Consider the following 144,179-nt stretch of genomic DNA (forward strand, 5'->3'; position numbering starts at 1 on the left):
AAATTAAATGGGCCCTGACTGGTGTGGCTCAGTGGATTGAGTGAAGGTCTGCAAACCGAAAGGTTACTGGTTCAACTCCTGGTCAGGACACATGCCTGGGTTATGGGCCAGGTCCCCAGTTGGGGGTGTACAAGAAGCAACTGATTGATATTTCCCCTACACATCATACATCAATGTTTCTGCCCCTCTCTTTCTCCCTCCCTCCTCTCTAAAAATAAATAAAATCTTTAAAAAATTAAGTGGATATCAAAAGGCTTAGGAAAACCAAGACAAACTGTGAGAAAAAAAACCAAAGTTACTATAAAGGTAAAATAATGAAAAACATATGGCATTGGAGAAAAGGTAGGTAAATAAACCAATGCAACAGGAGAGTCTAGAAATCAACCTGGAAATATTCAAATGTTAGATTATGACAACAGGGCCCACAAATCATTGTAGAAATGACAATCCTTTTAAGAAGCGCACTTAATAACAACAGGTTATTTAACTCTCACTTCAACTCATTCTATAAAAAGATTTATGTGTGATAAACAGGATGTCTAGAAGAAAACTTAAAATATTATCTTCATAGCTTTAAGGTACGCAAAGGTTTTAAAGGAAAAAAAGCACTAACCATAAACAATAAATTGATTAATTAAACTTAATTAAATTACCACATTTTGCCATGTATAATGCACACTTTTTTGCCCAAATTTTGAAGGAAAAAATAAGGACGTGCAATATACATAGTAGAACTAATTCTGTATCTATATAAATGTTTTTAATTCTTTTACTTATACTTACACATCAAAAGTATAACTTTAGGCCCTGACTGATCTGGGTCGGTGGTTTGAGTGCTGGCCCGTGAACCAAAGGGCTGCTGGTTTGATTCCCAGTCAGGGCACATGCCTGGTTTACAGGCCATGTCCACAGTGGCGGGTGTGAGAGAGGTAACCACACACTTATGTTTCTTTCTCTCTTTCTCCCTCCCTCCCCCGAAAAAAATAAATAAAAAATATTTTTAAAAAGAAAGCAATAATGATATCTGCATGCAAAATAATACCCTGAAGTATAATAATCAATTATGTTTCTAAATATTAATTAATTGATTAACTAGAATTGAATTAAAAATTAAAAGAAAAAACTTTTTCCTGAAATTTTTGGGCCAAAACCATGGGTGCACATTATACATGGCAAAATATGGCCAGATTTTGTTATCAAAAAAACAATACTGCCTTAGGAGAGTGAAAAGTCAAAACAGTTCTATAGAAGATACTTTAAGTTATCTATTTAAATATATTTGGAATCTAGAATATATGTAAAAATATAAGACAATTTAAAAAATAGAAGTATCTCAATAAAATATGGGTAAAAGACCTGAAAAATCACTTCATAAATTACATATGTGAGTGGTAAGAAACCTTTTTAACACAAAATGTAAGTTTAGACAAAATGGGAGATCACTGCAGACACACCAGAGTGGCTGAAATTACAGACTGACTATATAGCAAGTCTTTGTAAGTATATGGTACAGTAAGAGCACTGACACATTGCTGAAACCAGATTCTCATATAGATGCCTAAGGACATAGTTAAAGCTTAGAAACAACTCTCTCAAGGCTAAGATTTGGAAATCAAGAAAAAGTACTCCAGTCCTGGGATGAGTCAGATCATCCAAGGAGATTTTACCACTTAGGGCAGAGACAGAGCCCCAAAGAAGAGTCCCCTGTGATGACTGAGATAGAGAACCCAAGAAGAGTAGCCACCCTTACACAAGTGAGATGAAGTGCCCAAGAAAATGTTCTCAACCAGGGCCTAGAAAGAACCTTGTCCTTTGCAGAGATCAACTTCCAAGGAATAGTCTCAGCCACCTCAGATCTAAGAAAAACCCTTAGAAAGATCCCCAAACCCCCACCTATGAGAAAGCAAACAAAGGCTAACCTCACCAATTTTTGACACAGAGCTCCGAAGGGAGAGTTTGCACTTAGTCTTAGAGAATCAAAGAACGGTTCAGGCCTGGGATAGCATGGCCACTGAGTCTCCACCAGGAAAGAGCAGAACACAAGAAAAATCTGCCCCCGTCACAGCTTTTATAGAGTGCCAGGGAAAATGCACCCACTTGTGCTGAGCTGGGCACCAAGGAGAATTTCTCACTCCCACCCCTGGTGCTGAGACAAGCACTCAAGGAAGACTCCCCTCACCAGCACGGAGATAATTATACAAGGAAATGTTCTTCACAGAGCTGAGATAGACAAGGACCGCTTCCTCCCCAACATGGCTGACATATTGTGTATAAGGAAAATGCTTCCCAACTGGCGAGAAAGCACCCAAGGAAGTGTCTCTATAGAGCTGAGGAAGATCACCCAGAAATAGCACCACAGCCTAGACTTAGAACACCCAAGGAAGGGACATTTTCCAGGGCAGAGATAGAGCACCCTGGTCAAAGAATCTACATGCTAAGTGTTAAAATCCTGACCTTCTTTGAAGAGCCTGCAAGCAATTCAGAAAATGGCAGTAAAGTTGTAGTGGCTCTCTAAAAACAATTCCCTTTCTTGGAATTGCTGGAAATACTACCTCTAGGTATTTGAGAATGACGTACATAAGGAAATGTCTCACCAAAATCATTCAGATATGTTACTGCCTGAGATGAATTCCAGGTAAGCTGCTGGTCATGGGGTCCTGCTGGCCGCAACACTCTGTACCACCTGGGCTCAGAAGAAGCCACATGAGATGCAGAGTCTGGTGCTGGAGATCTTGGTGCTCAGCAAGAGCCGGCTGCGCTAGCAACCCCCAGAACCAGCAAGCAAAACATTCTCTCTGTAACAAATGTCTCTGGCATCTTCTAAAGATACACTAAGCTTTTGTATCAACTTCCACGAAAAAAAAAATTAAAGAACCATAACTATTTTCAAAGAGCAGGCTAGGAGAGTGATTTTGGAGCTGAGAGGGAATAAATCAAAACCCAGCACACTGTATTAAGGAGAAAGTAAGAGGGTTATATAATCATCATAATTAATACAGGAAACTCATGTGATAAAGTGTAGCAAATATTCATGAGGAAAAATTAAAAGCATTTGTTAAGAAGGTATCCACTGAAAATCTGTAAGACATATTATACCTAGCAGTGAAAAACTGGAAGCATTCCTCATAAAATCTAAACAATATGATTCCCACCTTCATCACTTCTATTCAGCACAACACTACAGGAATTCCTGCCTTGTACCTTAAGATTTAGTGAATAGGCTGTTCACATAGAGAGAGCTCTCAGACTGTTGAATTGTGGACAAGCCCTGATAATGTGCTTTTCAAAGAGCTGACAGGCATGTTAAATAGTAATAATTGTCTAGGAATAGTGATTCTTCATTTTTAAGGCTACTATGGAGCTGAAGAGAGAAGGATGAAAAGAGGACAATTTAAAATACCATGACACTTCTTGTTATTGTGATTAAACCATTTTTCTTGAATAAATCCTGTTAGGATTTTTTTTGCAACACTTTAATTCCAGAGTTCTGAAAATGTTGATTTTTGACATTTGCCAGTGTTCCTTGTTGCTTTTCTTACATTTAAAATTTTTTCAACTATAGTTTACATTCATAATTATTTTGTATTAATTTCAGGTGTACAGCATAGTAGTGATTAGGCAAATCATATACTTTCCAAAGTGTTTTCCCCTGATATTTCCAGTTCCCAACTGGCACCATACATAGTTATTAAAATATTACTGACTACATTCCCTATGCTGCACCTTACATTCCCATGACTATTTTGTAACTACCAATCTGTACTTCTCAATCCCTTCACCTTTCACCTAGTCGCCTAAACCAACCCCTCCACTCTCACAACCATCAGTCGATTTTCTGTATCTATGAGTCTGTTTTGGTTTGGTTTATTTATATTATTCTTTAAAATCACATATAAGTGGAATCAATGGTATTTGTTTTTCTCTGACTGGCTTATTTCACTTAGCATAATACCCATCAGGTCCATCCATGCTGTCACAAACAATAAGATTTCCTTCTTTTTTTACAGTTGAGTAACATTCTATCGTGGAAATGTACCACAGCTGCTTTTCATCCACTCATTCACTGATGGACACTTAGGCTGCTTCCATATCTTGGCTATTGTAAATAACACTACAATGAACATTAGGGGTGCATATACGCCTTCAAATTAGGGTTTGTGGGGGTTTTTTTGGTTTCTTTGCATATATATATACACCCAGAAGTGGAACTGCTGGGTCAAAAGGAAGATCCATTTTTTTTTTTGAGGTATCTCCATACTGTTTTCTACAGTGGCTGTACGAATCTGTATCCCCACCAATATTGCAAAAGGGTTTCCCTTTCTCCATATCCTCACCAGCACTTGTTGTTTGTTGATTTATTGATGATAGCCATTCTAACAGGTGTGAGATGATATCTCATTGTGATTTGAATTTGCATGTCTCTGATGATTAATGATGTTGAGCATCTTTTCATATCCCTGTTAGCCATCTATATATCTTCCTTGGAAAAATGTCTATTCAGACCTCCACACAATTTTTTAATTGAGTTGCTTTTATTGCTGTTAGTTGTATAAAACCATGATTTCACTTGTGTGGAATATAAAACAAACAATAACAAATGAGGTAACAAAACTAAAACAAACCCATAGATAGAGATAGCAGAATGGTGGTTACCAGAGAGGAGGGAGCTAGGGGGAGGGCAAAGTGAGGAAAGGAGCTCAAATATATGGTAGTGGATAGAAACTAGACTTTTGGTGGTGAGCACCCAATGGTGCTATACAGATATAGACTTATAATGGTGTATACCTGAAACTTATACAATGTAATTAACCAATGTTACTTCAATTTTTAAAATTGAATTTAAAAGCAAACCTTGATGTATATGAACTTTTTAAAAAATCTTTTAGATCAGGGGAATCCCAGGATAGAATGCAGAATGTGACTAAATATCTAACTGTATTAAACATTTATGAAAAACATATACTTAAGAGAGTAAGGGGAAAGGTCTTGACTTAAGTAACTTCGGAAATCAGTGGAATCTCTAAAACTCAGGACAAAAAAAACTCTCCATAATCACTTCAACAATTCTGAAACCACCTTACAAATATTCTGGAACTAAACAATTTAAGTAAATGGGTAGCAGATACTGGGAGCCAGGTGTCTCAATGTTGAAGTGAGTGTACAGATAAGCAAGGGAAGGAGGTTAGAATTTATGTGGTGACAGATCAAACACCAATATGAACTTATGTTTAACTTAATAGAAATACAGATGTTACATAAATATTTATATGTGTGTGTGAGCACAGGTTAGTACACACACACATATTTCCTTGCTCTGTCAGCTGAAAGGGCCTTGAAGCAACAAAACCCTAGTAGTGCTGAGCACAACTAAGGCCCAGATCTTGGTCTTTAATACTATTCTTCAATTAAAGGAACAAGATTCCTTGGAGAAAAGGCTGATTCTAGGACTGGGAGAGGAAAAGTACATTATGAGCCTGGAACATCTTGTACTGACAAAAGAAAGTGGTAATAAAAAAATCCACAATAATGAGAGTATGTCAACAGGACACAGGAGCCAAATGAAAAAGCTACCAACATCCATCTGAAAAAGCACATTTAGACTTCTGGTCAAGATGGAGGCGTAGGTAGACATACTTCACAACCTTGCACAACCATAAAAAGAATTACAACTAGTTCTCACAACAAGCAACACCCAGAACCATCAGAAAATCAAACTATATGGAAATCCAACAACCAAAGATTTAAAGAAACCACATTCATCCAGACAGGTAAGAGGGGTGGAGTCATAGAGATGTGTAGAGAGATGCGAAGATGTGGTTTGGTGTGAAGAGGCAGTGGTAGGTGGACAATCCCACATTCACATATGGTGGGTAAAAATTGGAAGGAATACCTTGGGAATGAATGATCCCAGCCCCAGGCCACACCACACAGGCAAGGGTTTCAGCACCAGAAAGATTAATTCTCATAACTTCTGAATGTAACAACCACTAGGGGCTGGAGTGGTGGAAGAAACTGCCAGATTATCAGGAGTCTCCATTTAAAAGTCTAGCATGGACTTAGAATGTACTCAAACCCAACAAACTCGGGAATTCACTACCAGTGCAATAGATGGAAGGGTGCCTCACATAGGGGAAGTGGGTGAAGTGACTGGAAATGAGGTCAGTGCTGGGCAAACCTCCAGAAAATAGGCAGTGGCACTGTCCCCTCTCCAAACCCTCCCCTCACACAGAGCCACAAAGTGGAAGTGGGTTGCCCCACCCTGGCAATTATCTCAGGCTCTACCCCACACAATTTATAGGTGCCTTTTCTACAATAGGCCACACTACTAGGAGAGGGAGTCAAAGCAGCTCTATCTAGTACACAGAAGCAAACACGGGGAGGCTGCCAAATTGAGGAGACAAAAAAATATGGCCCTAATGAAAGAACAGAATAAATCCCCAGAAAAGGAAATAAATGAAATTAAGATAGCCAACCTATCAGATGCTGAGTTCAAAATACTGGTGATCAGGATATTCAAAGAACTCACTGAGTAGGGCAACATTATAAAGGAAGAAATGAAGATTATACAAAGTGAAATACAGAAAAATTTACAGGGAACCATCGGTGGAGTGGAGGAAGCCAGGATTCAAATCAATGATTTGGAACATAAGGAGGAAATAAGCACTCAACCAGAACAGAAAGAAAACAAATTTAAAAAACCTGGGAAGGGTATAAGGCTCCTCTAGTATGCCTTCAAATGTACCAACATCCAAATCATACAGATGACAGAAGAAGAGCAAGAAATTGAAAACTTACTTGAAAAAATAATGAAGGAAAACTTCCCTAATCTGGTGAAGGAAATAGACACACAAGTCCAGGAAATACAGAACATTCCAAACAAATTGGACCACACAAAGACACAGCATAATTAAAATGCCAGAAATTAAAGATAAAGAATCTTTAAAGCCGCAAGAGGAAAGGACACAGTTACCTACAAAGCAGTTCCCATAAGACTGTCAGCTGATTTCTCAAATGAATCTTTGTAGGCAAGATGTATTCAAACTGATGAAAAGCAAGAACCTACAACCAAGATTACTCTACCCAGCAAAGCTATCATTTAGAACGGAAGAGCAGATAAAATGCTTCCCAGATAAGGTCAAGTTCAAGGAGTTCATCATCACCAAGCCCTTATTATATGAAATGTTAAAGGGACTTATGTAAGAAAAAGATCAAAACTATAAACATTAAGATGACAACAAATTCACAACTATCAACAACTGAATCTAAAAAAACAAAGTAAGCAAACAACCAGAACAGGAACAGAATCACAGATATGGAGATCATTTGGAGAGTTATTAGCTGGGAGAGGGAATGGGGAGAATAGGGAAAAAGATGCAGGGATTAAAAAGCTTGATTGGTAGGTACAAAATAGACAGAGGGAGGTTATGAACCATATAGGAAATGGAGAACCCAAAGAACTTATATGCACAAGCCATGGACATAAACTAAGGGAAAGATTACTGGATGGAAAGTGGGTACTGGGCAAAGGAGGGCAAATGGGGAAAAATGGAGACAACTATAATAGCATAATCAATAAAATATATTTTAAAAAATAAAAAAGCAAAAGTGGCAAAATATTAGGAGTGGCAACTAAATCAAAGTATATTACAGATGGAAGATGGCTGAGGAGTGAATGAAATTCACACTGACCTCCTCCCCAGACCAATCTGAGATTATAACTCAATTGTGGAGAAACCACCCAGAACAAACAACTGAGCAATAGCCAGAGAAAAGCATATAACTTCGGACACACAGAAGTCCCAGCTTTGGCACAGCCTGTCTGGTTAGGAGTGTGGTAGAGACTCGAGAAGGCTGGCTGGGTGCCCACAGGTGGCAACACCAATGAGACAATTAAGCTGCTGGTTGGATCCCCTGGAGAAGAATGGGGTCTAAACCCTAAGCTAGGATCCCTATTCTAAAACACCAGAGCCCAAAAAGTACACAGATAACAACCAGCAGCAAAAAGTGTCACAGTTGCTCTCTGCCAGGGACAAGTGGCTAGAGATGCAAGGGCCGAGTAAAGGGTGGACACACAAATTTCCATTTGCAGTCACTTACCTGAGGCTCCGGTAAAGGTGGGGGAAGGGTCAGCCACAGACGCCTGAGGAGAGATGGGGAATGGAAGCCTTGGGGAGAGAACTGAAGAGAGTAGCCTCCAGGATCCCAGTGCTGGTCATCCCCCAGAAGGCAGTAGTCTTTGTACTCAGATAGACCACTCCCCTCTGAGCAGCAGCAGCCTGAGGGGAAACAACAGCCCCGCCCTGCAGAGAGACTCAGCCCTGGCCTTTTGGTGCGTAAGCGGGACTGATGAGTTCCAGTGACCAGACAAACAGCCAGAGACAGCCAGAGACAGCAGATCACTGGCAAAAGGGGGTTAGAGTAGACTAGCAAGACTTGGAGACTGGGGACAGAGGCTTTGGGGAGAGAACTGAGAGAGTAGCCACCTTGGCAATTATAAGCAGCAACCATTCTGCTCAGGCAGACAACTACCTCCCAAGTAGCAGCAGCCTGAGGGGAAACAATAGCCCAAACCCCAAGAGGGAGTTCTTTCCTGCACTATGGGGCTTAAGCCTCACTGCTGAGTGCAGAGTGAACAAATTAACAATTGAAGAAGATAGCCAGTGGCGGAAGATCACTGCAAGTATCGAACAGGCTGCCCAAGGTCAGATGGTACCTTCGCCAGAGGCAGATCCAGAAAGATAAAAACAGTGGTAAATATAAGAGGCTACTGAGATGAAAGCCACTGTGGTCTTCCTGATTTGCAAAGTTTTCTTTCCTGAATAGTTTCGTAACGTTAATTTCTTGTCCAGTGACTTTGTATACAATAAGTTACTAGATTTTAAACTATGGTGTATTTCTATTCACATATTTGCCCCTCCCTTCTCTTAGCCCATTTCACCTTCCTGTTTCCTTGCAATATTTTCGTTTCAAATTTGGTTTTCTCTCTAGCTATACCTTGTTTCCATTCCACACTCTATTTTTTCTCCCCCATGCAGACACTCAAAATGAATTTTCTTGTCAAGGATCATTTCACATCCTTTTGCCCAGCTCTTAAAATACCTGTGTTCTCTCTAGTCCTTTAACAAACTTTGCTAGTTGGTTGTGGGTAGGGTAGTTGTTGTTACATTGTTTTTCCAAGGTCCTCTCTAGAGCTTCACTAATTCTGTATTTCAAATAACAAATTTTACTGAACCCCTCTGCTTCTATTTTTGTCTCAAATTTTAATTTTTCCATCTTAGCCTCTTGTTTTCTTTTTCTTTTCTGTCTTTGTCCTGTTTCTCTTTTATACTGCCCTTTTATTTTTCTTTATTCTCCTTTTTTTTGTATCCCAAATTTTAATTTTTGCCTTACTTAGTCTGGTTTTTGTTCCTCACTCTTAGTCTTCCCTCTCCCTTTATCATTTCAAAATCACTTCCTGTTCTTCTAAATATCTTAGACTTTTCTTTGTTTCTTTTTTCCCTCTTATTCCCATACACCTATTAATTGTAGCTCATTTGTTGTTGATACTACGGTGGTGGATCTTTCTCTGCAATTTGACTCCTATATTTTTTATTAATTATTTAATATTTTCCTTCCTTTTTCTTTCTATCTCTCACTTTATTTTATATTATTTTAATTTCTGTTTAAACCTAATATTATATGCTTCCCTTCTCATACTCCATTCCAGATTTTTCATTCCCTTTTTTATTCATGAGGTAAATATTACCTTCTCTCTTTCCATTGCTCCCAATTCTTATTAGTGCTCCTCCCCCTACCCTCTCAAAATCATTTCTATTTCAGTAGGTCATTTCATATTCACTTTCCTTTCCTAAAATAGTCTTAATCTCATTACAGCCTTATTAATACTGGTTCATTTGCTATTGATAGTGGGATTATGGGGGCAGCTATATTTGTGGGTTATAGGTTTGTTTCTTGATTTGTGGTTTTGTTCAGGCAGCACCTGCACAACAGCACACAAGATGTGGTGGGCAGAGTGACCCTCAGTCAACCAGCAGCAGGGAAAGACCCATAAGAGAACAACCCAAGAATCAAAATCCAATTACATCCAGAAAAGCAGCATAAAAGGCATACTCTTCCACCAAACCAGCTCTGCAAGATATGGTAAAGGGATTGCTTTAAGAAGAAGAAGTAAAACAGTGAAAGAGAAAGGAACACAGGTACAAAGTGACTAAAAAGGCAATGAATAAGTACCTATCAATAATAACCTTAAATGTAAATGGGTTAAATTCTCCAATCAAAAGATATAGGGTAGCTGAATAAATAACAAAACATGACCTACACATATGCTGCCTACAAGAGACCCACCTCAGAACAAAAGACATACACAGACTGAAAGTGAAGGGCTAGAAAAAATATTCCTTGCAAATGGACAGGAAAAAAACCCCAGGGTCACAATACTTGTATCTGACAAAACAGACTTCAAAACAAAGGCCATAAAAAGAGATCCAGAAGGTCACTTCATAACACTGAAGGGACGAATCCATCAAGAAGACATAAATATTGTAAATATATATGCATCCAATACAGGAACACCCAAATATATAAGGAAAATTGTATATTGGAGACTTCAAGACTTCAAGGAAGATGTAGACAGCAACACACTTATACTAGGGGATTTTAATACCCCACTGTCAAAAATGGATACATCTTCCAAACAAAATACCAACAAGGATATTGCTGCATTGAACAATTCCCTAGACCAAATAGATTTAGATTTAACTGATGTGTGTGTGTGTGTGTGTGTATGTGTGTATAAAAGCTCCTGTCCCAAAGAAACATAACACACATTCTTTTCAAATGCACATGGAACATTTTCAAAGATAGACCACATGATAGGACACAAAACAAGCCTCAACAAAATGAAGAAAACTGAAATCATATCAAACATCACCTCAGACCACAAGGACCAGAAACTAGAAACCAACCCGAAACAAAAAACTCAAAAACACTCAAACTCATGGAGATTGAAAAGCATGCTATTAAACAATGAATGGATTAACAATGAGATCAAGGAAGAAATCAAAAAGTTTCTGGAAACAAATTAAGATGAACTCACAACAATCCAAAACTTATGGGACACAGTGAAGGCAGTCCTGAGAGGGAAGTTCATAGCAATACAGGCCTACCTTAAAAAGATAGAAATATTTCAAACAAACCCAACCCTATGCCTGCAAGAACTCGAACAACAACAAAGATAACCCAGAGCAAGTAGAAGGAAGGAAATAACCAAGATCAGAGCAGAATTAAATGACATAGAGACTCAAAGAACAATCCAAAGGATAAGCAGACTGATAACAGCTGACGAAATCAAAATGGTAATAAAAAAAATTCCAGCACAAAAAGCCCTGGACCAGACAGTTTCACAAGAGAATTTTACAAAACACATAAGGAAGAGCTAACCCCTATCTTTCACAGACTATTCCAAAAACTCCAAGAAGATGGAAGACCCCCAAACTATTTTTATGAAGTAAACATCATTAATCCCAAAACCAGTTAAAGACATGACAAAGAAAGAAAACTACAGGCCAATATCACTGATGAACATAGATACTAAAATCCTCAACAAAATATTGGCAAACTGCATTCAGCAATACATTAAAAAGATCATACACCATGATCAAGGGGGATTCATTCCAGGAATGCAAGGATGGTACAATATTCACAAATGAATAAATTTAATACATCACATAAACAAAAGGAAAGAGAAAAATCACATGATCATATCAATAAATGTGGAAAAAGCATTTGATAAGACGCAGCCCATTTATGATAAAAATTCTCAGCAAAGTGGGAACAGAGAGAGTAGTCCTCAACATAATAAAGGTCATATACCAGGGACCTACAGCCAACATCACACTCAATGGGCAAAAACTAAAAGCTTTCCTACTAAGATCAGGAAAAAGGCAAAGATGTCCACTTTCACCACTTCTATTCAACATCATTTTGGAATTGTTAGCCATAGTAATCAGAGAAGAAGAAGGATTAAAGGCACCCAAATTGAAAAGGAGGAAGTAAAACTGTCATTGTTTATAGATGACATGATAGTGTACATAGAAAACCTCACAGACTCCACCAAAAAACTACTTGACCTAATAAATGAATTTGGCAAAACAGCAGGATACAAAGTCAATATTCAGAAATCAAAGGCATTTTTGTACACCAACAATGAAATATCAGAAATAGAAATCAGTAATAAATCCCATTTGCTATAGCAACAAGGAAAATAAAGTACCTAGGAACAAACTTAATCGAGGAGGTAAAAGACCTGTACTCAGAAAACTATACCATACTGAAGAAAGAAATTAAGGAAGACACAAACAAATGTAAGCATATACCATGTTCATAGATTGGAAAAATTAACATAATCAAAATGTCCATGCTACCCAAAGCGATTTATAGATTCCACACAATCCCTATCAAAATACCAATAAGACATTTCACAGATATAAAACATTTTGAAAATTTATATGAAATTATAAATGACCCTGAATAGGTGCAGCAATTTTGAGAAAGAAGAACAAAGTAGGTGGGATCACCATACCTGACATCAAACTATATTAAGAGACCATGGTAATCAAATCAGCATGGTACCAGCATAAGAATAGAGATATAGACCAATGGAACAGAACAGAGAGCTCAGAAACAAACCCAAGTCTTTATGGTCAATCAATATCTGACAAAGAGGGTAGAAGCATAAAATGAAGTAAAAATAGCCTCTTCAAGAAATGGTGTTGGAGGCTGACAGTGACCAGAGGGGAGAGGGGAGGGAATTTCAGGGGAAATGGGGGGGGGATTTAGAGGAACATTTATAAAGGATACATGGACAACAACTGAGAAGGGTGGAAATGGGAGGGAGGGGGGTGGGATGGGATGGGAGTAATAGACAGAAAACTGTACTTGAAAAATAATTAAATTAAAAAATTAAAAAAAAAGAAATGGTGTTGGGAGATCTGGACAGCTACATGCAAAAAATGAAACTTGATCACCAAATTACACCACACACAAAAATAAATTCAAAGTGGATAAAAGACTTAAATATAAGTTGTGATACCATAAAAGTCCTAGAGAAGATAGGTAGGAAAATCTGAGATATTCCATGCAGGAATATTTTCATGGATATGTCCCCTAGAGCAATGGACATGAAGGAAAAAATAAACAAATGGGACTTCATCAACTTAAAAAGCTTTGCATGGCTAAAGAAAACATCAATAAAATGAAAAGAGGATCAACCATATATGAAAGTAAATTTGCCAATGATACCTCAGATAAGGGTTTGATCTCAAAAATATATAAAGAACTCGCACAACTCCACACGAGGAAGACAAACATTCCAATTAAAAAATGGTCAAAGGACCTGTACAGACACTTGTCCAAGGAGGACATACAGAGGACCCAGACACATATGAAAAGATGCTCAGCATCACTAGCCACCAGAGAGATGCAAACTAAAACCACAATGAGATACCACTTCACACCGGTCAGAATGTCCACCATAAACAAATCAAGAAGCAACAACTATTGGAGAGGTTGTGGAGAAAAGGGAACCCTAGTGCACTGTTGGTGGGAATGCAGACTGGTGCAGCCACTGTGGATAACAGTATGGAATTTCCTCAGAAAACTAAAAAGGGAATTGCCTTTTGACTCAGCAATTCCCCTGCTGGGATTATACCCTAAGAATTCTGAAACACCAGTCCAAAAGAACTTATGTACCCCAATGTTCATAAGCAGCACAATTTACAATATCCAAGTGTTGGAAGCAGCCTAGGTGCCCATCAGCAAATAAGTGGACCAATAAATTGTGGTACATTTACACAATGGAATTCTATACACAGAAAGAAAGGAGCTCCTACCCTTTGCAACAACATGGATGGAACTGGAGAGCATTATGCTAAGTGAAGTAAGCTAAGCAGTGAAAGACAAACCCTCTATGATCTCACCTTTAACTGGAACATAATCAACAAAAGAAAATAGCAAACAAAATATAACCAGAGACACTGAAATTAAGAACAAACTGACAGTAACCAGAGGGGAGGAGGAAGGGAGATAAAGTGGGAAAGAAGAGAAAGGGTTATAAAGGAACAGGTATAAAGACCCATGGACAAAGCTAAAGGGGTGTAGGATTGAGGGTGGGAGGTGGAAAAATGGAGACAACTGTATTAAAACATCAATTTAAAAATGTACATTGGATTCATCATACTATTCATTTATATTTACTGTAAGTTTGATATCTTTCAAAATAAAATTCTAGGATAAATACAAGATTCTATAATCAGAAAAAGTAATATTGAAGTTTATCTGGAAATACAGACATGCAAGAATAACTAGGGAAAAATCCTAAAAGTAATAATAATGAGGTATAGATAACCAATTCCAAATATGAAAATGTGTAACAACTTAAAAAAAATTAACTCATAATTTTTGGACATTCAAGTTCCAGCCAAGATGGAGGTGTAGGTAGAAACCCTTTGCTTCCTTTCACAACTAAAAGGAAGATAACAACCAATCTAAAATCAGAAGAACAACCAGAAGTGCCAGAAAATCAAACTGCATGGAAATCTGACAACCAAGTAATTAAAGAAACAGTCAATCAGACCAACCAGACCAGTAAGAGAGGCAGATGGAGAGAGAACCTGTGGCAAGGCTGAGGACTGTGTGGGTGGGGCTGACTGAAAGGACCCTCAGAGAGGCAGTGTACCACTTGAGTGGGGCTGACTGAACTGGAAACTGAGACTCAGAGCTGACTGTGGACTATGGCAGCTGCCACAGTGGGAGAAACTCCCAGTCTCACACAAGAGTTCATTGGAAAGTTGGAGCTAGAGCTGAGCAGGGGAGCTGCATTGTTCCCTCTCTGGTCCCTCCCCCACAAGCAGCACCACTATGCAGCAAAGAGGGTTGCCCCACCCCATTACAACTTAACAGGTGCACTGAGACAAAGAAATATGGCCCAAATGAAAGAACAGAGCAAAACTCCAGAAAGAAACCCGAGCAATGAGGAGATAGACAACCTATCTGATGGACAGTCCAAAGCCCTGGTAATCAAAATGCTCACAGAGCTGATTGAGCTTGGTCACAAAATGAAAGAACAAGTGAAGGCCACCTAAAGTGAAATAAAGCAAAACATTCAGGGAAGCAACAGTGACAGGAAGGAAACCAGGACTCAAATCAACAATTTGGAACAAAAGGAAGAAGAAATAAACATCCAACCAGAGCAGAATGAAGAACCAAGAATTGGAAAGAAAAATGAACAGAGGCTTAGGAACCTCTGGGACAACTTTAAACGTCCCAATATCTGAATTATAGTGGCACAAGAAGAACAAGAACAAGAACAAGAAATTGAAAGCTTATTTGAACAAATAATGAAGGAAAACTCCCCCAATCTGGCAAAGGAAACAGACTTCCAGGAAGTCCAGAGAGTCCCAAAGAAGTTGCACCCAAAGAGGAACACACTGAGGCACATCATCATTAAGTTACCCAATATTAAAGATAGAGAGAGAATCTTAAAAGCAGCCAGAGGAAAGGAGAGAGTTACCTACAAAGGAGTGCCCATAAGACTGTCAGCTGATTTCTCTAAAGAAACTTTGCAGGCAAGAAGGGGCTGGAAAGAAATATTCAAAGTCATGAAAAGCAAGGAAATACATCCAAGATTACTCTGTCCCGCGAAGCTATCATTTAGAATGGAAGGGCTGAAAAAGTGCTTCCCAGATAAGGTCAAGTTCAAGGAGTTCATCATCACCAAGCCCTTATTATATCAAATGTTAAAGGGACTTATCTAAGAAATTGAAGAAGATCAAAAACTATAAACAGTAAAATGACAACAAACTCACAAGTATCAAGAACTAAACCTAAAAAAAAAAAGAAAAACTAAGCAAACAACTAGAACTGCAACAGAATCATAGAAATGGACACCACATGGAGGGCTTTCAGTGGGGAGGGAGAGGGGAGGAATGGTGGGGAAAGGTACAGGGAATAAGAAGCATAATTGGTAGGCATAAAATAGATGGGGGGAGGTCAAGAAGGGTATGAGAAACAGAGAATTCAAAGAACTTATATGTACAACCCATGTATACGAACTCATTGGGGGGATGCTGGAGCGTTGGGGGTGCAGGGTGGATGGGGAATAAATGGAAAAATTGGGAAAACTGTAATAGCATAATCAATAAAATACAATAAAAAAAGACTGGTAATTTTGCAACAGACTAGAGCTCAAAAATGAATAATGCAATGTATAGACCATGTACCATAGAAGTGTACATTTGAAACCTCTATCTTATTAAGCAATGTCATCCCAAATAATTTAATCAAAAACAGATCTAAATACTTACAGAAATTCAATGTATGAATGAGGATGCCTTTTCAAATTAGTGTGTAAAAAAGTCAATAGCATTGCCCTGACTGATGTGGTTCAGTGGATTGAGTGCAGGCCTGCAAGGCGAGAGCTCACCGGTTTGATTCCCAATCAGGGCGCATGCCTGGACTGCAGGCCAGGTCTCCAGTTGGGGCGGGGAATGAGAGGCAACTGATCCACGTGTCTATCGCATATTGATGTTTCTCTCTTTCTTTCTTTCTTTCCCTCTCTTTCTCCCTACCTTTTCTACTCTCTAAAAGTAAGTAAATAAAGTCTTTTTTAAAAAGTCAATTGTATTAGAATAACCAGATAGCTATTTGGGGAAGAAAAATGCTGAATTCTTACCTCATTTCTTCTACCTAAATTAATCCCAAATGAATCAAAGATTTAAAGGTTAAAAAATTAAAAGTATTGGAAAAATACATTAAATTTATTTTTAAATGTAAAGAAGGCCTTTCTTAGCAAGGCACAAATCATAGAAGCTATAGAGACTGATAAGTTTAACTACACATAAATCAGTAAGTAAATCTCAGGAAAATATTATTAAATATATAACAATGAGCCAATTTTCATAGCTTACAAACAGCACATATTAATCAATAGAAAATCATATAATAAAAAATATAACATGACCACACAGTTCACAGAAAATGAAACCAATATACACAAAACTGTGATCCATGCCCTTCATTAAAATGCATTACAGCTTCATTAAACTGCAAGATACCATTTATTCACTTTCGGATGATCAAATTTTTAAAAATTTGGTACCCAGTATTGGCTTGGACCTCATAAATAATTATTTTTATACATTATAAGTGGTAGTATAACTGGGCAAAGATTTCTGGAGAACAATTTGGCAATAACTACTAAAATAAAAAATACTCTTTGACCCAGCAATTCTAAAGAACCCTGTCAGAATAATCTCATTATATGTACAAATATGTTCATTGCAATATGATTTAGCAATAGAAAAATGTTTAAAAATTTATAACACATTCATACACTGGAATACCACAAGTCATTAAATACATGAGGTATTTCTGTATATACTGATACAGAAAGATCTTATAAGACAGCAAAAGAACAAGGTTCAGAAGGGTATAATACCATCTGATTCCATTAATATTAACTTTTAAAAAGTTTGTATTTGCTGGCAAATAAGTTGTCCCTGAAAGAACATACAAGACACTTCAAGCTGATTTCCTTTGGAGAGAGGTATTAGGAGTAGAAAGGAAGGGGCAAGTTTTCATTTCATTCCTTTAGGTACCATCTGATTTTTTCCCCTATGTTCATATATTATCTTTCTTTTTTCCTCTTTAAAGAATATTTGATTAGTAGGTTGTTTTGAGATATTCCTAGGTAGATTTAGATACTGGTAATGCTATTTTTAAAAATACTGCAGAGAACTGTCAAGTTTTGCAAACCAGAACTTCCTTTTGGATTTTCATTAAACTTTAGATTTGCTCCCTAATGCTTTAATAATGATGTCCCGTTAAATATAAAGTGACATTTTATAATGGCAGCTTGGCTGTAGACCAAATTTGTGATGAGATGTTTAGACACTGTTTGCTACTCAAGGACCAAAATTCTTACACCTCAAAATAATCAAATAGTCATTTGATTATTTACAAATATAAATAAGATTATATTCTATTTTGACCCCCAAAAGCATAAAATTACAATAAGACCTTACATATACAATAAAAGGTAAAGTATCCATTGAATTTAGTAAATCAGCATCACACTGGAAAAAAGTCATAAAATTAGCTCTTACATTTTTCTGGGGGTAGAGAAGCAGAAGAAAATGTGATTAAAAGTAAAAAAGAAAACACTACCCAAAACAGGGGAAAGGTGAGAGAATCATTTATTTATTAGATCGGGCAGGTCATTAAAAGAGAGGAAACATTCAAAAGAATGTGCTTTGCTTGGTGCTACAGGCATTGATGCTCACAACAAACAGGACTACTCAATACATCATGGAAACAGGCCACATACAACTGGGAAGATGCTGCCACGCCCCCGAAGAAGCTACGGTGCTAAGGAAACAATCATTAGGGAGTTACAGAGCATCATAGTCTCCAATTCACAGATCTACATTTTCTGCAGCCGAGCCATTAGCCCATGGCATTTGGCTGGTTCCCTGATTATTAAGAAGTGAGCTTTCCCATATTCTAGAGAGCTGTCAATAGTTCAGACTTCGAATGTCACTAAAATTACAGTCACCTACAGGCCGAACTAGTTCATATGACTACATTGGGGGGAACTACCCTAAGTAGTAGTGGGCTGTCTAATAGTATTAGAAATGAAATTTTGAACTCGACCCATTTAGCAGTGTCATAATATATCCAATCAACTCCAGTCCTATGACATAAACTTGGAAAAGACAGCAGAAATTCACTGGAGGAAATTAAAGAACTTTGGGAAGCTCACCTGGCCCAAGTTACATGAGCTGCTGCCAAAGTGAGACACACTTGAAAACTGCTATGTCAATTACCTGCCAAATTACTTGGCATCATTTTTAGCAGGACTTTCTTGATGAGGCAGGCAAAGATTTCAATATCCATTCTAGAGACGGGACAAAATATAAGTAGTAGTATATCATGAATAAGTTGGTTATGAGGAAAAACTATTCAGCACAAGATTGACTAAGAAACCCTCCATCTTTACATCTACTGATTTTACCAACCACTGCCTTTCAGAGCAGTCACAGTTCTCAAGAAGAGAAGTTTATTCAAAGATAAACTACACATAACACAAAACCTACTTGGGAAGCCAGTCATGAAGGACCAGATACTGTATGAATTCATCTATAGTAAATGACAGGAATAGGCAAGTCATAAACACAGAAAGTAGATTAGTGCTTGCTAGGGCTGGGAAGCATGGGGACGAAAGGAGATATGACCGCTAAAGGGTACAGGGGTTCTCTTTGGAGTGATAACAATGTTCTTTAATTCATTGTGGTTGTGCTTGCACAACTTGTGACTCTGTTATAAATCCACTGAATTGCACCTTTGAAATGGGTGAATTGTAAGGTATGTGAATTACAGCTTTAAAAAGTTGTTATAAAAACATGTTAGGAAAGGAGGACAGCCTGAAGGGAGAAGAACATAAGAGGCTGTTGTGAATCTAGTCATATCTGAGTGAATGGTATAAAAGCCTAATGTAAAGAACTGCTTTCTCACACACTATTTTGATTTTATTATCACCACGTTTAACCCCTGACTTCACATTTTTAATTTATTTCTAAATTACATTATCAGAAGATTTTTAACTTTGCTCTTCTTAGAGAGCAGAGTCAGTGTTCCACAGAAAGAGGAGATTGGCAAAACAAAGCTAAACAAAACAACAATAAAAAAACAATGAAAAAAATAATCTCCTGCTTTGGGGTTGTGCATTACCAGGCAGAGTAGAAGAGCTGAGGCTCACTTCTAATGGAAAAAATGCCATCAAAGGTAAGGGCATCATATGATCCTTGCCTAAAAGCACATTTTCTTTTCAAATCTGCATAGTTATTCCCTTTACATTTATACAAGTCAACATAAGCAATGTTTTCATACCTTCAGATTTCAATAAAAGCAATGTTCTCTACATAGAAATGTTAAGCTTTCTGAAAATCAAAGAGCTAGCCAAATGTCCTTAAAACTAAAATTGCTGTTTCTAAAAAATTTCTACTCTGTATCCTCATTCTCATCTTCAGTAACATACCATGAAGATGGAAAATGCTAAGCCTGTTAGAAGTCAGAAGCTACAAAACAATTTCTTAAATGACCCCAATTTTTTAAAAAATTAAAAATATTAGTTCCAAATATTTAGAACATATTGGGTCCAGTTCTTTTGAAGTCTACCTTTAATGAGAAGTTTATTTTTACTAATTCACTAGTATAGTTTGTGATAAAATAAAAGACTTTGCATAAGTTAAACTGGCTAATGACAAGTAATCAGTTTTCATCAGTGATTACTATTCTTCTACATAGGCAGGGTGATTCTATCACAAAGGGTCTTTTTTGTGTATCTTCAACTATTCTTAGATTACACAATCAATTAGGGAAATTTTTACAGTGAAATGAAGAGAATACAGGTAGCTTTACAGCAAGTTGAATTTGTTAAATACATTTGTTATGACAAAGAATTTCCGACACAAAAATTGCTCACTGCACACAGAACTCCAGAGAAATGATGAAACAAGACAACTGATGTTAAATGGTGTATACGAGTCAGGCGGGTGAGAAGTCATGGATAAATTAAAAACTGGCAAGTAGCTGCTGAAGCAGAGCCACTTCTTAGAGGGTATAAGAAAATATGATGTCACCTTTCTATATCTCTTTAGAGAAGTCCATTTGTTGTTAAGAAATGAAGACCACTTTACTATAATTCATTCTGCAAAGTGCAATAGTCACACTGTTTCCAAAGGATCCTAGAAACTGAAGTGCAAAAGAAAAGAAATCTAATAAATAATTACAGAACAACATATTTTTCTCAAAGAAATATGTTCAAAACAGTGATTCGTACAGAAAATGTAAATTTGTTTTAAAAGAAAAAAAGACTTTTTTCTATGAAAGAGCAAAGACTCTTTTCACAGATAACTTATACTGCATCAGTAATTTCATGTTCATTGCAGTGCTATTTACAATAGCCAAGGTCTAGAAGTCGCCCAAGTGCCCATTAGGGGATGAGTGGATAAAAGAGCTATGGGACATTTATAGAATGGAATACTACACAGCAGTAAAAAATAAGGAAATCTTACCTTTTGCAACAGCAAGAATGGACATGGAGAGTATTATGCTAAGTGATATAAGCCAGTCAGAAAAGGCAAGTACCGTATGATTTCACTTATATGTGGAATCTAATGAACAAAATAAACTAACAAATAAAATAGAAACAGACTCATAGAAGACACAGAGAACAGTCTCACAGCTGTCAGAGGGGAGGGGGACTGGGGAGCTGGATGAAGTAGGTGAAGAGATTAAACAAAAAAAACCCCAACAACAACAAACTCATAGACACAGATAACAGTATGGTAATTACTGGAGGGGGAAGAGGATGGGGGAGGTAGAAGAGGGTAAATGGGGGATAAATGGTGACAAAAAGGGACTTGACTTGGAGTGGTGAACATACAATATACAGATGATGTATTATAGAACTGTACACTTGAAACCCATATAGTCGTATTAACCAATATCACCCCCAATAAATTCAATTAAAAAAAATAAATAAATCTTGAAATTCTCCCCAAAATAATAATTTGATTACAGTGTACAAACAAGGGCCACAGACTTTTAAAAATTAGGTCTAAAAGATCATTATAAATACTGACAGGGAGTATTTTATGCCCCAAACTCCAATATTCCAGCTCTGTGTCCTGTATTGTTGTTATGATCTGTAAAAATCTTAACGACGCAGTGATTCAAGTTTTCGTAACTTCAACGATGTGTTAGAGGATAATGCATCTTGGTTTGAAGAATTTGTTGTATCTGAAGGCCGGAACAGTACTCTACCACGATGATTAAATACATAAAATGATGGATGATTCCTTAATGTGTCAAATGTCCTTGAAAGAAAAAAAAGCATCAATTTTAGATAAACCCTTATGAAAGCCTATTAGAAAATAAGCAGACTTCTGATGAATTATGAATTTGCTATGGATTATATTTTAAACTATATTTAAATCCATGAAATTAGACCGTAAATGGTAATCATACTGTATCTTATTTTTTTCCTTTATAAGGAAAATAAAAAACCTGGAAAAGCAACATATAGCCTTAGCATTTTTCTTAATTCAGCCAATCCTTCCAGTATGCCTATGAATAACACAAGTAACTGCTGAACTTTAATCACTTCTGTAGATCTGAAATTAGCCCATGCCAAATAGTCTTTTTAAAAAAATCAGTACAGAGATAGTACCTTTGATTAGTCTCATTTGGCCCTCACTATTCAAGCTATATGATAATTTCACAGATCTGTTTTCTAAGAATCTTTCAAGGCTAACAAAAAAAAATCCATAAATTCTTTTGGCCCTTCTGTACCTGCTGTTGTCCAAACTCATATATTTTACTACCAAATGCTATTAAATGCTATTCTCTTTCACCTTTTTCTTTCCTGGCCCATTGCCTGTGATTATGAATAGACTCTTTGTAAGAATGGTAGTGGGTGGTGATAGTGGAGTATTCTTGCTTCTTTTCCAGTGAGAGATATGTGGTCTAAAGAAAGTTCACAAACACCTAAGTGTAGGGCTTTTAGTATTAGTTTGTTTTTAAATATTACTTTTCTGAAGAAAAAGAATTCTGCCTTTGATAAAACTCAGATCTCAAAGTCAGCCCACCTAGTAATCCAAGCATACCCTCTCACATAAAATAGGAAGCCTGAGACGTGACTATTTAAAATATAAACTAAAAAGTAAAAAGAGGGTAAGTGTCCTCTGATGCATGATCATTGTGAATCCTTCTAAGGAAATAGTGTAAAGGGTTAAATTTTCCAGGATCAAGAAAGTGGGTAAAGTCCAGACATGGAATTGAGCAAGGCTAAAGGATGACTTTATAAAAAGCAAAGTTCACAAAAACAGCTTAGAAGAAGTACAAGAGAAAAAAAAAGAAAGCAGAACAAGAAATATACTTTAACCCAGGAATGGGAAAGGGCCTGAGAATGGAGTGCATGTCACAGACCAGGGTCAAATGATAGAGGAAACATAAAACCAGTTACTCTTCCAAAGACTAAGCTAGGACAGAGGAAAAAGGTAGGGAGAAGGGAAGAAAGGAAAGAGAGGGAAGGAAAGAGAGGGAAGGAAAGAGAGGGAAGGAAAGAGAGGGAAGCAAAGAGAGGGAGGGAGGGAGGGAGGGAGGGAGGGAGGGAGGGAAGGAAGGAAGGAAGGAAGGAAGGAAGGAAGGAAGGAAAAAATTCTGAGGAAATATCTTCCAATATATTTATTTCCATCCATCCATCCATCCAACCAACCAATAAGTAATTTTAAGCAACCATAATATAACATGCTATTCTAATGCCAATAATCAGTCATTCAACTTCCATCTTTTCTATCATATCAAACACTGCCTCAATATTTTTTCTTCATTACTCATATAGATTGTATAATCAAAATGTAAAAACTGACTTTTATGCACCAGAACACAAACATTTAAAATTATGTAAATGAAACAAAACCCATAAGAAATCAAATGCTTATGAAAATGGGAAACTTACTTATTTTTTAGTTCTGAGGTGGCATCCATATCTCTAAACTCCCCTGCAATATGAACTATACCGTAACAGGTAACCGCAAAGGCCAGAAGTGTCTGAAGAACTATCTGTGAGTATAAAGATTAAGATTACTAAATTATATACAAATATTATAAAAATTTACAATTTTATTTCCATCTCCTTTTAGCCTCTAACAGGTATTTCTCCAGATCTGATCAAGGAGTCAATTCTCAGTTTAAAGGATTTGGACCTAAATACAACAAAACCTATAGTCTGTGGATTGCCTACAAAAATACTTGTGGGTTTTCCTTAAGTAGCAAAAACAGGTACTGAGCCATTCGAAACCGAGTTATCAACTACTATCAACTTCCAAGAAAAACTAAAAATGTTAATGTATTATCATTAAATATCATAGAGTATAAGAACAATACCTCTTACCCTCCACCCAGCTTAAGAAACAGAACATTACCAGCACCTTTCAAGTCCCACGTGTCCTTTTGCAATTGTATTCTCCACCCCCCTCCCAAAGTTAACTATCGTCCCAAACTGTGTATTAATCAGTTGCTTTTCTTTACAATTTTACCAGCTATGTATCACCTCTAAAACATATATTGCTTAATTTTCCATATTTTGAATTTTTGTGAGATTCATCCCTGTGGCAGTATATAGTTGTAGTCCATTCGTTTTCATTATGTTTTGTATTCCATTATATGAAAATACTACAATTCATCCATTCCACTTTTGATAGTTATGGGGGCTGTTTCCTGTGTGCTACTTTGCCTTACAATGTCAATATGGATATCCTTGTGTACTTCTCCTGGTGCTTGGGAGGAGAATCACTGGTGTGGAGTATGTGCATTCCACTTTATTAGGTAATACTAAACTGCTTTCCAAAGAGGCTGTCCAAGCAAAAACTTGCAAGCTTGACATTAATCAACATGAGATTACAGGCATATTTTTTCTCTGCAATTTTCTCTATATTTAAATTTTTCCTAATTGTAAACAGAAGGAAGTCATTTTAAATAGATGTACATGAATGTGTGTGCTTCTACCACAAAGCAATGATGATGGGAGAATGAGTTAATAGCCACATCTACCATACTCTTAATTATAGACAATCTAAAGTCAAAATTAGCCCCAGGCTATTACTCTTCGTAAATTAAAACATAATGTCATATGGCCCTGGCTGGTGTGGCTCGGTGGATTGAGTGCGGGCCTGAGAACCAAAAGATCATGGTTCGATTCCCAGTCAGGGCACGTGCCTGGGTTGTGGGCCAGTTCCCAGTGGGGGAGGCAATCACACATTGATGTTTCTCTCCCTCTCTCCTTCCCTTCCCCTCTAAAGATAAATAAATAAAATCTTTAAAAAAAAACAAAAAAACATAATGTCATATGTTATACCAGTTCACATTCCCACCACCAGAGTACCAAGACCTACTTCACACAATACAATCATAGGCACCATTAACAAAAATGTGGTAAGTCTCTAAGTACACATGAAAATATCTCAAGAAAAATTAAGTAATAAAAATCTAATTATAAAACTACACATACATATATATACACACACATGCATAATAACTTTTAAAAAGAAAACCTCTGTGTTTTGATTAGGTAGAACTATACAGACATAAATAAAGATGTTTACGCATAGGAAGAAAACTGAACTACTGATACACTCCAAATATCAGATTGGAAGTAGAATTGCTGAGCAATGGGGTAATGGTTTTTTTTTGTTTGAGGTTTTACTTTTTACACTTACTGTTTGATTCTGTTACAAAGAACTTACTATTTTATAATTTAAAATCCAAAAAAATAAAATTGTGAGTGAAATTTACACATCATTTTAGCCAAAAAGAACAGGTCTTTGTTTTCCTTTAATTTTACCTCCTATGCATATGTTCCTAAACAATGTTTTGTTAATTTTGCTTGTTCTTAAACTTAATATAAAAAGAAACTTTTCCAAAAAATGAAGTCAAATAATCAGATGCACTTAAAAAGTGCATCTCAAACTATGGAAGAGCAACTTCTAGGAAGACTATTTAAACTAAAGTTCTAGAAACCAAACAGAAATATTTTGTCTACAAATGTTTGGGTTTTACAGTGAGTGACAAAAAGTAAAGTAGAGAACAGATGCAATTTTATGTCTAAAAAATTTAAGAGAATAAAAACCAGTAAAATATTAGTATAAAGTATATGGCTAATTTTTAAAATATATGTTAATAGAATATAAATAATCAACTTACATCTATTGGCAGTGATTCATCTTCCTTTTCTGTTAATCGCATATAAGAACGATCTATAAACCAGAAGCATACCATTAAGGAAACTGTAGCTCATTTTTCTTCCTTAAAATGCAAACAAATCAATATACCAAAGAAGCAGCTGACTTAAATGCTACATAAAGTAATGCTAATGCTGGGTTCCTCAAAAACCTGTATCTTCTAAGGCAATGAGCCTGATCTTGAACTATTTTATTCTTACTTTGTCACCTTGTAAAAAGGATAAAAGTGAAAAGTGAGCAAGTATGAGGAAGAAATACCTATACATAATTTTTCTTTCATTACTACAGGAACACTAGAATCCTTTGAAACAAATCATTTCTTTCACTAACTGGTCAAAGAACTCACAACTATTTAAAAATTAATGGGCCTACAGAAAATCACTACTCTGAAGTAGCACCATCTATCACATAGAATTGATATGGAAATGTTTTTTTCCTTAGAGAATATCCTAGGGCAGTGGTGGGACAGGAAAAACTCCAGGACATCAATTTGTGCCTCTGTGATTAAATTAAAATTCTTCTGTTGCGTTAGCCTCAGGAAACGACATGGTATGAAAGATTCAGAATTTGACAGCCGATAAGACTCAATCATAAGACCAGCTCTTCAACTTACTGTAACCCTGATGTTATCTCATTCAACGTAAGACACTATCCTATAACACCTCAATTTCAGAGTATTTAAACAGAGATGTTGGAGGGTGAGTGTGTCTTAGACCCAAAGGAATACAGTACCTATCTTTTCACTGCCTAAGTTTCTGCAACATTAAGATGGGAATAATGTGAGGATTAAATGAGATATGCAATAGGCTCTCTACCATAACAAAGTTCATTATGGCAAAGATGAGCAGGCCATGGCACCATAGGAAGCTATCTGCTGCCACAATCTGACATGACACAAGTAGCTTCAAAGGTAAGTGTTCATTTCTTTCCCCCATGAACATTATAAAGAGGTCCCACCGCAAGGACAAGTGCCACAGGGCATTTTTATCTCACTGGAAACATAAAAACACAAAATCCTAATTCTAGGTGAACCTTGCACAATCCCTATTTAATAACGTATTGTGAACTAAAAGAGCCAAATTGTAGTGTGTAAACATGTATTGACTTTTAAAAGATAACTTGTTTACAGACATTTCCGGAGTTCTTTCTTACAGGGTTTGTCATAAGAACAAATGTGAAAGAAAAATCAAAGCAATACCAAAAACAGGTTTTGCCGAACTTCCTACCCACTGTTCAGATCCCAACCTGACTCTCCAACACTACCTTTAACCAGGCATTTCCCCATCTGCAGACCTAAAGGTAGGACTTTAATGATCTTGCTCTAGGACCTTAAAATTTTATAGCTGAAGCCTATGGTAGAAAATGCTGCGATACTCCACAGAGTCCCACCTTCCCCTAGAGCTGTGCTTCTCAAAGGAATGTGCGCACAAATCACCTGGGGATCCGACTGACGTGCAGATTCGGATTCAAAAGATCTGGGGCAGGCATCTCTAACAAGCTCCCACGTGATTACGATCACGCTGGTCTGCTGACCTTACTTACAGCCTTGAGGCTGTAGGTCTGCCCCTATCTCCATGCGTCATTACATACTTTTAGCATGACATGTATGTCATTCTACTGTGATTATTTCTTGACCCATTTGTTTTTCCACTTGCCATTGGACTCCCTTGGGTCATCACTCACACTACCTCCAGCACCAAAGCACAGTACAATTTCAACCAAATCCCCGAGACCGAATTTCATAAAGCAGTGTTAGCACATAGACTCTAGACTCAAACTCCTTGTCTTTAAATACTGGCTCCACCATCTCTCATCTCTGTGCTTTCATGCAAATGACCTAGCTGTGTGGGTCAATTTCTTCGTGTTTCAAAGGCAATATTAACAATAACAGCTGCCTCCAGGGCTTTTGGCAGGATTGAATTATATAAGAAAAGTGCTTAGTTCAGTCCCTGGCACTCAGTAAGCACTTAATAATGAGAATTACTATTATCATTAAAGCCTGGAGCACAGAACAGAGGAGACTGGGAAAACATGACAACTACATGTAATGTGACACACTAGACTGATTCCTAGAACATAAAGCAGACATTAATGAAAAACTGATGAGATCCAAATAAAAGCTAGACTTCAGTTAACAGTAATATACCAATGTCAGCTTCTCAGTTGTGACAATAAACCATGGTGATATTAGATGTTATCAATGGTGGATGCATGGGTGAGGGGATATAGTCACTTTCTGCAATACCTCTACAACTTCTTGTAAATCTAAAATTTCTAAATAGAAACTTATTTAAAAATAAGTTGCATTTCCTTCGGACATTGTCATAATGTATGTTCGTGATAAGTAGTTACAATAATTGGATCATTTTAATTATATATAATAAACAATAAAAGGTTTTAAATTGAAAAAACTGGAGCTTTGAAGGAAGTCAAATCTCATTTTCTGCTTTATTCCTAAAGAAGGAAAGCAATCCACCAAATAAAAGACTAAAGTTCAAGTTTGAATTCAGTTCCTTCATTCATTCAACAGATTTATTGAGTACCTACTGTGAGGAAAATTGTACTAGGCTCTAAGATTACAGCAATGAACAAAAAATGTACATTGTCCCTGTCCTTGTAGGCTCTATGGCTTGGGCAGTGGTCAGCCAACTTTATCTGTAAAGGGCCAGATAATAAATATTTTGGGCTTTGTAGGCCATTCTGTTTCTATTTCAAACTCAACCCTGCCCTTAGAAAGCACCCAAACAATACCTAAATGAATGGGCGTGGCTACGTGTCAATAAAACTTCATTGATGAACACTGGAGCTTTGATTTTATATAACTGTCATGGGTCATAAAATGATATTCTTTTGCCTCCCCCCCAACTAATTAAACATGTAAAAACGTTCTCAGCTCACTAGGAAAATGGGAGAGAGGCTGCATTTGGCCCACTTGCCAGAGTTTGCTGACCCTTGGTCTAGGAGAGAAGACATCAAAACAGATCAGCTGTCTCAAGACTTCACTGCATGGGCTCCTTTGCTGGGCTCCAACTTTCTTCTTGACAATACAACTTTATCTGTATGATAAAGTTGAGGGCTGTGCTGGGCTCCAACTTTCTTCCTGACAATACAACTTTATCTGTATGATAAAGTCCTTCTGCCTTTTTTCATTTAAACTTTGTGTCACTCTATGTGATGTGACTTACCCGAGGTCACAGATTGAATGGCAAAGCGAGTTAATAATCTGTCTTCGTGACTCCCAGTCCAGTGCCTTTTCCCCTGTACCAGTCCCTATCTGAGGCAAATAGTCACATAACTTCTTAGTCACTGCCTGTTCAGCCCAGGAGTGCCCAAGCCGCTGTCCACCTAGTTATCATGGGACTATGAGCATCCAAGGCTCTCAATCTGACACTTTGCCTTATCAGCCCCCCGCTGGATCTAACATCACTCGTTCCGGATTCCCAGATAGACTCCCTCTTCACCCACCATGCAGTGTGCCTGTCCCATCCTGAGCCCTCTATCAGACACCCCCTTCTAACGCTGCTTCAATGTTTCACTGGGCAGCCCCGCACCGCTTCTTGTAGTCACTGCAAACTCTTAAGGTCTCGAATGACCCTTCCTGGGACCCTCAGTTTGACACTCCCTCTGCGGTGCACCCATACACCGCCCGCGAATTCCCGCATGAGAGCGGTACGGGCCCCACAGGCACTTACGCTGAGCAGCGGAAAATGCCGCGTGGGCTAGGGCAAAGAGGCCAATGCCCACCAGCCCCTTCCACAGTGACAGCGCCATTATTCCGGATGAGCAGCAGCCCAACGAAAGCAGTGAAGGGCAGGGAAGCAGTTCCCTCTTCGAACAGCGGTGTCCACGCAGCGCAGAAAGATGACGTCACTGGGCCACTGGGCGCGAAGAGCCTTTACAGAGGTGGCAAAACCAGAGAGCCTTTAGAAAGCGGAAACAGGAATGCTGGGAAGGAGGGGGAAGCACGCGGGGAAAAGTCCGCGAGTGCCTGTGAGACAGCTGGCTCAGCACTGCGAGGGGTGGAGCTGAGGGGGAGGGGCGTAGAAGAAGAGGCATAAGTGGACCAATTAGGAAGCGGAGAGGAAAGGCACCAGCAAATGACTTGGGGCAAGGGGCGAGGCCTGTGGACAGGCCAGGGTGTGGCAGTGGGGCGGGCGGGGGGCCGCGGGGGAGGTGGTTGAAGGTGGTGGTTGAAGTCCTTTAGTGCGGGGTTTCTGTCCCCGCAAGGGGGTTTTTATTTTGTTCATTTGGTTTGTCTGTTTCTTTGTTTGTTTTTGCTTTTCCCTCAAGCTTAGTTCTTTATTTTCTGTTGGCTTTTACTACGTTTCAGCCCTTTGGGAGCCAGCACCTCGGGAGGAGGAGGCTAGCGAGTGAAAGCGAGGAGGCAGGTGGGGTGCAATGGAAAGCGATGTATTTTGAGACCCAAACACGTGGCAAGCTCAGGGGGATGCTCAACAAAAGTTAGTTCCCTTCTCTTTACCTTCAAATGGTCTTTAAGCAGGATTCACGCCCAAAGGGGTGTAGCAAGGAGGGAGTGTTTTGTCATGAAGAGAACCAGTTTACATTAGGGAGAAATGAAAGGGGATAAATACGAGGATGCTAACAAAGCAGGCCCATCTTGTCTCTGTCCCCACCTGTCTCTCTGTTTAGAATAAATTGTACCCTCCTTTCACGATTTTTCGTTGTCTTTATCCCCTAAAATGTTTGGCATTCTGTAGTAAGGTTCTCCCCTTTACCTATTTGCACTCTGCTCTTCTTTGGCTAGCTCACCTATTCATGTCCACCGCTTCAGCCATTGTCGATATTACAGTGATTCCAAATTGACAGCTCTCTTTCAAATGTATCTCCTCAGCTCCAGACCTGCATTTCCGACTACCTGTTGGTCATTTATTTTTATCCTCAGGCACTTCAAATTTAATATGGCCAAAACGGAATTCATCCTTCCCCCCCCCCCAAACTCTATACCAATTTCTCCAGTGCCCCCTGAGTGGCACAGGGTTGTAAAATGCATATCACAAGGTACATGCATAGTATGGTCAACATTCTTTTCCCTTCTGCATCAGTTTTCTCACTCTCCTGTGCTCGGAGATGTATTCTGACCACCTCTTTTAAATTTGCAATCTTCCCTTCCAATCCCCTTAGCCTGTTCCATTTTTATCACCTAACATGCTCTATAATTTACCTATTTGTTACATTTGTTGTATTATCATTGTGTACTATCTCTCTTACCCCACTGTAATGTAAGTTCCAAGAGGACAGGGGTTTCTGTCTAAGTCTAAAACATTGCATGTCACATGGTAGACATTCAAATAAATGTTTACTAAATGAATTAATAAAGTATGGGAAAGAATAGGGGAGGGATATGCCCTTATTTGAAAAGTTCTTTATCAAGAGTCCTTCCATTACTTTGAATTGGCTTCAAAAGTCTCTGTGGATTTATATGCTGTCTAAAATTTGATAACCCTTTGATTGATGATAAACATTTTCTGATATACTTGAGCTTCCTCAAAGATGAAAAAACGAAAATAAAAGGCCTCCAAAAATGATCAGATTTCTTGAACTTTATTTAGTTTTTGTCCTGGATCTCATTTTCCAAGCCTTTAATTATGGTCATTATTTGTCTCTGGGAATTCTCCAATTTCTTCACCTCTAAGCCAAGCTTTGAAACAGTACTTGCTCAATGTCAAGTACAGTATAATGTATTCCTTACAAATGTAGTTCTATTTATAAACCTCACATCAGGGAGAACCAGGAAATAATCTCTCCTTACCAGATAGGTAAGTACTTCATTCTCCACCCCTGGGAGGTTACAAGATAGAAAAGATAGTTGCCAAAAAACCTATTAAAATTGCTTTTGGCTTTGATAATAGTCAAATCAAAATTAGCCTTTTCAGGTACCGTATTAAATGGCCTTTTCTAATGTTAATTTATCTAAAGCAGAAAATGACTAGGAGATTTCTTAAAGGAATTGAAGTCTTGTTCCTTATTTTAAAAAAGAAAGAGCCAGTAAGGAATTTGATATTTACATTATCCTAGTCTTCAGGAAAGTGAGTTGTGTCCAGACATTAAATTTTGTTTTCTACATTACTCTCTTAAAATGCATTCCCCACTCTCTTCCTTTGACTCTCTTACCCATGGAGGGGGTGGGGGAACTAGGGCTAGTGCCACATTTTCTAGAAATAAGTGGTTAATTCATTTTCATGAAGTGAGATTTTTTTAAAGTTTATTTTATGACAAGAGAGAGAGAGAGAGAACATTGATGTGAGAGAGAAACATCAATTGGCTGCCTCCTGCATGTGCCCCAACCAGAGATCAAACCTGCAACCTAGGCATGTGCCCTGACCAGGAATTGAACCAGCAATCTCTCAGTTATGGGGAGACACTCTAACCTACTGAGGCACACTGGCCAGGGCTGGAGTGAGATTTTAATTGTCTTATGTGTGGACTCCAACCTGAAGGGCAAGCCAAAGTGTTGTATTCATTGTCGCAGTTACCACAGACCGTATCATTCAAATAAGTACCTTGGGTCCCCTCATACACTGGTCAAAGTTAATCCCAAAGGTGCAAGGTACATTTACTAGCAGCACTGTTTTCATGGGTTCTTAGAACAAGAGTCACACCTCATGATAAAGAGCATTTAAATTTTTAGGTGACTCCAGAAGTTCCTTTAGTTTACCCAAAGAAACAGAAATTTTTTCATATACACAGATAAGTGATATGAATGTTAGAAAAGGTAAGGATAATGATATTTAAAGTGTTTCCTACCCAAATATTGTTTATGGAGACTCGTCTCATTTCCCTAGCAGAGTCCATTGAATAGAAAAACCACTGCAATCCTAGAATTGTCTTCAAGTTAATTAACTTTGTTTGCACACCACCCAAGTAGACCAGTAATTTCATACACCATTCAACCATGTCTCCATTTCCCACACATATTCTCCCTCCATCTAGCACACCCCGTCCTTTCCTTAGTGTTTAAAAACTCCACTTTCTCTAGGAATACATTCCTGCCTATGATAGGTATCTATAAAAGGTTTGTATCTATTGTGGGTACTAAATCTTTCTTCAGGCTACTTATATTTCTTACAACCTTCCTGGGTAACAAATTTGAGAAGTTTATTATCTTCTGGGTAAACAAAGATTTTCAATATTTATATTGAAATCGCATCCAGTTAATATTTTTCTTTCTTTTTTTTGTAGAATAATTGGCTTTATTTCTCATTATTTATGCATTTCTATAGCCCCAATTTTCCCTTTTAACACTCATTACTCTAGATAACACCCTCCAATGATTTCAATAGAATAACCAGTTGAGTTGTATAAGTGTCTGGAAAATTCCAGGTCTTAGAATCTTTTTATGAAAAAAATAATCGGTTGCATGGCCCTTGCCATCTTGTATTCCTCTCCCTTTCCGGGAAAATTCTTTTTTTTAAAATATATTTTATTGATTATACCATTACAGTTGTTCTATTCCCCCCCTTCATTCCCCTCCACCCGCACCCTCCCTCCCCCACCATTCTCCCCCCCTTAGTTTATAACCACGTGTCTCCAGTTCTTTGGATTCTATATTTCCCTCAGTATTCTCGCCCTCCCCCCTATTTTCTACCTACCATCTATGCTCTTTTCTGTGCCTTCTCCCCCCTTCTCCCCCTCCCACCCCCCTGTTTCTAACCCTCCATGTGTTCTTCTTTTCTATGGTTCCACTCCTGATCTAGCTGTCTTCTTGGTTTGCTTTTGTTTTAGGTGTGGTTGTTAATAACTGTGTGTTTGCTGTCCTTTCACTGTTCATCTTTTTCATCTTCTTTTTCTTATATAAGTCCCTTTAGCATTTCATATAATAAGGGCTTAGTGATGATGAACTCCTTGAACTTGACCTTATCTGAGAAGCACTTTATCTGTCCTTCCATTCTAAATGAAAGTTTTGCTGGGTAAAGCAATCTTGGCTGTAGGTCTTTGGATTTCATAACTTGGAATACTTCTTTCCAGCCCCTCCTGGCCTGTAAGGTCTCTTTTGAGAATTCAGCTGACAGTCTGATGGGAACTCCTTTGGAGGTGACTGTCCCCTTATTTCTTGCTGCTTCTAGGATTCTCTCCTTCATTTTAATCTTGGCTAATGTAATTATGATGTGCCTTGGTGCGTTCCTTCTTGGATCCAACTTCTTTGGTACTCTCTGAGCTTCCTGGATTTCCTGGAAGTCTATTTCCTTTGCCAGACTGGGGAAGTTCTCCTTTATTATTTGTTCAAATACGTTTTCCACTCGTGGCTGTTTCTTTCCCCCTTCTGGTACCCCTTTAATTGGGATGTTGGAACGTTTAAAGATGTCCTGGAGGTTCCTAAGCCTCTCCTCATTTTTTTGAATTCTCATTTCCTCATTCCTTTCTGGTGGGATGTTTTGTTCTTCCTTCTGGTCCATTCCATTGATTTGAGTCCCAGTTTCCTTTCCATCACTTTTGGTTTCCTGTACATCTCCCTTCATTTCAATTAGTTTAGCCTTCATATGTTCCTCTAATTTGTGACTTTGTTCCTCTAATTTGTGACTATAATCTACCAGTTCTGTGAGCATCTTGATAAATAGTGTCTTGAATTGTGCTTCTGAGAGGCTGGCAATTTCTCGGTTGCTTAGAGTTATTGGCTCTGGGACTTTGAGTTCTTCTTGCGCCACCTTTTGGATTGTTCGTGCCTGTTCCATAGCAGGATCAGAGCCCTAAAGTGTTCACTAGAACAGGGCAACTAAGTCGCTGGGTTGTGACGTTGTATGTGGGGGCGGGGTCAGAGAAGGACAATGGCTCTCACTGGTCTTGCAGGGCAACTAAGTCGCTGGGTTGTGACGCTGTATGTGGGGGCGGGGTCAGAGAGGGACTATGGCGTTCTGTCCGCCGCCTGCCGCTACGGCCCTCACTGGTGCCGCAATTGCTGCCATCACCGGGCCCACGCGTTTCGTCCCACTGCACTCGAGTGCGCCACCGCCGTCAGCCCTCGCCCCCTGGGGCCTGCGTGGTCTGTCTCACTGTGCGCGAATATGCGCCCCGGTCTGCCCCGCACCCCAACTGGTTCCCATCTGCCTGCGCGCCTGGGTCGGGGGCCCTGTCCTGCCCGACCGTGCTCGCTGCTGGCTCCGCCCCTCTTACCGTCCCTGTTGAACGGTTAGATGTAGTCAGACTTCCGTATAATTCAATTTTCTGTCCTTTGGTTGTGTCTTTGTTTCTCCAAACCTTTGTTGTATTCAAACTTGGTTGTGGGAGAAGGCACAGTGTTTCCACCTATGCCTCCATCTTGGCAGAAGTCCAGTTAATATTTTTCTTTACAAAAGTGATGTGTGCTCAATGTAAAAAATTCAAATGACAATACAATCTATTCCTCTTAAAGCATTAAGTGGTGTGTAGGTATTTCAAGTTTTGAATCTTAGTAAACAAAACTGGTTACTTGATCATATCTTTTCTTTCTTTCTTTCTTTCTTTCTTTCTTTCTTTCTTATTGTTGTTCAATTACAGTTGTCCCCATTCTTCCCCTACTACTCTCCCCTGCCCTACCTACTCCCACCTCCCACATTCAATTCCCCCACCATGATTCATATCTTTAAGATTTGTTTGCTGGAAGATCCATAGTTAACACATATACTCTAGAATCAGATTGGGTTTGAATCCTGGCTTCTCCTTTACTACCTCTGAGATACTGGACAAGTTACTTAACTTCACTCTGCCTCAGTTTCCACATTTGTAACATGGAGATAAGAACAGTACTTACCTGCTAAAATCATTGTCAGGATTGTGACGACACGTGAACTATTTAGAATGATCTCACACACAGTGAGCACTCAATAAATGTTACCCATCATTAGCACAGCTGTTGCTGCTGCTGTTGCTGTTGACTCTTCCAGGGGTTTTTCTAGACTGAAGAGCTTCTTTATCCCTTTAGTCTTTCTTAAAACATTGGTTGCTTTTTTGCTTACATTATTTTAATTGCTCTCCTCTGGACCATTTCCAGATTTACTAATATCTCTCTTAGGGTTTCATTACCACACCTGTAGAAAGTATCCCAGGTTACTTGTCTGAGGTTAATATTATTCATTTCAAAAAACTTTGATGCCAAAAATGGTGCAGAACATATTATTTGCTCTTGTTTTTTTAGCGCATTGGGTTGCTCTGTTTAGTAAATAAGCTGAAAACTCCAGCATAATTACACTGGGTTCTGATAGTTATGACCTAGACTTTGTTCTGTTTCTCGAATATAGGCATTCCCTATACTACTGCCCTTCTATTTCTACCCTCTCTTATTTGGGAGAGGGTTGTCGGGGTAAATCTGGAAAGAGGTAGGAAGGAGGTGATGATAGAATGCAGAGTACAGACTGAGGCATAAGTTTTATAAGGGAATAGGAAACACCTCTTACACCTAGGATAGAGGGGAGGAAGAAAGGATAGACACTGATGAGATATTTAAGTAGGTTGCAGGGTAAGGAAGGAGACAATTTTCTTGAGGATCTTGTTTTTCCTAGTGAAAAAGCAGGCAAGGTTTGAATTCCAAGTGGCTTGTCTGTGTGGGAATGGAAGTCACCCTGGATGATGGCAGAGCTAGGATAGGGGAAGCTGCAGGAAAAGAGGAAGGTGTGAACCAGGTGCACAAGTCCTCTGTTAGTGTGCAGGAGTGGTCAGGAAGTCATTAGATGACAGCAATAAGAACAGGAGAGATTGTTCCAGCTTCAGTGAAGGGTAGATAAGTAATCAACTTGGAAGAACAATGCGGAGTGAATGGAATACCAACTCTTCCTTCAGGCCACATGATAGAGGGTGTGAGTTCTGTGTGTTTGCGTATGTGTTTGTGGCACAGTGAAGTAGTGAGGAAATGAGCGGCCTCCAACTGAAACAGCTTCAGAGCATGTGATGTCCCAGGCAAAATTCAGGTACCAGTAAAAGGAGAAGATGGAGGTAGCATCCATGCAGCAACTGAGAGAGCTGGGTAGTTTGTTCATAACGGAGGGCATTCCAGGTAGCACACAACGAGGACTGGCAGGGAAGGAAGTAGTGAGAGGAGAACCTGGGGGGTGAGGCAGAAGCATGAAGCAGTGTTGGGTTGAGAGAGAAGTATATTCTGAGGGGAGATGAAGGCTCATGGGGATTGGCCTACTTGGTAGAATTATTGTCACCTCAAGATTCCTCCTGGCAGGGAACTGGAAAGCATTATGCTGAACGAAATAAGCCAGGCAGTGAAAGACAAATACCATATGATATCACCGTTAACAGGAATCTAAACAACAAAACAAACAAACAAGCAAAATGTAACCAAAGACACTGAAATGCAGAACCTGCTGACAGGGTCCAGAGGGGAGAGGGGAGGGAATCACAGAGGAAAAGGGGAAGGACTCAAATGAACAAGTATAAAGGACACATGGACAATAACTAAGGTGGGGGGGCGGAGATGGGAGGGAGGTGGGGAGCACTGGGGGGGCAGGGCTGGGAATACAGAACAGAAAACTGTACTTGAACAAGAATTAAATAAAAATTAAAAAAAAAGATTCCTCCTGGCACTCTGGTGTACAGAGGTTGCTGGGTGGGGGGATGTGCATACTAAGTTGCTTGGGTCATATAAACAGGGGTAGAGTCTGGGACCTGAATATTTGCTAACTGTGGTCAGGCAAGCAATATGTGACTGTTTTTTTTTTCAAGTTCCAAACAGTAGGATGAAAAGTGGTTTTGTGCTGAGGCAACACAGTCTTGAATTGGGTGGTTAGGTCTGAAGAAGCAGGTGTACTTCTTCACTAGTCTTTTGGGTGGCTGTGATATGACTGGGGAGGAGGCAGTGGGAGACAGAAGGATCCTTATGTGGGGTTCTTGCCTTCACGAAGCCCAGCCCAGTGTGAATGGGGCAGTGTGGTTAGGCTGCAGTCAGGGTGTATAGGGAACAGACAGCCATCAGATTTCTTGGGAAGGCAAACTAAACCTAGATACTAAGAGCAGAGAATCAGCTCACAGTTACTGGGACAGTTTCTGACCCAACTTGGAGTTGAACACTGGTCTAGTGCTTCTTCTTTTTTTTTTTTTAAGTGCATTATCCTCGTAGAACATAAAAAAGCTGGCTGGTGGGAGTGAATCTACACCAAGGCAGCTTGGTGTTGCCTGAATGTTACTTTTTTAGGCAGGAGGTTATATGTCCCTGAAAGAAAGATGCTTGAGAATCACAAATTCTAGGTGGAATGATAGAAATTGCATTGGTAGAAGTAGAATTGATAGTATGAAAATTTGGAGAAAGAATACATGTTTGTAAGGAAAATAATTAGCTAATTTAAAAACATTTTTAGACCTCGTTGTTGTGGCTAAGTAGATTGAGTGCTGGCCTGCAAACTGAAGGGTCGCTGGTTTGATTCCCAGTCAGGGCATATACTGGGGTCCCCAGCTGGGGGTTGTGAGAGGCAACTGATGGATGTTTCTCTCCCTCTCTTTCTTCCTTCCCCTCTCTCTAAAAATAAATAAATAAATAAATGAAATCTAAAAAAATATTTTAAAACATTTTTAGTTGTTGAGATTGGTGGGAGCCCGAACAGGATACGTATCCAGTATCCAACAGGTAGAGGCCTGAAGGGAGACTAGTAGGTCAGGGCTTGAGCTCTGTAGTTCATTCGTGTGGAGGCAGAAAATGAAAGTCTAGACAGAACAAAAAGCCCACACAGGCTAAGGTGTGATCTGAGAAGTATGGGGGGGAATAGGAATCCACTGTTCTCAGAGGTAAGAATTGTGAAAATTCTGGTGTGTAAGGTTGAGAGGCTAAGAACAGAGAAAATATTCTTTGAGGAGGAGAGATGAAAGATGAGGTTAAAGGTAATCTGTAAAACTATGGTAGTTGGCACTGACTCAATACCAACAGGAATCCCTAATTTGGGGTGCACTAAAGAAGGAAATTATTCAGCGCAAACAGCTCAATTGCAATACTGGCATGGCTGTGGAAGAGCTCAGTAGTGTTACAGCTTAATTATGAATGTGAGGCAAGCTGTGAGGCAGGCCCTGTGGCAAGTGCCCTCTCTGGCACATCTGCTCATCTGGGCCACCACTGGCTCCTCCAGCAAGGTGACATCTCCAGCAAGGTGACATCTCCAGCTTGGGAAACACACCCTTAGGAGGAAAAGGGAGTTGCACTCCCAGAGACAAAGGGGAGCTATGTTAGAGCCAGAGAAGACCCTTGACCCCCTTGACCCAACTGGTTCATCCTCATGCAGATGAGTACTCCGGATCCTCTCAGTTTGATTGGTCCAAAAAACACTGTCCTGATTAGTCACAGTGGAGCCACTCTGATCGGTTGGTGAAGATGCTAATGAGGACACAGCTGCACAGCTCGGATTGGTCAGGAGCAGCTCAGTCCTGTGGTTGAAATATGATTCCAGGGTCTCCTTTATAATGGTTGGCTCAGCCTGCAAAAACACAGTGCAAGCAAGCAGTTCAGTACAAATGGCAGGTGGCTTTCCCATAGAGGCCCATGTTTAGAAACAGATACTAGGCACTGTTTTTAAATTTGAACCCTGTTAGCTGTCAGGAGTCCTTCTTGGCAGGTATGTTCTTTCTCAGGGTCAACAGTTATGTGCTGGGGAAGTTAGCTTTGAGACAGCAGGAAACCCATATATGATGAAAACTCTCAGCAAAGTGGCAATAGAGGGAAATATCTCAATATAATAAATGCCATACATGACAAACCTACAGATAACATTATACTCAATGGGGAAAAACTAAAAGCAAATCTCTTAAAATTAGGACACAGGCAGGGATGTACATTTTCCCTACTCTTATTCAATATAGTATTAAAAGTTCTAGCAACAGCAATCCAGCAAGAAGAAGAAATAAAAAGACATCAAATTTGGAAAGAATGAAGTAAAATGTGCCTTTATTCACAGATGACATGATACTGTACATAGAGAACCCTAAATATTATACCAAAAAAAACTACTAGAACTGAAAAATAAATTCAGTAAAATAGAAGGATGTAAAATAAAATACAGAATTGGTTGCATTTTTATACATCAGTCATGAAGTATCAGAAAGGAAAACTAAGATAACAATCCCATTTAGAATTGCTTCAATAAAATAAAATGAAATGAAATAAAATAGCTAGGAGTCGGTTTTAATAAGGAGGTAAAAGACATGTACTCAGAAAATTATAAGATATTGAAGAAAGAAATTGAAGATACAAATAAATGAGAGCATATACTGTGCGCATGGATAGGAAAAATTAACATTGTTAAAATGTCCATACTACCCATAGAAATCTATAGATTCAGCGCAATTCCTATCAAAATACCAACAGCTTATTTCACATCATTAGAAAAAAATAATACAAAAATTTATATGAAACCACAAAAAACCTGAATAGCCACAGCAGTCTTGAAATAGAAGAATAATGTTGGAGGTATCCCCCTACCTGATATCAAACTATATTACAAGGCTGTAGTCATCAAAACAGCATGGCACTGGCATAAAAACAGATATATAGACAATGGGACAGGAGAGCCAAGAAATAAACCTATATCTATATGGTCAATTAATATTTGACAAAGGAGGCAAGAACATACAGTGGGGTAAAGACAGTCTATTCAATAAATGGTGTTAGAAAAATTGGACACAGACATGCAAAAACAATAAAATTAGTCTATCTTCTTACAGCATATACACAAATAAACTTAAAATGGATTAAAGAGTCTGGTCAAGATGGAGGCATAGGTAGAAATCTTTCACTTCCTTGCACAACCAAAAGAAGGATAACAACTAATCTAAAATCAATAGACAACCAGAAGTGCCAGAAAATCAAACTGCATGGAACTGCGACAACCAAGAAATTAAAGAAACAGTCAATCAGACCAACCAGACATGTAGGAGTGAGACAAGGGAGACCGGGAGGATGGGCGGACAGTCGGGCAGATGGAGAGAACACTTGGCAATGTGGTGGACCTCGAGAGTGGAGTTGACTGAACAGGAAACTGAGACTCAGAGCTGACTGTGGACTTTGACAGTTGCCACAGTGGGAGAAACTCCCGGTCTCACATGAGAGTTCGTTGGAAAGTGGGGCTAGAGCTGATCAGTGGAGCTGCATTGTTCCCTCTCTGGTCCCTCCCCCACAAGCAGCACCACTATGCAGCAAAGAGGGTTGCCCCACCCCATTACAACTTAACAGGTGCACTGAGACAAAGAAATATGGCCCAAATGAAAGAACAGAGCAAAACTCCAGAAAGAAACCCGAGCAATGAGGAGATAGACAACCTATCTGATGGACAGTCCAAAGCCCTGGTAATCAAAATGCTCACAGAGCTGATTGAGCTTGGTCACAAAATGAAAGAACAAGTGAAGGCCACCTAAAGTGAAATAAAGCAAAACATTCAGGGAAGCAACAGTGACAGGAAGGAAACCAGGACTCAAATCAACAATTTGGAACAAAAGGAAGAAGAAATAAACATCCAACCAGAGCAGAATGAAGAACCAAGAATTGGAAAGAAAAATGAACAGAGGCTTAGGAACCTCTGGGACAACTTTAAACGTCCCAATATCTGAATTATAGGGGCACAAGAAGAACAAGAACAAGAACAAGAAATTGAAAGCTTATTTGAACAAATAATGAAGGAAAACTCCCCCAATCTGGCAAAGGAAACAGACTTTCAGGAAGTCCAGAGAGTCCCAAAGAAGTTGCACCCAAAGAGGAACACACTGAGGCACATCATCATTAAGTTACCCAAGATTAAAGATAGAGAGAGAATCTTAAAAGCAGCCAGAGGAAAGGAGAGAGTTACCTACAAAGGAGTGCCCATAAGACTGTCAGCTGATTTCTCTAAAGAAACTTTGCAGGCAAGAAGGGGCTGGAAAGAAATATTCAAAGTCATGAAAGGCAAGGAAATACATCCAAGATTACTCTGTCCCGCGAAGCTATCATTTAGAATGGAAGGGCAGATAAAGCGCTTCCCAGATAAGGTCAAGTTCAAGGAGTTCATCATCACCAAGCCCTTATTATATCAAATGTTAAAGGGACTTACCTAAGAAATTGAAGAAGATCAAAAACCATAAACAGTAAAATGACAACAAACTCACAAGTATCAACTAAACCTTAAAAAAGAGAAAAGAAAAACAACAAAAACTAAGCAAACAACTAGAACTGCAACAGAATCAGAGAAATGGACACCACATGGAGGGTTTTCAGTGGGGAGGGAGAGGGGAGGAATGGTGGGGAAAGGTACAGGGAATAAGAAGCATAATTGGTAGGCATAAAATAGACGGGGGGAGGTCAAGAAGGGTATAGGAAACAGAGAATTCAAAGAACTTATATGTACAACCCATGGACATGAACTAAGGGGGGGAAATGCTGGAGGGTTGGGGGGTGCATAGCAGAGGACGAATAAAGGGAGAAAACTGGGAAAACTAATTGCATAATCAATGAAATATACTTTAAAAATAAATAAAAGCTGGGGGAAGTGCAGCAGTCAAAACTGAGAAGGAGCCTTTACGATGTTTCAGTCTCCTCCTTACTTAATTAGCTCAATGTGAATGATAGTAAAAACCCCTCACATTTGCACTTCACTGTTTATAAAAGGGCTTTCTCTTTTATTACGCCATTAGTGCCTCCACTAGACTCATGAAACCCTATGGGTCAGACTCATCCAAAGTATCTTAGCCTGATTTCCCTAGCCAATGCTTGAACTCAGGTTTTCTGGCTCCTAGGCTAGAATAATTCATCTACTCCATAACAAGAGTGATGCAGGGAAATGTGTAAAAGAAAATGAACATATGGAATATGAAGTATAATAGCATAATACTAACAGACACCTTTAAGAAATTTTTCAATACATTTGTTATTGCCCTGGCTGGCATGGCTCAGTGGATTGAGCTCAGGCCTGCGAACCACACGATCGCTGTTCGATTCCCAGTCAGGGCATATGCCTGGGTTACAGGCCAGTTCCCGGCAGGGGACCCACAAGAGGCAACCATATATCGATGTTTCTCTCTCTCTCCTTCCCTTCCCCTCTAAAGATAAATAAATAAAATCTAAAAAAATAAAAATAAAAAATAAATAAATTTGTTATTTACAGATTAATATCCACTGGAAAAAATGGATTAAAAATTTACACATAAGACTTGAAACCATAAAACTAGAAGAAGATATGGCACAAAATCTTGAACATTTCCATTAGTAATATTTTTTCTGATTGATCTTCTCAGGCAAGGGAAACAAAAAAATAAACAAATGGTACTGCATAAAACTAAAAAGTTTTTGCACAGCAAAGAAACCATCAACAAAAGATTAAGACAACCCACTGAATGGCAGAACATATTTACCAATGATACATCTGATAAGGGATTAATACCCAACATTTATAAAGAACTCATAGAAGTCAACACTAAAATAACAAACATCCAATAAAAAATGCACAAAGGACCTGAATAGACACTTCTCCAAAGAGGATATACAGATGGCCAATAGACACGCAAAGATGCTCAATGTCACTAATCATGAGAGAAATGCAAATTAAAACCACAATGAGATATCACCTCACACTTGTCAGAATGGCTATCATCAATAAGTCAACAGACAACAAATGCTGGCAACGATGTGGATAAAAGGCACTTGTACACTGTTGGGAATGCAGATTGATGAACACTCTATGGAAAACAGTATGGGAGTTTCTCTAAAAGTTAAAAATGGAACTGCCTCGTTGCCCAGTGATTCCACTTCTGGGTATACATCCTAAGAACTAGCACAAACTCTAATTCAAAAGAATATATGCACCCAATATTCACTGCATCATTACTTGCAATAGCCAAACTGTGGAAGCAACCGAGTGCCCATCAATAGAAGAATGGATTTTATATATATATATATATATATATATATATATATATATATATGAATATTACTTGGCCATAAAAAATGAAATCTTACCATTTGAAAAAGCTGCATGAATCTAGAGGGCATTATGCAAAGTGAAATAAGCCAGACAGTGAAAGACAAATACCATAAGATTTAACTTGTTTGTGGAATATAAAGAACAATGTAAATTAACAAACCAAGAAAAACAGACTCAGATCAGAGAACAGACTGATGGTTGCCAGAGGGGAGGGGGTCTTGGGGCCCGTGTGAGAAACGTAAAGAGATTGAAAAGTACAGATTGGTAGTTATGAAATAGTCATGGGGGTGTAAAGTACATCATAAAAAATATAGTCGATCATATAATATGTATGTGTGATGCCAGGTGGGTACTGGAAATATTGGGGGGACACTTTGTAAAGTATATGATTGTCTAACTGACGCAGGAGACAGCGTAGGAAGAACTCTGAGACTGTACTGCTGTTACTGGCCAGTGTCTAGCATCCTGGTTGCTAGGAAACGCCCTTTATCACTTAGGTAGAAAGAACAGCAAAGCAAGGCAGCTAAGAGGAGGGAAGATATGTCTCATCTACTAACTCAGCAGTCCTGAGCCTGGTCTGTAATATTACCAGGTGACCCAACATCACAAGAAAAACTATGTAAGCATGGGAGAAAGGAAGTCTTTGAAATGCTATGTAGCGTTTCCACTATCTGGGAAAGAAGGCCTTGAAATTGTGCTTTCATCCCAAGGCCTGAAATGCAGGAGAAGGTCCACAGGGCCCAAAGAAGTCATTTACCCATAAATAACTTTGGGTAACTGCCCTAACAATTAATGGCCTCTTGTCACGTTTCTGTTTTATAACGAAGAACAAGGGTCTGGAGGGAGATAAGGATTCAGGCTAACAAACCTCCACATATACCTAAGTTTGGGTAGTTGTGTCCCCCTGGGAAAGCTGGCACCACATTTACTCGACAATCAATATGTAACTTTTTTACTCCCATCCTGCCAACTACATAAGTCATCAGAACAAAGGACTCACTCTTTTGGCTCTCTTGGCTTCATGCCACCTGGCCTCTGGCCACCTGGGGATTTGCCACCCTGGCCTTCACCTGCTCTTACTTTTGCTGCCCTGCTTTGCCCTGAACCTATCTACGCCTTTCACACACCCACCTTAGTTGGGCCCATTCTCTTCCATGGGACTGGATCACTAATAAACTCTGATTGCAAGCTAATAGATTTGCTGATCTGTCATTCTTTATAGGCATCAATAAGAACCAGGTCTCTCCCATCAACATAACCACTTTTGAAAGTAATACAAAATAATATTGAATGTATACTGTAGTTGGAAAATAAATAAATTAATTAAAAATTTTAAAAAGACAGCAGGAAATAGGAGCAAGACAAGAGGGAGAGAACAGGCCACACCACAAAGGATTTTTTTGGGTTAGGAAGGGAAGTGTTTGTAGCATGGGTAAATTTGAGCACAAACCGCATTAACCTTCTCTGAGAGATTGATGAGTTTCTCCCTACATGTTCCCATGTGAGAGATGAATTATACCAGGTGTTTACCTGTAAAGAAATCCAAACATACACACGCATAATCCTTGCCTTTGAGCCCATTCTATTATGGGCTACTACGTTGTTTTTTTCCCAATGAAGACAAAACTGGAGAACCCGATTTAAATTAAAGAGATGGGGATTTAGGCCACTCCCAAGGGGACAACTTCTTATCCTGTTAAGAGACACTGGGGGATCGCGGTTCGATTCTCAGTCGGGGCACATGCCTGGGTTGCAGGCCAGTTCCCTGCAGGCCAACTCCCAGCAGGGGATGCACGAAAGGCAACCATACATTGATGTTTCTCTCCCTCTCTCCTTCCCTTCCTCTCTAAAGATAAATAAATAAAATCTTTAAAAAAAAAGAGACACTGGGGGACAATACTGGATGGGTTATAAAAGACCGAGTCCCCTTGAGAGCGCTAAGAATAGGATCAAAGTAGGCCTAGCACGATCTACCGCTACTTGATTATGCGGAGTCGAGTTTTCTTTTCCAGAAGGTAGTAAACTAGATTCGATGGCCTTTTAATCCCTGGCAGCACCTTAGTATGTGTGTCGGGTGCTAGGAGGAGCCAGTGAGGAGCCGGACAGGAGGGCGAAGGTACCCGGCAAAGAGAACCGTGAGTGTCGTGGTCCCTTTAAGAGAGGGTGGGGCGGTGGCGGTGGCTGGAGGCGCGCGCACTCCACCGGCTTCTCCGGTGCCCCGCCCCCTTCCCGTGAGCCCTAGGGGCGTGGTCCTACCGCGGGCGGTGCCGGGTGAAGAGCGGGGTAGGGGGTGGGGGGGGAATCATGGCTCCGCGCGGCTGGCTGCGGTCGACCCTCCGCCGCGGTACTGGCGCCGGCGGAGGCAACGGCGGACCCCGGGCCCACAGGCTCAGGCGGCAGCTCTGGTTGCTCCTTGCACTGGGCGTCTTTGGCTGGGCCGGGGCTTCGGACGGCGCTGGAGGTGCCACGAGAGCCATGGACGAGGAGATAGTGTCCGAGAAGCAAGCCGAGGAGAGTCACCGGCAGGACAGCGCCAATCTGCTCATCTTCATCGTGCTGCTCACCCTCACCATTCTTACGATCTGGCTCTTCAAGCACCGCCGGGTCCGCTTCCTTCATGAAACCGGCCTGGCTATGATTTATGGCAAGTGCTTCACCCCCACGTCCGACTCTGGCGCTCCCCCTTCCTCTGCACGCGGGCTGCTTGGTCTCCTCTCCTGGCCCTGCCAGGCCTACCTGGAGTTCTGATCCTTTCATTTTGCGCCTCTTCCTCGCCTCCCTTTTTTCTACTACGCTCCTTGTTTCTCTGCCTCATCCCATTTTCACCTCGTACCCCATTTTGCTTTCCTCTTACCGCCCTTTCTTCTGCCTGTCCACACCTTTTTCCCCTCCGACCCCACCCCCTTTTCCTTCTGCACCCCACCGCCTCTGCCTTCCAACCTTGGGACCCTGGACTGAGGACGGAAAGGGAGTGGGCGCGGTGTCTCGGATTGGGCTGAAGACGGGGGAAGGGAAGACAGCATAGCGATCTATTTCTCAGGGGTGTCAGTTTGTTTAGGGTCCACTGAAGCTGCAGTAGTATCTCTCCTGCTCGGAACCTGGCATTCTTTTGGAGCCACAGTCCACCTTTACCTGCCACCCAATTTTTGCTATGCCCTGTCCTTTCGTGGTGTAGAATTAAGACCTTACTCCCCTGTAGCCCAAGTAAAAACCCGAACGTGAAAGAAGCTAAAGAAGGCTCAGGCATTGTTAATGACGTTCTGATGTATTGTGCTATGTTTGTAAAATCTGATATGCATATTCATATGGTTGACCCTTCCAATTCAAGCGTACCGAGGAGAGGAAAAGGAAGAGTTAAAGTATCTTCCAGCAGTGCGTTGTACTATACAATGATAAGGACGCTTCAGCCAAGCACACTAATTAGGAACACCACACATAGGCACTATGACTTGCTGGTGGCATACGGTTAGTGACAGATCATTTAGTAAATGGCTTCAGTTCTTGTGTCTTGGTGTGGTTTTTTAAGGTTATTTATTATTTATAATTTTGGGTCATAAGGAGAGCTGGGCGAATAAAACCACAAGCTCAGGGGCATTTTGGCCTGTGCTGGGGTGTCATAGGAGGAAGCAATACATACTGCTGACTGTCTTAATCCAAAATGCCTATGAGTGTGGATATGGCTGAAGAGGTTCTGGAGGACAAACAGTTCTTTCTGTGAAGTTCATGGGTGAAGATTATCTTTATTTGGAACAGGCATAAATTGATGAGCTTGCTGAGCTTTGTTTCTCAGACTTGCAGATAGGTAGAAGAAGCATTGGCGCAAAAAGACATTTCCCCACACGCACCCCCGCCCCCCCCACCCTTTCCCAGAAAATACAGACTTCTGGAATGTGCATCTCAAGGGTAGCAAGGAGATAGTTGTGTTCATCAGGACAGCGTGTGAACTCAGGCTTATTTTTCATTTGTTAGGCAATACAATTCTGAGCTGGTGTGCAAAATATCTCTTCTTCCTAGGATTCTTAATGTTTAGACATCTTAGATGGTTTTCATATTTCATATTTTTTTGCATTTTATTTGTAGCACCCCTTAAGCTAAATTGGCTGGGTAGCTATGTGCATCTCTATGTAATTTCTCTGGAAAACAGTGTGTAATTTACTTACTATTCTCAGCAAACATTTCCTAATCAGCCTACTATGTTTTATGTTTAAAATACAAATAAATATAAGATCTCTGCCTCCAAGGAACTTACTCTTCTTGGGTAGACAGGTCATATAAAGAAAATAATTGCATTTTAAATTCTGTTAAATGCCAAGTGAGTATTATGGTGTTAATATAAGGAACCTATCACAGAAACCTCTTTGCTGTAGAGAGAGATAGTGTGACATGGGGGTTAAGGGTACAAGGCTTTAGACCAGAGGTCTGTACATTTCTTTTCTGCAAAGGGCCAGATAGTAAGTATTGTCAACTTTGTGGGTCACATAGATCTCTGCACCTCTGTTGCACATTGTTCTTTGCTTTGTCTTTTTACAAACCTTTAAGAATGTAAAAATTGTTCTTAGCTCTTGAGCTATATAAAAGCAGACTGTCAACGTAGTTTGCCAACCCCTGGTTTAGAATCAGGCCTAGGTTCCTGCCTCACTATTCCAATAGCTCTGTATGATCTTAGGCAAGTCCCTTGATCTCCTAAATAATCGTCTATAAACTGGGAACAATGATAGTAGGATTATTGTGATGAAGAAATGTTTTTAGTTTAGTACCTGACTCCTAAGTAAGTGCTCAATAAATGATAGCTGTGATACTATGATTATTGCTATTGTAACTGCATTTTCTCAGGTTAGGCTTGAAACAGTTCATTTAATTGCTCTGTCTTGTGAGTTAAGAGGAAAACATTTTTAAAATATTTTTTTATTCTTAGAGAGAGGGGAAGGAAGGGAGAAAGAAAGGGAGAGAAACATCAATGTGTGGTTGCCTTTCACGTGCCCCCTATTGGGGACCTGGCCTGCAACTGGTCAGGTATGTGCTCCAACTGGGAATCCAACTGACGACCCTTTGGCTCACAGGCTTGTGCTCAATCCACTGAGCACACCAGCCAGGGCACAAACAAAAAAATCAAGTAGAGACTTACAGTTGCCCTGAACATATTTACTCTTTGGCAGTTGATATCATTAACCTCACCCACTTCTTCTGCTGAAGTTGAAAAGTAGGATTACGAATTGCGTTTCCTGATGTTTCTAAGTTAGTAAAAAATAATAAGCACCTTAGTGCTAGTATTTTGTGAAGGAAAAACAAGGGTATCTCTCATGGAATATAAAGTGGAAGAGTGGTTGATTTGTCACAACTTGGCATTCGTTAGCCTGGCCCACTGTCTTAGTATGAGTAGTGGGGGCTGTGGATGAACAGCCTCCTAACTCCCAGGTCCAGTGTGAGAATAAATGGGATTGAGTCAAAGTAGTTTCAATTCCATGGAAATTGACATTTTCTAATCCCAATCACTGCCTGCCATTTTTTCTTACGACTCTTATACTATCCTGGCTATTCTGGTAATATATGATTTTTAAGACCTATATTTTTCAGCTTGACTTTCAGGTAAAAAGGCTTCTTACTCTGGGCATGTCCAGACCCCTCCGATTCAGCCACTGATGATTTTAGTTCTGTGATGTTCATTTAGCTACATAAATCCCAGGGGATGCTTTTTAATATAAGTATCTCCTTTATCTTTTTGAAAAGCAAGGGTAAAAAAATTTATTAAATTGTCAATGTGGTCAGTTCCTACCATGTCAAAGCACCTAAGTATTTTGTTGATGGGGCTGGTTTGCTTAAGAAGCTTGAAAATGAGATGAAGGAAATGAAAATCATCACGGTAGTCAGCTGGGTCGGAAAAGGGATCACTCACTGCAGTGTGCTTACAGATGGTATGAAAAGCAAGACAGGGAAGAGTTTGTTTTGTCTTAAACTTACAGCATCCACAGTCCTATGCTTGATTAGTGTAATTAATAACTTTATCAAGTGCTTTTGATGTATGAGCTCTTGGAAATACAGATGCGAGTCATTATTACTATATTTTTCATTGTTCCTGGCATTTACTAGATTGTAAGTCAGAAAGCACTTATAGTAACAATTGATAACGTTTATTAAACCTTACCATGTGTTAGACACTGCTAGGTGCTCTCCAAGTATCTTCATTTAAACCTCATAACAACCTTGTGAGATAGGTACTATCTTCCCCATTTTACAGATGAGGAAATTGGGGCACAGAAAGGATAAATGACCTGCCTGAAGTCATATAATTTGTAAGTATTGAGCCAGGATTCAAACCCCGTCAGTCTGGCTCAAAAGCATCATTCTTAGTCCCCAGCCACATTGCCTCCTATCAAAACGGTAAAACATAACGGTGTAGACAAAACAGATTAGTATTGTGAACAACTATGTTTGAGGAAACTGAGCTTCACCGAGAGGTTATTTACCTTATGGTCGCAGACTAGAACTTGATGGAACCAGAATTGATAACATCTTTCTGATTCCAAACTTGTGCTCTCACTCCTACACCATACTATAGTAAATTTCATGAGATAAAAATATGTAGGGAAATAACACTTCAAGTTGTAGGGTTTTTACAATTTTTATTTATTGATTTTAGAGAGAGAGGAAGGGAGGGAGGGGATGAGAGAGAGAGAGACATAGACATCGATTTGTTGTTCCCTTTATTTATGCATTCATTAGTTGACTCTTGTATGTGCCTTGACTGGGGATCAAACCCACAACCTTGGTGTATTGGGAGGATACTCTAACTAACAGAGCTACCCAGCCAGAGCTAAACTTATAGGGGATTTAGAGGTAGATTGTGAGGGAGGGCTGTGAGAGAATGGAGACCTAAACCACTGGAGAAGTTAGTGCTGACGTGAGAGTGGGCAGATGGTTAGAAAATTATAGTGTCTTTAGAAAGAGAAAACCCAGATTTCAACTTTGTCTTTGTCACTTAGTGCCAAATAATTTTGGGCAAGTCATTTGTCCCCATTTTATAGATGAGCAAATAATGACTGAGGGATTTATAATAGCATCTATTTCATAAGGTTATAAGTATCAAATGATATTTGTAGCGACAGTGTGTGCTTCGTCAGCACATGTACTGATATTTGCAGTGACAGTTCAGATGATATTGGCTCAAAGTCCCAGGTGAAAGGGTTTTCTTAGAAAAGAGGTTGATCTTTCCCAAGAGGGAGCTCAAGAGAAATGAGCTCAAATTGAGATGGAAAGGCTTGGACTTGGGGCAGCTTATATTGAATGGCCTCCAGCCACTCAGGAACATAGGCAGGGAGACTGAGGACTTGAGGAAGGTGAAGTTTGGAGGACCTGGAGGAGACAAATAGATGAATAAACACATGTAAAACTAACCAGAGGTCAGCAAAAGCCTTGACTGTTCTGCCTGTCTAGAATTTCAGTGAACTTCTAAGACAGAATCAACAGCATTCTCATGAATTAGATAAATATTATATATACACAAATATGTAGATAAATATACTTCTTAATATGTAGGAATTTTATCAATTTTGGCCACACTTAATACCCCAGCGATGTACCTTCCCTGTTTTTGACTAGCAGAGGCTTGTAGTTTGATAAGCCGGAAGAATGGACTGAAATCCATTAGAAAACCAGTTTCCACTAACTGTGCCTCATACAGTAGTGGGCCCTTTGGGTCATACTGGATTCTTTATCCCTGGGAGCGTTTCTAGCATAAGAGGGTCAGGAATGTATGAAAGGGTGGGACCTCTCTGTTTTGTGAAAGGTATCTTGTGGGGATTCTATTCTTTGTTGACTGTGAGTGCTCATTTTACATTTCATGATATTAATAATTGTTGTGCCTCTGCCTGTGTAGGAGGCTAGAAGTTTCCGCCTTGTCCCCTTAACAAAGCACTCTTTTTGTGTAGGTTCTCTTTACTGAGAATTGCTTTAACTCCATGATGAGGACTTGACCTTTCACAGAACCCAAATTAACTTGATCTGTCAACTTTGTTCCAAAAAAAATGTCCAACTTTTCAGATGTCTGATGCAGTCATAAAAGGATCTTGAGTTTTTCCCAAGCTAAGTAATTATTCTCCTTGCTGATGTTTTACCTGCCAAGGTTTATGTCTCAAATTTTTCCAAGGGCTGAGCTTTCCTAGGGGCATTCAGTGATGTTTCAGTGTTGGGTACTTTTCCTCACAGAGTCAGGCTTGAGGACATGGGAAGAATTTCTGCAGCTGTTATTAGTGTTTATAGTGTCGTAGCTGTGACTTCTGCACGTATATAAAGGGGCAACTTTAATGAGTCTCTTCATTAGGAGCTCTTGTGGGGTATAGAAAAAAAGAGCTATTACTATATCATGTAGGCAGAATTGCCTTTTGTCTGCCAAGTTATGTTTATCAAACACAGCAGATACCCACTTATCACTTTTTAATTTTGTTTTTGTAGGTGAGATGTTTTCAAGGTGCATCTTTCACTTATTTTAAGGCTGAAACTTTGTTAGATTTTTTTAAGTTGATGTCATTGTACTGCTCATCATTTAACCATTGCTGCTCACCTACAAAAATGTGTGGCTCTAAGTTTACTGGAGGATCCCTCATCCCCATCTCTTCTCCCTTCCCGACCAACTACTGCCCTTAGAACTCCTATTTCTCTTTCATCACTTCCCAACCTGGAGTGGCTTCTGCCCGCTCTGCTCCACTGGAACTGTGCTTACCGGGGTTGCCTCTGACCTCCTTGTTGCCAACCCCTGTGGACCCTTTTTAATGCCTATCTTCCTTGACTTTGCTGTAGCATTTGCAGTTTTCTCACTTCCTTTTCTCTTTCTTACCTCCTTCTACTCTGCTGGGTTTTCCGTTTTGGATTCTTTCATCAGCTCCTCCTCTACCAGCCTTTCACTGTTGGCTATTAAATCTTCTGATAAAACTCCAGGCCTCTATCCATTGTCCTCTTCCCATTTTATTTGCTCCCCAGGTGATTTCATCTGCACCTGACTCAATCATCTTATGACTGCCAAGTGTGTATCTCCAGTTGAGACACCCCTCCCCCTTCCTTGAGCTCCAGATCCCATATACTCAACTGTGTATGTATCACAGGTATATCAAACTCAATGTGTGCAATACCGAACTGCACGTTTCCCTTGTAAATCTGTTTCCTGTCTCACTGAATGGCCCTGCTGTCCACCTGGTTCCTCAGGCCAGCTTGCACGTACCTAGTTGGCAGGTCAGTTCAGGTTGTTCTTAGTCTTTCATCTCCCTTATGTCCAGTCTACTCAGTTACCAAATCTTCCTGAAAGATAATACTTTCTAAAAAAATCTCCCTATTTCTATGTATGCTCTTACAGTAGGTCCTAACCTCTTAGTGCCTGAGTGATGGCAGTGGCCTTCTCTCCAGCCTCTCTGACCCTCTGTGGTTTAGACCATTCCTTCTAAAATAGATTTCTGGTGTCAAGCCCCTGTTTATAAACCCTCTATGACTTATGCTTTCAGGATAAACTCAAACTCCCTTCTTCAACATTTAAGGTCTTTTATGATTCACCTCCTGCTGATCTTTCGCACCTCAACTCTTGTCCCTTTATACCCCAGCAGTAGTGAACTGCATGTGATTCCCCGAATGTTCTGTGTCCTCTCACTCTCCCTTGACTGCACATATACTACTATTCTGCCTACCTGCAACACTTTCCCATTTACTTTATTAGCTGCTTAGGTGACACCTCTGGAAAGACATACCTGATGTCCCACTCCCCCAGGCTTGTTTAGGTATCTCTTTTCTGTTTTTATAACATCTGTATATATATATATATAAATTTTTTATTCAGTCTGTTTTTGCTAACTGGACTGAGAGCTACTTGGAGGAGGGACCTTGTTTTCATAGGCCCCCAGTAAACCCTGGGGGCCTACTTAGCATAGTACTCAATATACATATATATATTAAAAGAATGGCTGGCTGGTTAGAGTGAAATGAGACAGGAAGGTAAAATGTAACTAATAGGGGCATACTGTGCATCATGGAGTTAAAGTTCTAGAAGTTTAATTTGTGGTTGAAATATATACTATCGGGTTGGCCAGAAAGTTACATCTGATTTTTCCCATAACGGCTCTAGTAGTGCTTGGTTGTTTTTCACTTCATTTAAAACAGTTTTGTTAGATTGTACTGTAACAGCTTTCATATCGGTGTGCATTTAAAAAACTCATCAAAATTGGTGAATTTTTTAAATTTTTTATTTATTTATCTTTAGAGGGGAAGGGAAGAAGAGAGGGAGAGAAATATCAATGTATGGATGCCTCTTGTGCATCCCTTTCTGGGAACTGGCCTGCAACCCAGGCATGTGCCCTGACTGGGAATCTAACTGCAATCCTCTGGTTCATGGGCCCACACTCAATCCACTGAGCTATACCAGCCAAGGCAAAATTGGTGAAAAATTTTTTAAATTTATCTTTAGAAGGGAAGGGAAGGAGAAAGGGAGAGAAATATCAATGTATGGTTGCTTCTCATGTGTCCTCTGCTGGGAACTGACCCCTGCTAGGAACTGGCTTGCAACCCAGGCATGTGCCCTGACTGGGAATCAAACCATGATCTTTTGGTTCACAAGCCCGCACTCAATCCACTGAGCTACACCAGTCAGGGCTAAAACTGGTGAATTTTTGTGCAGCCATTTTAATGTGGATGATGGAAGAAGATATGTAACATTTTCACCATATTATACTTTAGTTCAAGAAAGGTAAAATGCAATGAAAAGATGCTCAATATCTCTAGCTATCAGAGAGATGCAAATTAAAACCACAATGAGATACCACTTTACACCGGTCAGAATGACCATCATAAACAAAGCAACAAACAACAAGTGTTGGAGAGGTTGTGGGGAAAGGGGACCCTAGTTCATTGTTGGTGGGATTGCAAACTGGTACAACCACTATGGAAAACAGTATGGAATTTTCTCAGAAAATTAAGAATGGACCTGCCTTTTCACCCAGCAATTCCACTGCTAGGATTATATCCTAAGAACCCTAAAACACCAATCCAGAAGAACCTATGCACCTCAATGTTCATAGCACAATTTACAATAGCCAAGAGTTGGAAGCAACCCAGGTGCCCATCAGTAAATGAATGGATCCAAAAACTATGATACATATACACAATGGAATTCTATGCAGCAGAAAGAAAGGAGCTCCTATCCTTTGCAACAACATGGATGGAACTGGAAAGCATTATGCAGAGTGAAATAAGCCAGGTGGTGAAAGACAAATACCATATGATCTCACCTTCAACAGGAACCTAAACAACAAAACAACCAAGCAAGCAAAATGTAACCAAAGACACTGAAATAGAGAACAGGCAGACAGTGACCAGAGGGAAGAGGGGAGGGAATTTCACGGGGAAAGGGAAAGGATTCACAGGAACTAGTATAAAGGACACATGGACAACAACTAAGAGGGGTGGAAATGGGAGGGAGGTGGGGAGCACTGGTGGGGTATGCTAGGATGGGAGTAAAATACAGAAAACTGTACTTGAACAACAACTAAATTAGAAAGAAAGAAAGAGAAAGAGAGAAAGAAAGAGAAAGAAAGAAAGGTAAAAATACAATTGAAATGGGAAAGAAAGATTTGTGCAGTATATGTAGAAGGTGCTGTGACTGATGGAATGTGTCAAAAGTAATGTATGAAGTTTCTTGGTGCTATTGACATTTTTGCCAAATAATTCTTTGCTGGGGGCTGTCTTATGCACAGGAAGATGTTTAGCAGCCCCAGCCCCCCGGCCTCTACCCGCTAGAAGCCAAGTAGGAGATAACCAACATACTCAGAATATCCAAATCAATAAAGTTATTTGTGAAAATGAAAAATTTGTCTTTTATTTTACCAAAAAAAAATCCATACAGACTTTTTGGCCAACCCAATATATAATGAAATATTATTTGACCATAAAAGGGAATAAAGTTCTGATTCATGCTACAGTGTGGATGAATCTTGAAAACATGCTAAGTGAAAGAAGTCAGACAAAAGGTCACCCATTGTAGAATTTTATTTATTTGAAATGTTCAGAATGGGCAAATCTCTATATAGAGAAAATAGACTAGTGCTTGCCAGGGAAATAGAGAGTGACTTCTAATAGGTATGGGGTTCTTTTTGGAGCAATGAAAATGTTTTTGAATTAGATAGTAGTGATCAATATACAACTTTGTGAACATACTGAAAGCCACCAAATTGTATAGTTTAAAAGGGTAAACTTTATGGTTTGTGAGTATATCTCAATAAATCTGTTATTAAACAGTTTGATCAATATAGGTTTGTAGTATGTAAAACATTGTGCACATTTGAATAACAGTATGATAATCCAGGTAAAATTCCAGCAGGATGTTGCTATCATAGTGCCAGAGTTGAGATTTTATCCTAGATTTTGATCTGAAGCAAATCATTTAAAATTAAAATCCAAGCTTTTAATAGGAGAACTCAAACAGTGTACAAATACTGATTTTCTAATTTGTTAAGCATGTATTACTTAGCCAGCTATGTGCTTTAGGAGTAACTTGATATAGGTGTGTGTTTAACAGTCTTGTGAATTGATGATGGAGGTGGTAAACACATTTCTAACACGATTACATTGTCAGGTTGGGATACCTTGGAGCATATTCTGTGTCAGATGATTTGAAGGTATTTCCTCGTTTTGTTACCTTCCTTGTCACTTGTTCATATCTTAATCTAGAAATGCAATGATATGTGCTTTTACCCTAGGGAATATTTTTGCCTCCTGTATCACTATATTATATGAATATTGGACTCTTAGATTTTTGAATTTAGTAATACTTCAAGATGTAACTGCATTCAATATAAAAATTGGTTTTGAACCACAGGGGACTATCATAAGAGATTTTCTGTTATCAATTCAAAGATGTGTGTAGGATACAGAAGCAGTAGTCTCTGTCTGAAAGAAGAGCTAATGTTGTTCTTTTATTATTCCAGGTGTTTTTGTGGGCCTTGTGCTTCGATATGGAATTCATGTTCCAAGCGATGTGAATAATGTAACCCTGAGTTGTGAAGTGCAGTCAAGCCCCACTACCTTATTGGTAAATGTTAGTGGAAAATTTTATGAGTATACACTGAAAGGAGAAATTAGTTCACATGAACTCAATAACGTTCAAGATAATGAAATGCTTAGAAAGGTAAGTTCCTGGTTAAAGGGAATTTTGACTTTTTAAAAATTGTCCAACTAGAGCCAAGTAATTTGAGAGAAAAATAAACAATGAATTTTTAATGATATTTAAAATAGTATTTTAAAATGGAGTATAAAACCTCAAGGAATGTAATGTAATGCAGAGTAATGAACACGTCTGTACATCTCATTTTCTGATTGAGGTTATGTACTATAACCCTTGTTTTACTGTGATGTTTGCGATTGTAATAAATGATGACCAATATTGAGTTAAGTAGAATTTGTAAGCGTTTCTTTCAATTTGCAGATGATCCTTAGAGTTTACAGTATTTCAGCACATTGAGTTAACAGTACCTAAAATATTCTGTTCATATCTCTTTGAATTTTTTCTTGCCTTGATGGTATTCTTTCTATACTGAGGACAGTTTAATCTTTCTTTGGTTCGCAATCTGGCACAACTTCAGGGGCCTCAGTCTGAGTATCAGATTTTGTACCATGCTGTACATAAAGCTTTATGTAGGAGGCTGGGTTGCAGTCTTACTGGCTCCCAGACATTCTTGAAACTGCTTTCTCCTGTTACCCTCATAGTTTCTATTCCCGAAGCTTCTCAAGGTCTCTTTGTTTCTGCCCACCATTGGCCCTTTGCCTGCACTTCTGTCTTCCACATTGGCAGGACTTGGCTTTTGTAACTACTTGATTGTGTTCCTGGCCATCTTGAATGCTTTGTAAAATTTTATATGAAATTTAAGTTCACTTTGCAGCAAGAATTTTTTTCCACCTGTGGAAAATTCAAGTTCCTTAAAAGTTCTAGTAAACAAACTTGTAGCATGGGTATATGTGTAGATGCTTTTTGTTTACGTTGAATCCTACTACAGCCTTATGAACAGAAGGGGGCATCTGTATTATTCCAGGGAATAAGTTTTAAAAGAAAAGGACTGTCAGGACTAGAGATGTGTTGTGCAGAAACTTTTTACCATTAATTTTATGTTATAAACCTTCAGCGATGTTACTAGGTAAGAAGTCTGTTTCCACTTGCCAACCATAATGCTGTACCCCCACATTTTGTTACCAGTTTTGAATCTCTCTTATTTAAAGCAAGGATAGGTTCATGTTTTCTCCTATTTTTAAGGTCTTTAATATTAGTATTTTAACACACTTCACAGATCTGGCTTAAATGGTTGTTACAAATCTATGTCTTTGTCATTTGGTTGAGAAGTAAAACAACATATATCCTATATGAAAAATGTTTCGGTTACTACAGTAAGATTCTTGCCTTTCACCTGTTTAACATTTATTTTTTCCTTTTGATAGCGTGATAATATAGTATGAAGTCTTCTAAGAGAATTTGTCTGAAAGAACTCTTTATTTTAACAGGTTACTTTTGATCCAGAAGTATTTTTCAACATATTACTTCCTCCTATCATATTTTATGCAGGATATAGTCTGAAAAGAGTAAGTGCTTTTGTATTTTATATACTTTGAACAACCTTAAACTCCATGGGCTTTGTCATCTTTGACACTTCAGAAACAGGCAGTTCTTTCCAGGTTTCCCTTCCTTCTCCTCTCCTTATCCTTTTTGGATGCTGAAGTTAATGCCTGTATAAAAATTCTTTCTCTTGTTTCCTTTAATGAATGATACCTTTAATATTAGCACAGCACAGAAGAATAAAAAATATTTTCTTTTCCAATTAATTGGTAAGTATTCTAACACAATATAACCTTTTCTTTTGTCAGAGACATTTCTTCCGAAACCTTGGGTCTATTCTAGCATATGCTTTTCTTGGAACAGCAATTTCTTGTTTTGTAATTGGGTAAGTACTTGAAGCTTAAAACATTTTTCAGCTTTCAAATGATAAGTTAAAAATAACACCTATTTGATTTATGCAATATTGAATTTCTGAATGTGTCCAAGGACTTCTTCAGTAAAGTGTGCTCATGTAGATAAGTCATCATAGTTTTTCTCGAGGCCAAGTTGTTACCAATTTAAATGGCATGAATTAAATTTCGGATTGGTCACAAAGTACTACAGTGGACCCAATTTCTTATTCTTACTATATTCTAACTTCTTTAATAAGTTGATGTTTTTTCTAAAGTAGAAATATGTTTATTGAACAGGTCAATAATGTATGGCTGTGTAACACTGATGAAAGTAACCGGACAACTTGCAGGAGATTTTTACTTTACAGATTGCTTGCTGTTTGGTGCCATTGTATCAGCAACGGATCCAGGTATGTTTTACATGGGAGAGGAGCTTAGTACTTAAGGAACAGTGTTGCTGGCAAAGCCTGTGCGGATAATTCTTCCTTTGAAGTGCAGAATTCATGATTAGGTACTTCCCATAGTACTATACTTTCCAATTCTGGAGGAAAAAACAAAATTCGTGGTTTCTTTTGGCTTATGCACACATTTTTCCCTTTTACTTTATTACATTTGCCTGTTACTGGCCCAATAATCTGGTGTTATTTAGACATGGACTATAAGGTATTTTCTTCAGATTTCTAGGTGGGTCTCTATTCCTAGTGATTATGTACAGAAGAGGAACTAGATTAAGTAAAATGGGTAATAAATTATATACTTCCTTTCAAGCTTCTAGAAAACCAGTTCCCTAAAAAGCTTCTGTTTGCATTCAGCTGTCTGCATTTAAGAGTAATAAAAGAAGTTTTTATTTATTTTTAAATTTATTTATTTATCTTTAGAGGGGAAGGAGAGAGGGAGAGAAACATCAATGTATGGTTGTCTTTCATGCATCCCCTGCTGGGAGTTGGACTGCAACCCAGGAATGTGCCCTGACTGAGAATCGAACCCCGATACTCTGGTTCGCAGGCTCGCGCTCAATCCACTGAGCTACACCAGCCAGGGCATAAAAGAAGTTTTTAAATGATTGGTAGAAGGCAGTTGTAAAAAAGCTGTAGTTGTACTACTACAAATGTGATTTTGGGACATTGGTGGGCTTCAACATACATTAAAGGGTTGTTTTTATAAAACTGGCCTTATGATTATAAAATAGTTTTGATATTAGCACAGCTGAAGAATGAATGTAATCATACTAAGTTAGGTTGTAGTTTTCCAAATATAGTATTGGTGGGCTTAGTAGCTACATACTAGGCATTTAGAGAATGTATAGGCTGAAAAGATATGGATAGGAACATAGATTGCAGTTTTTGAACTAAGGATGCAAGTTTTCTTTTATTAGACTTTAGGACCTTGGTAGAGGTTTGTCCTGTTGTACCCTTTGACCTTGTACGTTAATTACCTTCTTATTGCCATCCAGCACAATTAAAGGTAGGATCCTGGGGTTATTTCTGGATTTTCATGTTAATCCTGATAACACAGGACATTGTAGGAAGTAGGAGATACATTTTAATTTATTCTGTAGGAAATTATTTTAGAAGAGGACATTTTAGAGATAACATTTGTGTTGTTGAGCATTTTTTTTTAAACAGAAAATCAAATTGCTTCCTTAAATTACATCAAAACTCTCATTATTTGTAACCGCTTCCATTATCAAGACAAAGATAGGATGGTTTTTGCAAGGAGCCAGTGCTCTCTGTTTCTGTGTCCTCACTAGAAGCACAGTCCTCGACTTTTTGAAGCCTATGAGAAATTTAAGTCAATAGCACTAGCTACATTGCTTCAACCTTCTGCTTTTGTTTTGGCAGGGGTGTTGCCTGAATGGCCCTTTTCCTTGTGTAACGTTGGGTAGTTATATGTATTCTGAATATAAAGACATATGCCCCTGTAATAAATCTTTTATTTTGTAATTGTTTACTTGATATAAAGTTCTCTTTTCAAAATCCTGCAGCGTTGCTCCTGCCTTCCCTCTTTCCTTTTTGGTAAACCTTAGCATCAGTATATTCCACATGAAATACTTTGTAATAGAAACTATATCTTTTAAATGCAAGTTTCCTGGTGAGGGTGGGTTTGATTGTCATTTGAAGAGACTCTCCTATCTTGGTTATAATCTTTCATGTCTGCTTAGGTTTAATGAGTGACTCAGCAATTAAAGTTACAAAGCAACTTCAATTTTATTTGATCGTATAAGAATTCTCATATAACTGTTTCCTAAAAGAAGGTTTTTTATCTTCTCAAGCTGTAATAATGTAAAGGTTGGTTTCTTATTAAGTTAAACCTAGCAGCTGTAATTCTGGTCAAAAAGCAAACTTGCATTTTCATTCCCTACTCTCTTTGCTAAACCAGTGTGCTTCAAATTTATAAGTCAAATAAAAGTGAGTTGTAAGGCTCCAAGGGCGAAATGAAGTTTGCAGCAGGAAATGCTTTCTAAAATATTCTTCAAAGGTTAATGATCACCTGGTCTATAAGAAATTCTGAATATATTCCTTCTGGGAAGGAAATGTACGAGACAACATTACTAGCATTTGCATGAGGAATGTAGGCCAAGTCAATCCTCCAAGGTTATTTTCAGCTGTTTGTAAGAGAGGGAAAGGAGATATTGCAGGTACACATTTAGGGAAAAGAAAAACATTGACATAGAATTACTGATGCTTTAATATGGTAAAAGAATGTTTATTAAGATTGAATTCTAAGACAAAGAAATGAATTTCTAAATCATGATTGTAATCATCTGTGGTGGGGAATATGTTATACTTGTAATGTCTAAATATTCCTCTGACTCTTTCTGCTCACTAGTGACTGTTCTTGCCATATTCCACGAGCTTCAAGTTGATGTTGAACTCTATGCACTTCTTTTTGGTGAAAGTGTCCTCAATGATGCTGTTGCCATAGTGCTGTCTTCGTAAGTGTTTGTTTTCTTTTTGTATTCTGTATATTGAATGCTAGGATACTAGGAACCAAAAGTCACTTATTGAATAAAGTGTATTATAAATGGAAACATTTGAAAGAATGGGTAATATTTTCCTCTTGAAGAAATACGTACTTATAGATCACATGGAAAAATGCAGGGCTGAAAAGGGAAGAAAAGAAATGCTCTCCTAACACCTAAAGACGATTACTGTGAGCATTCTGTGGACATTTCCTTTTATACTTATTTCTATGTGTATTTTTACATAGCTGTGATTGTTGTATATGTGTAAGTTTATTTTTTTATTTTTATTTTTTTAACTTTTTTTTAAATTTTATTTATTTATCTTTAGAGGGGAAGGAGAGAGGGAGAGAAACATCAATGTATGGTTGCCTTTTGTGCGTCCCCTGCTGGGAGTTGGCCTGCAGGGAACTGGCCTGCAACCCAGGCATGTGCCCTGGCTGGGAATCGAACCGCGATCCTTTTGTTCGCAGGCCTGTGCTCAGACCACTGAGCTACACCAGCCAGGGCTAGTTTATTTTTTAAATATATTTTATTGATTATGCCATTACAGTTGTCCTTTTCCCCCTTCATTCCCCTCCACCCTGCACACCCCTCCACGACGATTCCCCCCCTTTAGTTTATGTCCATGTGTCACAAGTTTTTCAGATTCTATATTTCCCATACTATTCTTACCCCCCTGTCTGTTTTCTACCTACCATCTATGCTACTTATTCTCTGTACCTTCTCCCCACTTCTCCTCCTCCCACTCCCCTGTTGCTAACCCTCCATGTGATCTCCATTTCTATGCTTCTGCTCCTGATCTAGCTATTTACTTAGTTTGCTTTTGTTTTAGGTATGGTTGTTAATAACTGTGAGTTTGCTGTCCTTTCACTGTTCATATTTTTTATCTTCTTTTTCTTAGATAAGTCTCTTTAACATTTCATAAAATAAGGGCTTGGTGATGATGAACTCCTTGAACTTGACCTTATCTGAGAAGCACTTTATCTGCCCTTCCATTCTAAATGAAAGCTTTGCTGGATAGAGCAATCTTGGATGTAGGTCTTTGGGTTTCATGAGTTGGAATACTTCTTTCCACCCCCTTCTTGCCTGTAAGGTCTCTTTTGAGAAATCAGCTGACAGTCTGATGGGCACTCCTTTGTAGGTGGCTGTCCCCTTATCTCTTGCTGCTTCTAGGATTCTCTCCTTCATTTTCATCTTGGCTAATACAATTATGATGTGCCTTGGTGTGTTCCTCCTTGGGTCCACCTTCTTTGGGATTCTCTGAGCTTCCTGGATTTCCTGGAAGTCTATTTCCTTTGCCAGATTGGGGAAGTTCTCCTTTATTATTTGCTCAAATAAGTGTTCCACTTGTTGCTGTTCCTCTTCCCCTTCTGGTACCCCTATAATTCAGATGTTGGAACATTTAAACATGTCCTAGAGGTTCCTAAGCCTCTCCTCATTTTTTTGAATTCTTGCTTCTTCATTCTGTTCTGTTTAGTCATTTTTTTTCTTCCTTCTGATCCACTCCATTGATTTGAGTCCCAGTTTCCTTTCCATCACTATTGGTTTCCTGTGCATTTCCCTTCATTTCAATTAGTTTAGCCTTCATTTGTTCCTCTAATTTATGACTAAAATCAGCCAGTTCTGTGAGCATCCTGATCACCAGTGTTTTGAACTGTGTATTTGAAAGGTTGGCTATCTCTTGGTCCCTTAGAATTATTGGCTCTGGGGCTTTGAACTGTTCTTGAGCCATAATGTTTTAGTCTGTTCCCGCCTGTTACATATGAGGGGCAGAGCCTTAGGTGTTCACGAGAGTGGGGTGACCCAGATCGCTGGGTTGTGATGCTGTATGTGGGGGTGGGGTCAGAGAGGGGCAGTGGCATTTGTTCTGCTCTCTCTCGTATTTCGGTCCACTCTGCTGCTTCCTGCAAGCAAACAGGACCCCCCTGATGCCAGCTCCTGGGTGTGTGGGCCTGTGCACCCTTCAGGACCCTGTGAGTCTCTCCAACAAACTCTCTGTGAGCCTGAGAGCCTCTCCTCGCCCTCGACCCCGAAAGTCTTTCCAATTGGTGCTTTCAGGCTCTAATTCCCGTCGCTGGGGCCCTAGCCTGAGTGGTCTGTCTCACTGCTCACTCCTTCACTTGGTTTATCTGCACACGAATGTGTGACCTTGGTCAACCAGCAGCCTTGCACCCTCACTGGATCCGCCTGTTGCCACCCCACACCTGGGATCTGCCAACTGCTGCCTGCGCTCCTGGGTGGGACTGGCTGCCGATCTTTCCTGTCCAACCCCACTTTGCCGTAGACTCCGCCCCTCTCACCGGTCTGGCTGAATGGTTCGTTGCTGTCGGACTTCCATACAGTTCAATTTTCTGTGTTTTGGCTATGTTTTTGTTACTAAAACTTTGTTGTCTTTAAACTGGGTTGTGTGAGGAGGCCCAGTGTTTCCTCCTATCTTGTCCGGAAGTCCTAATATTTTTTTTAATAAAAAATCAAAACCATATAGCAGGGGTTTCAAACTCATTTTTACCAGGGGCCACATCAGGCTCGTGGTTGCCTTCAAAGGCCTGACTGTAATTTCAGCTCCTTAACAATTAAGGAGTAATTATATTTATTCAGTCCTAAAATTATTTCAGCCCGTCGAAAGCAACAGCAAGGCTGGTGTGGCCCCATGTGAAAATGAGTTTGACACCCCTGCTGTATACAGAGGTGAATATCAAAAACTCAGATTCTTACTTCTGTCCCCATCCACCTATTCCCCTAACTCCTTATAGCTTACCATTTTTATTAGTTTCTTGTGTGTTCTAGTATCTCTTTATTGAAATATAAGCACACATATAAATGAATGCTTTTTTAAAAAAAATTATTGATGTTCAATTATAGTTGTCCCCATTTTTCCCCATTAGTTTCCTTTGCCCGGCCCACCCACCTTCCACATTCTTATTTGACTCTCATTTGTTATTTCTGTCATCTTCAGTTTTATTTTATTTATTTTTTGATTGAATCTTTATTGCATTTTTTCCATTACCATTTAGTCTCTTTATACTCATCTTCTCCCAGCAGTGACCACACTGTTGTCCATGTCCATGAGTCTTTTTTCCTTTTTCCTCAATTCCTCCCCGCTTCACCTCCCTGCCACCTGTCATCCTGTTCTCTGTCTATGACCCTGTCCCCATTTTGCTTGTTAGTTCAGTTTGTTCTTTAGATTCCATATATTTCATATATGTATGAAATCATATGGTATTTATCTTTCTCTGATTGGCTTATTTCACTTAGCATAATGTTCTCCAGGTCCAGCCATACTGTCGCAAAGGATAAAGCTTTCTTCTTTTTTATGGCCAAGTAGTATTCCATCGTATAAGTGTCCCATAGTTGTTTTACCCACTCATCTACTGATGGACACTTGGGCAGCTTCCATATCTTGGTGATTGTAAATAATTCTGCAATGATCATAGAGGTTATTATGTTCTTACAAGTTAGTTTCTAGGAGTACCTTCAGATATATTCCCAGAAGTGGAATCATTAGGTCAAAAGGCAGAACCATTTTTAATTATCTGAGGTATCTCGGTACTGCTTTCCACAGTGACTGCACCAGTTTGCACTCCCACCAGCAGTGCAAAAGGGACCCCCCTTTCTCCACATCCTCGCCAGTACTTGTTTGTTGATCTATTGATGATAGCCATTCTGGCAAGTGATATCTCATTGTGGTTTTAATTTGTATTTCTCTGTTAATTAGTGACGTTGAGCATCTTTTCATACATCTATTGGCCATCTGTGTGCCCTCTTTGGAGAAGTATCTATTCAGGTCCTTTGCTCATTTTTTAATTGGGTCATTTTTTGTTTTTGTTTTTGTTTTTTTGGTGTTGAGTTTTGTAAGTTCTTTATAAATTTTGGATATTAATCCTGTATCAGATGTATAGGCAAATATGTTCTCCCGTTCTTTGGGTTGTCTTTTTATGTTGTTGATGATTTCCTTTGTTGTGCAAGAACTCTTTAGTTTGATGTAGTCCCGTTTATTTATTTTTCTTTTGTATATTTCTTATTTTTAAAGTATCATGCTATATATGCTCTATGTCTAGCTTTGTCTTACACCACTGTCTTCTAGAGAACTTCCTATATCAAAACAGGGTTTTCTCATTCTTTGTTTTCAGCTACATAGTGTTCTATACTATACTGTGAACCGAACTATAGTTTCTTAATCAGTCTCCTATTGTTGGAAACATAAATTGTATTCAGTCCTTTCCTATCCCAAATAATGCTACAGTGATTAAACTTGAACTTAATCTGTTTTATACATGCATATGCATATTGGTGGGATAAATTCCAGAAATAAGATTAATAGTGGGTTAAAGAATAAATACATTTGTAATTCTGTTAGACATTGCTAAGTTGCCCACTAAAGGGATTATGCCATTTTGCAATTTAACCACTAAATTATGGAAGTGCCTATTTCCTCATAGCTTCATCAACAGACTATTTGTAAACTTTCACATTTTTTGCTAATTTGATGATTGAGAAATATCACGTTGTAGTTTACTATGTGTTTCTCTTATTTAATATCATTTCAGAAACATTTAAAAATTTTTAGAAGTAGTAAATAATACACTTTTAAAAAATCTTCACCAAGGATATACTTATTGATTTTAGAGAGAGAGAGCAGGAGACAAGCATTGGGGGGGTGGAGAAACATCGATGTGAGAGAGAAATATTGACTGGTTGCCTCTTTCAATCTGTGTATATGCCCTGACCAGGGAATCAAACCCACAGCCTTTTGGTGTATAGGACGATACTCCAACCAACTGAGCTACCTAGCCAGGGCCAAATAATAACACTTCTTTAAAGACAGTTTTTGAAATGAGTGGTGTTTGGCTCTAATTATAAAATATGCTATACATGTTATTAGAAGTTGTTTGCAGGTGAAAGGAGGGGTCTCAATTTCTTTTTCTCTAAAGATTTTAAGGAGTCTCAATTTCTTAGGAGTTCAATTCTGCTAGCCCACTGCTACTAAGCTAATATATAACCCTATAGACATTTGCTTTTATTCCATACCAGAACTTTCCATGAGAGAAAAGTAAAAGCCCACATTTTCACTTTATCTTTTTTCTCTCCTTAATTTATACTTTATTAACTATAAAAGAATAATCAGTCACTGCCTGTGGTTTGCATAGCTTGGGTGGGCCCTGTTTGTTACCTTACTGCAAAGTGGAAAATTATCCGTTTTGAATCAAATCCTTTTTGGTGAGTGATATATGTAAATTCTACCCCTTCTGCCATATTTATTGCCAGACTTTTTGCAGCTGTCTCCAGCTAATGTACATTTAATCTCAGAAATAAATTAAAGGCTAGAACTAATATTGATGCAGAACACAGGTACCTTTAATGATGATAGGCACAAAGTAAGAGTTTTACATGATTTGGAGGGAGGAAGAGATGGATAGTGTGGTTATAACTTAGGTGTTATGGAAATAAATGAAGCTTCAAAGATTGTTGAAGCTTTCATTACATCGGAATGTAAGATCACCAGATGAAAAGAATACTGTACGGGCAGTTACTTTTAGCATTGATTCCCTATCTTGGATAATTATTCTGCTACTTAATCATCTAAGTATTCCTTCCTCATTGCCTAATGGATGAAGAGTCAGAAAAAACATCTCTGTCTTGGAAATCTCTGTTTTAGTCCTATATTAAACCGATGTGCCCTGTGCCTTAGTTTTTTCCATTAGTAAGGTAACTTATTTCATGCAAATTTAAGAAGCAACAGTTGAATAGTGTTAAGGGGAAAAATAACTCACAAAGGGCCAAATCCTTCTTCTCTTACTAGTATTTCTCAAACAGGATTCTGTGAGAGAATATAAGCCTCATAGAGAATGATTCCAGTGATTTTTTTCCTCAGTTCTCCTAAGGGTGGTGCATAGCTAGTACTATTCTAGGTTCATGGGAGATAAGTTAACTCATTACATAGTCTGGTAGAACTCTGGTGGGGAAGGACTGTTTCTAGAGAGTATCATATCAGGGAAATTGTTATCTATGTAGGTGTCTTTAGTGGAGGTGAGCAAATGAGTTTCTGCCCCAGAGCTGAAGGGAAACCAGTTGTGTTGCTGGCTCTGAGAGGGAACTAGCTGGAGTGCTCAGCGATACGTCTTATCACCATCTTTCATTTGCCCTTTAAAGTATGTTAGATAAAAAAGAGTCTTGTTTGCGCTGAGTTGTGTTAGTTTGATGGTTTTCTAGTATGTGTATTCTATAAAGCAGCCTTGCATAAATGGGGGAACCCTTTGTGAAAGACTATTGTTTGGCAATGAATAAGTTAAGGCAGCAGGCCTTCTTAAAATTTATGTTGGAAGTTGTTTTTGTTTGGTTTTTGATCTGTTAGATTAGCAGTACTTTTCTTGTTAATGTTCACACTTTTAATCTGGTGAGGGTGGAGTGAAACTGGTTCACCCGTACATTGCTGTATGAGGTAGATCTCTGTGTACTCATATAGTCTAGTATATATATCCAGTCAGAGATAAAATCTAAGTTGCATAGTATTCTGCTGAATGGATAGATCATAAGTAGCCTGGAGACCTAAATTCATCCTAGTTTAAAATATATTTTAGGGTCATTAATATTTTATAAAAGAAGTACAATGAGTAAACAAATATGACAAACTGTTTAACTTTTCTATTACCAGAGATATACATGTTAAAATATGTGCCCATTTTTACCTATTCATTTAACAGGAAAAAATTGTTAATGAATGTAGTTAACTGCTATTAATGGTCTAGTGCAGTCATTCTGAACTGAAGGTAATTTTGTCTCCTCCCCAGGGCATATTTGGCAATATTTGGGAGCATTTGGTTGTCATGAATGGGAGTAGGTTGCTACTGACATCTACTGACTGGTAGAGGCCAGGGGGTACTGCTAAATATGCTTCAGAACATGAGATGGCACCTACCATCTAACAAATAATTAATTGGGCCCAAACACCAACCATGCTTGATTGAGAAACCCTGGTGTCATAAAATTAGATCATTCATACATTGGTGTTAACATTGAAATTGGTATCTCCTACTCCTTGGTATTTTATCTTTTGTCATTATTCATGATAATAAATTTAATACAAATGTAACAAAACTTCAAAGGATTTGACTTAGAAAGGAAGGCATTTCTGAAATTTCAGCTCTCAGAAATAACCACTAGTATGGTTTTCATCCAGACTTTTTCCTTTAGGATATTAATACACATAAATATATTAATCATTTTAACTGAAAAAACATGTAGTACTGTACATACTTTCTGTAACTTGCTTTTTTTGGGGGGGGGGTGAAAGCTACATTAATGCCATATTTTTTGGACCATAAGACACACCTAGGTTTTAGAGGAGGAAAGTAGGAAAAAATTTTGAAGCAAAAAATGTGGTAAAATATTTAGTAACATAAATAATGTAATATTTCACCAATGTAAATGTAAACAGAACTCAACAGCAGCATTAACAACCATTATTCCTCCCAAATGGGGGGTGAGTCTTATAGTCTGAAAAATATGGTGCCTCTATTACCCCATTGTAAGGGTGTACTACAAATTTATCTCTCCAAGGCCCTGTTGATGCATATTTAGCATTTTCTAATACTGTATTATCATGCATGGTACTGCAGTAAAAATATGTTTATGTAAATCTCTGTTAATACTTGAGATTATTTCTCTATGATATTTTTTAGAAGTAGAATTTCTAGGTCAATGGACATGATCACTAAAAAGTTGAGACATATAGTCATATTACTGTCCAAAAATGGAATCCACGTCTATCTGAAAGCAGTTGTGCAGCATATGAAAAGAGCCATAGGTATAGCAATACCCCGTTTCTAGGAATGTAGCACAAGGAAATAGTCCACAGTTTTTAAAAAGCACAAATATATTCTTTTAATCTGTTATTAATAGGAGCAAAACAATTAGGAAGCAACTTTTAAATGTGTAACTGTGGGGAAATGCTTACATAAATTATGTTTTTTCCATTTGGACCCTTTTGAAGTCTTAAACCCAAGTTTAGCGAGACTATAATAATTCTTATGTCATGGTCAGTTGAAGAAGCAAAATCATATGTTCACTATGATTATAGCTAAACATAAAATAGCATGCAGATAACAAAATGGGGACAATACAGGTAGAAAATAAGATAGATCTGTCAGGGTAGTGGGGTGATAGGGTGATTTCTCCCACCAATTGTATGTTGTATTACTTTCCCAATTTTTAAACAAATACTCATAGAAATGTCACTGCTTCAAGGTAAAATATTGACTGATGTGAAAAAAATGGGTTAGGATTTCAATTCAGAGGACAGCATTTGACTAACAGAGAAGAAAATAAACCTCTCATGTGTTCTCATCCCACTATTCTTTTCATGTGTTCTTATGTATTTTAGTGATGAAAGCATAAGATAATGATTAATGTGAATCTTTCTTAAACATTTTATTTATTTATTTTTAGAGAGAGGGGAATGGAGGGAGAAGGAGGGAGAGAAACATCCGTGAGTGGTTGCTCCCCGTGCACCCCCCTCTGGGGACCTGACCTGCAACCCAGACATGTGCCCTGACTGGGAACCAAACTGGTGACTCTTTGATTCACAGGCCAGCACTAAATGCACTGAGCCACACCAGCCAAGGCTAATGTGAATCTTGAATGAATGTATGTGAACTGATCCAGGGAAGGCAGTCTCAGGAGGCATGGTAGTAGATATTTTGTTCCAGCCAGCATTTGTAAAACTATCACCAGGAGAAAGAAGGTAGTTATAGAAATATCCCTTTTTTTCTCCAGCCAGCTGCTGTATTTTCATGGTATGGTGGTGGTCAGATCTCATTTACAGTGGGGGGCCCTTTGTATGTAGGTAAGAAAGCATGACATTAAAGGCCATTTTGTATATATTAAAATAATATCAAATCTACTGTTCCCAAGATGATCTGGTCACTTTGAACATTTAAAAGCAAATGTTTAAAATTTCAATTAGATTGAGCCCTGACTGGTGTAGCTCAGTGGATTGAGCACGGGCCTTCAAACCAGAGTATCGTGGTTCGAGTCCCAGTCAGGGCACATGCCTGGGTTGCAGGCCAGTTCCTGGCAGGGGACTCACGAGAGGCACCCATATATTGATATTTCTCTCCCTCTCTCCTTCCCTTCCCCTCTAAAGATAAATAAATAAAATCTTTTTAAAAAGATTTAACATTTCAATTAGATTGGGTCTCAGAACCAGAAACTGACATTAGTGCTATATTTCAATAAAATTGGTAACATTAGGAAATTTTAGTTTGGTCTTAGTTTTTTTTTTTAAGATTTTATTTATTTATTTTTAGAGAGAAGGGAAGGGAGGGAGAAAGAGAGGGAGAGAAACATCAATCATCTGCCTCTCGTGTGTGCCCCAGACCCCAACCAGAGACCAACCTGCAATCCAGGCATGTGGCCCAACTCTGGAAGAACCAGCCACTTTCGCTTTGCAGAATAACAGTGAACCCCCTGAACCATACCAGTCAGGACTGGTCTTAGTTTTTGTTGTTGTTGTTGTTGTTTTTTGTTCGTTTTTGTTTTTAACTTAACTGGGAAGCTCTGCAAAGAACTTGGTGTGTATGGTACAGCAAACCAATTTTGTAGCCTTAAGTCAGAAAAAAAAACATTGTAGTAATTAACCACAGGGAGAATTCACTATGTTAGTACTGATGGGGTTTTTTCCCTCCCTTTCTTTGACATGACTTGCATGATGACTTTGAGTCTGGACTTCTTATGAAAATACTGGTACCTCAATGCACTGAGATGAAAACTAATTTAGTAATGGTAGGCACTCTTGCCGGAGACCTGCTGGCAACAGCGATTTTCTCAACCATTTCTACTTCCTGGGGTGACTTTTAAAAGAAGCAGTTTAGACCAGGTTTGGAGTATGAGTTCAAGATGGAGAGTGTCTCCTATAATTGCCTATCTTGGCGTTTTACAGAGTGACTCTCATTTAAAAGTTTGAAGTGGAGGGAGGATCAAGCTGGGCACGCTAAAAGTACTGTTGAGTAGATTCTAATTCCTTGCAAGGGCTTTCAAGCTCTTTTTCCTGTAAAAGCCCATTTCAGTGAGTGAACAGATATCAGGCATTGGGCCCATTCTGGTATTCTAAAAGTTGAAAGGATACTTCAGTCATCTTTTTTTTTCCCATAGAAAACACAAAATGTGACTGGGTTGAGTATTATTTCTCTGCTGGAAATAAGTATACTTTTTCATTACTTTGTTCACACTAGTATGTGAGGGTTTTCAGGCACTCGGTAAGTCTTAAACAGTCACAAAAGAATAGTACTGCACAGTATCTGGAAGCTGGAGGAAAAGGCTGGTACAATTTTCATATAAAGGACCTTAAAATATTGTACCTCTTGAAACTGTCATTTAAGTAAAAGCTGAGTTCTCTTGTTATCTTGAGCCATTGAAGGGTGTTTTGGTAACCTTTTGACCTTAGTTTGGCAAGTTGAATCCAGTTTTGGGGTTCCCCCCTTTGATTTCATTGTTAAGCTCTACACTAGATAATGTTTTTATTCATTTATGTAATTATTTTTAGATAATATTTTTAACATATTTTATTGATTATGTTATTACAGTTGTCCCATTTACCCCCTTCGTTCCCCTCCACCCTGCATACCCTCCCCCTCCCACATTCTCCCCCTTTAGTTCATGTCCACGTGTCTTAGGTTCTTTAGCTTTTACATTTCCTATACTATTCTTGCCCTCCCCCTATTTTCTGCCTGCCATTTATGCTACTTATTCTCTGTACCTTTCTCCCACTCTCCTCCTTCCACTCCCCTGTTACTAACCCTCCATTTGATCTCCATTTCTGTGGTTCTGTTCCTGTTCTAGTTGTTTCCTTAGTTTGTTTTTATTTTAGGTGTGGTTGTTAGTAATTGTGAGTTTGCTGTCATTTTAGTATACATGTTTTTTATTTTCTTTTTCTTAGATAAGTCCCTTTAACATTAAATAAAATAAGGGCTTGGTGATGATGAACTCCTTGAACTTCACCTTATCTGAGAAGCACTTTATCTGCCCTTCCATTCTAAATGAAAGCTTTGCTGGATAGAACAATCTTGGATGTAGGTCCTTGCCTTTCATGAGTTGGAATACTTCTTTCCACCCCCTTCTTGCCTGTAAGGTCTCTTTTGAGAAGTCAGCTGACAGTCTGATGGAACTCCTTTGTAGGTGACTGTCCCCTTACCTCTTGCTGCTTCTAGGATTTTCTCCTTCATTTTTATCTTGGCTAATGAAATGATGATGTGCCTTGGTGTGTTCCTCCTTGGGTCCAACTTCTTTGGGACTCTCTGAGCTTCCTGGATTTTCTGGAAGTCTATTGCCTTTGCCAGATTGGGGAAGTTCTCCTTTATTATTTGTTCAAATAAGTTTTCCACCTGTTGCTCTTCCTCTTCCCCTCCTGGTACACCTATGATTCGATTGGAATGTTTAAAGATGTCCTGGAGGTTCCTAAGCCTCTCCTCAGTTTTTTGAATTCTTGTTTCTTCATTCTGTTCTGGTTGAATGTTTATTTCTTCCTTCTGATCCACTCCATTGATTTGAGTTCCAGTTTCCTTCCCATCATTATTGGTTCCCTGTGTGTTTCCCTTTATTTTGCTTAGTTTAGCCTTCATTTGTTCCTCTACTTTGTGAGTAAAATCAAGGAGTTCTGTGAGCATTCTGATCACCAGTATTTTGAACTGTGCATCTCATAGGTTGGCTATCTCTTGGTTGCTTAGAAGTATTGGCTCTGGGGCTTTGAGCTGTTCTTGAGCTATAATGTTTTGGTCTGTTCCCGCCTGTTATGTATGAGGGGCAGAGCCTTAGGTGTTCACCAGGGCGGGGCAACCCAAGTCTCTGGGTTGTGACACTGTATGTGGGGGTGGGGTCCAAGAGGGAAAAAAAGTGGCAATTTGCCCCGCTCTCTGTTGCACCTCAGTCCCTTACGCCACGTCCCCCAAGCAAACTGGGCCTTTCTGGTGCTGATTCCCGTGTGGGTGGGCTTGTGTGCGTTCTAGGACCTTGTGGGTTTCTCCAACGAACTTTCCTGTGAGGGTGGGAGTCTCTCCCTGCGCCTCAACCCCCACAAGTGTTTTCAATCAGTGTTTTGAGGCTTTATGTCCCGGCGCTAGGACCCTGGGTTGCACAATCTGTCTCACTCCCCAGTTATCTGCACGTGAATGTGGGACCACTGCTCAGTCAGCCAGCCACCTTGCTCACGGTGCCCGCTTCTCAATCGTCGCTTCACTGGGTCTGCCCATTGCTACCCCATGCCCGGAGTCTGCCAGCTGCTGCCTGGGTGCCCAGGGTCTGCCTGGTGCTGCCTTGCATGCCTGGAGTGCCTCGTGCACCTGGTGTCACTGCTTCCTGTGCCACAACCCCTCTCCGCTGTCCCCAGGACTCCACCCCTCCTACTGGTCTGGATGGATGTGTCTATTTTAACTCCTTGGTTGTCAGACTTCCATACAGTTCAATTTTCTTTCAGTTTTGGTTATTACTTTGTTTCTGAATTGTTGTTGTCCTTATTTTGGTTGTTCGAGGAGGCACAGTATGTCTACCTATGCCTCCATCTTGGCTGGAAGTCTAAATAACATTTTTAAAATAAAAGTTGCTTCTAGAAGTAAGACCAGTCTCTCCTTTGTAGCTCAATAGTGGCATACCAGCCAGCCGGAGACAACAGCCACACCTTTGATGTCACAGCCATGTTCAAGTCTATTGGGATTTTCCTTGGGATCTTCAGTGGATCTTTTGCGATGGGTGCAGCTACTGGAGTGGTGACAGCTCTAATATCCTTTTATTATATTTAACTTTCCTTGTTAACCCAACAACATAATTGAGTGCTGTGTTCTGTAGTCCCTTCTAGTTCCATTTTGGCATTGTGTTATAATTATTCACTTTATTACTAAGTACTTGGTTTGAAAACATTAGGCAATCATCATTACCAATAAATAAAAGAATTTAATTGTTTTGCGTAGGGCTCCATGCCCTCAAACTTTCACTACAAAAGTTTAGACACAGTGACCCTTTGCGGTGAATTTTAAAGTTGTAGACTGAATTGATATTGATATAAACTTAGATATATTTCAAAGAACCTTTGGGTCTTTTGTGTTGCTGTTCAGCCTCGAAGTCTTTTGCTTTTTGTTTCAAAGGAAAAATAGGAAATGTACAACCATGACGCCAACTGAACAAGATCGTGTTCCTGGGCTGGAACAGATGGGAGTTCATCTCAGTTGTCACTGATTTGAACCTTCGTCTCCAGAGTCCTAGACACTGCCATTAGTTTGCTATTTGAAATAGTGGACAAGTCTTTCTGTGTTCATTCAAGAATACAGGGTTGCCTGCTGCATGCCAGGTGCTGTGCTCTGAGTATCAAACACAAACAAGACAGACGTGGCTTCTGCCCTCCTGGAGCTTCTGGTATAGAAGTATCAGTACTTCACCTCATGGTCCCTTGGTGTAGGAAGGTGGACAGTGGGAGCAGTGGGGAAAATTGGTGGGACTAGACAAGAGCTTCCAGCTCTTTCATGTACTTTTATATAAAACAATTTTTTCAAGAATCTATGAGTTTGCTATACTTCAGCTTTGTGCTGGAAGAGACTTGTCTTATGGCTCTTTATTAGGTAAGTTGAGGCACAAAGAGGCAGGAAAAAGAGTTCTGGAGGAGCCAGGGCCAATAGCATCTGTTTCCTATTACAGTTTCCTTGAGGGTAGGAAGTATATCTTATTCATCTTTTGGTTGTGGTCCATGTGTATTGTAGTGAATGGAGATTGTAGCCTGAGACTTGTTACTGCTTCACACAGATCCTTCCCCTGTCAACTAACAAATACTTTTTACACTAGTACGAGTGAGGTGCCTCCATTTCTTTATCATGGAATGCTCTGCATTGCAGAGGTGTTAAGACATCAAATAAATGTGACATGGCATGAAAATGACATTCTTAATAAATGTAAATGGCTGTAATTATTGGAAGTTCTCTTGCTTGGCGTCACAAATTAATAGTCAAAAGAGTTGGCACGTTGTGTATCTGACCTGTTGCTCCCATCTCTACCTGTCCTTCACTGCATGGTTTCTGGCAGGGCATGTGGTACACATGAAACAGTTTGACTAAGCTGTATGACTTTCTCACAAAAGAGATGGCTGCTCACTCCTCAGTAAGGTACTCATTTTAAGAGTTTCTGCACTCTGGTGCTTCCTTATTCTGTGAGTTTGGTCTTAGAGAGGCTGGCGAATCCTTCTTTCACTTTCATGTTGCCTTGCTTTGACTATTATTTTTTCTAGTTCGATCCCTGCATGCCGAGATCTTGTTACCAACCTTGACAGTCTTACGTGACAAAGTTCACCAAATTACGGGAGTTCCAGTTGTTGGAGACAGGCCTGTTCTTCTTGATGTCCTGGAGTACCTTCCTCTTGGCTGAAGCATGGGGTTTCACAGGTGGGTTACTTTCTCCTTTCAATTGTAAGCCCTTACAGAGAGTGACTTTGCCAGTCATCTGTTTTCTATTAGTAGACCAACTGCACTAGTATTTGAACACACTTGTTAAGGTTGGCATTTGCGCTGTCATTATAGAATGTAAAAAAGATTGTCAGTGGAAGTGATATGTTTCAACAAAGTATATCACAATCGGAAATGTCAACACTAAGCATATAATGTATGTCTGTAAAGTAAAAACCTCGGTAGAGAAGTCGGGAACTCTCTTTCACACGAACTTGGAACTCTTTGTCGTAATAGGTGTGGTTGCAGTGTTGTTCTGCGGCATCACACAGGCCCATTATACATACAATAATTTGTCCACGGAGTCTCAGCATAGAACTAAACAGGTAAGAGAAACTTTATAGTTTGTGAGGAACCTTTCCTCCCTGCAGTGAAACAGAAGTGTTTTCGTACTAAAAAAAAAAAAAAAAAATCCTTGATATGTTCAAAATGATGTCTGCTCATTCCAGCCCCTCTTCCTTTGACTCCAGAAATAGATGGAATTAGCAGGTTGAAGGGTAACGGCCTGTAGGGTACAGGTGTAGGTCAGCAGAACACCCAGGGACTCTTGTCACTGTGTTGGTTAGCTTCCTTTTCTGTTTTCCTAATCTCATGGCTTATTTTTTATTAAGCTTAAATATTTCATTTTTATTTTATTTTCCCTCTGGGCGTCAATGTTTATTTTTTTATTAAACTTACTGGGGTGGCATTGGTTAATAAGATCATACAGGTTTCAATGCACATTTGTATGATACTAGATCTGCATATCGCACTGTGTGCCCACCACAAAAATATGGAACTGTTCCTGGATTTGTGTGTCATCCTTGCACAGGGGCCATGCTCATCTCTGTATCATTTCATGGTACTGCAAAGCGAGCACTGCAATAGCTTCTAAGAGGAATGTTTTAGAAGTTCACTTAGGTGTGACTAGAACTACTGCCATGTGATATTGGTAAGATTAATTTTTAATCTGAATAGATGTACTGCTGGGTGATACAGAGAACATTAAATTCCTTCAGGCCCCTCGAGGGTACTGTGTATCCAGGAATGTCAAAACATCAGTGGTTGGGCTTCATATGGTACTGAGTGATCAGTTGTGCAGGGTACCTGAAGGGAATCATAAAGGAAGTAGGCATAGCATTCTTTAGTCTTATGAGATATATGGGGTAAAGACATAAACAACATGTACTGACTGGAATAAAAACAGACACATACCTGTGTATGATTATGTCAGGAAATAGAGGCTTTAAGTTTTGCCAAATTATTAGAACACTTAAGATTAGCCTGGACAGGACTCGTGATAAGGTGGGAGAAAAGGGGCTTCTTTTCTTCTTTGTTCTTGAGCCACAAATTTAGTGTAGGACATGCTTTTTTCCCACCCCCTCAGAAGAAATTAGGCTCCCCCCCCCAAGGATATATATTGGGTTTACAAATCCCTTTTACAAATTAATTCAGTACAAAAAGTATAGAGAAGATAAGCAGCTGGTGAGAGGTTGGCATTTTTGTAGACAGCAGGGTGGTGAATAAAAATAAATAAGGCATGAGTGTCCAGTCTTATTGGTGATATGAAGCTTATGTACATAAAAAGACCGATAGAACTTCTAGTTGTTTGTTTCGGATTATATGTCATACCAGAATTCAGAGAAGGAGGGAAATAGATGGGTTGCAGCTTGAGGAGCTGGAAAGCCTATCATAGAGGACATGACAGGGAAGCTGGGAAGAATTCAGAAAAGCCTAGGGGAAACAAAACCGGTAGAGACAGAAATAAAAAAGCAACTAAGATTCTCAAATGGAAGGCAGTGAAGTGCAGAGCAAGGGCTGGCAAATGTTAGCCAGGCTTCCCTGTGAGGTCTGCAAGCTAAGGATGGTTTTCAGGTTTCTAAGTGGTTGTAAATAAATCAAAAGAATAATTTGTGACCTGTGACAGTTATATGAAATTCTGATTTCAGTGTCCATCAATAAATAGTTTTATGGGCACACCACCACACCCATCTTTTAACATAAAGCCTGTGGCTGCTTTTGTGCTAATATTGGCAGGGTTGAGTGCTTGTGACAGGGCCCATGAGGCCCACAAAGCCTCAAATATTTACTGCCTGGCCCTTTACAGGAAAAGTTTGCCAGCTTCTGGTGTTCATTAAAGCGGAGACTTGGGTGTCACTGTATTGTTCTAGATCCTGGTTCCTCTACTCGCTGGCTTTGTGAACTGGGAGAAGTTACATAATTTCTCTGTGCTTCAATTTTGCCATCTTGAAAATGAGGCTAATAACAGTACCTACCTCACAGCGCTGTGGTGAGATTAAAAGAAGATAATACATGTAAAGTCCTTGGAATAGTATTGGACACATGGTAAAAACTGGATAAAGTTTAGCTATTATCATTAAACAAATAAGTAATAAAAGTAATATATTAAACCATTTAAAGTAAATTAAATATATATATACCTATGTTTACTTTCCTTACTATTTTTTCAGTAATAAGTCAACATCAGTTTAGAAAGATTAACTCACTTGCCCACAGCCACATGGCTGGCAAGTGGAGAAGGCGCTTTGACTCCTGAACCCACGTTTTGTGGGGGTAGATGGCTCGTGGTAAACAGTAGTGGCAGATAACTCTAATGGACAGAGGGATGCTGGGTTACAGAAGCCTTGAACTCATTCATTCAGTAGGTCTCATATCTCTACTGTGTTAACATGCGATGAGGCAGTGATGCCAACAGGTGGAGGGTGGGCAGGCAGCTGAGAAGGGTACAGCGCACTAGACACGAATGTATAAGCCCTTACTCCCTAAGTGAAGGCCAAGACCTACATAAAAAGTGAAATTGCATGGCAAGGTGGTGATATGAGTGTTGTTATGAAGCATTCTATGCCAGGACAAAAAAATAATTGAATGGGATCTTACAGCCCGTGATGAGGGAAGTGTCTGTGCAATTGCCGTACTTAGAGAGATTCACTGGGTGGAGGTGTAGAAGATGGGTGACAGGGATACCAGTTAGTGTCATTTCACAGCGTGATGGGGGATTGATAAAAGGTTTAAGAAGGTAGTGGCGGGAACAGCAAAGAATATTCCGAAAGAAAAATTGTCAGGGTTTGGTAGAGGAGAAAAAGAATGACTGGATATGGATGGAGACTGGAGAAGAGAAGTTGATTAGGGAAAGTGAGAGGCAACATTCCTGGCTTTTTCTGTGGGATCGGGAATGTCGTCAGTGCATTTGTTTGCCTCTGAATCCCATTTTGGGGGATAAACACAAACTTTACATATTTGAAATGTCTTTCATTATCTTAGTAATACTCATGTTTTCAGATTATGTCACCTAATTTATTTACCGGCCTAACCTTTTGACATTTCGTTTCAGTTGTTTGAGCTTCTCAATTTCTTGGCAGAGAATTTCATCTTCTCCTACATGGGACTGACACTGTTCACTTTCCAGAACCATGTCTTCAACCCAACATTTGTAGTAGGGGCATTTGTATCCTTTATTGTGTGTTCTATTTTTTAAACTTTACTTTGAAAATTGAGATTCACATGTGTTTTCTGGAGGGGTGGTTGATAAAAATACACTTAAATATATAAAATTTTCCTCTGAGTACAAGTAAGGATCGTCACTCTTTTTTTCTGCTGTTTAGTTTCATTTTCATTTATTGTACACATAACATTGATAGATTGAAATGACAGGAAAAAGTCTCCTACCATTCTGCCAGTGCAAAAAGAGAAAACCGTTTGGCCTCTCTTACTGAAGGGAAGAAAGAGTAGATACTGGGGAGCAGCACAGTCTGTGCCACAGGGCAGCAGTAGAAAGTGGATGGAAGGCTGCTTCTGTCTGAGTCTTCAAAATCCAGGTGAAAGTGAGAAGCTGAGTACATGAGGGGGAGCAATCAATATTATCAGCCTTGTGAGAAGACAGGAGGAAATGAAATAGAGAACATGTGGGGAAGGTTTGGCCTTCAGTGGGAGGAGGCATAACTCCACTGTGGTTCCAGGAAAGGATAGGTTATGTAGAGATGAAGGCACATTTGCAAGGCGGTATTCCTGACTGATAAGCTCTGTTTTCATCTGTTAAGTATGAGGTGAAATTGTCCGCTGAAAGTGAGATAGGAGCCGATGACCTGTCAGTAATCTATTATGTAACAAATTACCCTAAACTTTAGCAGCTTAAAATGGTAGCCATCTATTATCTCACAGTTTGACAGTCAGGATGCCAGGAGCAGTTTAGCTGGGCTTGTCAGGCTCAAGAATCTCTCAGGAGGTTGCAGTCACTCTCTGGGCTGGGGCTGTGCTCTCTGCAGACTTGAGCTGCAGAATCCACCCCAAGCTCAAACATACATGGCTGTTAGCTAGAGGCTTCAGTTCTATTTATGTGATGCTCTCCATGGGGCAGCTCGCAGCATTGCTTCCCCCAGAGGGAATGAGCTGAGAGCCCTGAGATAGAAGCCAGAGTGCCTCTTACAACCTAATCTTAGAAGTGATGTACCATCATCTCTTCTGCTGTATTCTGTTGGTCACACAGATGAACCCTGGTGAAGTGTGACCAGGGACTTCACAAGGCTGTGAATACTTGCAGGCAGGGATCACTGAGGACCATCTTGGCAGCTTGTTTCCACAGGTGACAGGAGTTTTGAGGGGAAGATTTAGAAATAGTTGTTACAGGGAATGAGTGAGTGACCAAAGAAATGCTATAGGATTGCGGAGCTGTATTAGGGACCTGTTTGAGTCTGACAAATAGGTATTAGCAGTGGAGTTGGTCTGCCCTGTTGTATGATTTCATCCTTAGCTGTGAGCATGGAGGAAAGAGATGGTTGGGTCCACAGAGAGGGGCCAATGAATGTCGGGTATTGGGGAGTATTACTAAGGTGTGGTTAGGAAGGGAAGTGAAGCAGGAAAAGGACTGACTGAAGGGAAAGTAGCAGAATCTTTGGACCAGAGGTCCCAGTAAGGTGGAAGAATTATCCAAGTGACATAGATGAATAGGAAACATGAAAAAAATTATGGTCAGAGTGAAGGATATTTAAGTTAGTGATTTTCAAAAGAAGTACTTTTAAAACCACCTCAGACTACAGCTTCTGCTGAAGAAATTAGCAGAAATACATATACACACATGTATATATACATGTGGGTGTGTGTATTCCTCACTCAAGGACATTTTTTTTCCTTGCTTTTAGAAATAGGATGGGAGAGAAACATCAATGTGGGAGAGAAATATCAATTGGCTGCCTCCTCTACATGCACCAACTGGGGATCAGTGTCTGGACAAGGGGTTGCACTCACCCACGCCCAGACTGGGAATTGAACCCATAATCTTCAGGTTACCAGACAATGCTCCAGCCTACTGAGCCACATGGGCCAGGGCTAGCAAAAATATTTTTGAAATTAAAATTCTAAGTACACTCTCTGTTAGAAAGTGAGCTACACTGCAGTGCTGTTCTGCAGTCTTAGTCTTCTGGGAATGAACCTCAAGCATACACACACACACACACACACGCACGCACGCACGCACGCACACACACACAAAAGGCCTATTAATAAAAGAAGAACGTTAGCCAGAAGACTCCTATGAGATTGGTAACTTCACACCTGCTGGTGTTTGAGAGATTTTTGAGCAGTCACGTGGCATGACCCACTATACTTAACTGGAAACAAGGCTAAATACTTTCTCTAGGCTTGTGAGTATTAGAAATTGAAGGTTCTGAATACAAAATCTTACCATGAAAATTGACCCTTGCCAGGGAGAGCTGTTCTCTTGCTGACTGTATTTCTTAGGATGTAGGTTTCATTTCATGTGACAAAGACCCAAATTCACTGAGGTTTAGACAAGATACAAGTTTATCAACGAGCATGTAGTGCTTGTGTGCAGTTTGTTTTGCCTTTAGTCACAGACGTTAGCCATTTCCAAAGGTATTGGGGTCAGCACTTGTTTCCCCGACTTTGTTTCACTTTTAATCTCAGATTTTCCTTTACATTCCTTTCAGAAAATTGGGGTGAAGATTATATTGTAACCCCTGAAATAAAAATTGTTATGTTAAAGCGTAAGTCTATAGATAGCAAACTGAAGGACAAGACACTAAATTTTTTGTGTTTGTTAAAACCATCTGAATTCCCATTAAGCCTTCCCTTTGAAGCAGGGTGGAAGTTACAGACTTGGAGGAACAGGAGGTACCTGAGCTGCCCTTCGTTCTGAGGGAACAGGGGCAAGTTTAGCCAGTGTTACTCTTCCTCCTACCAACATTGACAATTAAAATGCATTAACCTGTTACATTCATGATCTTAAGATTATACCAAAGAAGCTTTGCTTTTAAACACCTTTCTGTTCATCTCATACATTTTCTCTATGTGAGATCTGCACTGTTCAATTTGGTGGCAACTAACTACTTGTGAATACTTCATTTATTTAAGATGTTATTTATTGTTTAGAGAGAGGGGAAGGGAGAGAGAGAAACACTGATTAGTTGCCACTTGTATGTGCCCCGACTGGGGACCAAACCCACAACTCAGGGACATGCCTGGACTGGGAATTGAACTGGTGACCTTTCAGTTTGCAGGACAACATCCAATCCACTGAGCCACACTGGTTAGGGCCACTTGTGATTATTTGAATTTAAATTAATTTAAGTGAAATAAAATTTCAGTTTCTAGGTCACGCTAGCTACATTTCAGCATATTGGACAGTGCAGATATACAAAACTTTCATCATTGCAGAAAGTCTTATTTGTCAGCTCTGTGTTAGTGGAATCAAAAGACTTAGAAACGGCTTCCTAAGATAGCCTTTCACCATCTTTCATGTAAAGTCTAAATAATATTAACATGATAAGAAATTGTCCTTAACCTATTAATAATTTTAGATTGCTATTTTCTTGGGAAGAGCTGCCAATATTTACCCCTTGTCTCTCTTGCTTAATTTGGGCAGAAGAAGTAAGATTGGATCAAATTTTCAACACATGATGATGTTTGCTGGTAAGTTCTAACTCTCCCTCTCTTTCCCCACTCCAAGAAACTACTCACAATGCATATGCCAGCTTGATTTGAAATAGAAATGATATGCTGGTAATATAAGACTCCCTTAAACATTGAAGTGGCGACCTCCAATAGAAAAAATTATAACGTCCCATTTCCTTCTATGGGAATTTTTTCATTGTTCTGGTTCAGCAGTCTGTCACGCGTAGTAGAGAAGATAAAGATTTACGCACTTTCATACAGGAACCTGTATGTGAATGTGTATAGCAATTCTATTCATAACTGCCAAACTCTAGAAACAGCCCAGTTGTCTGTTCCAGTGGGTGACGGAATAAGCAAACTGAGGCACTCCCGTGCTATGGAATGCTTCTTGGCACTACAAGGAACAAACTGTCGGTACACACGCCAACATGGATGAACCTCGGAGGCATTATGCTGCATGAAGGAAGCTAGTCTCAAAAGGTCACATACTATACGCTTCCATTGTTATGACATTCTCAGAAAGACAAAAGCATAGTGATGCAGAAACGTAGGAATGGTGCCAGGGGGTTGGCAGGATGACAGGGAGCTTGGACTAAAAAGAGACTGAACAAAGGAATTGGGGCGGGTAATGAAACTGTTCTGTGTCTTGGTCATACACCTGTATGCATTTGTCAAAACTCATGGAACTATACACCAAAAAGAATGGGTTTTACTCAGCGGTGGGCAGGGCAGTGGAGAGCCATGGGGGGAAATTGGTACAACTGTAATAGAACAACAATGGAATTAAATTAAATGGAAAAAAAAATTCCCTTCAAAAATTGTTAAAAGATCAATGTATGTCAGCGTAGTCTACTAATTCTCTTTCCATTTATTTTTATATACTTATGTATTTGTGCCTGTCTTAAGTCCTCAGGATGCCGTATTTCTCTGACTTTGTGAAGCCCCCCTTGGTACTGAGTTACTAAAGGATTACCTCTTCCATTCCTTTTTAGGCCTTCGTGGTGCGATGGCATTTGCCTTGGCCATTCGAGATACTGCCACCTACGCGCGGCAAATGATGTTCAGCACCACACTTCTGATTGTGTTTTTTACTGTGTGGGTATTTGGTGGAGGTACCACCGCCATGCTGTCGTGCTTACATATAAGGTAAGTAGTGATTGGGGACCTCATTGTAATATTAGATTGTAGTTCCAGTTATTTTTCCTTTAAGCATGAGAAAATTTTAAACTTTGACAAATCTATAATGACAGATCTTAATGTTTTCCTTAAAAAAACTATACAGCATGTAGTACAGAAAAATGAAAAGTATGCAAAAGAAAAATAAAAACTGTCATTAATACTTTGAGGTATGTTTTTTCAGACTCCTTGTTATGCATTATATGTATTTTTTAACAAAAAGGGGCGATGCTACAGGTACTCCTGTGAACTGATTTTTAGATGTAATATAGCATGGGCACTTTTGTTAGTAAATATTGTTTTAATAGCTGTCTGTATCATAATTTATTTAACCAAATCTCTACCTTTGGACTTTTGTATCCCAGGAGTTTGCTATGCCATTAGCATTTGAGGATTTCACTAGTACTGTTACTATTAACAATGTGAACATTTGTAAATGCACGCATCACTGTGCATTTGTTTAATTATTTCCTTACAATGTGTTCCTTGAAGTGGAATTGTTTGGTCAAAGAATATGCATTTTTTTAAGGCTTTTGACCCATATCACCAGATTGGATTGAAATTTTTCTCCTTCTGTAGCATGTAAGACAATTCTGTTTATCCCAACCCTAAACAATATTAGACATTGTCATTATTTCTCATCTTTATGATCAGCACAGTTTGTGATCTGAAAATCCAAGGTTGAGATTGTGAGACTGTGCATCTTAGATGCACACTCATTAATGTATTCAGTTGGAAAGCTCCCTTCTATCGCAAGAGTGCCACATTGTTTCCATGGATACAGCAGCCTCTGTTGCTGAAAGCTTTGTACATTTTAGTCCTGTGTTTGGCTGAAACTTCATAGACCTTCAGAGCTACTGAGTTTCCAGAATGTAGGGTGCATTAGAGAAAACTGCATTTCACATTTTATAGAATCCATTCTCTGTTTTCTCATTTTTGTATGCCTTTCTTTTAACATTCTAAATACCAGCCAGCCCTAAGTCAGATTTTGAATGTGTTTACTCTTGTCTTTATCTCACTTTACTATTCAAATCCCTTTCTCATAATGTCTATGCTGTTACTACTGTATATTATCAAAAATACACAAGAATAAGAATAATGCTTGTATAACCCTGATTATTACTTCAGGGAGGATCTGGCATTTGTTCAGCACCCACTGTGTGCTGGGCATTGTGCTAAGAGCATCTTACACATTTATCTAAACAAGTGAGGCAATAGAGCCTTAATTTTTTTCTGAGTTGTTCAAGGCCATTATAGACATTTAGATGGTGTACAGAGGAACCTTATCAAAAAACGAGTGTGGTAAATTACAAGCTCTTCACTCAAGAGCTTGTAAGTGAAGACTCTCCCTTACTCTAAGAAAAGCCAAGTTAAATGTAAGGATCTTGGAAAAATAATACCCTTAACTAGAGTCTTAGTGTTTAAGTAAAATCAGTTCTCTTCTCTAACTGCCCTCCACACAAACCAAACAAAATATCCAGACTTACCCCACCCTAACCCCCCCCCAAATCCCCTACTCACAGAAACCTGGGTTTACCGCACCAGCTTTGCAAGCTCTTGGTCCCCATCTTGCCTGTACTGTAGCCTAGTTTGGCACTTAATTATATATATTACCTTATAACTCTTGTTGTTTTTCTTTTTTTAGGATTTTATGGATTTATTTTTAAGAGAGAGGGGAAGGGAGGGAGAAAGAGAGGGAGTGAAACATTGACGGGTGAGAGAGTCATCAATCGATTGCCTCTCACACACCTCCAACCAGGGACCGGGCCTCCAGCTGAGGTGTGTGTCCTGACTGGGAATTGAACCACTGACCTTTCTGTTTGTGGGATGACACCCAGCTCACTGAACTCCAACCAGTTGGGCTTATTGTTGTTTTTGTTTTGGGGTGTTTTTCTGAGCCTCTGCAAAGAGAGACTGGAATTTAAGTTTTACTTCTCAACTCCCAATTTGTCTAGTATAGTTTTGAGGAGGCTGATAATAAGTCCTTAAAGTTTAAGATTAATGCAAACTTAGACTTGACTTTGAATTTTTGTTTGTTAATTTTGAGTTTTGCTCCTTTCTTTACTAATTCTGTGATCTTGAGCAAGCCTTTTACCCCTTTTAAGCTAAACGCCTACAGTGCACAGAACAGCCCACAACAGAGAATGGTCTGGGCCAAAACGTCAGTAATGTGAAGGTTGAGACCCTGCTCTAGAGAGATACAGTGGTAGTAATGACAGAACAAATCCCTGGTTTCATCAAGTCTGTACTTTAGTGGGAGAAGACAGGCAATAAATTAATAATCAAATGAAAAGACAATTTTAGATGATATTAAATGCTATGATGAGAAATAAGTTACCGTGAGCATGATTGGGGATCAAATGTATTTTATAGGTAGAGATCAAGAGAGGTCTCTTTCTCCGTCTCAAGTTACATTTAAGCTCAGTCTACCTGAAGGACAGGTGTTGCCAGTTAAGCGGTGAGCAGGAAGAAGAGCCATCCAGGCAGAAGGGAAAGCATGTGCAAAGTCCAAGAGGCAGGAACAAAGTTGACCTCTTTAATGAACAGAAACAAAGGCCCACATAACTGGAATATACTCGCAGTGATTGAAGCGTAGGTAGAAAATGAGTTGGATAAAATCCTATAGGGGCAGAGGTCAGCAAATAGGTCCAGTAAAGGGGCAGATAGTAACTAGTTTAGGCTTTGCAGGCCATATGGTCTCTGTCTCAACTGCTCAATTCTAGTGTGAAAGCCCCACAGACTGTACATAAATCACTTCATGTGGTTGTGTTCCAACAAGACTTTATTCACAGAAACAAGAGGTGCACCAGATGTGACCCGTGGGCCATACTTTGTGGACCCGTGCTTTCAGGTCTTGTAGGATATGATAATGAGTTTGGATTTTAAAATCCAGTTGGAAATTTTGTAAGATTTAAAGCAAAGGAGTGACATGATTATTTTGTAGGATCACTCCAGCTATTATGGGGTCAGTGGATCCTCAGTGACTTAGAGCCAGCCAGCTAGCTATTCCTACACCCTTTCATAGTTTGTGACAGTCACATTTGGCTCCCTGTCATTTACTACACATATTCTGTACTTCTCTGTCTTTAAGCATTTGCTCCTATTGTTCCTCTGCCTGGGATTTTCTTTCACCCCCAAGAAAGGACACAGCTCAAGTGCCTCCTCTTTTCTGCCCTCTTCTTTTGTATCGGAACCACTCTTCCATGTGCATAACATTGGGTATCTTTATTACAGCTCTGATCTCAATTAGCCGTGCAATAATAAAATTGTTATAAGAGCTACCGCTTCATGTCAGTGGTATACTAGACACTGTTTTAAAATCTTCAGATACATTTTTCTTATTTCATCCTTGCAGCAACTCTGTCTGGTGGATATTAGCCCCACTTTTCAGGTGCTGAAAATCACAGTTTATTGGGCTACATAAGTTGACCAAGTTTACACAGTCAGAAAGGAGCTGAGGCCAGACTGAACCCAGCTCTCCATGATGGCAATGCTCTGGGGGGTTATGCTCTCATTCTGACTATTTCCCCCACCAGTCTCTGAGCTCCTTGATGGCAGGGGCCATGTCTAATTCATTTCTATGCCTTGTGCCTAGCGCAGTGCCTAACAGATAATCCATGTTCTCTAAAGGTTTATTACATTGAATTGGCTCTCGATAGTGTTCCATCTGAGTATTACAAATGGGCTCTCCCTAAGACCAGTAGGTGTCACTGTAGATGCACAAATATGGTTAGAGTTCAGTATGACTAAGAAGATACTGAACAGCTTTTGGCCATTTTAACAGAGAAGAAATGAGCCTTTCATGGAATTATAAATCTGGTCATACTAATTTGATTTCACATACTTGACTATGATTCACTTGCCTTTTAGATGAGAGCTTGTATCGTTTTCCTCCCTTCGGTGTTATTGGTATTCTGGGTCGCCACTGCTACAGCTTCTCACACTGCTACTTTTTCTTTGTTGCCTGTAGCAGTGACTTAATCGGTAAACATTTGAGCATGTATTGTGTGTCAGGTACTGTGCTAGACCCAGGGGATACAGAAAAGAATTGAGATACGGCCTTTACCCTCAAGGTGCTCACAGTCTATTTGGAGAGACTGACAGGTAAATAACTATACTCCGCTCAGTGTTACAGAAGAATCTTGAAAATGCTGTAAAAGCACAAAGGAAAAATGATTCTGCCTGAGGGGGGGGGTCATAGAATGGTTCATTTGGGACTCAAAAAAGGAGTAGAAAAAAATGAGGGATAGTGCATTTCAGATAGAGGGAATAGCATGAGCAAAGGCATGGAGGCGAGGGAGAATCAGGGATTTGGGAGAGGGATAGTCAGGTGTGGCTAATAGAGAGTATATATAATAGAATAAAGGGAAAGGTGTGCTGGAGTGGTAGGGCGCTAATTTGCAGAGAATCCTGAATGGCACGCAAAGGACTTGGCACCCAAAGGACTTTACAGTTGACCCTTTGGGTTATAAGCGCTCACAGAGTCTTTTGTCAAGGAAATCACCCAGTGAGTTCTATACTTTAGACAGCAAAATCTGGAGAGCTTGCAGCTGGAAAACTTTACATCCAGTTGCTACAGACCCCATGAGCCAGAACAAGGCCTCAGTGTGAGCAATTGGAATGGAAAGGAGATAGGATCCGAGAGACAGTTCAGAAAGAATGAACAGAGTTGGTGAGTGCTGCTGGTGTTGAAGAGACACAAGGGAGTCAAAGAAAACTTCTTCATAGTGAAGTTGTTCCCTGGGATATGGAAAGAAGGAATTCTGAGCAGATGAAAAAGAATTATCAAGAACCAAGGTTAATGTTTATCCATTAGCCTATGGGGGGAAAAAACAAACCTGTAATTGGACCCTCTCTTCAGTCATCACAACAGAATGTTACCATGAGAGCTGAGAGGTCCGAAAACACGAACTCCCTCCTGGAACTGCATTGTGCTGGCCTTGTTTTTGGAATTACCCAGTAGTTCTTTGCCAGGAACTGGGGCAATGCTGCTTTCCCTGACTCTGCTTATAATGAACTTATATTCAGAGAAGGAAGTGTTATTTTTCTGAAACTGGTAAGGGGGATTGCAGGAAGAGAATCAGTAGTAGATGCTGCTTGCCTGAAGATCCGAGTTGTTGCTAAGGAAAGTGGCAGGAGCCAAAAATTTAAATCAACGACCAGAGAGAAGCAAAACCACATTAACCATTCCATAGCTTCTGTGTTGGAGAAAAAATAGTTGCCTGACAATATACATATGTGAATAGACATTTTTTTTTTGGCTTCAAGATCTCATTTGCCTTTTGTGTTTCTCCTTTAGGGTTGGTGTTGATTCAGACCAAGAGCATTTGGTAAATATGTGTTTGTGTTGTCCCTGGCATTTCTGTTGAATGTACAGTTGTTTGGAAAGAAAACAATCTGCTGTAGACTTCCGGCCACCATTATTTAGATCCTGTCTTATTTGCATCAGTTTTTAACTGGCATCATTCCTGGCTTTTCTTACTCTGCAATAGAAGCACAACTGAATTTTAGACAGCATGTGGTTATCAAGGGTGACAGCTCTCATATCCGTGGGCCAACCTTGGCTTTGGCCGCAGAGAAGAGTAGTCCCAGAAGCGCTCCTGAGTTTTCAAGTGACTGCTCTGGGCACAGAGAGCCTTTTTCCACTTTGGTTTGCACATGAAGGCTTGTCTCTGATGTAAGCCTTCCAGCTGCTCTTCCTGTGTAACTTTCAAATTGGATGGCCAGCAGCTGCCCTTGAGAACTGCCTAGAAGCTTTGGAATCTTATGCCAGTCTTCCCTGCCTGCTCAAGAGAAAGCACGTTCTTACCCCACACCTCAGCCTTGCCCACATTTCCTCGCCTGCCTCCATGTGTTACTTTCTCAGTTGTTCCTCTGCACCTGAACCCGGTAACTGAGTGCAGTGGTAACTCAGTGCCTTCTCAAGACTGACCACTCTTTTCAGGCATTTTCCATCCACTTTTTAACGGTTTCTGAGCACCACTTGAATACGTGACTGTGTCCTAGATGTTAGATGGGAAATCAGAGAAATCTTTTTAAAGATGGGAAATGTCTCTTTCAAAACACAATTCTTTTCTTGTCTGAAACAAGCCCTGGTCTATTTGTCTTCAGGGTGTGGTTCAAAAAAAAACCCATTAATCAGGTTCATTTCCTAACTGCTAATTTTGTTAGCTGTTGAGTGATGAGTGTATATGTGATATAGTAAATTCTTGCCGCTTTTTTCATGAGAACCTTAAAGTATTACTCCATGGACTTGAAATACCTGAGCAAACCAGGCTGGATAAATTTCCACGATGCTGAGCTTCTTGGGTAGTTTCTAAGGGGGTAATAGCTCTTAATGCTTCCACCCCATGTCCAAACAAGAATAAAGTTATCAAACAGCTTACCAGACAAATGCTTGATCATTAATTTCATGAGTCTCCACCTGCTTTGTTACCTCTGTCATCACAGAGGAGAAATGGAAATGGAGTGACAGGGAGAGAGCCAGGTTGGTTAGTACCATCTGTGACAAACAGAAAAAAATAGCATTTTCCCCTTGTCTTCAAAACCCTGTGGGTGCCTTAGTTTGTTATATGGTTTACTTCATATTTTGAGCATCCACTGGGAAGCAAAGAGAAACAATAGAGTAAGTATGGGGCGGGGGCGGGGCAGGTTGGGTGTCCAGGTATTTATGTGGTGAGGTGATTGTGAAATCTATAGATTAATTGCTCCTCAAAAAGTGAGACACAAAAACCTATGCTTACTGATGTAAAAGGAAATATAGGTGTTTTTTGGCTCTTGTAAGCCCATGTAGTGTTTTCAAACATTTTTATCTTGTATATACATATTGAAAGGAAGATTCATTTATTTACAGGATGAGGAAAGGACCAAAACTCAGAATCTAAACTCGGTGCTCTTCCAAAATCACGGAACCATAGAGCACTCATACTAGAAAGGGCCTTTGATATTCTCTAACATCTCACGTTGCATGCGTGAAGATACTCAGATTCACAGAGGGAAAGGGACTTGCCCAGCTAGTTCATGACAGAGATGACATGAATCAGACCACCTAAGTGCCCCAATACATCGTGTGCCAAATTATAAATAAGGGCCCCACTTATGTTTCTGGAAGCTATTTTCAAAGAGGCCTACTTGCTGACTTTTTTTTCCTCCTAGCCAGTCTATGACTATGGAATTTCCCTACTTACTTTCATTTTGCTAATGTTCTCAAAACATAGTAGCAACTTTGAAAATTTCTAATGTTGGAGGGTACCTCATCCATAATTGGCTATATTTCTGATTCTGTCAAGAAATGACTCTAAATAAATGAGTTTTTATCTTTGTGTGTATACTGATTTGTTTGTTACTTGTTTGCAGGGTATACCTGAAAATGAAAGAAGAACTACCAAAGCAGAGAGTGCCTGGCTCTTCCGGATATGGTACAACTTTGATCATAAGTATCCTTAATTGAGAAAAATGGTAGTATGGACACAGACAATTACAATTTAATGGAACAGTTGTTTTGACCATTCTCTTTCTGAAGCAGAACATAAACCCTTTGATCTTCCCTTTCCCCTTCAGTGTACTAGAGAAGGTTATTAAATGAAACCCACCCAAATGAATTCTTTTGAAAACCCGTGATACCAGTGGCAACTGGTTGTTGCAGAAGCTGGCATATGAAAGAACGCGGCAGCACTTATGGTAGATTTTCTTCAATATATAGGTTTATTTATTGAGCAAATTTTAATATTTCTTGTCCTTTAGCTAATTTAGTGAATCCTGAAAAGGGTATTTGTTGGTTCTTGTCAGTGTGCTTGCTATAACAAAAGAAGAAAGGCTACCTTAGGAAAAAGCATGAGAATAAAATTAAAAATGCAGTAATGTTAGATACTGCAGTAGTCAGTGATATGCCTTTTTTTCTCTGACCTTTCCAAAGAGTAGCAGATTCTCTCCTCTGTTCAGAATGCCAGTGTTTCATTGTTTGCCAGGTTTCTTTCTTGTCCTATTGTAACAGTTTTTTCATAGCTATGTTTTGGGTCATGCTACAGTCTATAACCTGTTTAGATAATGCCTTTAAAAATATTTTTTCACTCACCATTAAAATTAGTTTATTTGAAAAGTGAACTATGAAAAGGGACCATGGAGTTCTTCCAGGCTGAGACTTACTAGTAAATGAATCAAAACCTAGTTTATATTCCGTTGAAGCAAATTTGGGACAACTACATAAAATTTTTTTCGAGACTTCCAGTCAAGATGAAGGTATAGGTAGACACGCTTTGCCTCCTCCTGCAACCGCAAAAAGAATTATAACTAAATATCAAAACAAATAACACCCAGAACTATCAGAAAATCAATTTTTTGGATTGGAAGCCGCCAACCAAGCATTTAAAGAGGCCACATTCATCCCCACAGTTGGGAGGGATGGAGATGGGGCAGAGAGGTGAGGAGACACCGTGCAGCATGGAGAGTCAGAGACCGAATGGCATAGATGGTCCCACATTCCTGTGTGGTAAATAAAAATCAGAAGGGATACCTTTGGAGCAAGTGATCCTAGCCCCAGGTCAGAGTACACAGTGCCGGGTTCTAGTGCCAGGAAGATAAATCCCTATAACTTTTGGCTGTAGAAACCAGTGGGGGTTAGGACAGCAGAAGAAACTGCTGGATATTTAGGAAACTCCATTTAAAGGGCCCGCATGGTCTTAAAACATATGCAAACCCACCCACTCTAGGATTCAGGGCAACAGCAGGAAGGGTGCCAGTTGTATGCAGGGAGTGGGTAAAGTGACTGGAAGTGGGCGAGTGCCCGGAAAACCCCCAGAAGCCAGCCAGTGGCACAGTCCCGTCTTGGAGCCCCCCACGCACAGAGCCACAAAGTGGTGAAATGTGGGTTGCCCCACTCTGAATTACCTAAGGCTCCACCCCACACAATTTAAAGGTGTCTTTTATAGGGAGTCAGAGCAGCTGTACCTAATACATAGAAACAAACACAGGGAGGATGCCAAATTGAGCTGACAAAGAAATAAGGCCCAACTGAAAGAACAGAACAAAACCCCAGAAAAAGAACTAAATGAAATGGAGATAGCCAATCCATCAGATGCAGAGTTCAAAACACTGGTAATCTGGATGCTCAAAGAACTCTTTGGGTATGGCAGCAACATAAAGGAAGAAATAAAGGTTACACTAAGTGAAACAAAGAAAAGTCTACAGGGAACCAACAGTAAAGGGAGGGAAGCTGGGATTCAAATCAACAATTTGGAACATGAGGAAGAAATAAACATTCAACCAGAACAGAAAGAAGAAACAAGTTTAAAACAAGAAAGGTATGAGAAGACTCTGGGACATCTTCAAAAGTACCAACATTCCTATCATCAGGGTGCCAGAAGGGGAAGAGCAAGAGCAAGAAATCGAAAACTTATTTGAAAAAATAATGAAAGAAAGCTTCCCTAATGTGATGAAGGAAATAGACATGCAAGTCCAGGAAGTACAGAGCTTCCCAAACAACTTGGACCCAAAGAGGACCACTCCAAAACACATCATAATTAAAATGCTAAGGTTGAAGAGAAAGAATCTTAAAAGCAGCAAGAGAAAAGCAGAGTTACCTACAAAAAGAGTACTTATAAGACCACCAGCTGATTTCTCAAAAGAAACTTGGCAAGCTAGAAGGTGCTGGAAAGAAGTATTCAACATGATGAAAGACAAGGGCCTACATCCAAGATTACTCTCTATCCAGCAAAGCTATCATTAGAATGGAAGGGCAGATAAAATGCTTCCCAGAAAAGGTAAAGCTAAAGGAGTTCATCCTCATCAAGCCATTAAATGGACTTATGTAAGAAAAAGAAGATCAAAACTAGGAACATTAAAAAGGCAACAAATTCACAACTATCAGCAACTGAATGTAAAAAACAAACAAACAACTAAGCAAACATCCAGAACAAGAACAGAATCATAGGTATGGAGATCATTCAGAAGGTTATCAGCTGGGCAGGGGAAGGGGGAGTATGGGGGAAAAGGTGCAGGGATTAAGCATGATTTGCAGGTAGAAAATAGACAGGGGGAGGCTAAGAACAGTATAGGAAACAGAGAAGCCAAAGAACTTACATGCACAAGCCATGGGCGTCAGCTAAGAGCGGGGAATTACTGGAGGGAAGGGGGTACCGGGTGGAGGGGAATGAAGGGAGAGAATTAGGACAAATGTAATAGCATAATCAATAAAATATACTTAATATTTTTCTTTGCTTTTGCTTTTCTGATCAAAGCCTTGCATATTTAAGAATGCATTTGACGCATTATTAGAATATACTACTTGCTATATTCTGTTGGCTAGATTTTTATGTTCACTTTTCACGATACTCAAAATTAAATTACCGTATGGCAACAAGAATGCATGCATATCTATGGTATTAAGACTTTCATTAGGGAGAGAAATCCTGACTCTTTAAAATTATTTATTGATTGTATCATTAGTTTTGGCTCCATTATCAGCATTTTGGGTATAAGCCACTTTCACATCTCTTGGGACATTCTCTTCCCTCTCATGTAACAAAACATTGTTTAGTGTTTCCTGTGTAAAATGTTACATGCATTTTCTGCATAATATATAAAGCAATTAAATGTTTAGCTTTAATAGATATTGCCAACCAGTTTTCCACAGTAGTTGTAACTGATTTATGCCCCTACCAGCAATTTAAGGGACTTCCAATTGTCCCACATGTCCATCAACACCTGGTATCTGTCAGCCTTTTAATTTTTAGCCATTTCAATGGGTGTGTAGTGATATCTCATGTAGTTTAGTTTGCATTTCTCTGATAACCCAGTGAAATCAAGCATCCTTTCATCTTGATCACTTCGATACCCTCTTTTATGAAGCGTATCTGTTCAGTTCTTTTGCCTATTGTGTGAGTTGTCTTGTCTAACTGATTTGAAGTTCTTTCTATATTCCTGAATTGAGATCTGTTAGTTATATGCACTGTGAATATCTTCTCCCAATATATAGCTCACCTTTTCATGTTCTTAATCCTCTCTTTTGAGGTACAGAAATTCTTCATTTTAATGAGGTTTATTTTATCTATCTGTTATGGTTAGTGCTTTTTGTATCTTAAGAAGTCTTTTATATCCCAAGTTAATGAAGATATTTTGCTGTTTTCTTCTAAAAGTATGATTGCTTTCTCTATCACATCTGAATTTGCTTATGGTGTGAGGTATGGTCAAGGCCTACTTTTTTTCTATGTGAGTGTTCAGTTTACCTCATACCCTGTATTTATTGAAAATACCATCTTTAATCCATTGTACTGCAGTGGAGCCTTTGTTGTAAATCACTGGGCCATGTAACTGGGAAGGTCTATTTCTGGGCTCTTTTCTATTTGTCTATTTTTATGTCAGTACCACACTTTTTTTTAGTTAATTTTATTTTTTTAATTACTTTTTTTTCTGCTTTGACTTTTTTATTTAAATTATTGTGTTTAATTACAGTTGTCTGCATTTTCTCCCCACCCCTCCCCCACACCCCAGCCAAACCCACCTCCCTCCCTTGCTTCCACCCTCCCCCTTGGTTTTGTCCATGTGTCCTTTATAGTAGTTCCTGAAAACCCTTCTCTCCACTGCCCCCTCCCCGCTCCCCTCTGGCTATTGTTAGATTGTTCTTAACAAACCCTCTTAATTATTATACTTGATATAAGTCTTGCTATCCAAGAGAAGATATCCTCTAGACTTACTATTCTTTAGTATTGCCTTGGCTATTTTAGGTCTGTTGCATTTTTGTCTAAATTTTAGAAGCCGCTTGTAATTTTCATACACACACTCACAAAAATGCACACTGGCAATTTTATAGGGTTTATATTAAATCTATGAATGAATTTGGAGAGAACTGACATCTTACTGAGTCTTCTAATCCATAAACCTTCATTTATTTAGACCTTTAATTTCCCTCATTAGTGTTTTGTAGTTTTCAGTAACAGGTTTTACACATCTACATTAGTTTTGTCCCGATGTTTTGATTTTTTTAAAATATTTTATTTATTTATCTTTAGAGGGGAAGGGAAGGAGAGAAGGAGAGAAATGTCAATGTATGGTTGCCTCTCGTGAGTCCCTGCTGGGAACTGGGCTGCAACCCACGCATGTGCCCTGACTGGGACTTGAACCACGATACTCTGGTTCGCAGGCCCGTGCTCAATCCACTGAGCTACACCAGCCAGGGCCTGATATTTTTTATTCCATTGCAAATGGTCTTTATTTTATTTTCTACTTATTTGTTGTATTTTAGGTATACAATTGTATTTTTAGATATTGACCTTGTATCCAGCACTCTGGTTAAGTTCACTTATTATTTCTAATTGTAGATTCTTTTTGATTTTCTATATATACAAACAAGTAAATAATCATGGTTTTTTTTTACAATGCTTTGTATTTTTTTATGTTTTATTATTCTGCCTGGATCTCCAGTACAATGTTGAATGTAAGTGATGATAGTGGACACTTTTGTCTTATTCCTGGCCTTGAGGACAAATTTTTCAATACTTTATTATTAACTTTGATAATTAGCTTTAGGTTTTTGAAATGTCCTTTTCAACTGAAGAATATTCTCTTGCCCTGGCTGGTGTGGTTCAGTGGATTGAGCTCCAGCCTGAGAACCAAAGGGTCACTGGTTCGATTCCCAGTCAGGGCACATGCGTGGGTTGTGGGCCAGGTCCCCAGTGGGGGGCACATGAGAGGCAACAACCATTGATGTTTCCCTCTCTTCCCCTATGTCAATAAATAAACAAAAATCTTTAAAAAAGAATATTCCCTCTATTTCTAGTCTGCGGAGAGGGTTTTTTTTTTCTCATGAACATATATTGGATATTATCAGATTTTTTGGTGCATCAATTGAGATGATTGTATATTTACTTTATTCTCCCATAATCTGTTACTGTGCTGATTTTCACTGATTATTTGAATATTAAACAAATCTTACTTTGTTAGAACAAACCTCATTTGGTCATGATATGTTTTGTGTATGTCACTGGATTTAATTTGCTATTATTTTTGTGTCTATTTTCCTTTTTTTAAAGATTTTATTTATTTTTAGAGAGAGTGGAAGGGAAGAAGAAAGAGAAGGGGAGAAACATTAATGTATGGTTGCCTCTCATTGCTTCCTACTGGGGACCTGACCCACGACCCACGCATGTGCCCTGACTGGGAATCAAACCAGTGACCCTTTGGTTCGCAGTCCACACTCAGTCCACTGAGCTACACCAGCCAGGGCTTTGTGTCTATTTTCATGAGAGATACTGCCTTGTGAATTTTTTCTTGTAATGTCAAGTTTCTATAATAAGATTATGCTGGCTTTATGAAATGAGTGTGGAAGAATTTTTCTGTTTTCCCATTTTCTGGAGAATTGGTGTTATTTCTTCCTTAAGTGCTAGGAAGATTTTATCAGTGAAGTCACTTGGGCCTCAAGAGTTTTACATAAGAAGGTTTTAAATTTCTTTTATAGATATAGGACTATTCAGATCTTCTTTTGTCAATGTTTGATGAATTTTGGTTTTTAAGGAATTTATTTTTGTAGAGTTAATCACCAAGACTTGTTAGCATTCATACTACCCTATTAGGTACTACTAGACTAAGACCTGGTAATTTCTGTACTTACTGCATTAGTAGAGTCCATTATGCCAGGTTTTCAGTGAATTTGTGTAGGCAGTTGTATAGTACTTTAACCTTTACTTAGAGTTCATAAATATAGGAATTTACAACATTTTCTCTGACTTCCTCATTTTTAATTGAGAACAGCCTGAAGCTATAATTTTAGAAAGTAGGGAATTGTGTCTTTCTCCCTTTCCCTACTTTTTCAGGTGATTCCTTGTTTGTATTCCTTCTGAGTATCATATATGGGGGTGGGCAAAAGTAGGTTTACAGTTTTAATACAAATAAATAATATAATAATAAATAATAATACAAGAATAAACTGTGTTTCATGTACTCACAACTATAAATCTACTTTTGCCTACCCCTGTATAGTATCATGTCTGTTTCTGTTTTTAATTTTTGGACAATGAATAAATAGTGAAATGAGGGTCCATGGTAGAAGAACTTGTGATACATAATTTTAAACAAATGTTTTTAGAATTGAATTTCCTTTGATACCAAAGTTTGAACTCATTTAAGAGGCCAGCTGAATTTACAATAAATGATTCAAACCATTTTATGACTATATTCTACTACTAGAATATTTCATCTCTTTTGGACCGTTAACCATTTTTTACTTTCTTTGTATCACTTTCAGTGCTAATTTGAGAGTGACTTTGTCTTCCTTTCAGTTTTAGTAAAATCAGAAAGGCAATATGATGTGGTGGAAAGGGCACAGTATTTGGATTCAGACCAATTCAGGGTTGAATATTGCTGCTTCATTGACTTAATTGTGTGACTTTAGGCGGATCCTGGGCCTCTCTGAACTTCAGTTTCCATATCTGTGAAGTGGAAATAATTATAAAATCTCCCTTTGCTGTCTCATTGACGTAATGAGACAGCATGTGAGGGTTCTTCACTGTCCTCTGAAATGGTCATTGCCCTGTGTAGGTGCTTGGTATCAGATGTGTTATTCTTTTAAATTCATGAAGAAAGGAATGCAGCTCTTCCTTAACCAGCACAGCTATCTGAAGCCTCTGCTGACACACAGTGGGCCTCCCCTCACGACAACGCTCCCTGCCTGCTGTGGACCCATTGCAAGATGCCTCACCAGCCCCCAGGCTTATGAAGTAAGTAGGTTGTATACAAAACCTAAGTTCTTTATTAAGTTAAATTTGTCTGCTCTGTAGTTGATATACTGGTTTTGTTCTGTTGTGCTTGCCTTTAAGGTGTGAAATCCATGAAAGGGAATATAAGCATATTTTGCTCAGCCAGAAAATAAACTGAAATCTGTAAATATAATTTGTAACTTTTGAAAACAGATCTAGAATAGTACCTCAGCTTACTGTTGGTGATTGTGGTAAATCTATTTCTGTGCTGGTTTTCATTTATTTGCAGTGTGTGGCCTGGGCTTGGCTAGTGTGTATGTGTGTGTGTGTGTCTGTGTGTGTCTGTGTGTGTCTGTGTATGTTTTAAATACAAATTCAGGTTGTCACAGTCATATTCAGAGGATTAATAAAACAATTTTTGATGTCCCTAAAGTACAACAGATGGTCTTTTACTTCACACTTACTATCTTTTGGACATTAGGAAAGCTTTTTCTAACCTGTTCCACATTGCTGGAAGGTGTGAGCATATTTAGATAAGCCATATTTTTTCTAGTTACCAACACATGATTGGTGATTTGGCAAATATTGCAACAAAGAAAGAAATGGCAAATGGTGACTGGCTTTTATTTTAAAATGTGAACATTTTAAAGTTCTTTCTAAAAACCCTTTTGCTTCTAACCCAACCCTTCAGAAATAATATGTGGTATCAAATAAAATGCCTATTTCAACAAAACCCACCAGTTTGGACTACTCTGATGCAACATCCTGAGTGGACAAGTGGGGCTGTGGTGAAGCAGTGCAGACATGCGCTCCCCCCAGTTTCCCACACCCTTCTGTGTGATGTGTTAGCCCAGACCCCACAGAGAACAGATGAGGAAGAGTAGACTCAGTGGGGGGTGGCACCTGGGTCAGGGAGGAGTACCTTCCAGCTTTGTGTTACATTGAGTGGTGCACATTTCTGACAGATTGCGCTGGGAGGGTGGGGTGAGTGGGAGGACACCCCATGTCGTCTCCTCTGTCCCTCCCACATTTCCCAAGCCCCTCTCTCAAACACAGTCTCCGTTCCCTCTGTGCCCTGTTAGCCCATGTGGCTCTGTGCATGGGGATGAGCCAACTCCGTTGGCAGGTCAGTGAGGCTCAGCTCTTGGATTTGAAATCCAGTCGGCCATCACCAAAAGCCAAGCATTCCACAAGCAGTGTGTGCCCTGTAGAATTAACCAAAATATAACATCACAGTCGTTTTCTAAGTGCTGCTATAACATAACAGCACAACTGAATGGTTTAACAACAGAATTTTATTGTCTCACAGGCTAGAGGCTAGAAGTCTGAGGTAAAGGTGTTGGCAAGGTTGGTTCCCTGGGGGCTGTGAGGGAGAATCTGTTCCATGCCTCCCTCGTGGGTTGTGGTAGTTTGCTGCCAAGCGTTGGCGTTCCTTGGCCTAGAGATGCATCACACAGATCTCTGTCTTCTCCCCCTCCCTCCCTCCCTATGTCTCTCCCTCTCCCTCCCTCTCCCTTTCCCTCTCTCTCTCTCTCTCTCCCTCTCCCTCTCCATCCGTCTCTGTGTGGCGTGTCCAGATTTTCCTTTTTTATAGGAACACCTACTCTTTTTAGTTATAAAAATATGCTGTGGCCAAATAATCAAACAGTATAGAATTCAAACAGTATAGTAATAAAAGTTGCCTTCCTTCTCCTACCTACATCCCTCAGAGGCGGTCTTTATTAAGGGTTTATTGTGAATAATTCATAATATATTTTACCTTCACAAACTTTTTTGTGTATATATGAGGGGGGACCCAAAGAAATCCTCAATTTATTTATAAAAATTGTGTATTTATTCTTACATGTTTAAACTTCTATCACATTCCCTGTATTCTCCATTTGATGCAATACACCTATCAAGATATTTTTTCCACTGCTCAAAACATTTTTTGAGCTTGTCAATCTTGATGCCTTTTAGTGCCTCTGCTGCTTTTTTTGTTGTTGTTTGACCTCTTCCACATCAACAAAATATTTTCCCTTTAAGTACTTTCTTCATGCAGGGATACAAAAAAAGTCACTTGGAGTGAGAGTGGGTAAATAGGGAGGGTGGGGCATGGGGGTCATGCTGATTTTGGTCAAAAACTGCTGAACACCCCACACAGTGTGGGCAGGTGTGCTTGTTAAATCACCTGTCATGAAATGGGCAAACATGTTGAAAGAGCCTCCAAAAAAATTCACTGAAGCTGAATTCAGCCTCTTGCAAAAATAGCAGCTGGTGCACTGATACAGACGGGTGCCTAGAACACTCATCTAGTGGGGGAAGCCTGTACTACAAGGGGCCCACCCTCCAAAAGATAAGTCTCTTTTTTGGGTCCCCACTTGTATAGCTGTTCGTTACTGTTTTACACAAATAAGATCATAATCAGTGTATTGTCCTGCTACTTGCTTTTTTTCACTTAATGATACATTGTGGATTCATTTCTACAAGTCCGTGAGATCCTTTGCCTTCTCTTTATTCATGTCTGCGCAGTGGTGCTCCTTTGTGTGGGTACACCATGATTGGTTTCATCAGTCTCCTAAGGATAGACCTTTAAGTTGTTTTCTTTTTCTTTTTTATTACAAGCAATGTTTATGGTGAATATCCTTGTGCATAGAAACTTATCCAAGTATATAAAGGTTCATAGAATAGATTTTAAATGTTAAATGGTGGAGTCAAAAGGCACATATGCATTTTAAAATGTGGTAGATACTCCCCCAAACTTCAGACTGAACAAAGACATTAGAAGGTGCTGAAGAGCCCCTGCTGACATTTGAAGGTACCACAGAACTTTGTTCTGAGTATTGCTGCACTTAATTAAATGATAGACTCTAGTTAGACTTAGTGTTTTAACTAGTTTGGGCAGGAAGGAATTATGGCTGGTTGGTGGTTATGGGTTTGGTTTTTAATTCACATGTCTTTGAGTATTTAGGCAAATTTCTAGCAACAGCAAATTAAATTGGTTTTATTTTGTCTAATAGTCTCCTCAGTCTACTTGACTATCTTACACAAACTTAAAATTTTCAAGCACACATAGTACTGGAGAGCTGGATGGAGAAGGTTTGTGTCAACTCTACTTCCCTCAAGGAATGAGTCACATACTTTTTTGCTTGATCAATATGAGTGGTTAGAATGATTCTCACTCTTTACATTAAAAAATGACTTTATTATTTTTAAAAGTAATATGTATTCAGTCCTGGCCAGGTAGCTCAGTTGGTTAGAGTGTCATCCCCATGTACCAAGGTTGAGGGTTCAATCCCTGGTCAGGGTACATACAAGAATCAACCAATGAGTACATAAATAAATAGAGCAAATCAGTGTTTCTCTGTCTCTCTAAAATCAACAAATTAAAAAAGTGAAAAAGTGATGTATGTTCATTATAGTAAAAGTTGGTAGTGCAGAAACATAAAGAAGATAATAAAAATTACAAGCAACCCTTTTATGCTGAGAACTGCCATTGTGTTGAATGCCCTTCCAGGCCTCTCTTTGCACACATACATTTTTTACCAAAATGCCACTATATTTTCTTGACCTTTTTCCCTTCTGTAGAACTTTATTTAGTTATATTCTTTGGGCTGCAAAGTATCCATTAGGATCAACACTTGTCAAGCTGGGAGACAAGTATGTAGTGAGGGTTCAGTATGTTCGGGCAGCATTGTATTTCTAGGCATTGTTAATACAGAAGCAAAAGCTTCATTTATATAAACCTATTCAATAATCCATTGAACTTGTGTTTAGTGAATTCTTTTCTGTGTGCCCCAAACTGTTAGGTTGCTGGGCTAGAGCACAGAAAGGACTTAGTCTAGCGGGGGCGAGTCCGAAAAAGACCGGTGTCCATGCAGTTACAATACAAGGGCAAGTGCTGCTCTTGGGAGAGGGCTAAGTATGGGACACTAGGGGAGAACACAAGAGGGACACCTCAGCCAGCCTTGGAAGATCGAGGATGACTCCTGGGGGAAAGTGACTTTAAGCCGAGACCTCAGTGATAACTAGGTGCTCATCCCATGAGGGAGGCCAGAAGGCACAGGAGGTAAGAGAAAGCTTGAGAGATTTAAGCAGCTGTCAGCAGTTCTGTCTAGCGGGCACACAGTGGGGCTGTTGGGGTTAGGGGACCAGACTCTGGCGGGACATGAAGCTGAAGGCCCAAGTCAGCAATGTCTTTTAGGCCAAGGTGAAGACTTTAGACTTTAATCCTAAGGGCAGTGGGCTGCCCCTGAGGGGTTTAAATAGGGAGTACTTGAAAATTATACTATTGGAAATACTTCTTGAATTTCGCAACAATTCTTAAAACTTATCTTATTTGCTTTTAGAATCAGGAGCAATTGAAAGATGATGATTCCGATCTTATTCTCAATGATGGTGATATTAGTTTGACCTACGGGGATTCTACTGTGAACACAGAATCAGCAACATCTGGTCCCCCGAGGAGATTTATGGGAAACAGTTCTGAAGATGCCTTGGATCGGGAGCTCGCATTCGGAGACCACGAACTGGTCATTCGGGGAACACGCCTGGTTCTTCCTATGGATGATTCTGAACCCCCGTTAAATTTGTTAGATAACACGAGACACAGTCCAGCCTAAACTAAACTTACTAATACTCACTTAGTGATTTGTAAAATTTGCACATGTGATTGTGAAGAAATTCGTACTACCTAAAAAGTCCCAGTGCATGTCTGAATGTTTAAGCTATATAAATGCTATTTATATGGCATTGAAAGAATATAATTATCGTGTACAAGGCAGATTGTGAACAAACTCTTTCATGTTTTATTGGCTGCACTATGTAGACTGGATTTGTTTTAGAAAGTTATTTTCACAGTGATGTTGCGTGTTCCGTTAGCTTTCTGTCTCAGTTAAAATATAAAAAAGTGACAGATTTACTCTTTCTTATATTGACCTGACACTTAAACCAGAGTACCATGTTTTTGTGATGTGAATTAGTTTTGTTCTGTGGGAGGGGAAGGGGAGAAGAAAGAGGGAATGTTTTTTTTTCTGGGGGAGCCCAGGGAGGAGAGGTTCCTTTGTTGGGAAACTTAAGTTGATTGCTGCTGCCTTTGTCCTGACCTTTTTTCTTTCCTTTTTCTCTGGTGGCCTGTTGTGGTGCAAGAGGCTGATGGGTTTTGATCCTGCCCCATTCAGTTGGAGAATGAAGTGTAGGGCCCTTTGTCCTTTGCTATGAAAGAACTGGTTCCTTGACTACAGTACACTGCTGTTGGGAAAAGAAGGCCGCCAGGGCCTTCCGAGACTTTTTTCCCCCTAGACCAGTTCCATAGAAGGAGACGCATCCAGCCAGCTTAGCCAAAACACAGGCATATATATATATATAGTTCAGGACACTTGATTGTGATTTTGAGGGGCTGGGGCGGGCAGAGAGGGGTCAGAGCGCAGGAGGGGAGTCAAGAGAATGGTGGTTCGGAGGTCTCTCTTCCCAAATATGTAAATACCCTATATCAGATACGTTTGAATAAGAAACTCAATTGCTGCTTACTTTTTGATTCTGTACTTGATCTGTATAGCAAGCTTTATGGTCAGAAGTTTTTATATGGATTTAAATTGCTGCTCTTCAGCAGCACAACAGGAGCAAAATGTAAAAATTTTGAACTTACTATGTCTAACTGTCATTTGTTAGTCTGTAGTCGATGTTAAAAGTTAATTTATGAATCCATGAGCATTGCACACTACACCGAAGTCAGTCATAAGAGAAATGCAGTGCTCTGGAGAGCGTATTGTAAGGGCAGGAACTCCTCCGTGCATGCTGGTGTAGTTGTCTTTATTTTCATGTTACTTTTTAATATGAAATGCCTAAGTTGCCATGTGTTTTTGTTTTTAACAGTTTTCAAGGAAGAACACATAACAATTTCCCATTTCATAGTCATAGTATGAAAGTGGATGCTATTTTGTGATGCCGAAAAGACCCAAAGCTTCATTGAACGCTTGGAAAGGGGATACTCTATGTTGATTCTGACCTGTTCATGTTTCAAAAGGAAAAGGAAAACCTTCTGTGGGTTTCACCCCCCCTCAGATCTCAGTGGCATTGCCTTATGTTTTACACTATTTGAAAATTGATTTATTTACACAGTGTTCAAATTTCCCAATGAAAAGTATCTTTCAAAAAAAAAAAAAGCCAACTACATTGATTCTCCCAAAGCTATCTGTGCTGTTGTAAATACTCCTTGAGATTTTAAGGGACTTCTCCCATTGTACACTCGAGTGGCAGCTCTAACTGTTAGCAGAGCCATTTGTTATGTGGTGGTAGCGACTTTCCTGCTGTGCAGGAACCCTGTGAAGTGTGCATTTTCTACGGTGTGCGCCTCTTCATGCAGTCAATATTTTCTTGATAGTGTATGCTTGAGGGGCTTTGAACTTCAGCGTCATTTACCCATGAAGTTATTCACATTGTAAAAGGGTATACAAGACATTAACAACTACCTTTTTTTATTCTGTCAGCTTAGCTCATTTTATGAAGATGACTATAAATACTTAGCATGACAAATTCAGGAACTCGTCTGCTTCAGCATGCCTAAGACTTTTTCTTAGAGAAACTGATAATGCTTGAGTCAACTAAATCAGCCTTTGTACATTTTCAAAGGGGAACCAAGCCTGCTGTGCTAACATCAGCGTCTAGAAGATTCTTCTCTAATCTGTGTGCACATCTCCAAGCGAAGAAGGAAAAAACAAATTCTGCTCATACATCTGTTGGGTTCAGACACCTGAATGATCCCATGTGAAGTACAGTCAGAGTTGCCATCACGCACAAGCAGAACTGCTCTTGGACTTGTTTTTCTGTTGTTTGTGAACTCTACATGTTTGAATGACTTGAATGTTGCATCTCTTAAAGTTATTTTTTAAGGTTCCTTGGCATTTTATCTTAGTTGTTTGTGTTTGGCAATGTGATGTTATAGTAATAGACTTTTAATCTTTATGTATGTTTTTGTTTTCACTTGGAGTACTTGGATAAATGTTATACTGGTTTCTTTTAGGAAAATCTGTCATTAAAAAATTATAGCCTTGCAAATAACCACTCACTGTATTTAAGTCACATTTTATTCTAGTTAGAAGTAAAGAGTGCCGACATCATCTATTTTTCTACCTATATACCTAGCAGGAAAGGAGGAAGACTAATGTTTAAAAAAGAAACAGACTCCTAACAGAATGTAACTTATGGGGCAGTAAACTTTTGGTGCTTATGTGTAAGGCTGGATGTATTTGCTTATGGTCACAATTGGGCAATTTAAGAAATAGGACCCAAAGCACTTGAATCCTGTTGCACTGATTTGTAGCCTATTAGCTCAGTAGTGGATAGTGTCATGAAAATGTTAGTTCCATTCTATGGGTAAATTCTGTATGCAGTTAGGTAAGAGGCAGTTCTAAGTCTGACTGAAAGCATGATCACACAAGTAGTCCTGTTTTCAAGTTAAAGCTAGGTCTTTCTTTTTGTATATGAAAAGTTTTGTAGGTTAGAGTTTGCCGACAGCAACTTTGTCTAGTCTAGTAGTGCCACCAGCCACATTATCATTGTGTCTTGTTGCTATTCATTCTGGCTTCCTTGCTCATGGTCCTGCGAGAGACACAGGAGGTAGACCTACACGCCATTGGCTCTTTTCTTGACTAACCCCCTGTCTACAAGTCAAACCCATCATTACATTTCAGCAAGTATATTTGTTAACCTGACTCAATACGGGAGTGTCAAGAGGTGAAAGTATAGATGGTTGGACTTAATCAGAAAGTCCTTGATAGGAAGTAACCCAGATACAGTATGAAGTGTGAGGCTTGAAATGAGTTGGAAATCATAACAACAGTAGTTCCCCTTTTTTGAGGGATACGCTTACTGATACGCTTACCGATTTTAAAGAGAGGGAGAGAAACATCAATGTGAGAGACATACATCAATGGGTTGCCTTTCGTATATGCCCCGACCAGGATCCAACCCACACACAATCTAGGCATGTGCCCTGATCAGGGATACAACCCACCACTTTTTGGTTTGCAGGACAACGTTCCAACCAACTGAACCACACCAGACAGAGCAATATGAGGTATTTTTAAAACTACATATTAATTTAATCTTAATCATGCTATGAGGGTACAGTATACTCAAAGACGTTGTCACACTGCTAGTAAGTGAAAGAGCTAATTGAATCTAGTCTTGACTCCAAAGTCTAAACTGTTAACTACTACTCAATGAATAGTTGAGTGCCTACTTTGGGCCACACACAGTGAACACAGCGCCAAACAATAGGCCTTGCTCTCACAAAGCCTATTCTACGTGAGGCGCTAACAGCTGTCTCTGGTGGTTGGGAATCATTCGTGCAATGAAGACTGATTGCCTTCTGGTAAGGGAGTGTCTATGTTAAATAGTCAGCAAATAACATCAAATACAACAATCAAGGCTATGATGGAAAACTATAGGAGGCCATGAGAGGGGACTGGGATCTGGTGGTAGGGGGAGAGGGAGGATTTTCCTGACCAAATGATATTTCAGCTTAGCCCTCAAGAGTAAGCAAGGGGTCAACCAGATGAAGGCAGTGATGAAGAGGAACATGCCGGGCAGCATGAACAGTGACAGCTCCCCACTTGCAATTGATCTTTCACACAATATTCAATCTAGGACTGAGTGACCAACAAGCCACGTACTGTGCTATATCCATATAGTGAGGAGTAAATAGATGCGAGCTGTCCTCATAGCACCTGCATATTATTAGTGTAGAAACCAGGAAGTACTGCCCAACAGTCACAATGAGAAGCACTTGGAACCCAAACCTGCCCCTCGACTTCCTCCCCTTAACCCTTCTCCCACTGCGCCTCTCAGGAAACTCCATACCCCTCCTCTGGAAAGCAACCTTCAGAACTTTGAAAAGAAGAGCTGTTATATCTTCCCTGAGTCTCCACCCCCAGGCTAACAACCCCATTCTCTTCCTTTCTTCTGGACACACAGCAGAAGACCATTGTTGTAGACATTTTCATGAATGTGCTGAAGACCACATTGGCTTTCCATGTCAGTGGCCCCTTCCCCCTCATCTTACAGTGGGCTGTTGCCAGAAAGTGGGCTGGCCCCCTGCCCTCACGGCACTTACTTTCCAGTTGGGGATGGCCGGCCATAAATAAACAAAAACACGTAAAATAGTAAAAGATTTAGATAAGTGAGAAATAGGAAATGTGATAGAGGGTCATGGGTGTGGGAGATGGGGGTAAGGGAAGTGTGTGAGGCCTTGTCAGGGGGCCTTTCTCAGGAGGTAACACTAGAACCAAGGCTTGAAAGGAGCCAGGCAGGCAGAGGACAGGGGAAGAGTGGTGGGAAGGTCTGGTATAGGGCAGATACTCAACGAATGTTGACAAGCAGTGAAATGTCCTCCTGACCTTTACTGAGTTGGATTTCAAAGGCTAGCATGGTAGCATGGAAGTGATACAGGCCAGAGTCCTAGCCCTGTCTGCCACTGGGGGTGCTTAGGAAGCCACTTGAACTTCTCTGAGCCTGTTTCTTCCTTTATAAAATGATGACAGCTCATTGATTCAGTAAACATTTATTGAGCTACTGTCATGTGCCAACACTGTGGTAGGTACTGGATTATGATTCCAGCCCCAAGTTGCTGTCAGGCCTGTTCAGGGGATCAGATGAAGTGATGTACATTGAAGCATTTTGACCAGAATTCAGAAGTCTGGAAATTGAGGTTGAGTATTCTGTAAAGTCTTGCTGATGAGGTGCTATCTGAATAAAATATGGAAAACTCTTTTCAGGCCATGCTTCTACCCTGGGCTGCTTTCCTTCAGAATCTCCAGTTCAGCAAGCTGGAAGTATCCCAAGCAGTTGCCATGGCAAAGACTGAACTCTGAGAACTGGCTTAGCTGGAGCTTTCAGGGCTGGAGCCTGAACTCCATGAGACCTGACAGTTTCTGGCCAATTCCCTTCTCCTTTACCATATTGCAATTGCAGCTTGGAAATCCTGCCCTTGGTGTCGTAACTGGACACTGAGTCTGGGCATTTTCTACCCAGTGCTGTCTGGTGGGCACTGGGACCCACTAAAGAGATACAGCTTAGTTGTGCATATTATTTCCTTTGCACTGATTGAAAAATGCATTGAAGGCTCTGTGGGCGCTTCTTGGAAACAAGATTTAATTTCTCCAGATTTGTTGGAACTGAAGTGGTTCACTGTGTTTAAATACTAATCCTACAAAAATTACTTGCAAAGCATTCATTCTTGGTTGCTTTGGGAGTCATGAGGCTTTATTGCACGATTCTTTTTTCTTTTATTCATTTGAATTTCCTATACAGTTGTGTTCTCAAGTGGACTAGGCAAAAAGCATGAGAGCTGTTTTTCTTCATTTGAAAAACCTGGGAGACTTCTGTCAGATAATGGAAGATGCCTGTTTTTTCGATCTTAGAGCTGATTTAGAGTGAGATTGCAAGATAACAGCAATTGAACCCCCTGATTGTGCTACAAAATTGTTTTTTTTAACTGGTTCTTAAAACCTGAACAATCAAAGTTCCATTTTTAAAGGGGGACCAAGAGGTTGATATTTAAGCATTCCAGCCAGCTAATAATCTTTTTTTTTAAAGATTTTATTTATTTATTTATCTTTAGAGGGGAAGGAGAGGGAGAGAAACATCAATGTATGGTTGCCTTTCATGCGTCCCCTGCTGGGAGTTGGCCTGCAGGGAACTGGCTTGCAACCCAGGCATGTGCCCTGACTGGGAATCAAACCGCGATCCTCTGGTTCGCAGGCCCGCGGCTAATAATCTTTTTACTTCTGGTCACAGACACTGAGCACCTCACATGGGCTGTGCACTGGACCAGGCACTGGGGACACAGAGGTGACTAAGTCATGGTTTTCATCTAAAGGTGACTTTGGCCAATTAAGTAAAAATTATTTCAATTGTGTGAAAAGCATCAGAAAGGAATGGAATGGATGGAATTCCTTCTGTATGGAATTCAGGTCCCTCCCCAACTGTGGCTATGGTTCATAGAATAATGGCCCTAAAAGCTGCCCATGCCTCAATCCCTGGAACCTGTGTATATGTTAGGTTACATGGCAAAAGGGATTAAAGTTGTAGATGAAATTAAGGTTGCTAATCATCTGATTTTGAGATGGGGAGATACTCCTAGATTACCCAGGTAGGTCCAATCTAATCACACAGGCCCTCAAAGCTTTTCTGACTATGTTCAGGGAAAGAGATGTGATGACAGAAGCAATGTCAAAGAGATGCTATGCTCCTGGCTTTGAAGATAGAGGAAGGTGGTTTCTAGAAGCTGGGAAAGGCAAGGAAAAGGGTTTTTCCCTAGATCCTCCAGAGCGAAGGCAGGCCTGATGACACCTTGGTTTTAGCCCACAAAGATCTGTGTCAGACTTCTGACCTACAGATCCATAAGATGACAAGTGGGTGTTGTTTTAAGCCACTGAGTTTGTGGTAACATGTTACAAGGGCAATAGGTAACCGATGAACTGACTTGGAGGGAGAGGGGTTGTCTCTGTAATATGTAGTTGTGAATGCCTGCCCTGTGCCAGGCACTATGCCTGGTGCTGCACATACAAAACTGAGCAAGATCCATAGGTCACAGTCCAGTGGGGAAGATGAGAAAATATAGAGACAACATGGCACCACAATGAAGGAAAGCCCAGATGATAAACATGCAACCTGGGGAAGGATAGGGGGGCTGGAGAAGCCCTGCCACTTGTATGACTTTAGCCTGGATTGAACTAACATTTCCACATTACTCACTGGTGTAAGGAATTTTCCCAGGCTGCTATGCCCACTACATTACCAGGGAGTGACAGTGTATGGGAAAAAATGACCAAATGGGGTTCTAGAAAGATCACTGTCATTGTGGCCTCAGTGGGAAAGATGGATAATCTGGATAGGGGCAAAAGTGGACACAGATGTTGGTTAGAAGACTTGGCCTGAGAGAGAGTGGTAGCCTGGACTAGAGTAACATCACTGGAAATGGAGAGGAGAGAATAGATGCAAGAGACATTTAGCCCAACTTGACAGAACTTGGAGACTAAATCTAGTGAAGGCGTGAGAGGGGTCCATTTACAATGATTCCCAGAAATCTGGGTTGGGCAAATAGGTGGGTGGAATGGTATTAACTACAATTTTAGAAAATATATTTTATGACAAAGAAGTCGAGTTGTAGCAGTAAACAAACAAATCTAAACTTGCCTCTAGATAACATACAAAAGGGCAGATGGAGCCCAATCAGGAAAAGAAGGGTGAGAGAAGGGGACTAAGTGCCTCAAACAAGAAAGTTAAGAGAAAACGCAAGTTTGAAAAACACAAGGACTTGTAATTTATTCTTTCATTATAACCTAGGAACATCTGGAGTTTTCTGGTATGGGTGGTGTCTGGGGAAAATAAGTGCTTTAACCAAAGTACAAAATGCAGAAAGCTTCCAAAGTTCTCAGGGAATGATGGGTGGAATTAACAGGAATATTTTAAAAGTTTGTTGCTCTGGATTTCAGTGTATCTTCCACTGGTCTAGCTGGAAGAATGAAAATATATGTTGTGCACTCTCTAAAATGCAGTTCTTAGCATTTTCCAGGAGGATAAAGGGCCAACGAATAAATACTGGATCTGGAAAGGAAGCCATGGCTAGTGAGCCAGATCCATTCTGGTTCTGTGGAGGACTACGTGCAAGCAAGAAGACTGCTTCACTTTGTGCTTTTCCCCAAAGGCTGTTGCAAGAGTTCTCTAGCAAATCCAATTTAGCAACCAAAGCCTTCTGGTATGCTGTTCTCAAACACTATGTGCCATTAGCTTGCTGAAACAGTCCGCACCTGAGTTGCAGTCTTTGTGGATGTTTCAGCCAAATAGCAACCATTGGGGAACAGTTCATTAAATATGCAGGGATTCAAAACTTTTCAAAAATTGACTTTTGCCTCAGTAGGAGGAAATCATCAACTGACAGTGTAACTGACCAGAGAAACCATAGATGCTTATATTAAGATGAGGGAAACATCTGGTTTTTGTTTTCTTAACTTTTATTAATTTGTCTGAGGTGTGAGTCACCAGCAGCTCATCAGCCCATGTTTCCAAAATGAAGTCTTCATTACCTCTGGGATCATTGGGAAAAATCACTTTAGAACCACCTTGAGAGAATGATGATCCACAGAGAGATGTCATTTTGTTTTAAAATGTAATATTGGTCCTGATAGGAAATACCAGTATCTTAAAATTGCTTTTTATATTAACCATTGATTACATTCATTCCTCAGCAGAATTTTATTTCTCTACCCAGAAATTGTAAGACTCATGTACTGACCTAAATATATATATTCAGATCAGAACCTCACAAAGTATACCCTTCACTTATGAAGAAAACTTTATTGCCTCACTGTAGTCTTTACCAGTAGCTGGTGGTGGTAGATCTGCAGCCCCTAGGAACACTAAGGAAGGAGAAGTTTCTCCTCTACCTCTCCCCAAGGTTTTCTTGAACTGACAACAGTCTCACCCTACAAATAGAGTTCAGGTGGAGACACCAATGGGAGAGGAAGATCACTTGCTGGGGCTAGACCTTTTTCACCTTTTGGGGTAGTGATTCTGCCTTTGCACCCACTCCTCTTCACGATTGAACATCACATTTTCAGGATGACTGGTCAGAGTTCACTGTTGGCCTATGGTTATCATCCAGGACAAAGCTGGCTACTCTGTGTAATGGTGGAGTGACCCCGGCTCGTGGGGTCTGAGACATTGTGGACAGGGGAGAGACATTCACACAGACTACCAAGTCCCGTGGAGGAAAGGGGACAATGCGGCTTTTTCTCTCAAGGGGCACAAAAAGTCTCGGTCCTTGCTGTGACCAACCTTTATTGGGTTTCTGGGCATATTACATGATGGTCCTCATTTATTATGCACAGGTTTGCTTTAGGTGGTTACCTTTTACAGAAAACAAAGGAGAGGATGCCGATAATCACACCACGGAAGAAGGACATTTGCAAATGCAAAGGGAAAAGTGGTTGGACTGGTTACATTCGTTCTTGGAAGGTTTAGGATGGATTTTAGGAAGTTACACTAAGCCCTTCTGCCTCAATTCAGGGTGAGGCAGCTTTAGCAAAAGCAAGTCTCATAGCAGTCTAAGTACAATGCTGTCCTGGTTCCCCACGGGAGAACCTATCCATGGGTGTGGGTCCTGTGCATCTCCGAGTGGGAGCTGGGCCCATGCCTCACAGAACGGTCTCCTATACATTCTAGTGGTAGAGACAGACTTGTAATTAGATGAGTTATTATGCATAGTTCCTGAAGAAGGTGATGTTGAATTGAGCCTTAAAAGATAAGTTATATATATACTATATTTTGCTGTGCATAATGTGAACTTTTTGCCCATATTTTTGAGGGAAAATAAGGATGTGCATTATGCATGGGTATAATGATTCTGTGTCATGGGTATCATGGGTATAATAATCCCATGTATCATGGGCACAAAGACAGGGGTGCTCATTATACAGGGCAAAATACAGTAAGCCTGAAGTGCAGGAGAAAGGTCTTGACTTTCGGAGTGGATGAGATCACCAAGAGAAAATGTATAACAGAAAGAGTCCTAGAAAAAAAAAGGCAAGGAAAGCCAATGACATTTAAAGGGAAAAATATGTAAAAAGAGACAAAAGAAATGACTAGAAAGGTTAGTGGAAAATAAGAAGAGATTGGTGTTACAGATATCAAGAGAGGAAAACAATATTCATAAGGAAGGAATGGTCAGTAATGTCAAAATTAGTAAAAGATCAAGTAATACAAAGACAGAAGAGTATCCATTGAATCCAGGAATATGAAGACATGACAATGGTGACAGTAAGGGAATGGCAAAAGTAGGTTTAGGGCAGATTTATGGACTGCTTAGATATGAGAGGTGAGGGAGAGTGGGATGTTCAGGGTGACTACCAGGTTTCTGGACTGAGTGAGTGGTGATTCCATTCTTGAGATATGGAACCCAAGAGGAAGAGCAGATTAGGGAGAAAGGGAAAGAGTTCAGGTTTGGACACACTGAACATGAAGTACCTGTGGGATAGCCAAGTGGAAATGTCCAGTAGACCATTGACTATATGGGTCTAGAGCTCAAAATTCCTAGTCTATAGATAAAATAGACTAACATGGTCATTTTTGTCTCTCTTTTTGTTTCCTTTTTAATTTTTATTTTATTGTTGTTCAATTACAGTTGTCTCAATTTTCCCCCCACTGTTCTCCCCTGTCCCTCCACAATCAATCCTCCACCCTGTTGTCCATATCCATGGGCTCTTTATACCTGTTCCTTAAAAGGGGAAAGGTCCATGCCATCTTTTCATGACGCCTTTTACCAGGATCAATCGCTTAAATATTTTCTAATTTTTGGTATTTCTCTGTAATTTCTCAACTGATTTTATTTGAACCAGGAGAATCTGCACACATAGTTTATGCACCATGCATCTGGAGCCACTGCTAAGGAAAAACAGAAGTGCTTACAGGTAAATTAAAAAAATAACTGGAATAACCCTGATTGGTGTGGTTCAGTTGGTTGGCATTGTCCCACAAAGCGTAAGGTCATCAGTTTGATTCCCAGTCAAGGCACATGCCTGGGTTGCAAGTTCGGTCCCTGGCCAGGGTGTGTATGAAAGGCAGCTGATCAATGCTTCTCTCCCTCTCTTTCTCCCTCTCTCTAAAAATAAATAAATAAAATCTTTTTTAAAAAGTAATTGAAACAGCTCTTCTCTTTGTATTGAGGTAGTTGCCCACTTCCTTTCCAAAGCTCTGATATACTGTAGAACTTTCTTTTGTTTGCGGCAATTTAAAGAAGAAACAAAGGGGTAGCTTCAATTTCTACCTCAGTTACACAGCATCTAATATTAGTACTTACAGACAATGATCCAATATATAATAAATAAAGAACAAAGCAGTCTCAAATATTTGCATATGACTGAGTTTGAAAACCAGTGTCTACTCTGGTAATTCAGGACACAGATAAACACAGTAGGCCCTCCAGTCCTTATCTATGAAGGAAGATCTTCACATTGGTAGCACTCTTTCCTTTATCAGATAATCTTAATTTCTTGCCAGCTTCTGGCTCATGTAGTTCCCTACTCTAAAATAGTCTTCATGTTGTGTCCCTTGCAATAAATGAAAACTCCAATATCCAGAAAGAAAATGAAGTCACTGGCTTTCCCTTTTCTTGATTCTCCATCAGATTGAACCGAGATAGAATACTGGCAAGAGCAGCAGGATAAATTATCAACTTGTGAAGTGTCTGGTCCAAAGGGGATTATTTTGACAGTCTGTTCTAACCATCTAAGCAATGTTTCCAATAAAAAGTTTTATTAGGTGTTGTCAAAGATGTAAATGTTTCATAAAGATATCACTCCAGTTATAAATCATGTACTTGAATTCATACTAAAGTCACCTTGTTAAATACTAAGAAAAATGATGTATTTCACATAAATCCTGTTTTCAAGTGACTTAACAAAAAGCAGCAAAAAAAAAACAAAAACAAAACTCAAGCCCCTGCTCTCTAAGGCCGAACTTGGAGAGACTGACAGGAATACAAAATTTTCTTTATCTGTTTCTTTCATCTTCCTTTAGAGATCATGTACTCCAAAATTTTCATTATCTTCCTAGGTCCATTGGATTCTCCAGAAGTAATAGAATTGGAAAAATCATTTGGATTCTAGCTTTAAAAGAAACTCTGATTTATTGAGGTATGCTTTATATGTCACTATCACTGCAATCAAGATACAGAACATTTCCATCACCCCCAAAATTTCTGTGTCCTTTTGTAGCTCTCCCCACCTGGCATTCCTGGCAACCACTGCCATGCTCTCTGTTCCTATAATTTTCCCTTTTCCAGGATGTCAGATAAGCATAATCGTATGCCCTGGCCAGTGTGACTCAGTTGATTGAAGTGTTCTGCTTTACACCAGATCATCATGGGCTTGATTACCAGTCAGGCACATACCTGGGTTATGGATCTGACCCCAGGTCGGGGAGGGCATGAGAACCAACTGATCGGTATCTCTTTCTCTCTCCCCCTTTACCTTCTGCTCTCTTTCCAAAATCAATCAACATATTTAAAAAAACATAATCATACAACGTATAGCCTTTTGCAGAGTCTTCACTTGTAAGTTTAACATTTTTAGGGTAATGTTATTTTTAGATGCATGTTCATTGTGGAAAAATTAAAATATAAAAGTGCTTCCCAAAGATAATCATTATTAATGTTTTGCCAGGTTTCCTTCCAGTCTTTTTACTATATATGCATATGTATTCCCATGTACAGGAACATGTACAAATTGGATACCTACTGTATACAGGATTGAGTGTTTTTATGTTGTATTTTGTAAATTAATATTTTGAGCATTTTGTTAAGGATTGACTCTGTCTCAAGAGTTGGAAACAAGAGCCTAATCAGCAAGCCCAGGGATGAACAAGAAATAGAAGCACAGTCACTGTGACCCAGACAAACTGCCTTTGCAGAGTTTCTGCATTGGTTTGCTGGGTTGCTGAGTTCCACTAGATTTCATCAAGACCTATTTGCTATTGCTGCTGGCTCTTTCTCAGACAAAAACAACACACTCCTATTCCTCTGGGGGTCCAAGCACACCCTATGCACCCCTCTGGCAGAAAACTTACCACAACACATTAGAATTACTCGTTTAATTCGTCCGACTCCCTAACTAGACTGTGAGCCTCTTGTCCCATATCATATTACTCAGCAAAGCGTAGATGGTTGCTAAGAATGTGATGAACAAACAGATGAATGAACAAATGAACACAGCAAGATGAAACCTGCCCTTAACTGGACTAGCTGCTTCCACTAATTTTTTCCCCTTCTGCTTTACACTCACAAGAAGAGGGAGAAAAAGTCCATTTGGGGCATTATTTTGGGTGGCCACCACAGAAGGGGTGGATTTTGTTTTCAAATGCCTTGGCATTTCTGACTCACAGCTACACAGCCTGGCAGGGGAGCCAATGAACTATTTGTCACATTGCTATGGCATGCCTCATGTGTTGTCCTGTGGAGCCAGGCCAAAGTTGTATTGTCAAGGAGATGTAAAATACAGAACATGAACCCGGCAGGGAGTCTTTTCAGAGTTGTTGTTGATGGGCGCGCGGACCTGTGAGTGATTGGTCTGTGCTTCCTGGTGGCCAGGTTGGCTCTTGTCCTGCCTGCCCTTTGGGGGCTTGGAAAAGAATTGCAAGGGTCTGTGTTTAAGAGCCAAGATGAAGTGAAGAGAGTGAGGGTGACGGAAGACATAAGTCAAACAAAACTAAGACTGTTCTTATTTTCCCCTTTGATCCTATTCATTTGATATGTTTCACACGAAATAATAATAATCATAATAATAGTTGCCACTCGTTGAATATATAAAATGGGCCAGGGATAGGGTTAAGACCTTTACATGCATTGCCTCACTAAATTCTTACAACAAACCTCTGAGATAAGCACTATTATCATCACTCTTTTACAGGTAAATAAGAAATTGAGGCTCAGAGAGGTTCAGTGCATGTCCAAGATCACACAGCTACTTAGTACAATGCCTGGACTGCAGTGAGCACTCTATCAATGGTAGCTGATGCCATGGGTGCAAAGGGTCAAAGCAGGTTTTGAGATTCAGGCTCCCGTAGGCCTTTCTGGAGTTTAGAAAGGCTGGCTCATGAGTATGAGGCCCCCTGACTTCCCTTTCTGCCTCCAGATTTGGGAAGGTGGCTCCTTGGGTGGTGGGGAAAATGATGCCATGCTTGTGTTTGGCTCCTTCTTGGTTTCTACAAATGCCCTTAACATTTTCCATTTTCTTAGTGCTTTTGTGAAACAGCTATGATGTGGTTGACAGTATTTGTAGTTGGAGCCAAGTCAAGCCCGCCTCTAGAGGAAAGCTGGAAGCTTTTAAGAGTCTTGTCAGTACTCACGTAGCCCACAGGCCTCCTCTTGGTGTCACCCAAGGCCGAGGCTTGCCCAACAGGCAGATGCCGAGCACAGAGCTCTCATTGATCTCTGTGCTGTTTCTCTGGGTGGGGAAACCAACACCGTATCGGCAAGGCTAGGGGCCTTTCCCCAGGGAGGCCTTTGCTGGAGCCCCTGATCTGCCCACAGTGCTCTCCGTGGTTTAGGGACTATTGCGGACAGCTCAAGATGATCTCCCTGTCTGTGTTTTTGGCAGCTTTTTTTTTCCAGGACCCAAAAGAAACTTTGAAACTTAAAATTACCCATGTGCCAGGAATCCGCACAGCCTCCATGTGAGGAGTAGATGAGCACCATATGCTGTTTGTATAAAAATAAATGGCTTCCCCTGTGAAGCACCCAGGCCCGAATCACTGGCTAACCCCTCTTTTACCTTAGCAGCTGGAGCAGTGACCCTCTGAATGAGAATGTGTATAGTAGAAAGTAATTTGGCTGGAAAAAGCCCCTAACAGTTTGTTTGTGTGAGCTGCGTCTCCTAGGGAGGCAGGTGGGGGGCAGGCAAGCATTCCTCTGTGGGAGCAGCTAAAGAAGACAAGGCAATCAGGTAATCTCATACAATGACCTTCTACCTTTCCAAGCAGACTTTCAGAGGGGTTCTCCTTATCCTAATAAACCCCATGTAATGTCATGAACCCTAGGGATAGAGGGAAAGGGAGATCTCTCCCCCCAACCTTTTTTTTTTTTTTTGGACTTCTAACATCATACCACAGGGCTTGGCTTTGGCAATTAGTGCTCATTCATTCATTCACTCATTCATTTGTCAAGCAATTTTTGAGCACCTACCACATGTACATCTCGACATTACACTAAGTCCAGCCCCAACCATTTGCCTCCAGTGGCGACCCGACCAGGACACAGTCCAAACTAAAAGTCTAGAAGTGAGGCAGACTAAAACTCAACAGCCTGGGCAGCTATATAGTGAGTGAAGGCATCAGTTGTTGCATTTCAGTGGGGTTTTTCATTCATTCAACAAGCAATTCATGAATATCTACTGTGGGCCAGACACTGTGGTAGGCACTAGGGTTATAAGAAGGGAGAATCTCCATTCTAACAAAAGGGAATTTCAGAGAACAGGAGCTAACATTTATTGAGTGCTGACTATGTGTGCCAAGAACTACGCTGAGTGCTTCTTGAATCATTATTCCAGATCTGTACAGATGGGTAAACTGAGGCTTAGAAGTTTTACCGACTTGCGTGAGGCCACCTAGCCAAAAAATGGCAAAAGTAAGCATTAAAATCCAAGTGAGTCCAAAGGCCTGAGGCTGTGTTCTTTGTGCACCACTGCCTACGGCGGGGACTGGTCAACTGCAGCCTGTAGTCCAAATCTGGCCCACTGCCTGGTTGTGTACTTTCTGAGAGCTAAGAATGACTTCTACACTTTTATTTTTTTAATAATTTTTTATTTAATTCTTGTTCAAGTACAGTTTTCTGTCTTATATTCCCAACCCTGCCCGCCCCCCCCCCCGCCCCATGCTCCCCGCCTCCCTCCCATTTCCGCCCCCCACCCTTAGTTATTGTCCATGTGTCCTTTATACTTGTTCATGCGAGTCCATCCCCTTTTCCCCTATGATTCTCTCCCCTCCCCCCTCTGGACCCTGTCAGCCTGTTCCGTATTTGAGTGTCATTGGTCGTATTTTGCTTGCTTGCTTGTTTTGATTAGATCCCTGTTAACAGTGATATCATATGGTATTTGTCTTTCACCGCCTGGCTTATTTCGCTCAGCATAATGCTTTCCAATTCCATCCATGATGTTGCAAAGGGTAGTAGCTCCTTCTTCCTTTCTGCAGCATAGAATTCCTTTGTGTAAATGTTCCATAGTATTTTGATCCAGTCATTTACCGATGGGCATCTAGGTTCTACATTTTTAAATGGTTGGGAAAACTGAAAGAAGAACATCTCACAACATGAAGATTATATGAAATTCAAATTTTAGTGTCCATCAATAAAGTGTTATTGAGAAAGAGCCACACCCATTCATTTACATACAGTCTAAAGCTTTCCCACTGTAACAGCAGAGTTGAGGAGTTGTGACAGAGGCCTTATGGCCCACAAAGTCGAAAATGCTATCTAGATCTTTGCAGGAAGAGCTTGCTGAGTCCCTGGCTACACAGGTCACTGGTAGAAAAGGAAGCAGGTCTCAGCCCATGTCTCAACTCTGGTGGCTTCCGGAGCTCTGTCTTCCTATCCCAGTCTCTGCCTCAACAAGTCAGGGAGATCTGCAGGGAGTCTCAAAAGAGCAGTTCAATGATGGCTGCCTTCGAGTTATTTTCAGCACTTCTGTCAAGAGTCTTTGAGGCTTGAGATGTTTAGGGTGGTATTAGGTTTTTCCTAATGTTTAGATGAAAATGTAGACAGCAGACCGGGGGTTATTTGTGAACAAAAGCCTGTCCTGTTGGTGTCTGCTGAGAGGTGCCAAATTATCTCAGGCTCCACTGGGAGCTGGCTGCAGGGCCTTATATGGGCATAATCTCCTAACCCAGGCCTGTCTCCCTTTCTGCAGTATGGTCACATCCACTTTTAAGGTTATGTGTAAACATTTCTTGTCTTTCCACTTGCTTAAGCTGTAGGGAATTTAGCTTCTGCCGCACTTGAAGGAAACATGAATGCTGTCAACTTCTGCACACGTCTTATTTGTACATGAAAAGGACAGTTGCCTTCCTCTTGGCTTTCATCTCCCTTTACATTCCTCTGTAGGTGGAGGAAAGCATTTTTATAAGTGCTGGAGTGGGGAAATATAGCTTCATTATCTTGGTTGTTTCCTGAGATTTGTGTGTTTACAGAAATGTTGTTAAATAAAACATTTATTTATTTATTCATTTATTTTTTTTATTGTTTATGCTATTACAGTTGTCCCAATTTTTCCCCTCTTTCCACAGTCAATCACCACACCATTGTTCACATCCATGCCTGGATGATACATGCATAATCTTTGTCTAATTCCTTCACCTTCTTAAAGCAAGTCCCAACCTCCCTCCTCCCCTCTGACGGCTATCAGTTAAGAAAACATTTAAAGCATCAGTGTAGGCAATGGGTTCTGTGTGAGATATTCCAGGTATGTTATGTTACTAAGATCTCATGGCATTCGTTTATTCAACAGATACTTACTAAATGCCATATCCTGTGCTAGGCCAAGGCTACAACAGTGAATGAGGTAGACAGTATTTATCCTCGTGGAGCTAACCTTCTAGTGGAAAAGGCAGACAATAGACAAGTACAAAATATTAGAAATCATGACGGATTATGATGAGTGCTATAAAGCAAAAGAACAGTGCACCAAGACAGAGTAATAGGAAAACTATCTAAGACTAGGGAGCCAGGAAAAGCCTCTCAGAAGAGGAGGCCTTGAAACTGAGACCCAAAAAATAGGAAAGAACTGGCTGGGTGGGAGACTCGGTATTTGGATTGGCAGGCTTGGTCAGTAAGAGCTTTAGTGAACAAAGTTAATGAAAGAGCTTTGACAGTTACTCAGTCAACTGGGGCCTGATGCTAAGGAACACAAGGCTAAAGGTGATTATGGTGTAAGGACTTTAATCAAGAGACCTAACTATGATAGCCCTGGGAAATACAGTTCTGATTCAAAAAAGAACCCCTAAGCAAGTGAGGTGACCCAACTATTGGACATCCATGTCCACAAACATTTATGGTGCTCTTTCTACAAGCCTAGCACTGTCTAGGCTCAGGGGATCTAGAAAAGAATCAGGCATCAAGGAGCCTACACTCTAGTGGAGGAAATCAGTTATATAACAGGTAAATGATTCAATAAGGTGGTAAGTACAAGAGAATATGCACAAGATATAAAGGTAGCCCAGAAGAGAGGGCACTGAACACATTTGGGAGAGCCAGGGAACAGGCAAAGGAGGCTGAATTTTGAAGGGCTAGAAGGGCCTTCTGCAAACAAGGAACTCCTGTGTACAGAGGCCCAGGGGCATGAAGCCACATGGCCCTGGGCCTTTGGACATTTAGAAGTAGTTATGTTTTGTATTTTTGAGCTTGGAGTACAAGATAGAGTAGTGGGCATTGAGGTCAGAGATTTCAGCAGGGGAAGGTCATGGGAGGGCTTTGTTTAATAAGTGTTGTGGATTTGAGCTGCACTAAAGGTATGTAAACACAAGAAACAGATCTCCCTGTTGATTTGTCTTGATAATGCCTCTCTTGTTGCCTAATCCCATGGGTTTAGACTTGATTTTCTGTGAAGCTATGGTATTTCAAAGAAACTGCCTGATCCTTCTCTAGACACATTTCATGCTTTCAGAAGTAACTTTTTCCTCCTAAGTACTTTATACTTTTCTTATAACTTTTCAAAGCATCTGCCATATGGTATTTCTCCCAAGTGAGAGATTACTATCCCTTTATTTGGGGGGGAGCTGAAATGAAGTCATCTATCCGCTGAAGTGACAGCTGCAAGCAGAGATGTGCTCTCCAGGGCAGCAGGCCTGCCATCTGAGCACCTTCTCTGTGAGTGGCTGCCCCCACTCAGTTGTCCATTGCTGCTTTCCTTTTCTCCTTGCTCCCCATTATATAAGAGCTTTTTTTAAAAACAGAGATGAGCTCTGGGCTTGTTCTGAATATTTTAGGTGTCAAACATCCTGTTTTTCTCTGAGTAATGTGACCCTGTCAATGACCCGCTGCATTTCAGGATGACATCATGGGATTAAACTGAGAATGGTTGAAGAGAAGTGATTATGGGAGCCTAGGGACCTCTGCTTGTCTCTTTACCTTTCAACAAGTTGTTTGGAAATGTTAAACAAGAAGACTACAAATGAGTGCTCACTTTGCACAGATCAGGGGGCGTAAATATGCCCATGGACTAAATTCTACCCACAGAATAAATCCGGTCTGAGCTGTTTTTGCAAATAAAGTTTTATTGGCACACAGCCACACTCATCGGTTTGCATATTGTCTACAGCTGCTTTCACACTACAAAGGCAAAGTTGAGCCTATGTGACAGAGCCCATCTGGCTCACAAGGCTGAAATATCTATTTGCCCTTTACAGGCAAAGTTTGTCAAACCCTGCATTGAAGCCTTCATCCCCCCTGTTAGGAAGAGAGCATATGAATTTGGTGGCATCTCCCATTCCCTTCCCCTCCCCCCAAACATATGGCACAACAAAAAGTAGAGACTGAGTTTTAACAAGCATATCAGAGCTTTCACATTTATTAAATGACATCAGAACTTTTACATGTATTAAATGAGCTGCCCTTCCAAGAAAGTTCCCTTGGAAGTTTGCACACTTATTCCGATGCTGCTGCCAGTGTGCTGAACATCTCAGGGCTGCTCTTCAGAGCCAGGTTATATGACACCTGGGAAAATTCCCTTCACCTTCTTTTGGGATTCAAAGTAGTGCAGCCTTGTTGGAACATCTGCTTAGTGGCCATGAATCAAATGTTGGCCAACATTTTGAAATTTCAGTCTAGAACTCAGTCTATCTCAAGGAGTTGGCTGCGGGTTCTGAAGGTAGTTCCCTAAAAGTCAGTCCACACAATTCTTCAGACAAAAGAGGTTCGCCTCACCCAACAAATTGGGAGTCAAGATTATATTTTGGAAACACCTTTTGGAGTGTTGGTGGGTGTTTACAGCATTTGGGCCATTTGATTTCTCACAAAATGAAATACTCAGTGTGTGGCTTTCTCCTCCCTATTCAGGGACTGCTTTCATACTCCAAACGCCTTTACCATCTGTCCTGCATTTCGCCATCTCTTTATAGCCACTGGCAGTGGGTTTTGTTGTGGCTTGCTGCATTGTACCCATTTGGCTAAAAAGACAATGGGCTAAGGGATGAGGGAAGTCTTTGCTCAGTTCCCTTTCTCACAGCCAAGTCTGGATGAGAAAGAGTCTCTAGGATCTGGGATATGATATGCTGTGGGTGGGCCTGGGGTTGCTGGGAGAGCATGGAAGCAGTGGGCATGTCAACTTTGGGTGGCTACTCTTGTCTCACAAACCACTATGTGCTCTGGACTGCTGTGGTAGAAGGGGTCTGGAGTTTGGTAGTTTCTAAGAACCAAGAAATTCCTACTTAGTGTTCCACATTTATGCTTTGTCATTTTCCTTAAACTCATTCTGCAATGGGAATAGTGCATGGCCAGCCTTGAGGCAAAAGAAAACCAGTTAAGCAAGTTGTGCTTTTTTTTGTCCTTCATTACTTTTTTTTTTTTTTGCAAAGAGCCACTGGCTCCAACTCAAAATGTCTATATTTCATGAGCAGTTGCTTCACTGATTTCTGCTCTGCTGGAGAAATCAGTGAAGGGGGGGAAGTTACTCAGATCTATGTTTGCATTTGTATTTCCTATTGAAGTAATTGGGCTCACATGATAGGGTATGATCAAGTGGATTACTAAGAAACAAGGAAGATTAGGACTGGAGCCAGAAGTGTACATTTGTTGCCAGTGCTCCTGGACTGGCATCTCACTGTGGCTCTGAGGGCTGGGGTGCTGCTTTCCGTTTGTCCCTTAGCTAACTTGGGGGTTAGTTTCTATTGGGAGGTATTTTTGCTCTTCTGAGATTTTCTTGCTCCAGAATTTAAACTTGAGCTGTTATTTAGAGCCCTGGGTGAGAGGCAGGTTCTGGTCCTGGTATTCCAGAGCCAGGTCTTTTGTCTCATGGGTCCCCAAGGAAAGCTAAGAGCCTCAGATCACTCACAGGATGTGGTGCAGAGAGAGAATGCTGAGCATGCCAGATGTGTCTTCATTAAGAAGTATGTTCTAGGCCCTGGCTGGTGTAGCTCAGTGGATTGAGCGTGGGCCTGTGAGCCAGAGGATCTCAGTTCGATTCCCAGTCAGGGCACATGCCTGGGTTGCAGGCCGATTCCCTGCAGGCCAACTCCCAGCAGGGGACACTCGAAAGGCAACCATACATTGATGTTTCTCTCCCTCTCTCCTTCCCCTCTAAAGATAAATAAATAAATAAAATCTTAAAAAAAAACCCACAAATGTCTTTAAAAAAAAAAGAAGTACGTTCTTTGCACATATGGTAATCTGGCCCCACTGGACCCTTTTGAGGGTAGTAATTACATCTTCTATTGTTTGGGCAGCACCACACAGGGTCTCTTGGACCAGAGGACATATAATGCTCTGAATTATTTGTAACAAATGTGAAATAGCAAGCAAATGGGACTTTGGGGTATTTGGTTTTATATTTTGAGCTTTCTGTCTCTTCTGGTAGTATTTAGTCATCAAGTGTCTTTGGATGGGAATCCTTTAAGGGTTGAATCCCACAGGGCTTCCATCAATCAGGCAGCATTTGAAGGAACTTGTACTTTGTTCACAAAATGTCTGGCATAAGAAGTCTGGTCCTTGGGAGATGTCCAAACTGGCATGGCTCTCTACCAAAGCAAGAGGTGGAGGAGGGGTTCTTCATGAGTAAGCTCTTTAGTTTGCCTTTTAATAAAAGAAATGGGGTGGCTGCAGAAATATTTGCTGGAAAGCTGAGAACCTCAGTTTTGATGCTGAGCAAGGGAGAAGTTATGTTGGCAAGAGCTCCATTGAGGTTCACTTCTTAGTATTCATAGGAGCAAAGAGCTTGATTTAGTAGATTGGACACGTTCCTGTGGCCAGAGCTTCTGGAGTTGGAATGATGGCTTTTTGTTCTCGCTGTTGGTGGTATGGGGGAGGGGGATATGAAGTGTAGAGGGTGGACCATGGGAAGTTGGGAGGGTTGAAGACAGAGGCAGGACAGAGATGGAATGCAGGGACTGTTAGCCAATATCCTTCTTCACTGTCCTCCAGAAAAGCTGAGACTGTTCAAAAGAGCCAATAGACATCTGGACAGCTAGATCCTGCCCTGGGTTTAATCACTAGCCAATGATATACTTACTTTTATGAGTGCTTGTGTGACATCTGTTTCCCAAGCCTTACCTGTCATGGATTAACTAGTCTCCAGCACCCACTAAAAGTTCTGAGAAGCCACCTTCTGCCACCCCTTTCTTCAGCCATTGGGGACTATTTTTTCTTCTTTCTATTTTTCCTTGAAGGGTCTTCCCATTTGGAAATTTTAAACATCTTCAGCAGTGTCCTCCTTTTGTGAGTAACAGAAGCAATTCATGCTGGGAGAATGTAGGCCATGATCCTTAGGCAACCACTAATAACCCATCTTGGGCACAGCTGAGGCTTCATGGACTCTTTACTTAGTTTACCACTTCTACTTGAGCACTGCTCTTCTCCTTTGAGGGTTGCATTTGGTTGATTGAATCATTCATTCATTCATTCATTCATTCTATTCATCCAACATTTATCCTACCATGTGCCAACATTTAACCTAGATGCCACATCACAGTGTGAGGCAAAAATAGACAAGTTCTCTGTTGCCATGGGGTCTACATTCTTGCCTAGAAAGTTAGACAATCAACAGACCCAAAAAACCCACACAAGCAAGGGAAATATCCAAGAGTAACAAGTGTAACACAATGAATGAAAGTGGGGTGATGTGATGGAGTGACTGGGTGCCTAACTCAGATAAGGTGGTCAAGGAGAGCATCCACGAGGAAATGAACTCTAACCTGAGATGTGAAGGATAAGTAGCCAGACTTTTAAAGATGAGGGTGAGGAATATTCCAATGTAAGAATGAGCTGGTGCAAAGAACCTACTATGAGCTAAACACATGCAAGACAGAGGGTAACAAAAGAGAAGAGGTCCCTTCCCTCCAGAGCTTGTAATCTAGATGGAGAGACAGAAAATAGGTAGTCAGTTACAATGCAGTTAGTTTAGTACTATAACAGGAAAAGTATGTAGTTAGCTCTGGAAACACAGAGCAGAGCAATTGCTCTGAAGGCTGAGTGGGAAGGTCAAAGTACACTTCTTGGAAGAAGTGGTTTTCAAGTTGTGACATGAAAGATAAGGAGAAATTAGCCAGGTCAACATGGTGCAAATGAGGTGAGGAAAAGAAGGGGCAACATACCTGAAGGGCCAGTGCTTACAGAGTGTAAACATACCTGAGGGACAAAGTAAAGTTCACAGAGTTTGGGAAAAGTGGATGAGTCAGGGAGACTAGAGAGGTATGGATTTGGGATTTGTATTCTGATAATGGAAGAACCAATAAATGGTGTTATGTGGGAGACAGATATAATCCAATTTATGTTTTAAAAATACCATTGTTCTGCAGCTGTGGGAAGATTGGACAGTATGCAGGGGAGGAAGAGTGGGGGAAGGAAGGTCAGTTAGGAGGTGGGTCCGGTCATCCAGGCAAGAGAGGATGTTGGCCTGAATCAGAGTGGTGGCTGGAGATGAAGGTAAGTGGGCAGAATCATGAGGTATTGAGAAGGTAAGCCTGACAGGGCTGGATTAAGGGTTTGTAATTGGAGGTGTGTGAAGGAGAGAGAAGTCAATGGTGCCACCCATTTTTGGCTTGAACAACTAGATATGTGTTAGTGTCATTTAAAGAGATGGAGGAGACAGAGTATAAGATTTGGTGAGGGAGATGGAGGCAAGATGAAGATTTATGTTCTGAAAATTTTGAGTTTGAGAAGATGTCTAGAAAGAAGAAAATACTGGAGTCTAGAGCCCCCAAAAGAGTTCTAGTGTAGGAAAATCTGTCACCAGATACACGGGAGTTGCAGCAGTTGAGACTATGGGAGTGGAGAGGCAATGCCAAGGGAAAGAGGCAGAAACAGAATGAAGGCAAAGAAAAGAAGAGGGCCAGGGACTGAGCCCTGAGTTGCTAATTACCACATTCCGATGTCAAGCAGAGGAAGAGAAGTAGCTAGTACAATAGGAGAACACCCAAGATATCTTCACAGCAGCTGAGAGAAGACAGTGTTTCAGGAAGAAGGGAGTTGACGATGGTTCTAACACTGATGCTGAGCACTGAGGCAGAAACAATGGAATGTTGAATTTCATACAGAAGGTTATTGGTGTCCTTTAACAGAGCTATTTCAGTAGAGGTGAGAGGATGTGGAAGCCTGATTAGAGCCAGTGTAGAAAAAAATGGGATGTGAAAAAGTGAAGACAGAGCCACCAGATGATAGGTGACATTTTGCAGGTTGGAGGGCAGCCTAAGATTGCACTCCTCATCCACTACCAGGGAACTAAGATTGGGTCCTTAATGGGTTGTGCACGGGAAGTCACTTGGGTGAGTTTCTATGTTCATTGAAAATGTAACACCCAACACTGTCTCAAAGAAAAAAAGTGGCTACGCTTTACAAAAATTGAAGACATATAACTGGATCTTCCACTCTTTGTAAAACCCTCTTCACAGAGCCTTTCATCCCAAGTTAACACAGGCTCATCCTTCCCTAAATGCATTCTGTTCACCCAACTCTCCAAAGGCTTCATAAAGAGTCTCCCTGTACACTGAGGAAGCAGCACACTCATGATTAAATTAATTGTTTTTTTCATCATTTTCTAATTGCCTATTATTAAGTGCACTGAATGGGCCCTGAGAATAAAGCAGTGGAGAAGACAATTTCATGGGGTTTGCATTCCAGTGGAAGAAGGAGACAAGAAGAAATGAAATGCTTGGATAAGTATGGTATTTTCAGATAGTGATAAGTGCATTAAAGAAAACAACATAGGCCCTGGCTGGTGTTGCTCAGTGGATTGAGCACCATCCTGCGAACCAAAGGGTCACTGGTTCAATTCCCAGTCAGGGTAAATGCCTGGGTATACAGGCCAGGTCTCCACTAGGGGGCATGTGAGAGGCAACCACACTCTGATGCTTCTCTCCTTCTCTTTCTCCCTCCCTTCCCCTCTGTTTACAAATAAAACAAATAAAATCTTTTAAAAAAGAAAACAACGTAGGCTAATGGGATGCACCATGATGGGAAAAGGAGGAGACAAAGTATAACAGAGGCTCATTTAACCAGTATGGCCAGAGAAGAGCTCTCTGAAGGGGAGACTTTGAACTCCACAGAACTGCACTTGTCTCCTTCCTCCCAGTAATAACTATAACAATGACATGTACTGGGGCTGTCACCACAACTACAACCTCTTCTACTAATACCACCATGCCACTTCAATACCCTTGAGGAAGAGCCTTTCACCGCTAGCCTTTCACTTCCTTGACCTCCTTCCTTCCAGTGGTCTTGTCTGTCCCCTGCCCCACCTCAGCCACTCAATTCCATGATCATACCCTAGACCTGATCATTACCAATTTTAATCAAAATTTTCAATGTCTCATTGCAAGTCTAGATAGGATACTAGCATCTCCTATCTGCCCAGCTCACTCCCATAATGACCTCAACTATTTTTGACCCCATGAGACTTCCCATTCATTGATTCTATAGTTTATCACTCTTCCTCATTCCGTTGATGTCTTCTCTTCCCTCCTTATCGAGTTAACATTCTATACTCAATCACTGTATTCATTCACATTGGGCTTCAACTCGTTGACCTTCTCACATCTACATACTTACTTGGCAAAACCTCAAACCTAGTTAAGTTCATTCACCTCTCTTCCTGCTCTGCACCTGAAGCTGAAGCGTGGCTGAGGAAAATACAAAACCATAATATCTGGTCTCACTTTAAATTCATGACCACTAACCACAAGTAGGTCCCTGTAGTTACCTGGCAACCAAACCATTTCCCTAGAGATTCACTCTCTAACTCCCATTGAACACTGTCACATTCACTCCTCTTTCCTCAAAACTCTAGCACCTCTTTCTCTATTTTTCACTTTAGTAGATGATCTAGTTTCACATTTTATTGAGAAAATAGAAGCAAGAATAATATAAAAAGAACTTTCAAAAGCTCCCAAATCTGTTATAATGGAAGAAGTGTTTGTTTTCTAAGGGCAATTCTTCTACTTCTTGATGAAATTCCCACCCCCTATTACCTACTCAAAGAGATAGCTATAATAATTCCCTCCAGTGCGAAGTTAGCAGCTATTACTATTACTAATCTAATGCATAGATTTCTATTGAGGATTGAAAAATGGAGATATTAGAATTCTGTGATTTCATCTTCACTTATTAGCTGGAAATACTTCTATAAATAGAAGTGTTCCCATATGTACTATAAAGTTTTACAGTGGTACCATGTCTATAGAAAGACAATGACACTCAAATACGGAACAGGCTGACAGGGTCCAGAGGGGAGAGGGGAGAGAATCACAGGGGAAAAGGGGAAGGACTCACATGAACAAGTATAAATGATACATGGACAATAACTAAGGTGGGAGGCAGAAATGGGAGGGAGGTGTGGAGCACTGGGGGGACAGGGCTGGGAATACAAGACAGAAAGCTGTACTTGAACAAGACTTAAATAAAATGAAATAGTTAACATTAAAAAAAAAGAAAGGAGGGATTCTTGACTGTCTCCATTTACTAGTTTTTTGAAATAATGAATTGGATTTCTAGCATCCTCCAACAATAACCAGAGATTTTTATCCCCATCTTCACTCAAGGTTTCACCATCACCATCCCATCTAAATGGCTTCTGTTAAGATCATCAGTGATTTTCATGATGCTAAGTGCAATGATATAGCCTCAACCTGGGTTAAGTCTCAGCAGCGCCTCACACACTCCTATTGAAACATTTTTTTCTCTTTCCTTCCAGGAAAACCTACTTTCTTGGTTTTCTTTCTATCTCAGTGATGGCTCTTCAGTCTGTTTTGTTGATTCATCCTCTTCTCTCTGACTCCCTTTTTTAAAATGAAGATATAATTTGCATATGGTAACATTTACCCTTTTATAGTGTATAATTAAATGGTTCTTAGAATTCTCAGAATTGGCAGTCATTGCAGCGATTTAATTCCAGAAAATTACTATTACCTCAAAAAGTAACTCCTTGTCTACTAACAGTCACTCTCTATCCCCTAACAACTATGAATCTACTTGCAATCTCTAGGGATGTGCCTATCCTTTTCCTTGACTCCTTAACATTGGAGTACTCCAGGGCTCAGCTCCTCTTCCTCTTTATCTATCTTTACTTTTTTGGTGATCTCATCCAGTTCCATGACTTTAAGTACAATCCCCACACTGATAACTCCAGCGTGGATCTCACCCCTGAATTCTAGACATGGGTATCCAACTTCTTACTTATCTGTCCACATGGATGTCTAAAAGAGATCTCAAACTTAACATGGTCAAAACAAGCTGATGGTCTCATAGAACCTGCACCACCTGTATAGTCTTCATCTCAGATAATGACAATCCCATCCTTCTAGTTGTTCAGGCACCAAAATCTTGCAGTCATCTTTTGACTCCTTTCTCTCACTTACACCCTACATTAACTAAATCAGGAAATCCCGTTGGTGCTAACTTCATAATATATCCAGAATCTGACCACAATTCACAACCTCCACTGCTGTTACTCTTGACAAAGCCATCATCATCTCTAACCTGGTTATTTCAATAATCTTCCTGTTACCACCATTGTACCTTTTATAGTTTTCAACATAGAAAAGAATGACTTTAAACAGTTGTTATGCTCCTTATACATATATAATATAATAACATTATATAATAACACCTATTACATATATAGAACCTGCTACATGCCAATCATTACAAGGCCTTACATGATCTGGCCACCATTACTTCTCTGACCTTATTTCCTACTACCGTCCTCATCATTCATACCACTCTACCTGACCTCCCAGCTGTTGTGAACACCCCATGTATGTTTTTGTTTCAGGGCTTTGAATGCTATTCCCTGTGCTTGAAACATACTTCCCACATAGTCTCATGGCTCATGGCTCACTCATTTGCTTCCTTCAGATCCTTGCTTACATGTCATCATCTTAGGTAACCACTGCAACCCCACACTCAATCCCAGCACTCCATATTCTCCTTCCCTGCTACATTTATCTCCATAACAATTATTGCCTTCTGACAAGCTATTTGTTTTAATTATTTATTTTGTTTATTGTTTGTTTTCCTTCAGTAAGTTTAAGATCCATTAGTGAAGGGATTTTGGGTTTGTTTTTCACCGCTGTATTCCCAGTACTTTGAATAGTGCTGGGCAAATAGATGCTCAATAAATATTTGTTAAACAACTGAATAATGATACCAGGTACCATTTAACAGATACAAATTGTGCAGCTAGACACCTTGTATTTATGACATCACCTAGTTTTCACAAGAATCCCGGGAAGTTGTATTATATACATATTTTTCAGATGAGGAACCTGAAGAGTTATGTGAATTACTTTAACTCACAAATTTAAAAGTGTTAGAACTCCAAATCAAGGTTCTATAGGGTCACAGTCTGGCTTCTTTTACCTCCTCTCAAGGTGCCTTGCCTCAAAAGAGTATTATTCTATAGATATCTCTGGACTTTCAATGCAAACATATAAATGGGACTCAAATAATGACATTTATATTTCAGAAATTATCCAAAAGCAAGCTGTACTTTGTGGGTTTATTTTTCTTTTGTTTTTGCATCTTTGGAGCTATAGCCACAAAGAACAAACTTGGTTTTTCTCAGACTCCAGAGATGAAGAAACTGACATATGCATCAGTGGGAAAGAACAATGTAATGGGAGTCGGAGATGAATTTATTTTTTGGAGTGAAAATTGTGCACAGCAGAGGCAATTTATCATGTCATATCAGCTCTGAAATCATCTCCTGTCTGCCTGCCAGCCCATCAGAAGCTTTGCTTTAGTGGCTTCCTTAGTGTTATTTAAGCAAAAGAAATATGCTTGCTTTTAGCTGTATTTATTTGTATTGCTGTAGTAAGAGAATGTGTTTTAATAACTTTATGGACTTTAAAGATAGTCATAGATACTTGTGACAATATTTTTGCAGCTGTATAATAAAATAAGCATTGCATTCTGGACAGGGTCAGATTGACCAACACTTGCTGGCATAGTCCTTTATATTTGATGCCAACTCTACAAAATTAAATACAGTTAAAGCAAAATCACTTTATCATGAGCATAAAGATCTAGTTTTCTGCATAGCAGGACTTTAGTTTTGGAGAAACAATAAGATTTTGGTTGAAGAGGAGGTTTTTTAAAGGGCAATAATAAGCTGTTTTCCATGCAAATTGACAAAAGCAAGATTTTGAAATGGGTGGTCCTATAAATGAACTGGAGAGTCTAGACAGCATTTGAAACTGGTCTCTCTTCGGAAAACATCATACTGAGGGGTTGATATTAGCTCCATTTTACAGAGGCTCCTCAGGGAACTTGCAACAACCTTACTATCTATTGCTGGTCCATTTTTATCTTAAAAAATGTTTGGTGTTTTACCTTTACAGGCATCTCTACTTTTAAGAAATCACAAATGGATAGCAATGTTTGAACATAGGTGTTAGCATGTATCCTTTCTAATTATCTTTGAGATCCCACCTTCCTTACCCTTGGTGCCGTCCTTTACTTCTTCACATCTGGAAAAAGGCACTATACAGCAGACATCCTCTGAGCACTATCCAGTCCATGATCATTCAGCAATGACATAATCTCTTCCATGATGGCCAGCCCTCTCTCTTTTTTTGAAAGGCCCTGGGTTTTAGGAGGTCACTTCTTAATATAGAACATAAGTCAACTTTATCATCACACCTACCTGTAGGTATAGCTCTGCCCTTGGGAGTGAACAGATATGGCTTCTTTGGCGAGCCCTTAAATATTCAAAATTTTAAAAAAGTTCCATGTCCCTCCTCAATTATTTGTCTTAAGCTCCTCTATATATGGCAGGGTTACCTTTCATTACCACTCTAACTCTAGACTTCTGGATCCTCCTAAATTTATCAAAAACTTTTGTAGAGTGTTGCATTTGGTCTCTAAATCTAATTATAAACAATTCACTGGAATTTTGCTCAACATTAAAGATTGCTGTTGTAGTTAGAAAGACAGTTCTAAGACTTCATTTTCCTAATTAAGAGTTCTTTCTACAACCCCATTATGTCCTCCATGGTGGAATTAAGATCCAAACAAATTTGAAAATGATGGGTTGGAACCAACAAGATGAAATATAACAGACTTTTGCATCTGCCAAAGCAGATTAAATTGCATGCACTTTTAAAATTTCCATGTCACATGGCTGACTCATGCAGAATTTGTGGTCACATAAAGCCCCCAAGTCTTTCTCCACACCGTGAAATGAGGTTTTCACATGCCCTGCTTTAAAACTGTCAGACATTAGACTTCTAGTCGAGATGGAGATGTAGGTAGACATGCTTTGCCTCCTCACGCAACCACAGAAAGAATTACAACTAGACCTCAAAACAAATGTGTAATGCACACTTTTCTGCCTAAATTTTTGAGGGAAAAATAAGGATATGCATCATACATGGGTAGTACCTGAAATACCTTGTATCTGTTATTGTGTTTTATAATTATTTGAACATAAATTTCTTGTACCATGCTATGTTCAAAAATAAATGCTAAAATCCCTTTATAATACAAAAAACAAGTATCTAAATATAAATGAATAAAAATTGACTTAAATAATTAAAATAAAAAGACTTTTCCTCTGAACATTTGGGCCAGAATGGGTGTGCATTATACACAGGAGTGCATTATACATGGCAAAATATGGTAACACCCAGAACCATCAGAAAATCGAGCTGTATGGAAGCCCAACAACCAAGGATTTCAAGAAGCCATATTCATCCATGGGGTAGGGGGGAAGGAGTCATGTGGAAAGGCATGGAGATGCAGTGTGGTGTGGAGAGGCAACAGCAGAATGGGTTGTCCCACACCCATGTGTGGTAGATAAAAATTGGGAGGGATACCTTGGGAGCAAGAGATCTCAGCCACAGGCCAGATCATACAGCTCAGCATTCCAACTCTGGGAAGATAAATCTCCATAACTTCTGGCTATAAAAACCAGTGGGGGTGGGGCAGCAGAAGAAACTGCTGGATTTTAAGGGGACTGTTTAAAAGGCCCACATAGACTGGGATCCAACAGCAGGGCAACAGTTGGGAGTGCTCCAGTTGCATTCAAGAAGTGGGTGAAAGGACTGGACACAGGGTGAGTGCCAGGCAAACTCCGAGAAGTCAGCCAGCAGTATTGTCCCCTCTATAAGGCCTTTCCCCACACAGAGCCACAAAGCAGTGAAGTGGGTTGTCCCATCCTGGTGATAACATAAGACTCTGCCCCACACAATTTACAGTGCCTTTTCTACAATAGGTGACACTACAAAGACAAGGAGTCAAAACAGCTCTACCTAATACATAGAAAGGAACACAGGGAGGCTGTGAAATTAAGGACATAAAGAAATATGCAAAAGAAAGAACAAAACCCCAGAAAAAGAAAGAAAGAAAGAAAGAAAGAAAGAAAGAAAGAAAGAAAGAAAGAAAGAAAGAAAGAACAAAACCCCAGAAAAAGAACTAAACAAAATGGAGATAGCCAACCTATCCAATGCAGAGTTCAAAACACTGGTGATGAGGATGCTCAAAGAGCTCATTGGGTAAGGCAACACAATAAAACAGACCCAAGAAGAAATAAAGGCTATACTAAGTAAAATAAAGAAAAATCAAGAGGGAACCATCAGTGGAGGGAGTGAAGCCAGGATTCAAATCAACAATATGGAACATAAAGAAGAAATAATCACTCAACCAAAACAGCAAGAAGAAAACAATTCAAAACAACCTGAGGATAGTATAAGGATAATCTAGGACATCTCCAAATATACCAACATCTGAATCATAGGGATGCCAGAAGGAGAAGAGGAAGAGCAAGAAATTGAAAACTTATTTGAAAAAATAATGAAAAAACAAACCTTCCTTAATTTGGTAAAGGAAATAGACATACAAGTCCAGGAAGCACAGAGTGTCCCAAACAAGTTGGACCCAAAGAGGGTCACACCAAGACACATCATAATTAAAATGCCAAAAGTTAAAGATAAAGAGAGAATCTTAAAAGCAGCAAGAGAAAAGCAGTTACCTACAAAGGTGTTCCCATAAGACTGTCAGCTGGTTGCTCAAAAAAAACTTTGCAGGCAAGAAAAGACCGGCAAGAAGTATTCAAAGTATTGAAAAGCAAGGACCTACAACCTAGATTGCTGTATCTAGCAAAGCTATCATTTAGAATGGAAGGGCAGATAAAGTGCTTCCCAGACAAGGTAAAGCTAAAAGAGTTCATCAACACCAAGCCATTATTACATGGAATATTAAAGGGACTTATGTAAGAAAAAGAAGATAAAAACTATGAAAATTAAAAAGGCAACAAATTCACAACTATCAACAACTGAATCTAAAAAAAAAAACAAAACTAAACAACCAGAACAGGAACAGAGTTATAGACATGGAGATCATTTGGAGGGTTATCAGCTGAGAGAGGGAAGGGGAAGAATGGGGAATAAGGTGTAGGGATTATGAGGCATAATTGGTAGGTACAAAATAGAAAGGGGGATGTTAAGAACAGTATAGGAAATGGAGAAACCAAAGGACTTGTATGCACAGCCATGGACATGAACTAAGGGAAGGACTGCTGGAGGGAAGTTGAGTACTGGGTGGTTGGAGGCAAAGGGGGGAAATGTGTAGAGCTGTAATAAAACAATCAATAAAATATATTTAAAATAAAATAGAATTGTTAGACATTAAAATCATCTTGTTTGTTTCAACTCATTCTTCTAGCCTGCCTGGGTCATTTTACTCTGTTTTTATATTATTAAAGTATAATTAAAGTACATAGGTCTTAAGTGTACAGCTTTATTGATCTAGACACACTCACCACTGTAACCACAACTCAGATTAAGAAACAGAACATTATCAGCACCCATAAGTCTCCTTTATACCTCTCTTCAGTCAATAACTTGCACCCTAAGGTAACTACTGTCCTGATTTCTAACACAATAAGTTAGCTTTTGCCTATTTTTGAACTTCACATAAATGGATTCATACAGAACACACTCATTTGTGAATGGCTCTTTTCACTCATCCATTATGTCTGTGGGATTCACTGATACTGTTTCATATAGCAGAGGTGGTTCTTTTTCATTGCTAAGTAGTAGTCCATTGAGTGAATGGGCCACAATTTGTTTATCCATTACCCCTGTTGATGAAAATTTTGGTTGTTTCCAAGTTCAGGTTAACACAGATAATGCTTTCATGTCTTTTCACACGACTTTTGGTGGATATACAGATTTATATTAGTTATAAACCCAGAAGGATACTTGCTGGGTCATAGAGTACATGTATGTTTAGCTTTAGTATATGCTATCGAATAGTTTTAAAAGGTGATTGGGGCAAATTACAGTCTGTGGTGACCAGTTTTGTGTGCCCTTGGCTAGGCTACAGTCCCCAGTTATTCAACCAAACAGCAATTTACATGCTGTTATAAAATTATTTTGTAGATGTGACAAAAGTCCATAGTCAGTTGACTTGAAGTAAGAGACATTATATCATCTAAGTAGGCCTGAACCAGTCAGGTGGAAAGGCCTTAAGACCAAAGCTGAGGCATCCCTAAAGAAGAAATGTTACCTGTGAACAATAGCTTAAGCTCATGATCAAGTGTTCCAGACCCCCTTTCCTGCTGATCTACCCTGGATTTCAGATTTGCCTAGCCAAATCTCAATATATGTATTTCATATCAGTTCTGTTTCTCCGGTTGAACCTACAGTGATACAAATTTTAGACCAGGAGAGTGCTGCTGTAACAAATACCTAAATATGTGGAAGTGAATTTGGAATTTGGTAATGGGTAGAGGCTAGAAGAATTTTTAAAAGCATGGTAGAAAAACCATACATTGTCTTGGACAGATTGTTTATATGGATGTCATGGATTCTGCTGGAGGAGCTCAGGAGGAAGTCTGGGAGAAAAAGCCTGTATTATCTTATAGAATTCTTATGTCATCATAAAGAGAATGTTGATAGGATATTTTATCCTCTTCATTTTTCAAATATAAATAAATCAAAATGTAATTCTAAAAGTGTTCAAGTGATCTGCACAGAAAAAAATAACAGAGAGAACGAAGAGAAGACAAATAATAAAATGGCAGACTTAAATATTAACACATTAATGATTATATTAAATGTAAATGTTCTAAAAATATCGATTAAAAGAGGGAGAATACAGAGTGAATTAAAAAACATAACCGAACTATATCCTTTTAACAAGAAACTCTCTTCAGCTCTGGTTGGTGTGGGTCAATGAATTGAGCGCCGACCTGCGAACCAAAGGGTCACTGGTTCGATTCCCAGTCAGGGCACACGCCTGGGTTGCAGGCCAAGTCCCCAGTTGGGAGTGCCCAAGAGGCAAGCACACACTGATGTTTCTCTCGCTCTTTTTCTCCCACCCTTTCTCTAAAAAAATAAATAAATATTTTAAAAAAGAAACTCTCTTCAAATGTAACATAAGTAGGTTGAAAGTAAAAGGAGAAAGATATGATGTTCACTCATTAATTTTTAAAAAGAAAGAGTAGCTATGTTAATATCATATAGAGTAGACTTCAGACCAAAACCAAAAACTCACCAGGTAAACGAGGGAAATTACATAATGATAAAAAGATCAATCCACCAAGAAGAGACAATGATATTAAGGGTGTATTCATCAAATAACAAAACTTCAAAATAAATGAAGCAAAAACTGATAGAACTGAAAGCAGAAATAGAAAATCCACATTTATAGTTGGTGTCTTCAATACCCTGATTTTAGCAGTTGATAGAATAATTAGAAAATCAGCAAGACTATAGAACAACTCAACTAAACCATTTATCAAGAGTATCTAATTGATGTTTTAGAACACTCCACTCAACAACAGCAGAATATACATTCTTTTCAAGCATCCATGTGTAACATTCATCAAGATAGACTCTATCTTTGGCCATAAAACAAACCTCAACAAATTTAAAAGAATTAAAATCATACAAGCCCTGGCTGGTGTAGCTCAGTGGAGTGAGCACGGGCCTGCAAACCACATGATCATGGTTCAATTACTAGTCAGTGCACATTCCTGGGTTGCAGGCCAGTTCCCGGTTCCCGGCAGGGGACGCATGAGAGGCAACCATACATTGATATTTCTCTCTCTCTCCTTCCCTTCCCCTCTAAGATAAATAAATAAAATCTTTAAAAAAAGTAAAATAAGATCATACAGAGTGCATTCTCCAGCCACAATGGAATCAAACCAGAAGCAATCTAGGGGAGGGAAATCAAATAATATATTGAAAAAAATGACAATGTAAGTATAACACATCAACTACAGCAATGCTAAAGAGAAATTTATAGCACTAAATTCATACATTACAAAAAGGGAAATATCTCAAACCAGTAATATAAGAGTCCACTCAAGTTGAAACTGAAAGGTAAAAAAATTAGAACAGTTTAAACAAGTTTCAAAAAGAATAATAAAGTTGGAGGAGTCATTCTACCCAATGTATGGCTTACTATACAGCTATGGTAATCAAGACAGTGTGGTGGAGGGATTCACACACAGACTGGTCTTTAGCTGGAGTAGGGCAGGCATTGTCAAAAAGGTTTTCTGTTCTGTTAAGCTACCCTATTTCTGGTCCTTTGGTTAGAGACCCATAGAGCTTTTGGCCCTGCCTACCACATTGATATTGAACTTCTTGCCTCCAGCATAGAATAAATTTCTGATGTTTCTAGCCACCAAGTTTGTGGCCATTTGTTACAGCAGCCACAGGAAACTAATATACCACCTATCACTTGCAATGTATGTTCATGAGATTCCAGGTCCTGCTTAGAACACCATACATTATATTCTTCATATCTCTTGTGCTTCTAAGTTTTAAACTGTATGCCATGACCTTTTTTCTTTCCTTTTTTCCCATTCAAACTATGAGAATGTTTCACTTCACCCCTGCCCCATACCAAGGCTTTGGCATTATTAGATAGTATTTTTAACTATAGGGAATACATCATGAAATGTAACAGAAATGGTACAAGCTTTGCAGTCAGATAGATCCAGGCCCTAATCTTTCCTGTTCTATCTAGTAGCTGAGTGACCTTTGGCAAATCACTTAGCCTCAGTTGCTTTGTGTGTATAATTGGGTTAATACTGCCTCTTTTGCAGTTATTGTGAGTGTAAAAGAAAATGAACTCATGGCAGGGGTGGAATGAACAACAGCTCTTGCTACTCATAAGATGTTACTTTATGTTGTATGTTTAATATATGTGAAGATACATGTCTTCCCAAGTCCATGATCTTCTTTATTTCTGAAGGTGATCCTGCACCAAGGCTCAGCAGTGCCACTCACCACTCTCCTTACTTACACTGTTCCAACCACTCAGTGCTCATGGCCTTCACACTTGCTGTTGCCTCTGTCTAGAGCACTCTTAGATATATACATGGATTGCTCCCTTACTTTATTAAGGTCTCTGCCCAAATGTACCATCTCATCCAAGAGGCCTTTAAACAGCACACCTTCCCATCTGTCTCTAACCTTCATCTGCTTTACTTTTATTTAAAGACTTCACGACTACTAGACATGTGTATTTGTGTACTATATGTCTCTCTCCACTAGAACGTGAGCTTCAAGGAAGCAGAATCAGAGATTTTGTCTCTTTTATGACTTGCTGTATTCCTTGTGCTTAGAACAGTAGGTGCTCAATAAATATTTACTGCATGAATGAATAAATGGATGGATGGATGAATACATAGTCTAGCTGAGTAGAGAAGTAAATACTTAATTACAGTGCAGTGTAATCAATGCTATGACGTGTTTCTACAGAGTGCTGTGGCTGGAATGTGAAGTAGGGGTAAGAATTATTCATGAAAGTTTCTTGGAGCAAGTAACATCTCAACTGAATCCTACAGAATGAACAGGAGTTTCTAGGTGTAGAAGGTTAGTAAAGGATATTCCAGAGATATAAAATAGTGTTGCAAAGTCCTATAGACCAAAGATTTCAGGAATTTGAGATAGTTTGCTGTGACAGAGCAGAAGGAACAAGGGAAAGAAGGAAGGAAGGAAGGAAGTCAGTCTGTGCTTTCCAGGAGCTCACAATTTAGTACTATGGAATAATCATATGGACAATTAGACTTCGGTGTGATAAAACCGGTGGTAGAGATAGTATTTTCAGGGTACTGTGGGGACACATAAGAGGAGGTCCTCACTCTGTGAAGGAGGCAGGATCTATGGAGGGAAAGAAAATGCTTATCAGAGAATTATTCACTGGACACACAGCAGGGAGTAGGTCCAATTGAGGAAGTATAAGCACAGCTTGCAGAGTTATGAGAGAACTATGCAACAGAGCTATGAGAGAACACAGCAATATGGGAAGGTTGGAGAGTAGTGTTTGGAGGCTCATAGGTATAGAGACTTTCGGTGCTGTGGTAAGAGGTCTCGATGGTATTCCAATAACACTAGGGGCCATTGGGAGAATTTAAGGGAAGAGAGGTGAGCAGAATGTTACAGATCCAGTTAGAAATGCTTCTAAACCAATCATCTCTATCTTCTCTGTGAAAAATCAATTGAAAATAAAATCATGCTTGGTGGCAGACCAGTCAGAAAGCTGCTGCTGTAAATATCCAGGTAAGACATGTTATGCTGGCTTAGACCCTGGCTAGTAAATGTGTGGTCCAAGACCAGCAAGCAGCAAGTACATCCCTAGGGAGCTTGTTATACATGCAAGATCTCAGGCTCTAATACACAACTGCTTATTCAGAATCTGTATTATAACATGATCCTCAGGTGATCGGTGCCTGTATTAAAATTGGAGAAGTGTTGGCTAAAACTAAATGAGAATGCAGAGGAAGGTATAGATATGAGAGAGCTGTTAAGGTGGAACTGACAGGATTTAGCATCATAGGTAGTGATCATTTTTAAGTTAACTTATTTCTCCATCTGCTGACATATTTATTTTTTCATCAACTAGATTTCCAACTGACCACACACTATCCTGGATTGAGTTCACACCACAGCTGAGGACCTGGCCTTCTCTTCAGAGCTATCTGTAGACAGAATGTTGGTTTCTTTTCAGGAGCCCCAGCAGATGGCTCCTTGTGCAGATCAAAATCAATAAAATGTAAAATAGAACAGTGTGGGATAATTCCACATATTTTTCGTTTTTGCCAAAGCAGATTTAGACTTCAGCTGTTTCAGTAATTTCTTTAAGTTTCTTCAAAGACAACAGTTGACTTTCATTTAAAAGTACTGGAGGGGTGGGAGAAATTGAATTACCTTGGGAAGTTTTGAAAAGTGAAATGTGATTTCTTTTTTTAAAATAAATTTTATTGATTATGCTATTACAGTTGCCCCATTTTCCCCCTACACTCCCCTCCACTCTGCACACCCTCTTCTACCCACATTCCCCCCTTTAGTTTATGTCTATGCATCATACTTATGAGTTCTTTAGCTTCTACATTTCCCAAACTATTTTTACCCTCCCCCTGTCTATTTTCTACCTACCATCTATGCCCATTATTCTCTGTACCTTTGCCCCCTCCCTTCTCCTCCCACTCCCTTGTTGCTAACCCTCCACGTGATCTCCATTTCTATGTTCCACTCCTGATCTAGCTGTCCACTTAGTTTGCTTTTGTTTTAGGTGTGGTTGTTAATAACTGTGAGTTTGCTGTCCTTTCACTGTTCATATTTTTCTCTTCTTTCCCTTAGATAAGTCCCTTTAACATTTCATATAATAAGGGCCTGGTGATGATGAACTCCTTGAACTTGACCTTATCTGGAAAGCACTTTATCTGCCCTTCCATTCTAAATGTAAGCTTTGCTGAGTAGAGCAATCTTGGATGGAGGTCCTTGCATTTCATGACTTGGAATACTTCTTTACAGCCCCTTCTTGCCTGGAAGGTCTCTTTTGAGAAATCAGCCAACAGTCTGATAGGAACTCCTTTGTAGGTGACTGCCCCCTTATCTCTTGCTGCTTCTAGAATTCTCTCCTTCATTTTCATCTTGGCTAATGTAATTATGATGTGCCTTGGTGTGTGCCTCCTTGGGTCCAACTTCTTTGGGACTCTCTGAGCCTCCTGGATTTCCTGGAAGTCTATTTCCTTTGCCAAACTGGGGAAGCTCTCCTTTATTAGTTGTTCAAATAAGTTTTCCACTTGTTGCTCTTTCTATTCCCCTTCTGGTACCCCTATAATTTGGATGTTGGAGCATTTAAAGATGTCCTAGAGGTTCCTAAGCCTCTCCTAATTTTTTTTTGAATTCTTGTTTCTTCATTCTGTTCTGGTTGAATGTTTCTTTCTTCCTCTGATCTACTCCATTGATTTGAGTCCCAGTTTCCTTTCCATCACTATTGGTTCCCTAAACATTTTCCTTTATTTCTCTTCTTAGCAAAGCCTTCATTTTTTCATCTAATTTGTGACCAAATTCAACCAATTCTGTGAGTATCCTGATCACCACTGCTTTGAACTGTGCATCTGATAGGTTGGCTATCTCTACGTCACTTAGCTGTATTTGTTCTGGAGCTTTGATCTGTTCTTTCGTTTGGGCCATTTCTTTTGTCTTGACATGCGTGTCTTGAGGGGCAGAGCCTTAGGTGTTCACCAGGGTGGGGCAACCCACTTCGCTAGGTTGTGACATTGTATGTGGGGCAGTGATTTGAGAGGGAATAACGGCCCTTGCTCCACTTTCTGCTGGATTTCAGTCACTTCTGCCACTTCCCCCAAGCAAATTGGGCCCTTCTGGTGCTGATTCCCATGTGGGTGGGCTTGTGTGTGTTCTAGGACCCTGTGGGTATCTCCAGTGAATTCTCCTGTGAGTCTGGGAGTCTCTTCCAGCACCTCAACCCCCACAGGTGTTTTCGATTGGTGTTTCGAGGCTTTATTTCCCTGCACTGGGACCCTGGGTTGTGCAGTCTGTCTGGTTTCCCAGTTTCACCTGGTTTATCTGTGCACAAATGTGGGATCGCCCAGTTTCAAAAACCACCTTGGGCGCTAAGCCCCTTCACAATCCACGGCCTTGCTGGGTCCCTCTGCTGCTAACTTGTGTGCCTGCTGGGGTCCGCCAGACACCTCCCATGTGCCTGGCATCCACCAACTGCTGGGTTTTTTTGCTACAAGCCCTCTTTGCCAGGCCACCCAACTCTGCCCCTCCTACCGGTCTGGATGAATGTGTCTACTTTAACTCCTTGGTTGTCGGACTTCCATACAGTTCAATTTTCTGTTAATACTGGTTGTTATTTTGCTTCTAAATTTTTGCTGTCCTTATTTTGGTTGTGCAAGGAGGCACAGTGTGTCTACCTACACCTCCATCTTGGCTGGAAGTGAAATGTAATTTCTTTATTCTAGTTGCAAGGGACAAAATACATCCTTGATTTCATTGTGGATGCATATCTTAAACTCAGGAGTTCATGGGTTTCTGTAACTGTTATTTTAATACATGGGGCATTGTGGATAACCTGACCCAGAGCATCCAGGAAGGATCCTTGTGAATAATAATACCCATATACAATTTTTAGGGCATTGACTTTACCCATGAGTCAATATGTTTATTCCTGTGAGATTAGGATGACAGGTACTTCAGCTTCTGACCTCTTTTTTCTGTTCTTCAAAACCTCCAAGGAAAGCTTTCAAATAATGAAAAAGACTACTCGCCATTAGACCACAGCAGCCAGGGTG

The 144,179-nt window shown here is 39.8% G+C and overlaps 2 protein-coding genes, 1 long non-coding RNA gene and 1 pseudogene across 3 annotated transcripts; 1 reads left to right on the forward strand and 3 right to left on the reverse strand.

The window, feature by feature from the left end:
• Window positions 1-18,235: 18,235 nt before the first annotated feature.
• On the reverse strand, window positions 18,236-21,167 carry LOC118982077 (uncharacterized). Its single transcript, XR_005065478.1, has 2 exons — window positions 21,132-21,167; window positions 18,236-20,808 (listed from the first exon to the last, which is right to left on the reverse strand). It is a non-coding gene; the product is annotated as an uncharacterized LOC118982077 (long non-coding RNA).
• Window positions 21,168-21,501: 334 nt separating this feature from the next.
• On the reverse strand, window positions 21,502-29,862 carry MMGT1 (membrane magnesium transporter 1). The gene is made up of 4 exons (XM_037039028.1): window positions 29,552-29,862; window positions 25,822-25,874; window positions 23,579-23,682; window positions 21,502-21,935 (listed from the first exon to the last, which is right to left on the reverse strand). The coding sequence occupies exons 1-4, from the start codon at window positions 29,628-29,630 to the stop codon at window positions 21,776-21,778; spliced, it is 396 nt and encodes a 131-aa protein (XP_036894923.1). The 5' UTR covers window positions 29,631-29,862; the 3' UTR covers window positions 21,502-21,775.
• Window positions 29,863-45,999: 16,137 nt separating this feature from the next.
• Window positions 46,000-105,574, forward strand: SLC9A6 (solute carrier family 9 member A6). Its single transcript, XM_037038956.1, has 16 exons — window positions 46,000-46,367; window positions 56,680-56,879; window positions 58,244-58,321; window positions 58,604-58,680; window positions 58,985-59,097; window positions 61,517-61,622; window positions 74,278-74,419; window positions 75,961-76,066; window positions 76,364-76,452; window positions 79,458-79,571; window positions 82,939-83,050; window positions 84,025-84,178; window positions 89,508-89,538; window positions 91,565-91,644; window positions 98,811-98,916; window positions 103,224-105,574. The coding sequence occupies exons 1-16, from the start codon at window positions 46,028-46,030 to the stop codon at window positions 103,494-103,496; spliced, it is 2,121 nt and encodes a 706-aa protein (XP_036894851.1). The 5' UTR covers window positions 46,000-46,027; the 3' UTR covers window positions 103,497-105,574.
• Window positions 76,893-76,988, reverse strand: LOC118982106 (uncharacterized; annotated as a pseudogene).
• Window positions 105,575-144,179: the final 38,605 nt, after the last annotated feature.

The sequence above is a fragment of the Sturnira hondurensis genome, unplaced genomic scaffold, assembly GCF_014824575.4.
Source record: "Sturnira hondurensis isolate 20B ecotype Veracruz unplaced genomic scaffold, ASM1482457v3 Scaffold0024912, whole genome shotgun sequence".
Lineage (NCBI taxonomy): Eukaryota > Metazoa > Chordata > Mammalia > Chiroptera > Phyllostomidae > Sturnira > Sturnira hondurensis.

Excerpts from the sequence above, each read along its gene's own strand:
- MMGT1 (XM_037039028.1), bottom strand. The coding sequence starts at position 29,630 with ATGGCGCTGTCACTGTGGAAGGGGCTGGTGGGCATTGGCCTCTTTGCC. Across the intron at positions 25,875-29,551 it reads GGCATTTTCCGCTGCTCAGC|ATCGTTCTTATATGCGATTA; the intron begins GTAAGTGCCTGT and ends TCTGGTTTATAG. Across the intron at positions 23,683-25,821 it reads ATGAATCACTGCCAATAGAT|ATAGTTCTTCAGACACTTCT; the intron begins GTAAGTTGATTA and ends TTATACTCACAG.
- SLC9A6 (XM_037038956.1), top strand. The coding sequence starts at position 46,028 with ATGGCTCCGCGCGGCTGGCTGCGGTCGACCCTCCGCCGCGGTACTGGC. Across the intron at positions 84,179-89,507 it reads CTGTCGTGCTTACATATAAG|GGTTGGTGTTGATTCAGACC; the intron begins GTAAGTAGTGAT and ends TTTCTCCTTTAG. Across the intron at positions 91,645-98,810 it reads TGGTACAACTTTGATCATAA|CTATCTGAAGCCTCTGCTGA; the intron begins GTATCCTTAATT and ends TAACCAGCACAG.